At 39.3% G+C, this 121,896-nt stretch overlaps 2 protein-coding genes across 2 annotated transcripts; one reads left to right on the top strand and one right to left on the bottom strand.

Moving 5' to 3' along the window:
- Positions 1 to 5,421: 5,421 nt before the first annotated feature.
- On the bottom strand, positions 5,422 to 106,832 carry LOC145994947 (carboxypeptidase E-like). Its single transcript, XM_083131463.1, has 9 exons — positions 106,382 to 106,832; positions 85,692 to 85,888; positions 68,734 to 68,889; positions 38,955 to 39,118; positions 36,208 to 36,344; positions 32,854 to 32,993; positions 31,638 to 31,764; positions 29,754 to 29,920; positions 5,422 to 7,920 (listed from the first exon to the last, which is right to left on the bottom strand). The coding sequence occupies exons 1-9, from the start codon at positions 106,608 to 106,610 to the stop codon at positions 7,789 to 7,791; spliced, it is 1,449 nt and encodes a 482-aa protein (XP_082987589.1). The 5' UTR covers positions 106,611 to 106,832; the 3' UTR covers positions 5,422 to 7,788.
- Positions 106,833 to 112,064: 5,232 nt separating this feature from the next.
- LOC145995106 (plexin-B-like) lies at positions 112,065 to 112,981 on the top strand. Its single transcript, XM_083131642.1, is given in 2 exon segments — positions 112,065 to 112,463; positions 112,466 to 112,981. Coding segments are annotated over 2 exon segments (915 nt in total).
- Positions 112,982 to 121,896: the final 8,915 nt, after the last annotated feature.

The following is a 121,896-nucleotide window of genomic DNA, read 5'->3' as shown; positions in this document are numbered from 1 at the left end:
TGGAGGCCCTTGGCATCGTAAAGCGTTGTGCTAACCACTTCGCCACGGAGGTCAGCATTACAATTAAATAAACAGAAAATGGCATCTATGTTTTAATATGCGAGAAACATTTGCGAGGAGGTTATTGAAGTAACAAATAATTATTACAAGACGTTGTGATGAAAATTATTAATATATCTGAAATATCGAGAGTTGACGTTGCAGTCTCTAAATGTACTTTTAGGGTTACGCAAAACCTTTACTCAAAATTGCTAGTGTAAATTTATAAGCTATCAAATTTAAAACTTATTCCTGTTCGAAACAAGAAACTGCAAAGTCAAATTAATATTTCGTAGAAATACATATATTTTTCTTTCATGAGGCCAAGACAGTATTTGGAGGGGATGGTGTCTTGGGTCATTCCACCATGGGGAAGGCTATAGCCCCGGATCTCGATCTGCAAAGGGGCTTCCAATGGGAAAACATTGCTATGAAATAGTCCAGAAGAAGGGGCGAAATGATTTTTTTTTTAAACGGCTCAAGAATACAAAGATATAAGTGGACATTTGCAAAGCTTAGTCTAAAACTTACAACTGAAATCATACGTGTGTTTGTGTGTGTGTGCGCGGGGGGGGGGGGGGGGGTTGTGGCTACGTGAGGTAACACAGTGGAATATGATTCACAATACTAAATTTAAAATACATATGTGGGAACAATAGAAATCAACATATGTTGCAGCTAGTGACGGCGCAATAGTAAAGATGGAGGGCTAAATCATATTTTCCCGGGGCAATCATGTTTATTATTCCGTTACATACGACACAAAAATGCATTTTTTTTTTTTTGGCTAAAAGAGCATTCATTCATTCATTTATTTATTTTTGTTGTGTTACTGGGGGCAGATAAGAGAGAGAGAGAGAGAGAGAGAGAGAGAGAGAGAGAGAGAGAGAGAGAGAGAGAGAGAGAGAGAAATTGTCGAACGAGAATAAGGAGCGTTCCTGCCTCCTCCCCCCTGTAGTGTGGGCACTGCCTATAGCTATGCTGGAGAAGAATGCACCAATTAATACGCTATTAAATAAAACAGATACTTTTAAAACTTTTAATCAAATTATTTGTGAACTATGATTTAAATTTAGAGAGAGCACATACCTGTTTAATTTAATTTGGATGAGTTAAATTCTGAAGCCTGCCATTTCCGAGCCTTCTTGCGGTGTAACTGCACTGCCCTTTGAGCCCTAGCTGCTGCGTTCAGATGGCGGAACGAGCAGAATACTAATTAAAACAAATATGTGACAAATATATATTAAAAAAAACAACGTGTTGAAGCTATTGACGGCGCCAAAGAAAAGACAGAAGAGAAACGTGGAGAGTGCAGTGATATTTTACGGGAAGCAGTCACGTTTATTACATCCTTACATTTACATACAATATTAAAAAGTTCTGCTTTTAGATCTCGCACAATGCCTTTTTCACAAAAATGGGCAATCCCGTATTTTTTATATCAATCAAGATGTGATATTTTAGATTTCTTCCGTTAGTTTTCTGATAATAGTTTTCACAGCTTTCCATACCATTTAGGCATGATTTCAGTTGACAAGAACAAAGTAATCTTATTTCAAAACATAGAGCAAAAATAAATCCAACGCGCTTAAGTTAAAACTCCCTTACATGGGAAACCTGGAGAGAACAAAACAGAGGTTCTTTCGTAACACGATTTCTTGAAAACCATTTTACACATTTGAATCAACTTTGTGATAAATTGATTAGAAATGATGAATCTTAACAGTAACTTTTCCCGATGCTACTATATTTTAGAAGATATTCGTTGTCAAATATCTCAATATTTGCATAAGGAACCAGCCTTTTCCGTGCCGAGCGTTTCGACGATGACGTCATGCATCCACGGACAACTGCGCCGCCGAACAAGCAGCCCCTGACTGAACGCAACTCCAACTGGCGGCTGGTTTACAACGAATCAGCGGTCAGCTGAATTTTCTTCGACTGAAATCGGGCATTTTCGAGTCACAAGGTACCGAACGTTGTTTGCGGAACGAAAGAGAGAGAGAGAGAGAGACAGAGAGATAGAGAGAGAGAGAGAGTCTTCTCGGGCAACGATATTGCCAGCACCAGAAATCAGCGGGTGTTAATGGTACAATTGCACACGTGGTCCTACACGAGGGAGTTTCACAAGTAAACACGCAAATAGGCAACTGGCAAAAACAGAAGTACGCTTGGCAACGTTGTTTTGGGAGAGCAATATGATCCTATTAGCTTTTACTTCGCAGCTGAGTTTGTTGACGCCCATTGAGGCAACCCCCCCCCCCCCCGAAGACGATTGGGGGACAGAAAGGGCCAGATATATCCATCAGCCGCCAGTTGAAGCTGCGTTCAGTATAGTTTGTTCTACCAACAATTCAATAGCATCATCAAAGAAATGCAAAAACATTTCAAGTGGTGACTCTACATTGAAAACTTCCCGAATTGTTGGTCAGTCACTAAATGATACTTCCAGTTTTCCTTTAGTCCACTTATAATTCTTGGCAGTAGAAACACAGAGGTTTAGCATGTAAAATTTCACTCATTATTTTCACTAGATGACACTTGATTGTTGTTTCGGGAAACAGTTTCATCCAAATTGCTAATTATCTCATCGTTGTTGGAAGTAAAGAGTTCTGCTTCAGCATTCAACTGAGATCCTGGTAGGATATTGGGTGAAACTGAATCATCTTCTCCATTTTACACCTCCCTACTTTTGCTTTTGCTATCGTAAAACACTTGAAATTCCTGTTCATTTACAATTGTTGTCAACAATAGAGAATGAGAGCTCAAGCATCGACTCCTGGTTGTTACAAACGTTATTTTGGCAACGTTGATAGTGAGTCCCAAGTCGAGCAGCCCATTGCTAACCCCACAGCAGCGCCAGGCGCAACGATATTGTGGCACACTTACGGAATTCGCTTCTGGTTTCTCTTCAAGACAGTCACGGTAATAGTTACAATGCCGAGATAGTAATTTATGTAGCTTGCGTAGTGTCTTATATTATTAAAAAAGTAATTTTTTACAATTTTAAGTCCAATTTTAATTCCATATTTTGGTGAAAATAACTAAGTATGTATTTACATATTTAGTACATTTTTACTGCATATAAATCCGTTCCCTGTTCATTACCATGCTAAAACTTCGTTTGCAATGTAATGTTTCTGCAATTATTATGTATTTTGTGACTCTTTCATAACATTCTGCACCTCTTTGAGCTCAAGCAAAAAGAAGAATAAATTGATCAAACCCTTTAAGAGTCAGTCACAGAGACGTTCGGTTGGAATGCCCCTCCCTACCTTCTAGACGCGCAATCCTTATGGGAAAAATAAACACGCATGGAGCACGGCTGGAAAATGTCGCCCGTATTCCAAACTAGGCGTGGGGTGCTTCTAGGTCCACTACAGGGTGACTTGTTAAATCCTCTCTCCTTTTGGGAATTTTAGACTTTGCACAGTCTTCCAGCGATGGTTCGATCTTGAAAAAACAATAGACGCATACATTACCCTTGTTTAGGGTACAAAAAATATTCAACTATAGACTGTCATGAGCATGTTCCATACATAGTCTTGGATTTTAGATACCTCAAATTCGGATGTTACATGCATTCACGGAGATATTTGTTTATTCATCACTAAATATTATGTAATCAGACACGTAACTAGAAATATATTTCGGGAGTTTCGAATCAAATGTCCCAAAATAATAATTTAAATTTAAATAATTATATTTAAATAATTAAAATACTCCTAATTAAAATATTCTAATTAATTAATATATTTTTATTACATGAATATGTAAGAAGACGGTCTAAGGATAGTGATATAACAGCATGCATTTACTATCTATGTTAAGTATAGTTAAGGACAACAAAATTTGTAAAGCCAAAATAATTATACCTACCTTGGTAAGAAAATTAATGTCAAATAGATAAAGAATTGAATATTTATTGAATATCAAAAAAAGATGTAAGATTCAGTTGACGAAAAGTAAAGTTCCTGGTACTATTTTATGCATATTATTATAAGTAGTAATAAAAATCTTACAGAAATCTTCTTCGGTACTGTCATTCAAAGTCGTATGATAATCCATGCCTTCCAATAAGTTCGGCTGAAATAAATAACCCTCGATTAAACAAGTACTGTATATTTTCATTATTCAATTGCAGTATTTAGTACGTCTTTCCGGACCCTTGGACTCCTCCTCTAAATACGTCCTTGTATGTAATCAAGTAATTCTATCTGCTTTAAAATTTTCCCGCTGACATCGTCTCCGTAATTTGGTGCATCATAGTACATCTGCATACAAGAGGGTTTATATATTTTTTTTCACGTGGCAAACTGCGAGATATGTGTCGCATTGGTTTCTTAGCACTATGAAGAAAGTTATTCCTCCCTTGTTCCACATAGGTATCAAAGCATATGGACGTCCTGTGGAGTTGTTACGGCAAACGTAACAACCTGCCTCAACAATATTTGATGCCAAGCATAAATGATAGGTCTACTAGAAGGATCATTACCATACTGGGTACGACAATTCCGTTGAACAGTTGTCGCAGAATTCGTTTCGTGAAAAGCCCGTTGGTACTTGTGATAGCATTATTCAGTACTATACCCTGTCCCAACTAACTGTGGAGCAGGCGAACGGGAACAAGTCTCTGCACAAGTAGTGACGCGAGACGGCTCCACCCATGAACACGTGAGAGGGACGGGATTGCCTAATGGAGGGGGGAGGCGACTGGAGTTAGCCGCTTTCCCTGCTTCGCTCTGACTTTTCCCACTCGATTTGCCTCCTGCTCCTTCTCTGCCACTATGTGCGACCCTGCTCCACACTTAGCTGAGACAGGGTATATGTAATATATTTTTACATACAAAAAAGCATGGAACGATTCTGAAATGCTTTTTGATAGATTGTTATACACTTACAAAATTGCAAAGTACTTTCTGAAGCACTCTGTACACACAAACAAACACCCCCCCCCCCACACACACACACAGTGTTTCAAAATAGAACTTTATAGCTTGTCAGCGTATAAGAAATAAATACTTACTGATTATGAATTTAGTTATTTATTACTTTTTTGGTGCTATATACATCATGATTATTCCTTCTACAGTTTAATTACATGGAATGTAGTAATTGATTTTCAGAAAAATATTACTAATTTTGTGATCCAAATTTCTTAATAGTACTTATACTTGCTGGAAATTTACTTGCGTTTTAGTACTCATATTTATTTATATACCCTGCTTCAACATTTTTTGTTCTCCAATTGATTTAAAATAGTTATGCATACGAAAATCAAGGTGATTATTTTTACATATAACCTACATCTTTTTATGTTTGATATATATTGTTTAAATCAACAACAATTAATTATTAATTTCATTTAGTATACTTTTTGTAAAAAAATTTTGAAAATACTTTTGAAAGTTATCTCATATTCCTTTAAATACTTCCATGAAGTGGTGTGGAAATAATGATTCTATTCACAAAGAATTGAAAATTAATTTGTAGATAAATCAAATGCATATCTATTTCTTTTTCAATAGAATATCGATACTATACAAACACAAAGTAAGAAAATATGAACCTGGTATACACTTACGAGTGACTAATAGGCTATTATTACTTTTACCAGGTATGAAAAACCTAATTTTCTAAAGAAAGTTTAGAAAACACAACTCATCTCGTGTTTCAAGCAGCCATTCAAGCAGAAGTTTATTTATACATTCCTCATAAAAAGAAACGTTTAATTATTACTGCAATACCTAATCATCACGCTTTTGGAAAACAAATTTTTAAGTATGCTTGTGAATATGTATGCATCTCTACGAAAAGACTATCTGTATGAAGTTTTCAGTACTTACTGAATAATTGGTAAATTGTACTTATGAAAATGTAATCTGCACATTTATCAATACGTAAATGTCTAAATGTAGTAGCGAAATGCTTACTACCTACCATCATGCTGTTTCTTATTGTATTTCTATTGTTTTGCATAAATGTGAAGGTTCAGGTAAACAAGCTAGAAATTTCAGAAAATAGACAACAAAAGTAAATAATTAAATCATGCCTGCATTATACAAACTACCAGTAATACCATATTTGATTGTAGTAAAAGTCCTGTTTTGTTTTGTAAATATCACAGAACATTTTTAGTAACACTAAATATAACAAAGTCATCTTTATTTCCTTTAACTAAACGCTAATCACGATATTTGTATAATACTTGCAGCATTGTTCACATTATTGTCTATGACAAATTATAATGGCTAATGTATGGGCTTACTTCTCTATGTAATATGTGAATTCCAAATAGGCATATTCAAACTGAAATAAACAAAATATGTATATTATGGTGCAAACAATGTCATACCAATGATATTTGAGAGGATCTCATAATTGTTGCACGGTGGAAGAAAATGATGATATGCCAGGAATTACAAAGGTATAAAGCTTTAGGTTTCAAATGCAAACACGGATTTTTGGTAACATTATTGTTAATCTTCCTGAAATTACTTTCAGAACTTAACTGGAATTGTTATCTTGCGAGAAAATAATTTCTGTGTTTTTTTATATATAATATTATATAAAATAATATATATTATAAATAATATTTTGTTATTAATTAATATTTGAATTTCACTAAAACATATCTATAAAATATATACGCAGTACACAACCCAAGGGAATATTACAACTAATTTCCTGTCTCTTTCAGAGTCGGAAAATTAAATACTAGAGTATCCACATACTGCACAACATGTCAGAGTTGGATTGTTGCTAGAATAAGTGTGTGTATTTATCAAATAATAGCTATTTAATAGCATAGTACATACACTCTGAGGTTAATAGTTGTTTTCATTTTTACCGATTGGCAATTATATTTTGGGGGTACTCCAGATGGCGTAGTGGTAACGTCGTCGTATTGTAATCAAGGTCCAGGTTCGATATCCGGTGGAGGCATATAGGTTCGGATCCCATTTTATTCTGCCCGTACAGTCTCGATTTGCCTATCAGTGCATAAAGCGAACTTCAATCAATCTATTTGCGATAAATATTTGCCATATTTACATGCATTTACATTTAGATGCATTTGCATGGGCTGCATATGCTAGTTTCTCACACACTATATGCATGTCTCGATTTTTAAATACAGCACTTAGGGAAGAGGAATACATCATAAATATATTACCCTTGGATACTAAAGTGTGTAAGAAATCTTATTATTTCTTGCTTCGTACAGGGAAATAATCAAAGTGATATCAAGCCTCAGATATTGACAAAGATTTTTATTCAGGTCTTCTTTTACTTACTTACTTACCAATTTGAGGATGGTAAGTAATATTTTAATCAGGTACCTTCATAAACTTATATTATATTGGATCTCACACTTTAGAGAATATTAAGCAAGAGGGCAAAGTAAAAATTACCCAATAAATACACATGCCACGTTTACATTAATACAAGAGAGGGTTTCTAAACTAGGAACGTAAAAACAATTTTAGCAGTGCGATAACATACTTCACATGAATTTCTTATTTACTAAAAATCACATAAAAGGTACAGAATTCTAACTTTATGATTAATAACATTTTTCGTAAAAAATAATTATGCAAAACACATTGAAAAATTATTCATTTTCAGAACAAAATGTATTAGAAATTAAAATGTAGAAGAAAATTAAGTACTTTGAAAGGGATAGGTCTAATTCCATCAATCTTTTCCATCATTATACAGATACTTGTTTCACAAGAAGAATGGTTGCATTTAGAGCGTAGCTGCTCGTTTGTATAAAGTGTAAATCCACTTTCTTCTCATTCTGTTTAATTTGTCGTTCAAAACGTCTTCATAATTTTCGTACTCTGGACCATCTGGTATCTCATTATCTGCTGGATGTGGCTGAAAGATAGAGAAAAGCAAATCTTGTATTAGATATTATTAACGTATGCGTTATTAACAGGTATTCGAAATTGCTAACCTTTTTTATTTATCATGACAAAATTCCTTCTCCAACTATCCCAGTTTTATTTTTTTTATTATTCATGATACATAATGAATTTTGGAAATTTGGGGAAATTTAGACCATAAGTGTATAAGTGTATAAGTGAATACTTTTACGCGTAAATGAATAAATTCTTAAAATTTCTGTCATTTCAGTGAATATAAATCTGTCCTCTTATTGTTACCATTAATGAGTAATTTTACGTATTATCAAGTGCGTAGCTTGCAAATTTTACGACTTTATAAGAATACAGTGGAACCTTGATAAATCGAACTTCATCAACTCGAATAAAACCTTGATAAGACGAATTTTTGTACATTTTATGGGATGCCGTTCGAGCTCAATGACTGGAAGGTTAAATTCTAATCACCTCTATAACTCGAAGTTTTAGTCCCACGGACCTCAATAAGTCGAAGTTTAGTAAACTTTAGACCTCTATAACTCGAAGTCGGCGATTTTGTACCTCCATAACTCGAATATTGGTAACTCGAAATCCTTGGTACGTCGAAGTTTTCCTCCCTTCAAATTCTAGTTATCAAGGATCCACTGTAATAGTTTGTGATAGTGATTAAGTTTAAATATGAAGTTTGCAAATACAATTGCAGTCAGTCTATGAGTGGAAAGATGGTCTTTCCAAGGGATAAGACGGGTGAATTGGCTTTTACCAACTGCTCTAATGATGAGTTTCTTAAATAAAGTGAAAGGAAGGAAGGTTTGCGTTGTAATGCAGGCACGTAGCAAAGGGAAGGGTGTCGGGAGGTGAAGTCCCGCCTGAAATCCTACAAATATCTAATTTATATAGTATATAGAGGTAATTAATTTTACTTCCTTAGTAGGATTAAACATCTTGCATAGTAAGTTGTAATATGATGAGAAATTCATCTTCACGTCTGCTACCCCACACTTTTTCTGCTTTAGATGGCGGCTGCTGATAAGGGATGATCCCCCTCCCCCCGAAATAAAAATTCTCGCTACATGCCTGTTATAATGTCAGCTTATGTGTAACAGACGACTGTTGTTTCATAAAATATTACACACACCAATTGCATCAATACTGAGAATGATTCATAATGGAAAGTTCACTAGAAAAACTTTATAGACAGTCACACTACAGGTCCTTATGCTGTATATTTTCTAGTGAAGTTGAATGACAATTAGAAGTGTGTGAAAACTATGATATGAGTTGTACCAAGAAGAGAAACTCCAAGAAGAAAAACTAAGAAGACATCAGCTGAACTAAAGTGGACAGTCATTTGTTTACTTCTCGCTTGTGGCCGAGTGCCCCGTGTTGTAGTATTTATAACTTCCCTCACTTACCTCACAAAATTAAAAAAAAACGTTAAATATCATATTTTTGCTTTTGCTGTGTATCGTTTTCCCATTTACACACACACACACACACACACGCTGGCGTACGTGTGATTTGAGCTTATGGGGCTACAGCCTCTCCTGAAATTTTAAGGAAGATGAAAATTTTCAAATAAGTCGGAATGAAACAAAGTGGTATATTCAAACTCTCCTTAAAATGACCCCCGATTATAATTTTTTGTCTTTGAACGACTTCTAAAGCGAAGCTTAAAAATGGTAACTATGAAATATTTTACTGTGTGCCCCCCCCCCCATCTATTTTTTTACAATGCCAGTAACAGCCGAAATAAAATCGTTCAGATAGGTATAGGAAGATTCCATTCGATACTGCCCTAAACTAGAGTCTACATGTCCTAGGTAAAATCTGGCTTGTTAATCGTGACAAAGAATGATGAATGATGATTGAATGGAATAGATTAAGTAAAAATACGCTGATTCGTCAAATTCAAGTGGAAAAGCAGAACTTGACAGTGTAACGTAGCTGCATATGTGTACTGCGTATACACATATGCAATTATCCTACCAGCCCACATACTTTTATTTGGTATTGTATTTATACCTTATGCAGTGCCGGATCTATAAACCGCAAAATCCCGCAGTGTGGGGGAAGAGGGGGGAGGAAGCATTTAGGGGGGGCATGCTATATATATAATATAGCGTTAGTAGTCAAAAATGTGTTTGTAAGAAAATAAAGTAATAAATTATTCAGAACTGCAGTGCAAAAATGAACCACCAAAATATTGAAAGGTAAAAGGAATTGTTATGGGGGAGGGGAGCACAATTTAGTTAAGAGGTGAAACGGATCTTATTAGAAGTCGGGCACGGCGGAAAAGGGACGAATACCCCGTGGATGGAATGGAATTATTATTAAATTTGGGGACCAAACACACACACAAACATAATGACTTAATTAATGCTTAAACAATGTTTTCCATTTTATTGCAAGGGCCTTTACCATTCTTTACTTTTGAGTAAGGGCGTATTAGCGTGAACTCGAGAAGCAATTGCACTAACATACCTACGTATAAATTTAAAGTAAATAAATTGTTATAACGTAACAGTCTGCGTGTTCGAAACAAGACAGCGAAAACATTATGTTCGTATTTGTTACTTCGTCGATTTCATCAATCGCATGCGTCTTTTGTGATTATTGATATTGCATGACACTCGAAACAAGACGGAGATTTTTTGGAATAAAATTCAGTAAGCATATACTGCAAAATCTTTGTCTTGGTCAGTTTGTAAATATGCGGTCTCCTTACAACATGCCAAGCATTATTATTCCTTAAAATGTTGCTCAGGTAAAACTGCCAATTTGATTTCAAGTCGCCTATATCGTACAAAGTCCCGATTGTTTCCGATTAAGGGATCGTAGATAGGCTATGTGAAGCCTGATATTCGAAGTTATTTGGCTGCGAGAGGTGTATCGTAAGAGGGGGTATAGCTCTGAAAAGCTACGTACACTTAACCAAGCAAGGGGGGGACTAGCCCCGTGAAATAAGAACTACACTCACGATTAACTTTAAACACTACAATTGACTGGTCTGGCAGGGGTGTGAGAGAATGAAAGACAAGGATAGAGGAACGTTCGTTATCTGTAGATCTTGAAGTGACTGTCGACTCGCTGATTCGTAGATGAACACTGATGAAACACTACTAAAATAAAACTCCTTTCCGATATTGTACACTTCTCAACTTCTTATTCGACCGCCCCGAAAGAATTCTAAGTCCGAAAATCGTAAACTTAGCAACATTGCACTTCAGCGCCAGCTGAGAGTAGCCAACTTTGAGTTCGTCATTCAACTAGACGAAAAACGCTGCGGTGAAAGGATTCCAATTTCGCACATTCCATGAACTTATAAACTATCAATCGCTAATATAATACACACTGAAACTGAAATAGTAAATTGAAATAAGAATAAGAATGAGAATCGTGCGAAATTGTAACAATTCTGCGTGCTCGACTTGATATCACATAGGTTTGAAACACTGAACAGGGGTTTTCTCCACCTGGAGTAAATCGCCATCAAGTTTGAGTAGAAAGAGGCAAATTTCTGAGGAGTTTATGCGACATTTTATTTACAATGCCCTGCACAATATCGAACAGATCTAAAAGAAATCATTTATTTCACGACTTGTGGAGAAAACATGCTGGAACACAGGAAGATCGATTTTATCATAAACATCTACGTGTTTGTAAGGGAATGTTGTCATTAAGTTAACGTAGAGCAGTTGGTTAGACGCTGGTATCCATATTTTTCAACATACTTGAAAGGTCGCGGGTTCAAATCCCACCCTATATATATATATATATATTTTTTTTTTTTGTGCGTGTGTGTGTGTGTGTGTGTGTGTGCTAAACAGAGACAATTGATATTTCAACACTGTAAAATATCCGATGCACACTTCAAGGGATGTCTCTTCTGCACATTTTCTCCCTAAGAAGGTTAATGCTTATTCAGTTGCTTGCCAGGATTTAAGGTTAAAACTTTTTGTATTTTAGCTATTCGTCATAAGCTGAGTTAACACACATTATGACTAATTTACATATAATATATATGCATTCAGGATGCTGTAGGTAATGGTATTTAATCCTGGGTTCGAATCCTGGTCAGGCATGGGTGTTCTTTGTAAGTGTTCCTTCATCAATTTCATCATCCCATCACCCATTCTCATCTTCGCGATGAACCAAAAACGTCACAAAGGCGAAGTAAATTAAACCAAATCATCAATCAAGTAATGGAATTTAAGATAAGTATTGTGTACGCTCTTCACTCCACAACTAAAATATTAATTATTTCAAAATACTAACACACAAACACACACAATTATAATAGGAAATAATCCACTACATTGATGTATTGAATTTTTGTAAGGAACGGGAGAGTTTAATGTATTCAATTCGCTAAGATTGGTTATGTGATGTCGTTTATTTAGTAATGACTGTTCTTGTTCCCCCTCACTTCGATCTTCCAATGCATCTAAATCTAATAATAAATCCCCAATAAACGTAAGTAAATACCTTTTGCGACCGAGGCCGATGCGATAAAAATCTACTAATAACTATTTATATATTACGTGACATCTAATAAATGCAAAACTTGAGAATGATCATTAATTCGGCACTGCTTTATATCCAAAATACTTGTCTAATTTCAACAAAATAATACTGTTATTTCAACAGAAAGTATATCTAACGAACTTTCCACCAAATTCGCAATATTCAAAACAGCCACCCTCAGACTTGCTTATACGTTACTTGATTCTGCCATTCCACGTGGCACGTGATTCAGTAATATAATTGAAATGGTTTCCGAAAATTCTAAACGCTTCATCATTACTGCCACCTCCTGATATACACAGAGAGATCATCCAAGAACAGTATATATATATTTTACGTCCGATGCCATACTCCTTCCGAAAATAAAATTCGGCAGCATGAGGAATCGCAGTTACGACCACGCTTGCCAGTAACAAGCACGTTATCCGTCATCCCTTCAATCCCTGAAGATAAAATAGCTCTCGAAACCTCGGAAGCCTATCCAGAAATAACCTCGTTGATATCCCGGTAAATCCTCTTCATCAAAGTTCGCATGAGTTTAGGCAAAATTTGAGCTAAAATACACTGCAAAATACCGGACATTTGTGTAGAGAGGAACTTATCCACAATCTGTGGCAAAGAAATGTTTCGAGCACTGGCAGGTGGTTGTTGCCGCAACCATGTTAGGAAACTTTTTGTCTATTTCCTTGTAGAACAGTTGGTAAGACGTGTATTTTTTTTATCTAAAATGAAAGATCACAGGTTCAAATCCTAGCCGCTCAATTTCTTTTCTGTTGAAGTGAACACAGAAGTACGATATTTACTGAATACAAAAAAATTGAAATAATGAACCTTGAATATAACAGATTACTCTATGAAAAACAAATCGCATGATTACAACTCTAGAGTTGCAAGAGTATTCCTTACGCATACTTTCATTCGACGTCTTGTGTATATTTCTATAATAACATGAGGTTTTATATAAAGCAATGTGTCCCCAAAACTGTTTATTGTTCAATTTCCTACATGAACATTGAAACTTGAATGTTTCGGTGATGTTGCATTAAGACCCGAAGGAATCAATTTTATGAGTGGAATAGATTTATTATGTGAATAAATATGATGTTGCAATTATTGTTTTGGGGAGAAGATCGTTTAATTATTGTTTTTATTGTTTTTTTTGTGGACGAAAAAATTGTGACAAAAACTTTACTAAGTATTACATAAAAAAAAACGTGAAAGCTGAGCCGGGTTTGAACCAATACCTCAAAGAGAAAAGATGAACGTAAGAAGATGTATGCTTGTCTGAAACGTTACAACTACGCTACAGATGTTCCGAACGTGTGTGCGTGTTTAGTAATACCAAATACTTTTACACATGGATGTAAAGAGCACTCGTTGTAGCACATTTGTCATAATTATTCTTTATTTATTTGTTAAATGAAAGTAATGTAATTGTAAATAATGGTTAAATTTATTTTATTATTCTTGACATCCTTTTCTGGTATGAATTCGTACGAAACTTTTCATGGCTGAATGTAATTGGAAGTCGTCTTTGAACCAACTGCAGCATCACGTGATTAACTATACCAATAGAAGACCTTATTTCCTTTGAACTACGCTCTAAACAGAGGCATGCAACATTTCTTTCTTCAACCTCGCGAAGAATGGAGCACTACAACAAATCCACAAGAGAAAGAGTGATCGGTTTGATCGAGGGAGCTGGATTGTCACCTGGTTTAGCTGGCGAGCAGTATGGCGTTCCAGCACGGACAGCAAGGAGGTGGTGGGCTCGATACGAAGAAACTGGTGAGGCATCACGGAAAAGACGCGAGAGCTGGGGCCGTGTTTCGACACCAGTGCAAGACGATCGGCTGATAGCGGAGTGTGAAGCCAATCCATTCCAGTCAGCCACTCAACTCAAGGCAAGGGCCGATTTTCCTGGTTGCCCACAGACAGTTCGGCGGAGGCTGGCTGCTTCTGGTTTACGGGCACGAAGGGCAGCAAAGAAGGAGGTCTTGACGGATGCACACAGAACTGATAGGCTAGCATTTGCTGAAGAAAATATTGATAGGATTTGGGATAGAGTAATCTTCTCAGACGAGAAAGTATTTTCTACTGCAAATGATGGTCCGGTTCTGGTCTACCGGCGTCAAGGACAACGATTTGATCCCCATTTTTTTGCTAACTCACGTCGGCGTGGACGCGTGAGCGTGCCTGTCTGGGGTTGGATATCTCTCGGTGGCGGAGGTGACCTACACCGCATAGAAGGACGTCTCAACGGGATACAGTATGTGCACATTTTGGAGCATGTTATGGTTCCTGGCGTGCGAGCTTTGTATCCCGAGGGAAATATTGACTTCCAGCAAGACCACTCCTCCATCCATGATTCAGCCATCGTTCAGCGTTGGTTTTCTGAACGAAACGACATACATCTAATTGACTGGCCACCCATGGGATGCGACATCAACCCAATTGAAAATATGTGGGCCGAGGTCGTTCGATGTTTGAAAGAAAGCTGGCCCGATCCACCACCTCGCAGAAGTGATGAACTATTTGACCACGTCAACAATGCCTGGAATGAAGTGTGCACTTCGCACAGGTATATTCGACATCTTGTGCAATCCGTTCCTCGACGCCTGAGACATGTCATAGATGCAGGTGGCTACTGGACAAGATATTAAATAAATGTTCAATTTTCCCAAACAGTCCTTTTCAGGACTAACAAATTAAAAAAAAAATACACTCGTGTAAGAAATAATTTGGAACCTTTCATATATTATTGTCTTACAGGCCTCAATATAAATAAAAATATCCAGATGAAGTGAGGCTCGAACCCTAATCAAAGACACAAGTGGAACTGGAAATGGGTGCCTTTACCGGATGTGCCACAAAGCTACAACAGAATGAACTGCACAGCTAATACAATATCTTAATTTTTGTTTTCTATTCATGCATACACCTATTCTATCTGGAAAAAGGTTTTCTTTTAAAGATTTAGATCACCTATTTTTAACCCTAAAGATCGTAAAGCATAACCATTCATTAGTTATTTCCTTGCTTTGTTGGGGATTTTCCTGTAACGAAGGCAGCTAAAATCGAGCTTCCCTTACCTGCTGATCTTACCGAATTTAACACATGTTCGTTTATCGTTTGTGCAACAATGGCCTTCTTAAATTATGTTACATTGCACCTCTGAGTGAGAGAGAGAGAGAGAGAGAGAGAGAGAGAGGAAGAAGTTGTGTAGCTTGTGGAAAGCAGGCTAGAATTATATTCAACACTTCATAGAAAAATATATTGAGAAACTGGAAACTATGGAACGATGTTTTCGCGAAAGGAAAACTTATGTAAGAGGAAAGTGAACATGCAGATAGAGTAATTTTAATCACAATGCCGAGCTGGACACAGTAACGACGTTACAAGAAAACAACCTCTAGTTACCTTCAGTACAGAAACGTCTTGTCAATTTCTTAACTTATTATTATTGACTCATAATGTGTGTTAACACAACTTATGACGCACAGCTGAATGAATTTGATTGAATTTCTGACGAGTATTGACGAGCATATAGGGCCTTGGCCTATCTCCCGACTGCCAGTCTCCTTCCCACAATTCTACCTAGAGGTGTGAGTTCTTCAACTGGTATGAGGTGACGTGGGGTCAGCACGTCGAGCCCTCAGCCGTTATAGAAGATTTTTATGACCGGGTTACGCTACTCACTCGTAACTTCCAAGCAAAGAACATTCTATTTGTATCAGTGGTGTATGCTGGTTCTAACGAGTGGGTAATCTCCGACCTTTTGATCCTCAAACTCCAAAAGTTTCCGTGCAATTTATGTCAAGCTCCATATTGGATTTAGGAATATTGTGTCGGAATATTTGTCTTATTGCTACGATCACAATCAATTAATTCTCGTTATTGCAGTTTACTATACGTGTAGAATTTCAAATAATAAAACAAGACAGTATTATAAAGCTATAAAAAACAGCCTGTGAAATATAAAATGAAAGACGTGCACTAGTGAAATAAAAACCCGCAATATTAATTTAAGTGCAAAATTCAACTTACTCCAGGACCCGATCACTTGTGCCGTACCACATCCAAAGCACGCTGTTTGTCCAGTTCACGTCAATACGTGTCTTTGCGAAAGATTGCAGCTTAACAAAGGAAGTTATGTGACTTTTGGATTTTTCATGTTTGACACAAGTGTTGCAAAGATTACAGTATCAGCCACGCGTCCATACATTCAATATTAATTTAAGTGCAAAATTCAACTTACTCCAGGACCCGATCACTTGTGCCGTACCACATCCAAAGCACGCTGTTTGTCCAGTTCACGTCAATACGTGTCTTTGCGAAAGATTGCAGCTTAACAAAGGAAGTTATGTGACTTTTGGATTTTTCATGTTTGACACAAGTGTTGCAAAGATTACAGTATCAGCCACGCGTCCATACATTCAATATTAATTTAAGTGCAAAATTCAACTTACTCCAGGACCCGATCACTTGTGCCGTACCACATCCAAAGCACGCTGTTTGTCCAGTTCACGTCAATACGTGTCTTTGCGAAAGATTGCAGCTTAACAAAGGAAGTTATGTGACTTTTGGATTTTTCATGTTTGACACAAGTGTTGCAAAGATTACAGTATCAGCCACGCGTCCATACATTCAATATTAATTTAAGTGCAAAATTCAACTTACTCCAGGACCCGATCACTTGTGCCGTACCACATCCAAAGCACGCTGTTTGTCCAGTTCACGTCAATACGTGTCTTTGCGAAAGATTGCAGCTTAACAAAGGAAGTTATGTGACTTTTGGATTTTTCATGTTTGACACAAGTGTTGCAAAGATTACAGTATCAGCCACGCGTCCATACATTCTTTTCAGCCCCGAAAAGTAAGCACGGCCAACAAAAATGCAAAGCTTATTAACACTTATACTTCCTGTCAACCATGGTGTTTTGTCATAATTTGCTTGCGAATATGCCTCACATATTCCCGATTTTTGTCTTTGTGTGTAGAAATAAGTTCAAGCGATGACACTGGCCTACCTGTATTAACAATTTGCAACTTCTCCTGAAAAGATCTTGTTCCAAAAGGTTTCACCAGCAAATCTTGTATCACATCCATTACCCTTTAACACAGCACTATCACGACAAACACTAACACCTTAATAAATAATAAACACGAAGCCAACGACTACACGCATTCAGTTTCACGCGCCAAACTTCTGTTGTTGTGCTCCTGGCTCAGAAAGAAATTCCCTATGAATGATAAAAAAAAAATCCCTTTCCGAGCTCGAAATGACAGGTTTTTAAAAGTTCGAATCATTGCAGGTCAGAGCCAGAATTTTATTTCGGGATGGGGATCATCCCTTATTAGCAGCCGCCACATAAAGTTGAAACAGTGGGGTTAGAAGTCCTGAAGATGAATCTCAGATTATTACAACGTATTATGCAAAGTGTTTAATCCTGCTAATGAAGTAAAATTAATTATCACTATACACTTTTTAAATTAGATATTTGTAGGATTTCGGGGAGGGGGGGTTTCAGCCCCCCCGAGTCCTCCACCTGGTTACGTGCCTGATGTGTTTTTTTCGTTTATGTTTAATTCGTTCATCTTCATCACTATTAATCTAAACAGGCGGAATATAGCAACTTAAATTAACTAATATATATAATTTATTTTTCATATCTTTCCCTTTAAAAAATATTCAGTTCCGTGAAAGAAGTGTTCTCGCTGCTTTTGAAGATTAGAGAGGAGAAACAATCACTATTTTTGTAAATACAAGGATTGGGGGGAGTCAGCAAATAGGTGCTTTAATTTCTTAAGCTTTGAATTTTAATTCAGTTTGCTTCATCTTCAATATTTAAGTTTTTCCCTTTTGATAAATTTATGTTCAAGTAACAGAAATCAGCAAGACAGAAGCAAATGTAAAGTGAAAATTAGCGTAGAATTGGTTTGCCCATGTTATTCAGTTTTCCTGTTCTTCGCACTCTACCGGGTATGTTTTCCCTATTCAGCGGAGGGAATGGAGAGGCTCTGAAGGTTGAGAGTGCGACCGGTGGACTCTCACAAGAAGGAGCTTACCCTGGGCACGGAATCACCGCGCCTGAAAAGCAATGTTTCCTCCCCCTCTTTCCTTTCTCCTCCCTCCTCGCCAAGGGTTGCAAGGGAAGCGGGAGGAATGACGTCAGGGTGAGATTCCCTGTAGACATTCCACCGGCTGGAGAAAGGTTCCCGGACATTCGGCGGCAAACGATTGGAAGTATTCGCGCGCTGGAAGCAAGGAAATGTATGCATCGAAATTGGTTTGGAAGAAAATTGGGAAGAAATGTGTATATATATACATTTTTTTTTAAAAAAAAAAGAAATACAGCCGGGTCATCTGCTATTACCTAGATGACCCAGAGTATACGCCGCTGATTTGTATATGTTTCTCTATTGTTGTTTTAAGTCTACTTGCTGCACAGACAGACTATTCGGTACTGGATCTATATATTAAACTAGAATCCGAAGCAACGTGCCTCCACCGGGTGTTGAGCCCGGAACCCCTTGATTACAACATCCTGTTTAAGAACAGATATTAATGACATATAAGTTCTTAAATACGCGTATGTGTTAACATAACTTATGACAGCTGAATGAAAGGATAAGTTTTTCCTACATCCTGCCAATCACTGAAAGTTTAAGAACATTAGTAGAAATATTACTTGAGGCATGCACAGTGGCAACGATTAGACGGAGGGGGGGGGTAGAGGAACAGTTGCCCTCCCACTATGCTAAACCTTATCTCCCAAGGGAAACCCCCAGTTTTGACACCTTGCCCCATCAGTTTTGGAACTCAATCGCCGCCACTGAGTATGCATCGCATAAATATTTACAGTAATATCATATAATCTTATATTACGTTATTACAACACTTCGTATTCGGTAAATAAAAAAGAAAACATAATCAGGAAGGGGTGGGATTTGAACCTACGATGTTTCGATCTTGACGAAAACAGTAAAAAATGAAAAGTGTTATCATCTAACCAACTACTCCAGGAGATTTCTAACGAAAACCTCAGTAAAGCACGTTGATCTCAGTTGAAGAAACCTTGTGCCGGAGTTTCGAACCATTTTTCGCCAATAACCAAGGAAAAGACACACTTTGCAGAATCGTTTGGTGTTGTGCAAGGTATCTTTCATAAAAATTTCGTATAAAATCATCATGAATTTGCCTCCTTGCATTCAAATGTGACGGCAATTCTTTCCAAGTGGATGAGAACTTGTTCAGTGTTTCAAAATGCACATAAATTTACCTCTTTTCAAATTCAGAGCGAGGAATCTTGAAATATTTTCAACATTCGTATTTCTACTTAACATTTTTTTGTCTACTCATGTATTTTATTAGTGCTTTAGGGTATCTTTACTTTATGGAATGTGAAAGAATGAAAAAAAAATCACGAGCGTTTTCATTCAGGAAGAAGAAATGTTGCAAAGTTGGCTACTCTTAGTTGGCTCTGAAGCGCTATGCTGCCAAATTTACGAATTCCGGACTTTGAAATTTTTCAGGGCGGTCAAATAAGAAGTTGCGAAGTGTACTACTCCCCGCTGTAACTCCTTTTGTGACGTTCGGCAACAACTATTCACGCCATAACTTTCTTAGTTCAACAACTTGTATAAGTCCGGGGCACCGACTGTGCACGGGATAGATTTCAGATACCGACTGTGTTAAGAAATATTCTCCCGAGCTATTTAAACGAAATTCGAACTTCGGCCGTTGAGAGACCGCGTCTCTCAATAACGGTGCTTACAGCGTAAAGCTGTGTTTGCATTATCTTTCCTGCGATTCCGGAAGAATTCGTATCAGCGGTTTTTTACATCCGCTGAAGATAGCAGGTGGCATTTGCTTGAAAGAAGCTCTTTCCAGCTTCTTTCATACTTGGGCCCTTTTTATGAAATAAATAGACTATCGGACTATGGAGCCCGGGGTCCCGGATTCGAGTCATGCCTTCGGCATGATACGACACACCTGGCTGGGGCAAAAAATTAGATTCACGCAGGGAAGTTAATTTTTTGTAACGCGAGCCAGGCCATACCAGTCAATTGTAGTGTTTAAAGTTAATCGTGAGTGTAGTTCTTATTTCACGGGGCTAGCCCCCCCCCCCTTGCTTGGTTAAGTGTACGTAGCTTTTCAGAGCTATACCCCCTCTTACGATACACCTCTCGCAGCCAAATAACTTCGAATATCAGGCTTCACATAGCCTATCTACGATCCCTTAATCGGAAACAATCGGGACTTTGTACGTGGTGGAGGTGCGGGGCAGATGAAAAATGAACAGGAAAACCAGACCAGGTCGTTTAAAAAAAGTAGGGGTGCAAACTGAAACGTTACTTCTTGAATAAATCCAAAATATCGCGATTGAAGCGAAAATCTAGGAAATCTAAAAAAAACTGCAATAAAACTAAAGGTATATGGGGGGTTACGTTGAGAAGTTATGCTTTAAGATAAACAATTGCAAAGGCAAGGCACTAGCCCAAAGGTTATTCGTTAAGATGAGGACGGGCGACTGGGGCTAGAACAATAATAATAATAATAATAATAATAATAATGATAAAAATAAGAAATTGATAAAGGACGTTATTTTCCCGAGGATGGTGATGAACTTGCAACAAGTGAAATATCCCGTCGTCTGTAGTCAACATTGACGGCATTGGAGGGGGGGAAGTAATTACTTTAGTACGTACATAGAGTACAAGGGGTAATAAATTGATTAAAAAAACAAACAAAGATGGCGTAAATACGAATAAAAGGGGGGTTCGAAAATGAATCAAAAACACAAGGGTAATAAGGCAATCCCTATGTTCCTTCACGACAGCGTGAATGCTATGGTAATAAGATGCGTTGCGATTAGGCAAAGGTATCGGTTCAAGCGACGGTTGATTTCGAGAATGTAACCGATTGTAGGTCCCAGTGGACGAGCGTACGCAATAAACGAAGGAAAATGTAATTAATGTTCATAAGATGATGCCCCTTAAAAATAACTATTAGGGAATACATTTCTGTAACGTTGTTCTAAAACGCGAGATTTTATTGTGGCTGAATTGAAAGCATAAGTGGAATATATGAATTACATGTATTAAATAAAATGTGCCGATAATTAAAATAAGGAAAATAATTGGCTGCTTGCCACGAGAAGTGAGTGTGGAAGTTATAAATAACTGAAACATAATTGAAACGGTACCGCCGAAAGGCGGATATAGTCGTCGCGGTTAGCGAAGGTAACCGTTTTCTGACTGTCGCTTAAAAGATTAACCCAAATGCAAATTCTCCGGGAGTAACGTAATCAAATTCGGAAGGAAAATGGCTGAGTACTGTAGGACCCAGTCCATTTTTTTATTAATAACCCTTAAAAAAGTGTAACTTATCAAGTGAATAAACGGCTTTCAAATGTCAAGGGGTTACATCGATAGGCTGACGTAAACGTTAGAATGCAATATTCGAAGTAAGGGACACCCCTGGAAGTTGCGTCAGAACGATCGTTGCTGTGTTGGATTTCATTTTCAGCGCTAATGACACAGAAAGGAAGTAATTTTTACAAGTAATAGTTATTTATTTTTATATATCTAACAGCACCCAACCGTTGTCGAGGTTGTTTCGCCACACCCTGTACCCTGCATACACCTCCACCCCCCACACATATATAGTTAGATAAGTAGAGAAGGGCTTTGCTAATATATTGCGGGAGAGCCCAAAATTTGTAGATCCGGCACTTCGCCTATAGATTAATCATGGCAACTCAAATGGTGAATTTATGTAATAGATGAATGAACAACGCAAGAAGAAACCCAGGGTAGCGTGGATTCTAATCTAGAGCCCCTGGTTTCGTACCACGTTGAGCTAACCACTTGGCTACGAAGTTGGAGCAACTCGGTAGAGAGGATAGTGAAATGGTCCCGTAATTGTGCACGAGTCAAAGAAAGATGAAGGTATAGCGTAGAATTTTAAATAGTGAGTCTGCATAAAAAATAAAACAAGAGGTATGAATTATTAAAATGCGAAGTGCACTGGAACTGGCAAAGACAGAAGATTACATGGAAAATAAATTGTGGATATGAGGAAACAACAGTGAGGAATGAAAGCGATTGTGCATAGGTACCGACGCAGTTCAAAATCAGAAATGGTTGCACGTAAAAACTAATAAGTATATACTTAGTACATGACTTACAACTGGGTTTTGTAACAACATATGTAAGATTCATGTATCGAAAATCGAAATTTCCAATTTGATGATTTTTAAAAGTACCAAGCACTATGTACATTTTCACAATAAATAAAAGGTAAATCTTTTCCCTGCACATTGCAACAAGTAGGGTGACAAACTTTCGGCCATGAATTTTAGCGAGATTTAGTCGCGGCAAATTTTGTGCATTTTTAACTGCGCGGCATCAATGGATAATATTAAACAAAGAACTAATTTACATTTTATATAATATAGAAATCAAAATAGAGAATAAAAATTTAGTTGAAGTTATGGGCCGCCGAACTCGGAATGAGTTGAAATTTATCGATCTTGATTGTTAATGAAAAATACACGAGAAATACTACGTGTATAATGTCAATACGGGTTCCGGGAGGATCCAAAAATTTAGCTCGAATACAGGAGATCCCTGGAAATACGGAAGTGTTGGTCACTCACTCTACCATAAAGTCACATGGGCAGGGGGGAAGGTGGAAGTAGGAGCTGCACACATTCACTATCTCGGTTATTGTGGAGGCAATAAGATTAACACCACTCTCCGACCGCCTTTAACTCCTCCAACGCACTCATTTTATTCGAGACTGGATGAACCCTAGAGCCGCTTTATGCAAGAAAAATTGTCTGAAAAAAATCCCACTTCACCTACCTCCGGTCTCCCGTGCGGCCGTCCGAGGCCCTATGATTAGAATACCGCAGTAATAATACGTAAATATAATGAGCAAAATTAATTTGAACAAAATGTGGAATTGCTATAGCCTATAGTAGTTGTAAACGTTCCGATATAAATGGATAAAGACAGTTGCTGCAGGTTTCTTTATGACAAGAATGAGTTCCCGGGCAACCTTGTAGCGGTACCCCCTTTTCTCCTTGATGTTATGTTATGTGAATCGCATATTTATTACATATGCAAGCTAAAAATGTTGTATTGATGCTTGAAAATAAAGTCATCCTACGAGTTAAAAAAAGTTCACTGGTCTCCATTTTTACATTCCCTGGAGATGAGAGCAATGTATGCGCTCGAAACGTTGGAAGCTAACGCCGATTTAACATGGCTGCTAACCCGAGAACATCTGTTCGGAAGACTATTCCAGTTAATTCGTAATTTATTGATAAATTGGTTTTCTACTTAATACTTTTCCGAGATATGTGTGTGTGTGTGTGTAACAAATTAATTCCTTTGTGTAATTAGCAAAGTGAAAAAAAAGCAAAGTGCTCCCCTGTACTTTTCACCACGTCATAAAGGCGTATAGGCGCACTTTCTTGACCACAGCCGAAGGTGGAGGTGATGTGATCAGCAACATGCACCAATCCGCTTTTTTCGCCCAAAGTTTCCTCCAGTCACCCACTTTATACGACGCTGGGTGGGCACCGGAGTCGCCTGAAGAGGTGGAAAAAATCCCGGTTCTCCTCCGCCGGGGATCGAACCCGGGTCTCTCGCATTCGCATGGCAGTCTGACGGCCTAACAACTTTCTTTCTTTTTTTAAAAAAGGAATACACATATTCGGCAGTATCCCCCATCATTCACACATTTCTCAAACATGTCAATTTTCACTGTATTCTCGTTTTTACTCATTTTCGGACAAACACAAACATCCAAGTCCTACCCGGGATTCGAACCCGGGTCCCCTGGCTTTGTAGCGCGCTGTGCTAGCCACTCCGCCACGGAGGTCGACTAACAATAAGGCTACCGCGTCTCAAGTAATTAGCAATTATGTATTTTTAAGTAATTTTCTTTATATACTGGGTGGTTGAAAAGTCCCGGAACGGCCACATGTCGTGAGAAATACACATCGAATCGGAAAACGAAAAAATACGTGTTGAATAAGTGAAAGAAAGCTATTCAATGATACCACACTTGATTCCCCACCCCCGCCCCCTAGGGGTGGGGCGGGAGGTAACTGTGAAATTTTAAATGGAAACCCCCATTTCGTATTGTAAAATCGGAAAGAGGACTTCATTCCGAGTCCAACGAGCTATCAACGATCTTCCTAGCTCAATTAGGAACGGAGGAGATATGGCGATTTTAAATTCTCTGCCCCTAATTGAGCTAGAGTGAAAGCGATTGCAGATTCGGAATCTGCATGGGGCAGATATGCGAAAATTTAAAATCACCATATCTCCTCCGTTCCTAATTGAGCTAGGAGGATGGTATATAGCTCGTTGGACTCGGAATGAAGTCCTCCTTCCGATTCTACAATACAAATTGGGGGTTTTCATTTAAAATTTCACATTTTAAAATTTTTACATGTCACCCCCTTCCAACCCCCACACCTAGGGGTTCCAGGGGTGTCTTACCCCCGCAATATTTCTTTCCAGACTGTAAGTCATATGTGTACCAAGTTTGGTCATCGCAAATGTCACCAATTAGCTAAGAGACTCCGAAACGAAAACTATGGATTCGACATTATTAGAGGTCATCTTTGACATTTTATTTTTAACCCCCTCTCACCCCCAATTCCGATAGGTGATGAAGTTGAACGGCATTGGGAGTGTCACTATTCATCTTACAGACCCCGAAAACTATGGATTCCACACTAATATCGGTCGTTTTCGATTATCTTTGCATGCCCCCCCTTTCCCACCCCCACCTCTAGGGGAACCAGAGGTGTCTTGAAGTTGAACGGCATTGGGAGTGTCACTATTCATCTTACAGACCCCGAAAACTATGGATTCCACGCTAATATCGGTCGTTTTCCATTATTTATTTCTTTTGCCATTTATTTGCCAGTCTTATTTGCTTCTGCTTCAGTTTTAGTGCCAGTGTTTTTCAACCGCCGGTCTGCAAAAGGTACGTTGCACCCAGGGGTTGACGACTAATTTAAATCTAATTTTACATTTGACAGCAAGTCTATACATAATTGAACTTTGATTATACAATAGTTGGTATATTCACATTAATTAAGGGTGCATATTAATTTCCATATAAACTTTAAAGATCAGAGTTGTATTTATGAGTGAAATTGTTGGGATCAGGACGTTGACTTGTAAGAAATAAATTTACTGGGCTGTGGTCTCACAAAGGTTGAGAACCACTGCAACAAACAGCCAAAATACATCACTAGTTGCTCCGTGCCCAGGCCTAGCGGCCATTTAACCAAATAATACATGATGTATTGGAAAGCCAGAATACAAATATATTTTACTGAACACAAAATTTAATGTAAAGAGATTTGATATTAGATTTTAAAAAGGTATAGCAGTATTTTCTTTTTTGCTTCATGTACGTGTTCGTATAACAAATTCAAACATTGAAAATCATATCATACTCTTAGGTTCCATTGAAAACACATACAAAACTACTCTAGTTATGTGAATATGTTTATACTACATCGATATATTTAATAACTTATAACTTAATAAGCCTACCGAAATATGAAGATAACACTCGGAAAGAACCGCCCATTTAAAAAAGCCAGCTTTCTTGAAGGCGCTGTTTATGTCTAGCTACGAATTTTATATTGTAAATTGTTTTTTTTTAAAAAAATTTAGAAATGAGTGTCTATTGTACAGTAGGGAGATAAACGAGAACCATGAAACAGGAAAAATACTGCCAACTCCTGTATTTTCATTGATTTCAGACACTTTTGTGAAAAAAGCCGAAAAAAGCCCAACCAAGAAAGCCGCGGAAAAAAGTCCGTTTTTTTTTCATCTTTTCAAAAAACAGTTTTTTCCCCGACCACTTCCAACTCTATTTAAAACTAAGAATCGGTGTCACAATTCATATTACCAATAAAATGAAATCTTCCTTTAGAAATTATTTTGTTTCTTTCTATTTCCAGTTCAGTGACATGGAAGCCTTGAAAATAAATTACAAGTCTATGTGTTATAATGGTCACGTGTGCTTACGTTAGATGCTGGAATGAGTTGAAATGTTTTGGTCGAAATTTTCATTTTAGTATCAAGGTAACATTTTAATCAACGAATAAAACATGTGAACGATTTTTTTTAATGGACATATTTAGGATACGTTGTTAGTGTATTATTTACTTAAGAGTATAATTTTAGTACTGCGTGATTTTCTATAGCTGTTCCAAAACAGATTGTCTTTTTCAATTTCTACAACCGAGTTTAAAGCTTATACCTCCACCTGCGCTATAAATATATTCTCTTTTATTTTGGTGAAGAAAAAAAGTTCTTCGTTATTTGTTTGTCTGCAAGTATAATACTCACCCCGTTTATCGGTCGAACTCAGGACTGAACCCAAACTACCGAAGACAACCACTGATTTCCAATATTGGCTTTGGAGGAGGAATAATCAAAGGAGCGAGGAGGGTATACTACGTACAGTGGAGTGCCCAAGGGGGGGGGGTCATAATTAGCCCAGTATTCCTAAAAAAAAAATGTCAAAGGCAGAAAAAGGTGGTAAAATGAGGACTGGCTACAAAGAAAAAATAGTACACGTAACGTCCTTGCTTTTGAAAATCCTGGGCCATCAACTGACTACGTATGAATGTAAGTAACACTCCAACAAGAGTTTTCTCCGATGTGTTGACACAACGCTAACGCACACTGCACACACGAAGTAAAGGTCTTCCTTCCAAGAAGTCCCAGGTGACACTGACAGTCGCTAGAAAGTAGAAACAGGTTCTTCTTTCTGGCAGTCCTTTGATTACCCAGCCAAAGCAGATTGACATGTCTTTTAACTTCCTGGCCCCATCCCACCACACGGCAAAAACTTACCGTGTAGCCTCCTCACACAGACCAAATTGTAGCAAAAATATGTTCCTGCCAGCAGTGAGCGAGTCCATTCCTAAAAGAGGGAAGGACACGGCAGATATTGGCGAGGGGGCTAAGATCCTACAGTGGCGACGGTTCGTTTCTTCCCCCGTGCTTGTGGATTAGTCGAGTCCAAGTGCCGCAGAAGCGTCTTGGGTGGTCTGTGTGCTTTGCAGTAGGAAAGGGAAAGACCACCCATGAGGAGTTTGGTGTCACATTCACTTATTTGACTAGCTCCACTCCGGCCGCGTGTGTGTTCTGTAGAACTAACGTATCCGTGGAATCGCCTGCCCCACATTCAACGCTGTAGGTCTGCGTTTGCTGCTTGGGGGGTTGCTCCGTGGGTGAGGGATATCACCGCGGATGTCCGGTGGCGCGTGCCTCTCGGAGTGGGTGGCCTGCTAAACTGCCCAGGTGGGATACTTGCGACGGAAAAATAAAAGCTGAGGGAGTGGAGGGAAGTGAATAATGAACAAAAACGTCGAAATTAGGAATGGATGAATAAGGCGATAGTTTTATATTCGCTAATCTACTAGTCGGTAGAGAGTCTGACTGACACGCGGGAGACCTGGGTTTGTTTCCTGGGCTGAGTGATCGCATAAAGCTCCTCTGGGGCTCATCCAGCTTCACATAAATGGGTACCTGGGGGAAACACTGGGAGGGGGGTAAATACTGATCACATCACCTCCACAATGGTCGAGATCGAGAATGTGTAGGGTAGGGTCCTACCCCCACATCCCCTAAATGTTCCTTCATGGCACGGTGCTATATGCACGGGGAACTTTACCTACAAGAACCGAGGTGCGCTGTAGCGGGGAGCCCTTGAGTGTACTGTGCATACTATGTTCCGAAAGAAGTTAGTCAAATTTAATCCTCCGCCCCTCTTGCTCAGCAGTCTCCACGTAAAGTCAAGTTTTAAGGAATATTATTCTAAGGAAACGAAGTAAAATCGAAGAACTACAAACGAGAATAGAGCAATGTTTGAGGGGCTATCCTCTCCTTAGAGCATTTGCCCTCCATGGCGGTTGAAAGTAGAATTGGTTATTAAAAGTAAAAAAGCCACAGTTGACAGTCAAAAGGTTACAGAAATAAAGGATTAAGCCAAAGAAAGAAAGTAATTCAGTAAAGTAATTAATTAAAGGTTCTCCTCCGTGGCCGTGGGGTCTAAGGCGCTGTGCTCTGACTGCGGGACGGCATAGGTTCGAGTCCGTCTGGGTTCAGTCTCTGGGTTTTCGGTCTGTGTATAGGACCGGTGGCAACCCACCATCTTGAGGCAATTGGGGAGCTACGGGTGAGTAGCCTAACCCGGTCTCAGAAATCTCCTATAACGGCTGAGGGTTCGACGTTCTGATCCCACGTCACCCAATTACCGGTTAGAGATCTCGACACCTCTAGGTAGGATTGTGGGAAAAGACTGGCAGTCGGGAGATAGGCCAAGGCCGTTCCAGGGCTGTAGAACCACGTGCTATTATTATTATTATTAAATAAAGTAATTAATTCACGATATAAAATGTGTCAATGTAAATAAGTCCTGCAAATGGGTAAATTGACCTACCTCGACGGATATCATCCATTTATAATCCATATCATCACTCATTCTCATTGTTTCCATTAGCCAAAAGTGGCAGAAAAGCGACGCTAAATAACAAAACTCAAGTGAAATCGACTGTTATGGTGATAAATATTGCATGCTGTATCAACGGTCATCTGCTTATTATATATAAAATACTCTTCACCACTCTCATTCTCTTAAGTGCTCATTCACAATTAACGTTCACAACCTGAAACGGCATGTATTCAGTTTCGTGGCCTGGACGAGGGATAGGGATGGGGCGGTAGGGATGGAGATAGTAATCATCTCTTCGCAGCCATTCCTAATAAAACGAGCGTCAAATGGGGGAAAATATAGAACTGACTAGTAACATTACAACATTTTATGGTCATATCTCCCTTAAAGAAAATCTTGTGTACGCCATTGCTTGAAATATACAGATCAGTAACAGCAAGGTATATTTAAGGAGCGTAAAGTGAAAATGTGCATCTTCACTATTCTAATCCGTCATGTACACAATTCATGTTTTAAAAGGAAGTGTGGTCCTGTGACTACTCAGATTTATGTAAAATGTTCCCAAAAATCTAACATTGAAATTGTTTTCATTTCATCTTTATTCCTTTGGAAGTAAAAGATCTTCAAACTGCCAGGCATAATCATATATACTGTATATTTTGGTGGTTCACTACTTATGACCGATTTAGCTTAGCTAAAGGCAAATAACGCGTAACGTTTTGTGTCTTGAAACTAAAATCAGTACTACAATTGTCTAATTTACATATTGACAAAATGTATCTTGTACTTACAACGCCCTCTTTTCTTGTTGGTTGCAAGAGGAAATTTGCCCTTTGAGCCTCTTGGTGCGGGCGATCAACAATCGCAACCTTCTTGGTCAAGGGCTCGTAGCCATCATGATATGCTGTCACTTCGTAGCAGCCTGGAGTCAGAAGCCGGAAGTAATCGCCGTCATGCACTGAAAAACAACATTAATATTTATGTTTTTACCCAACAATGTGCTTTGCCTTATTGAAATTAATTATATTGGACTTAAAAAAATGTGAGACGATTAAGGCAGAAGGAACGATTTTTTTTTCCAAAGAGCAAATGATATTTATTATGCATTCCAAGCTCCGACTTTGATACTTTCATACAATACATGGGTATTGTACCTAAGCGAATGTCCTATCATTTTATATCTTCTATGCTTTTTTCTCTTTGCTCATTCCGTACTTGATTCTACATTAAGCTATCTTAATTTTTCTACATTAGAATCACATTTCGAATGTTTCCAGTTCTAACATTTCTTCTGATAACACCTTCCAGCTTTCAAGACCGTTCATGGTCGAACATATTGACACTCATAACTAGGGAAAGGATTTTTATGACATCATATTTTTTTGATAAGGGTGATGTGTTTCCTAAATATATAGAAATTCATATTGTCAAGAAATTAATTGAATTAAGTGCTTTTTAAGGGCATATTTTGTCATATTTGGCCATTTGTACGTGATAAAGCATATTTTGATGGATTTTCGGTCATATTCAGCACATTTTCGCCTTTTCAAGAAATATACAGTCATTTTCACTCGAAGTTTTATTTTTTGGATTGCAGAGAAATCTTTTTCATTTTTAATTGAAAATTTACAGAAAAGTATTAATTAATTTTGCGTTGCAACTCATCAGGGCCCATAAAGTGAACTAAAAGTAGTATGTATATGAAAACATGTCAGCATAAGTTAGATATTGATGTTTGAAACAGTCTAGTTTATAAGGGCATATTTTCAAATTATAGTGCAAATTTTGTAAAATTTTAGGTAATAAGAGCATATTTTATTTTGCATATTTTGGTGATTTTTAGGACATAAAAATCCTAGCCCTACTCATAACAAATAAGGACCTCGTCGCCTTGTGATCAAGGGGTCCCGGGTTCGATACCCGGTGGAGGCACATAGTGGTTCGGATACCACTTTAAGCTGTAGGTAGAGTCCCGATTAGCCTTACTGTGCATAAAGTGGACTTAAAACACCAAATCAATCAATCAATCATAACAAATAACGGATTGCACAGAAATATGTTTTTGATGGATATTGAATGTATATTTTAATAAGGAGCGTAAATATTAACTGTCGCTATTAACCAAAAATATAAATTGGCGCAAAGTCGCAAAATATAAATAAATAAATCAGATTATTACTTTTTTTATACAAATACGAATATTTGAAAAGGGGCTGGGAAATTTGTGTGCACTGTCTATCATAAAAATTACAAACACGTATACAAATAGGAATATATTGCGTATGCAATTGTGGTTAATTAAATAATACATTGAAAGAAATGGCAGTGAACATCCTGACTGTGTGAAACGTAATCATTCCAACCTGTGTTGTGCAATTATCAGGTTTTATTTCTATCTGATTAAGAATAATGAATGAATTAATTAAAATTGTTGGGTACTTAGCCACTTAACGCCATTTATCTAAACTCTTACCTAAGAGTTTAAAACAAGGGGAGGGGGAGTGTAAAAAGTCCGTTGAGAAAAGTTAAAATTGCAAAGGTTGTAAAGGGACACAGGACAAACCTAACACATTAAAAAGGTAAGAATACAATAAAAACTTCCTCACAGGACAGACAGTGGAAGAGGCCAGCTCTTCTCAAAAAGCTAGTAGCTGGAGACAAAAGAAACAACTTACCCGAGGTAACATCGTGCTGGATGTCACTGTCTCTTCCACCGGTGCAGTTCTTCACGTGAATCATGGCATTCGATATGGCGCTTCCATTCACGGCATTCTTCACAACACCCTTCACACCAATGTGGGACTGGAGGAGAAGAATATGGAGACTGTCAATACATTTCTTAAGCCACAGTCCCACCCCCACCCCTACACCCCCAGCCACACAAACAACCCCCTCCACCCCGCCACACAGATATACATAAATACACTAGCAAAAATAATGAATACAAGAGATATGCATGGAGTGGTATAGAGCGACCACAAGAAAAAGAACCTTCGACGAAAAGTCTTCGCGCATCTCCTCTTTCTTCCGTTCAACTCGGGCCATAAGAAGCATGCTCCACTCGGAACCCTCCCCTCCTCGCGAGAGTACGGTGCACAGGAGTCGCACCAGTCAGTTCCAGTTTCACATAGATGATGAAATCACTACAGATGTTCAAAAATTTTACTTTTTCAGGCACTAACGACCCTGTTGGTAATCCAGTGCCAATATACCTTGATATATTGCAATGCCTGAGGTTAATTAACAAAAATCATCCAATTTATAGCATACACCACCCCTCCCAAACACACACATACACAGAAGAAGAAATTTTATGGTGAACCTAGCGTCCAGGAAGTAAAACCAGATATTTCTTATGAAGAAGAAAAACAGGACAATAAATAAATGAATATTGAAATGAACAGCAGGATGATGCAAGGTTCCCCACAATATGTTTACAATATTTTCTTAAAATTAATATTTATGAACCAAAACAAAAACAAAATTAACATTTGTTTAGAATGTGATGCAAAACTTCGAGTGCAGATGAAAAACTAGAATTGGAATAAGTTGAAATATGGTATCATCACAGAATACTGAGGCTGTCGTAGGTGCATAAATTATGTAGTGAAAAGTAAGAAGGTTAAACGAGGAAATAAAACTGTCGAGGTATATTCTACATAGAAAATATATTGTGAAAGAGCATATTCGTGGCTATGAGTGTTTTTAAAGTGTGCTACTTTAGGCATCAGTGATGGATAGAATATTAGACGAGGTTCGAAATCGGAATAAGACACAAATCAAAGAAGATTCGTAGATTTGGAGAACTACCAACAACAATTATAAGAGCGATAATTGCATGTTATTATGTGAAAATTATTTTCTGTTTATAGCATCATAGGTGTACTATACCTGCCACATGAAGTGCAGAAGGGCATCCTTGTTATTATCCCATTCTTTCTGCAGTTCGTCTTTAGATGGGTACTTCTTGCATCCCAGTTCTAGTGTGATCTCGAAGTCATTAGAGGAGAGGTAGTTGAAGTCCTGCATGCCTAAAAAGAAGAAAGGATTTTATGTGACAATTATCCCATAGCACTTTCTAACAAAGTCATCATGATTGAAGGATAAATTATGCACACATACGAGTGTTTTGGCTATGTTGGTCTATCATTGGAGTAGCAGCGACATGCTCTAATCAATTATATTTTTATGGTGAACTATTTAAAAAAAAAACGAGAATTTCTGCATTTAGTACCTGGAAATTTATGTGATCCAATTTGTAACAATTTACAAGTAACAGTTACTCCTTTAAGGATCTCTAACTGTGAAAGGCCACTTATATACAAGTAAGTAACTGCCAGTAGCGTGCCCAGAATTTTCGAAAAGGGGAGTTACGTATATTATTTTTAGTAGTCAGCCTTCAATTTCGTCATCTTCTCCTGCCTTTGACGTTCTTTCTTTTTAGGAATACTGGGCCATAGGGGCCCCCACAACCCCATTGGGTACGCCTCTAGTAACTCCAACAGTGTTGCTTTTATGCAATAGCAGTAAAGTTATTAACATAATTATACAATTACTTAACGACTTTCAATTGTTAACATGAAAATTGGTAACATGGAGGAAGAGCTAAATTTGGCAACTCTGTTTCCAGCAATATGTCTTCTCTGGATGCTAAGGCGAAAGGAGTTTCGTGGAATCGCCCAAAGCAAGGAAGCTAGGCTTAGTTGCATGCTAAATTTAGAACATTCGCTCAAAACGGAAACGTCATTTCTGTTTGCACACGAAGATTTTAGTGTTTTGAATGAATTGCTGCATTCATTTGGAATATGGTAGTCGAGCCAGAAATAAATTATTGTCGAGAGAGTGAATCTTGTTGAGTTTGAAATGAAAGTGAAAGAAAAAGGTGCAAGTGAAATCGATGTCACCCTATGCAAAGTACCGTGGGCGGAATTCGAAAGCTTTTTCGAATTAAAATAATTTAATCAAAGCTGATTCCTTACGCCTTCATTTATAAAATTTTTGTAATAATATAAATATACGAGACATATTAAGCACAGAAACGAATAAAACACATGTAAATCATTGAGTTTCATTTGTGTGCAAGAATATTTCCTGCAGAGAGTAACTGTAAAAGTTCCCGTAACTATTACTGAGTTACTTTTAATGAGTAACTGTTACTCAGTTCCTATTTGAACCAAATAACAGAAACTGTAAGTTAGTTACTTTTAAAAAGTAACTTTTCGAGCACTATCGAAAAAAGAAACATTTTTTTTAAAATCAAGTCGTGTAAAGCAGGCCAGGCTCGATCGATATTAGCCTGGTAGATACTTTTATCTTCCTTTTTATCTATTTGACTCGACACTATTGTCTCCTGAAATTTCTGGTACTGTACCAGTGCATGCGTTATTTGTCGTTCCGTCTGAAAACAACATTGCAGTGGATTAACCGATTGCTTTTGAGCCAGCCGTAAAGCTTACGGTCTTTTGAGGGGCTCACAAACGCCCTCTCTCTGCAACCAATAAAACTTTTTAATTTCCTCTTTCCAATGACGTAAAATTCGTGGCAATAAATGAAGAAGTTTCAGAGATGTGCTGTTTGTTTTCTTTTACACTCTCCGTTCATGAATTAAAATGGTGCTGCCATCAAGTGCTTACTACATCTCGACCGGATATGTATTTCTTAGGTCAAATTCATTTATTATTTCAATGAAAAACAATGATTATAGTAAGAATGGGGATATCACATCTTCTTCAAATATTTTTGGTTTTTTTTTTTTTTTTTTTTTTGCATCGTGTGACTGACGATTAATTAGCTATTTCATCAATTGGGTGAATATCAATATTTAAAAATTTCTGAAATGTTGATAATTGAGACGGAAGCACTGATAGAAACACGTTGTATGATGATATATCTGTCAAAGTTTTCGATTTTTTGTAGACCCCTATCGTTTGAGAATTTACTGGAAACAGACCAAACTCATTCTCGTTGCGCAAGTATTTGGTTTATGTGTGAATAATAAAGCGAAGAGTTCTGCTTTCAATTAATACCTTTTACATCTTTTAGAATATAATAGATAATTCTATGTTATGTTATTGATTGTGCCTATGCCTGGCACAAAATTTTGGTTCCTTCACGAACAAGTATACTGTGAAATATTTGCGTTACAAATGCGGCCAGGGATTAAAATTTACCTTTCTTTACAGAGATACAAGGACGTATTTAGGAGGGAGGTCCGGACCCCCCCCCCCCCGAAACACTTTCTAAGTACTAAAATTAAATAATGAAAAATACTGTATATCGAGGAGTTATTAATTTCCTCTGAACATATTGGAAGGCAAGGATTATATTGGGATCATATGGCCTTGAATGACATTACCAAAGAAGATTTATGCAAACTACTAATTATAATAACACACATAAAATAATAATCAGAAACTTTACTTTTCTCCAACTGCATATAACATCCTATTTATTGAAGATTAGGCACACACGCAGGTAAAACAGTGATGGCGAAAAATCAGGCGAGGCCAGGCCGGCACGGTAGCTCACTCCGTGGCGAAGTGGTTAGCAGAGATCGCTACAACGCCAGGGGTTCCGGGTTCGAGTCCCGGGCAAGGCATGGGTATTTGTGTTTGTCCAGATCATGAGAAAAGTGAGAATACTGAAATTGATAAGTGTAAAAAGTTGTGAAAAGTGTGAATGATGGGGGATACCACCGCTTAGGGGTATTCTTTATATTATATATATATATATATATAAAGTGGTGTTAGAGCAATGGTACGGTGTGCCAGAGATCCGGGTTCGAGTCCTGGTTGAGGCTGCATTTTTCGCTGAAAAACACCCTATTTGTTATTCAATTAATATTCAATTCTTCATCTATTTGACAATAATTTCCTTTGCCAGGGCACTTGTTATTATACAAATTATTCCGATCTCAACTACAGTGTAAACTAGATAATGAATATGCGCTGTTATATGTATCTATTGTTAAAACCGTCTTTTTATCTATTCATGTAATAATATAATATTATTGTAACTAGTACTAATTTGATTTAATATCATTACTTTAATTTAACATTATTATTTTTATTATTTCTGAGACACTTGGTTCGGACCCCCCCCACCGAAATATATTTCTAGATACGAAATCCCTGGCATCTCCCCGCTAATTTGCACGGTAATCGTATTTAAAAAATATGAACCTTTTAAAAATGAATTTAAATAGCTCCACACAATATAGTAGCTTATAATTTCTAGTATACTTACCACCTTGGACACTGTACCAAGCAGCCCCATTGGTAATTCCTCCCTGGCGACCGAAGTTGTAACCGTCATAGCCACAGCCTGACCGGTTGGGATTGGACATGGTTGGGTGGTGTGAAGAGTAAGCCAACGCAAGGTGCCTGCAATATATAGGTTTTGGAAGGTTAGTTTTTAAAATTGACTTACAGTTATGTAGGGTGACCGGATATTTGTTGACCAAAAAGAGTAGGTTGAAGGTTCGCATGCACAAAACATAAAAAGAAAACGAAAATAAGGGTGGCTATTTGTTATTGCTTCAATTATAGCCCCTATAAAATAGACCTACACTCTACAGATTCAAATTACTTATGGGTCTAATGTAATTAGCTAATTACAAATACTTACTCACCAATGGGCTCCATCATTCATACTTCTGAGATGATTTTGCTTTCTTGAGTATGTTTAAATCGTCCTTTATTGCCAGTCCAAACTCTTCACAGGTCATGTCCACATTGAATTTCACTTTCATTACTTGTTCGAGTTTACTTTTTTCCTCTCGCCAAGAAGTTTTAATAACACCGAAGAGTCTTTCACAAACAACATTTGTACCAGGCAGAGTAAACAAGAATTTTATAAGAGGCACAATCACTTTTAAAGTTGACCCAGCCTGTACTAAATCTTTGCACACTGACCTCCACTTACCCATCATTCATTCTTTTCTTTCCCCCCAATCTTGAAGATGTTCTTCAACGGCTTTTGAAATTGCAAAGTAAGTTTGAAAAATATCATTATTAGGGCTGAGCCGATACCAGTGGTATCGGTATCGGAAAGTATCGATTGGAATTCAGCTACCGATACCAGCCGATACTTTCCGGCATTTTGGTCTTTCACGGAGTCCGCAAAAATCCTGCGCGACTTCTTGACAGTCTAATTATCCTGGAAATTATGCAAAATTAAAACTTCCTTTTCATTTTACACTAATTTTGCTGACCAAGCCAGTAATTTATTTTATTAAAAACATAAACTAACCATCTACGAAGTGAAATGTAAAGAATGTCAGAGTGTGTACATAGGAGAAACGAAAAAAAGGCTGAAAGACAGGTTGAAACAACATAGGGATGATGTACGACTTAAGAGAGAGAGAAATGCAATATTTAAACACATGACATAGAGTGGGATGAGGCTAAGCAGATAGGAAGGGAGAAGAGAATGCTAGTGAGAAAATGGAAGGAAGCCAAGGAAATAGAGAAGAAAGGTGAAGAAAACACAATGAACTGGAATGGGGGACTGAAGTTAAACAAAGAATGGAAGAAGATGTTGGAAAGAGTGGAAAGGACAAGAGAGAAAGAGGAGAGGAGAAGGAAGAAAAATGAAGGGAAAAGAGCTTGAGATTAAAAGCCCAAACACATTCTATATGGAAGTAATTGTGTTTAGCCTTTTAGGTGAAAGTAAAGTTGGTAAGTGAAAGTCATCTGCTAGAAAGTTCCAAACAACTTTCTAAATAGTCTGGAGGGAGTAATGTTTGTGTGTATACATAAGGCCCTTTGTTGTATCTGGTTACTTTTGTACTTGATACAGAGTCTGAAGAAGACCTTGCTAGAAGGTTGAAACGTTACGTTAGTTTATGTTTTTAATAAAATAAATTACTGCCTTGGTCAGCATATTTAGTTTTTCATAATCATGGAAACAAGGCTTAATGGTGTTATAACTAATTTTGCACGAAAAACTATATTTTGTGACTACATAATATCTATTTTAATATTCTGATGCAATTCTTGAATGTTCTAAAGCAAATTTCTTGGTATGTTGATTCATATAATTGGAGGAGAATATTTACACACCAATATTGATCAATATTTTGAACAAATTTTAATTATTACAATTTTCAAGTATCGGTATCGGTATCGGTGAGAGTATCGGCATCGGTATCGGTTCAAAGTGGTATCGGCTCAGCCCTAATCATTATCATTAAATTCCAATAAATTTGAAATATGTTTTGCTTGTTGATGGAATATGAAAATGAGTATTGAAATTGTCCATAGGAAATTCTTGAGTCAAGGAGTAAATACTTCAATTTGTTGACATCTTCTGTGGATTTTAAGGCATTTTTACGCGTAAAATAATGAATGAAATTAAATAGCAAGGAAAAGAGTATATTTGGGGACATTTGCAAATTGAAAAAAGTATAGAGTATATGAACCTCTAAAAGAGTATAATACTCTTAAAAAGAGTATGTCTGGTCCCCCTACAGTTATGGGTTACTTTGCTAAAAGAAACCTCAGTTATGTTTACAGTTATTCTTGAGAATGAAATGTAACTTAGTTACGGGTACCTTTACCGATAAAGTAACTGTAAGCTACTTTTGCACTTATCTAATTGTAGATTATCTGTAACTTGTAGAATGAATGAACTGACTTTAACTTACATACAGAAGAAAAACATAATCAAACACAGAAAAGTTTTAAAAAGGCAAGACTCTGATTATTACTTGCCATCTTTGCATTCATCCGAAATAACTGAGAAAACTTATAATTCGAATTACCTGCCTAGTAGTTGCAACCGTAATCTTCGGTATAGATACCCTAAAACTAATTATTCACATTGCATGTAGTGTTCATTACGCCCCCTTAGTCATTCGTCTTTTATAACAACTTGACTATAAAGTCAGAGTTTGTTGTGACAGTTTTCTGGTGTGTTGCATCCTCCGGATTGCAGTAACTTTATTGTAACACATTTCTAGAGCAACTGACGCAAATAAAGCTTGTACTCACCTGAACGTATAGTCGTCTGGACTCTCCGAGTACTCGATCATGGCCCCTGACCTGCTGGCGTCGTAAGGGTAGTTGGCGACCAAATCCCCTCCATGAAGATTGGCGGAGAGAACAAAAGGGACCTGCATAATCAGCCGCATCACAGCTTTCGTTTCTGGCTGGATCTGCGAAAATTAAACAGATTCCGTATAAACAACTTGCTAGTTTTCATTCACGTTTATTGAACTACACTGCAAAATGTATTTTTGAGAAGGAGGTTATATATAAAGGCTTTTTACTTTACCCCAAACATACTATTTCAACTAATTGCGTTTGATTTTTGGAAGATTTTACTTTTGGAAACAACATAGTAAGTACAAAGATGAAAATCTGTTAAATTGTCGATTTATGTATTTTGTTTATTTGTCCTAAAAGCTAGTTTTGTTCCTGCAAAGAGATTCGTAGGTTTGCAGTGCAGAAATATGTTTCTTGGTGCTACAATCATCATATGCAAACTCTAATATATCTAATATGAGTGCCGCAATTGTTTATGAGAGGGACAAAATAACGTTTCAAGTGAAAAAGCCTATTTTCACCCACACCCTAGGGCATTTCTCAAACACAATGTCTCAGTTATATATAATTGTAATAAATACTTGGAGATTTGTTCTCTCGCATGTAGTGTGTGTATTATTTCAATTAACATCTGTCCATGAGTGGACATAATTTTTATTTCAAACAGGAAAATGACCATACGCAAATGCAATAACTTTCAGAATAGCATGAAAACTAAAGCATGTACAGAATAATCGATTTCAGATTTGAAATCAGCGTTGAAAAAAATATTCAAAAACAGTTGAAAAACCTAATGCAACAGAAAATGAGGAAAAATTTGTTCCCAAGTTTAATATAGCCTATGGATATGTACAATATAGCTTCCTATGTAATAGTTGAAAATGTTGTGAGAATTATTTTCGAAATGCAAATTTAAAAATATTAATTGTTGCAAGTTTCAAAGATATATAAAAAAAGACGTATCTGAGCTCGTTACTGAGACGAACCACTTATAATTATAGATTTCATTATTTTTTATTGTTAACCCTTAAACGCATGAATTATTTTTTGTCAATTTTTTTTTTATTTTAGTCTAATATCTGTTGTTATGTACTAATAATTGATTTTAAACCATTTTTTGAAAATTCTCATTCTCCCTTTTTTAATTATGCCCCGTTACCATATGGTAACGCTATGCGTTCACCCCTACAAATTGATTTATTATGGAAAACTTGGAAATTTTTTAATTAACCTTAAAATTATTTTCAAAATTTGATGATTTTTTATAATAATACAAATATTATAGATCGATTGTACATTAATCTCACATTTTCTGAGCTAAAGGTGCTCAGGCATCTAATTAGTACATGATGATTACTCTATATTCACATATTGCTTATCATTCTCGAATATTCACTTGTCATAGAAACTTTGTATTGAGTTGAATTGAAGTTTTAAGTCCACTTTATGCACAGAATAGCTAATCGGGACTGGACCTACAATTTAAAGTGAAATCGTGACCAACAATGTGCTATGTACCTCCACCCTGTATCGAACCCGGAAACCCTTGATTACAATGCGATGACGTTATCACTACGCCATCGGGGAGGCCCTTATGATAGAAACGTATGAAACATGGAACGCAAAGTCCAACCACATATTTGATATGTCCAATGCAAACACTACTGGTTGTCCACCAGCATACCATACATCTTTCAAAACCTTCCTTTGTGTTGTAATGGGCCGCCAAGCTTTCTTAGGTGCAACACGAAATGCTGTCATGTAGTTTTGAGCGATATCCATTCAAATTCAAGCTGGGAGAATTTTTGTCTCTGGGAAATTCATGTAGCATATGGATAAGAGGAGCTGCAGTCTATCTAAATTTGTTTTCAATGTCAGTGGAATCTTCTTATACTCTTGTGTTGATAGATATCAAAACGAAAGAGGTATCCACGGAAGGTTTTCAAGCATCAGGCAGGCTTTGTAACCAAATCTTATAGGTTTAATTGTAATAAATAACTTGCACGAATGTTTTCCATAATACGAGATCACAGACTCAACAAGGCTGAGCTACTGAACAGGCACAAAATGTTCCATGAAATGGTCATGTATTATTACTATTATTTTATTTTTATTATTATTATTATTTACATTATTATTAAAATAAAATATAAATTATAAGCATTATAAGCAATAGAAATAAATAAACCATGCAAAAGACGAGAAAAACCTTTACAACTTAAATTTCTTGCTGTACATACAATAATAAAAGAATAAATAAAGTAATTGTTGAAAAGGCCTGTAGCTATTGTATCTGCATAGCGTTACCATATGGTAACGCTACCGTTATGAGCAAAAATCGAGCAAGTGATGCAAATTCTTGAACAGAAAACTTCATAAATTTTTAATTACATGTGTTTACTAAATGCTGAAAACATTCAGAACTACATAATGAAAGACAATCAGATAAAAACACTATATTTACTTTCCAGTGTATGACATATTGAATAAAGATATTGAAGGTCAAAACATATACATCGTCTCTCAACAATGCCATTACCTGGACCGAACACAAATGGTCTCAAGTGCAAGCTTTATGCTTCCTAGAGCGACTTCTGGCACTAGGTTTGCCGATACACTCAATATAGACAAGCCTCTAGCATGAAAGTGTGCGAATGTTGAGCGTTACCATATGGTAACGCTATGCGTTTAAGGGTTAATAGAGAATTTTACACTTCATCTTTTCATAATCAAATGAAGGCAAGGGGGAACTACTAACCTACATCTTGATTTCGTATTAAAATTGTTTTATTTACTTTTTTATTTTTCCTCTCGTGTTATATTTAATTTTCTTCACCATTTTAGTGATAATTGGGAATTTAACGGTGACCATTCTTTCGTATCTCCAAAATTCTGCATGAACATAAAATAATATTTCAAATAGCGATGGTATTGCTATTGCAAATATATTATCAATACCACAACCACAGACACATGTGGGTTGTAACTTTACCACTGAATGTTAATTTGATCGTTACAATCCAGAACTGTCCGTGACTATATTATTCTACATGCATTTCTTAACGTGCCGGCCCCCGTGGCAGAGTGGTCAGCACGCCTCGCTACGACGCCAGGGGTCCTGGGTTCGAATCCCGGCCTGGGCATGGAAGTTTGTGAGGGCTCATTCATAAATTCCATCATATCATCACTCATCCCCATCTTCGCAATCTGCATTACATTGAAAAATGAATCGAAGATTCAGATGGAACTTTAAGGGCAATTTTGTCACATAATTTTCGGGTCTCTAATAATGAGGGAAAACAATGACACTATATCACATGTTAACTGGAACGAAGCTCTGTAAATGAATGATATATAGGGTGTCTGAAAAGTAATAGCGCAAACTGACACAGGTGAAAGTACTTGATAATAGAAGCAAAAGAGTCTCAGTAAACATGGGTCTGCAAACGAGCCGTTTTCGAGATAATCGCGAATGTGTGGTTACAAGCCGCCACTGACTGCATTGTTTGTAAACGTCGTCCAAGTTGGTAAAATGCTTTCGAACATCCCCGGTTCATTTCGGAATTGGTCACAAGCATGTACAATTATCTGTACTGATTATATCCATCCTGTTTGATTACAACGTCACCTCTCGGAAATCTTCTGTATTGTAAAGAAAGAGCAAACCTTCTAACGCGCAAAGAGTAAAGTACTCGGTGTTTAAAAAATGCAATCAGTGACAGCTTCTAACCACACATTCGCAGACATTATTAGCATTTTACCAACTAGGACGACGTTTACAAGCAATGAGGTCAGTGGCGGCTTGTAACCACACATTCACAATTATCTCTAAAACGGCTCGTTTGCGGACCCATGTTTACTGAGGCTATTTTGCTTCCATTATCGTGTACTTTCACCTGTGTCAGTTTGTGCTATTACTTATGAGACACCCTGTATATTATATGTGTATGTGTGTGTGGACCTGTGTGTGTGTGTGCCTGCGCTTGATTGAATTTGAGTTTTTGTTTTAAGTCCACTTTATGCACAGTAAGGCTAATCGGGTCTGGATCTACAGTTTAAAGTGGGATCCGAACCACTATGAGCCTCCACAGGGCATCGAACCTGGAACACTCTTGTTGATTAAATGGGAGAGGTATATAGGCCCGAAAATTTAAAAAAAGAAAAATAAGCGGGCAACTAGGCAGTAGAATATATGAAAATATGTACCTAAAAGGTCCTATTAAATAGGAAAAGTGTCAGAGAAGCGACTAGAAATAACAAAAGTACAAGGGATGGTTAGAGAAAGGGTTACAAAGCCTGTAAAGGCATGTTTTTTCTTCTTCTTCTTCGAAATGCGCATGTGGTATGAAAGTATGTGTACATGACACTACCGCTCCATGTAATCACTCACTGTTCCTGTTCAGCATTTATCGCAGCGTGATATTAAGTTGTTCATGCCTTCGATCAAAGGTCTGCGTTAAGATTTCGGAACCATCTGGAGGCAGCGGTTTACACATCTTAATTGCTCTTCATGTAGTGTTGAGACTTGTGTACCTTAGAGCAGAGAAAAGAGGGAAATCAATTTGTGTTAAATCCAAACTCTATGAGGAGGGAAGTTATCCACGGTTTCCTAGTGAAATCTTCGCAAAACAAGCAACGGTTTTGACGTGCGTATGGGAACGTACATTATCATGAAGAATGAACAATCCACTAGGTCGAAGATGGCCTCCTGTATATGCTGAAGTATCTGGCAGTTGGCATTGACATTAGCAGTGCGTCCATGTGTTAGAGGTATTCAACCAGTAAAATGGTAGACGCCTCCCAGAAAGTAGTAACCAGAACTTTTCTGGCTGATAGGATCACTTTGAACTTTTTACTGTGTCGCTTCAAAGGCACGACACCATTTCGCTACATGCTGCCTTGACATCACACCTTCACCATAAACTTCCAACAGTTCGTTATAAATGTGAGCAGCCAAAACAATTTTAGCCACAAAAAACGAATCACAACTTTCACATCTACCCATGACCAATTTGCCAAACGTACTGCTACTTTAATTATACACGGCTGACTGCCACGTGGGAACCCTGGGATCGATTCCGGGGGTTGGAGATCTAAGGTCAGAATTTTTCCGGCCTTGTTCCCACATAAAGCGGCTCTGGGGATCACTCAGCCTCAAATCAATGGGGGTATCTTGGGGCAACTCTGGGGGGGGGGGGGGTAATGGTGGCTGGAGCTCGGTGCTGATCACATCACCTCCAAAGTGACCGAGATCGAGAATATGTGGGGCCCTACCCCCAACATCCCCTAAATGTGCCTTCATGGCAAGGTGCTATATGCACGGAGAACTTTCTTTTACCACTGCGCAGCTACTTTCGGTCAGAACGGGACACACCTACAAGTTCAACAAGATATACATATAATTATACATATGTTTACTTCGCTCTACTTCAACTATACACTGAAATGTATCGCCCTTGAAACCTTATTTCTCATCACCCCTCGTACAATTGTTGTTTCGGCGTGAAATCCTCTGATGATATCCTTGCAAATCGCACCAATGATATACATTTAAATTTTCCAGTTTCTCATGGCAAGCAGAAGGTAATAGCATTTGGTTCGCAGTACATGAAAAGTCTTGTTTGAAATACGAGGATGCGAGAGAAAGCGGGAATAAATTGAAGACCTTTTCATTGTGAAACTGCCCTTGGTTGTCCGTTCGAACAGGGAGCACAAGCACAAAGCAAATAACTGCAGACACTTGGAAGTGAAATGTAATACGTGTGATGGATTGCTTAGTCGCTGGTAAAAGCAGCGTGAGTGGTTGAGGTCGCCATGGCAACTTAATGCGTGGACAAACTGGAACAAATTGAATTACGCTTTCACAGGGGTTGGTGATTTACGAAGCTTTTCATTCTTTTATGTATAAAAAGAGCGAAGATCGTAAGAGCTTGAAGGTCGTAGAAGGTCATTTAGGGGTGTCTCCCTCATTGCAGTTGATGGAGAAGGACAATGGGATTTTGTGGTAGGCGTGGAGTTGAAGAGGAAAGGCACTGGATGGAAAAATCTCCATATGCACCTATTAGCACACACTACATCCATTTCTCAACAAGGGTTCCGAAAGATGACGGTCAATGCTTTAATGGTGGAATTCACAATCGATTCTCGATATGGCTTTTAAAGTACATAACTACGCAATTATAGACATGAAAAGAGTGCTCTCATCAAATGAAAAACAAATGAAAAAGCCTGAAGAAAAAAGTAGTCAGTACTATTAGAAGAGAGCAATGTTGTAGAGGAAGAACTTGTTTATCGCCACACAATTAAACTCCATGGAGGGCCCTGGTTTCGAATCCCGTGTCGCATTTGTTCTGTCATCCAATTCATGTGTGATTAACGTAGTAACAAGCGTCACACATTAAGTATATTTCTGAAAGAAATTTCTAACATAATCTGGGGTATGTACCTGGGAGGAATGCAACTGAGAATTTTTAAATGGACGTTACTAATTAGTGTAATAATTACATGATGCTGTATCTTCGGAAGAACCATTTTCGATATCATGACTACATATTAAGCTTCGTACCATACGAAAAAGCAACTATAACATCGTTAATTTGTTGGACATAGCAGATAGCTCAGTTGGTTCAGTATCTGGCTACCATGCGGAAGGCCCGTGTTTGAATCCCGGGGCATGTGATCCGGACCAGAAATGTTTCCACTCATTTCACTGTTTTTGCCAGGCATTGAGGTCCACCCAGCCTTATACAAATAAATGTGTACCTGGGGGCAACCCTAGGATGTAAAGCGGTTGGAGGTGATGCTAATCACATCATCCCAACTATGACCGATATCAAGAATGTGTGAAGATATCTCCATCTTTCCCTATCTTGAGCAAGATCTATATACTCTTTTCCATCCCTACCGATCTCCTTTAGGCCCATCTCAACGATGTCCCTCCATCTTCGTCTTGGTCTTCCTACAGGTCTCTTACCATCAGGTTTCCCAACAAGAATCCTGTAAACTCCTCTTTGCTCTCCCATTGATGCAACATGGCCTGCACATCTAAGTCTTCTTGATTTAATTATTTTAATAATATCTGGACATGAATACAAATTATGTAGTTCTAAATTATGTAACCTTCTCCACTCACCTGTCTCCTCATCCCTTTTAGGTCCAAAGATTTTCCTAAGGATCTTATTTTCAAATACTCTCTATTTATGTTCCTCTTTCAATGTAAGGAACCAAGTTTTACACCCATATAATACTACAGGCAAAATTACTGTTTTATATATTTTAACTTTTAGTTTCTTAGATATTAAACGAGAAGACAAAAGTTTATGAAGAAAGAAGTAACATGCATTTCCTGAATTAAGCCTACTTTTTATTTCCTCTTTAATATAATTTTCATTTGTTAATATTACTCCTAAGTATTTGAATTTGGAAACTGGTTCAAACGAGTTGTTATCAATAATTAGATTTTGATTATTACCTAACACTTGGTTTCGGCCTGTAAGCATATATTTAGTTTTCTCTTTGTTAACTTCCAAACCTATCTCTTTAGCAGCTTTGAAAAATATTTTAGCATTATTCTTGATTGTATTTATATCATCCCCTAATAAGTCTACATCATCTGCATATGCTAACAACTGAGTCACACCATTTAATTTTAGTCCTTCGTTAGTTTCTTTTACCTTCCTAACAGCATATTCTAAGGCAAAATTAAAGAGCAATGGAGATAATGCATCTCCTTGTTTTAACCCATCATGAATTGTAAATTTGTCAGACACATTAATACCCACACGAATTTTACTTTCTGTTCACTGGTGCATACGTTTATCATACTAACAAGTTTCTTAGGTATTCCAAACTCGACTAATATATTATATAATTTATCTCTTTTGACCGAATCATATGCTTTTTTGAAATCAATGAATAGCTGATAGACATTTTGATTATATTCCCACTTTTTTTTCAAGTGTCTGTCTAATGTGAAAAATTTGATCTGTAGTTAATCTGTTACGTTTAAATCCACATTGATAATCACTTATAATTTCATTAGCATATGGGGTTAGTCTTGTTAAAAGAATGTTAGATAATGTTTTATATGTTGTTGAGAGTAGAGAAATTCCACAGTTAAATTCCATTTAATCTACGAATACTGACACTATATCTCATTGCCTCCTTCACATGCGCTACTTAAAAAACTGTGTAAATTTTACTTACTTTTATTTCTCATGTTTTTTTAATTACATACATTTCTAATTTCCATATACTGTATATCTATGTACAATTTGCATAACTGTATACTTAACACATTAATTCATGTAGGACAAGAAGCTGTTTTTTATAGTCAGTAATCAGTGTAAAATAGATTGTAAGCTTAAATGTAACCCTACTTCAAATAATAATAATAATAAAAATGATAATAGTTGCTGTAACGTAAGTCACAGAAAACAATATTTTTTGTTATTAAATATCGTTACAATTTTACCATTGGAATTACATTAGCTCTTCCCAGAAATCTCAGGGGGGTCCCCCTTGATGTTTCACTATTTTGGAATCTTGCAACTTTAGGTTCTGTTTCATTTTAGGTTTTCAAATTCCATGGAAATGACTTTTTAAGAGGAGAGAGGTGGTAAATTCGATCACCATCAAATTATGAACACAATCTTGGCAGTTTTGAAATGTAAAACTCTCCTTCAATAATAATAATAATAATAATAATAATAATAATAATAATAATAATAATAATAATAATGATAATGCGTAATAATAAATTTCCCTTATTAAGCGGGCGAGGTTCAGCTTAGGGCTGCTGTGTCAAAATATATTTATGTGGTTTTTAAACGCAGAAAAACTATATGTATACAGTGATAAACCTACGAATACATTGTCCTAATAAAGCGCATGTTAGAATCTCTTCTCGTCTCCGCTGTGAACTGAGCGTAGTATACAGTATATTCATCTAAATATGGAAATGTCTCTTCAGTCTTGGGAAAGCTGACCGCTTCATGGCGAACTTAAAAACCAAGATTTCCTTCTTATTTTTTCTTTGAAAAGCATGCGATTCCTTCCCCTTTCTGCATTAGAGCATCTAGGAGAAACGTAATGTTTACCCAGAACTTCACTTGTGACATATCGTCCCCGCATCTTCAATTTTCTAAAAACCCGCTCAGGGTTTAGTGACAGACTTAAACTGCTAACGAAGAAATATAAGCGACCTTCTATTCTTGGACTAAAGCTCTTAGCTTTGAGACGCTCCAGAGTCAAGCGAAAACAAAAGAAATCAAGTAAACTGCAGGATTTTCTCCTGAAGAGACAAAGAACGAGGAGATTCACGAAGGTAGCAACGTATTGGGAAAGTCGGACATAGTGTATGTAAAGAATATGAGGGGAAAAAAGCTGTAAGAAAAAATTAGATTCCATCAGCTTGCATATTACGTAAGTCATAGATCTAGATCATGTTAGAACGTTAGGGATGCTCTGAAAGACGATTTCCATTTAGATGATATTACATTACATTTTATTCTTCAGAAAAACATATTCAGCATAGGAGATCCCATGGATTTCTAACGAATATTCGGAAATGGAGATCCCATGGATATCCAGGATTGGATATCTCCTATGGACTTCAACAGATATCCATTACTGGATATCTCATGGACGTGTAATATCCATGGATACGATCTGGACATAATAATAATAGTGTGCATTTAAAATCTCCCCTTCAAAATGAATTTTCTTGAAAATAAATTCATTTCTTGTTTACATCTGACCCTAGCATATGTACGCCCCTGGAAACAAACAAAGTTAATTTCACACAGTGTGGAGTGTAACACCAAAACTATCATAAATCATCATTATTATTAAAATATACAAGAGACGGATTTAAATAGGGGCGTTGAAAGGGTGTTGAGAGATAGGGTAGAAATGAATCAATGCTTACAGAGAGGAACAAGGGCACCTGCAGGATTTTTTCTCAAGGAGAGGGGGATGAGAGTAAGTTAAACAAATCATGAAATCGAAGTGAAAATATTTTGCAATGTAGACAAGTTAAGAGGTTGAGTACACTATTCAAATTGAATCTGGAATCGCCTTGCTTCCATTTCATAAACATCTATGGCTATGTTGATGAACAGTTCTTTGTCTTCTTGTACTTTTCACGAGGCACAGATATCAGGCAGACACCACTTAATCTGCTCTCTTTCATTGCATGTTTTTACGCGGTGAAGTGGTATTGTAACAAAAAGTATTTCAAATGACGGTGCGTGATGTCAAAGTCAGATCCCTGCTCAGAGAAATTATTTCCAGATTTTTCGGGCAGTCAAGAAATTCCAAAGGACGGTATTTAAAATGTTATTAATTCTTCGTATTTTCTGCACTATAAGTGCGACTTATCTTGAAATTGACGGCTTTTATTCCAGAAGTGAAATAGTGTGTGGAATTCAAAATTTTCACTGCAATGGGGAAATATCCGAAATTTCCCGACCTGATCGAAAATGGCGAATTATTTCAGTCCCGAACGTTGGGATTATATAAATTTCCCTTCCTAATCCCGTTCCGACCCCAACTTTTCCGTCCTGCAAACCCTTAGTTACGGCAGTCATCATGATTCTAATGCCTCTGGTGAAAAAGTTCTCTCGTTTATATAGTTTATTGTTGTAATTTACATCTGCGTATCACAGAAAACAATATTACTTGTAATTAAATATCACTACAATTTCATCATTCGATGTTTTTAAAATTTTGATTTGCTTTATTTTATTTCGCTTTTTGTGCCACTTTTGCCTAATTTGCGAAGATGAGGATGAGTCATGGCATGATGAAGTTGATGAATGGACACTCACAAATATCCATGCCCAGGCCGGGATTCGAACCCGGGACCCCTGGCGCCGTAGCACGATGTGCTAACCACTCCGCCACGGGGGCCGGCAATTTCATCATTCGAATCACATGAAGTTTTCCCAGATTATCTCAGGGGCGGTGGGGCAGTCACCCCTCTGCCCCCCCTCTGGCGGGCGCCCTTGGAGAGGAAGTAAGGTGCCCCGAAGATGAAATCCGACGAGAAAATGAGCAGTTAAGAAGTTGTTGAGTAGATGGAAAATGGCGGAGCTGGATCGTCCGGACGATTCGTAGCCTTTTACGCTGTATATTTTAAGGTACCTTCACGGGAAATCACCTATAGGGTAGTACCTTCACGGTTAACCCCCGAAAACACCTATAGGGTAGTACCTTCACGGTTAACCCAGTACCTTCACGGGAAAGCACCTATATGGCAGTACCTTCACGGGAAAGCGCCTATATGGCAGTACCTTCACGGTTAACCCAGTACCTTCACGGTTAACCCAGTACCTTCACGGGAAAGCGCCTATAGAGCAGTACCTTCACGGTAATTTTGGACGAATCGTAGCCTTTTACGCTGTATATTTTAAGGTACCTTCACGGGAAAGCGCCTATAGAGCAGTACCTTCACGGTTAACCCAGTACCTTCACGGGAAAGCACCTATATGGCAGTACCTTCACGGTTAACCCAGTACCTTCACGGGAAAGCGCCTATATGGCAGTACCTTCACGGTTAGACCCAGTACCTTCACGGGAAATCACCTATAGGGTAGTACCTTCACGGTAATTTTGGACGAATCGTAGCCTTTTACGCTGTATATTTTAACCTTCACGAGAAAGCACCTATAGAGCAGTACCTTCACGGTTAACCCAGTACCTTCACGGGAAAGCGCCTATAGAGCAGTACCTTCACGGTTAACCCAGTACCTTCACGGGAAAGCGCCTATAGAGCAGTACCTTCACGGTTAACCCAGTACCTTCGCGGGAAAGCACCTATAGGGCAGTAGTGAACCGTAGCCTTTTACGCTGTATATTACAAGAGTTCACGGTGTATGTTAACCTCACTGTCAGCGTTGGCAGCTCTGCCATCAACATTTCACCACAATATTTTTACGAGTTAAACTAACCTAGTGAGTTGGCAACTCTGCGTAGCCGTTTATTACAAGAGTTCACGGTGTATGTTAACCTCACTGTCAGCGTTGGCAGCTCTGCCATCAACATTTCACCACAATATTTTACGAGTTAAACTAACCTAGTGAGTTGGCAACATTTATTCTATCATGCACTGTTTGAGCCGCAAGCTAAATTTAGCTAACAAATCAAAACGAGTGCTCTTCAGGAGATGAAGTATGCTTTCGAAAACAAAGAAACAATACAAATTCCAGCATTTCCTCTACCGATGAACCTCTTTTCTGTTCTTGGTTAATTACGCAAGGGAAAAAAGGGCTTCGAAAGAAAATCTTTACCAGTAAAAATATCTGCGAGACCTTTTCTCGAAGCACGAAGAGGAAAAATTAATAAGATAGTCTGAGCAGTGGGGAAGAAAGAAATGCTCTATAACATGCCAACCAACGTGTTCGGCTACAACAGGAGGAAACCTGGCGCCACGCTTCCCAAGTACGTCAAGATATCCAGCAAAGAGGTCGTCAAAGCTCGAGACATGCTTGACGATGCCTTGCTTGCTTTCCGAACCGACCTGTTGGCAGCTACAATCATCCACTTGAACGGTATTGTGAAGCAGTTCGAAGAGAACACTGGCAAGATCTTCTTCATCTTCAACAACAATAGCATCTTCTACGAACTCTCCCTAGGTGGCGGAAGTCTCCGAATTGTGAACTTGCATCCCTCGAGCGGTGTCGCGATAAGTTTGCATCACGGGGAGAGTTTATTCAGGATCAAGCACGACAACATGAAAATCGGAGTCTCGTACGACAACGTTTCGGTCGGAGATCGTCTGTACGCCGAATCTATCGAGACGAATATGGAGCATCCGATACCGCATTTTTTGGAGTTGGTGCTCTCCTATCCCGTCGCCAGTGTCAGTCGTCTATCGTAAGCAAGCAAGTAAGCAAAATGCAAGAAAACAATGAAGATAATAGATCCATATTTTTGCATCAGAGCCTTTGTTTTCTATAAGCGTCATGAGAGCATCTATCGTGAACGAACTGCACAAACCTGCCCGCAGGAATTATCCTCGACTGCCCGTGGTCACCAAAGCGATAGACGACCTCTGGCAGCTCGTGGAGATGAGCACGGGGAATCTCAAGGGGCTTCACAAGATTAACAAGGGGTTCAGATACCTCCTCACCGTGATCGACACTTTCAGCAAGTACGCTTGGGCGATACCCGTTAAAAACAAGACCGGGGTCGAGGTCAGCAAAGCTTTCGCTTCTGTTCTCAAACAGAGATCCCCTTGTTTCCTGCAGACCGATCGAGGCAGGGAATTCTACAACTCTGCCTTCGGGAGGATGTTCAAGGAGAACGGTATTCTTCACTATTCAACCTACAGCGAGCTGAAAGCAAGCATCGTGGAGCGATTCAACAGGACCCTCAAGGGGCTCATGTGGAAACAGTTCACCCTCCGCGGGAACTACAAGTGGGTGGATCTGGTGCCCGAACTGGTGGAGGAATACAACAACCGAATTCACAAGACGATCGGGATGAAACCCTTGGAAGCAAGCGAAACGAAAGGTAGCTGCTCTCCGAAGTGTACTGCAAACGAAACACTGGCGAAAAAATCAAGAAAACAAAGTATAAAATAGGAGACAAGGTAAGAGTGAGCAAGTTCAAGCGCCCCGGAGTATTCGACAAAGGTTTCACTCGAAACTGGTCTACAGAAATTTTCACCGTAACCAATGTTCTCCTGCCTTCATCACCTCCCTACATCCCCACCTACAAGCTGAAGAGCACCGTGGACGGTGAGGACATCGAGGGTCGATTCTACGAGCAGGAACTGTCCGCCACTAGGTTCCCGGACACTTACCTTGTGGAGAAAGTGCTCCGACGCAGCAAGGGCAAACTTTACGTCAAGTGGCTCGGTCTTCCCTCTTCGCAGAATTCTTGGGTTGATGCCATCGATATCGTATGAGCTGGGAGGTGACCAAGAGGCTCCCGGACGTTGGCGAAGGTAAAGGAAGAAAGAAAAATGGCGAATTGCTTCCCGAAAGTATCAGATGTCTCATCGTGGGGCCCTCGGGTTGTGGCAAAACCACATTGATGGTAGACAATTTCATCCTGGCTCCCCACTGGCTCGATTGGGAGAGCAGACACCTGTACGTCTTTTCCAAGAGCCTCGAGCAATTGAAATACCGGCAGCTGATTGCAATCTACGACGATCTGGAAATAGCCACCTTTGCCTCGCAGATGGTACCTTTGGACGAGAGTCGTGAGAATTCGGTGGTTGTCTTCGACGATGTCATCCTCGAGAATCAGGAAGAGGTTCGCAACTACTTCACTCGAGGTCGCCACAAGGGCATGGACTGCTTTTACTTGGCTCAGACCTTCTCGAAGATCCCCAAGCAGCTGATCAGGGACAACGCAAACTTCATTTGCTTGTTTCGGCAGGATGCCACCAACCTCAAGCACGTGTACGACGAGTTCGTCGGAGGGGATATGACGTACGAGTCGTTTCGCAACCTCTGCGCGCATTGCTGGAATGCTGACGACTACGGCTTCGCCATGATAGACATGACTCGCAAACCGAACCAGGGGAAGTATCGTAACAAAATCAACGAGTTTATCGTGATGGAAAATGTAATATAATAGTACGAGGTGAAGAAAAAATGAATACATCACGATCTGCTAACCTTCCTGTGGAGCTGCTCTATCAGATCTTCAAGATTGTGTCGGGTAGAGAAGAAGATAACATCCACAGAATAATTGATATCGCCGATAGTTCGCCAGCGTTCGCCGTGCCGTGTCAGATGATCATGAAGGACTACATATTTAAAATCACGGGGAAAAGATCGTGAATACCGAAGATCTTCACGCAATAACAGACGAAATGGAAGACATGCTTGATGGATATCATAAGCAGAGTGTTAGAAAATTTTCAGATGAATGGTACGAGATGAACAACAAAAAAGATAAGATTATCAACAATATCATTTCATTGACAGCTCTGTCTTGTTTCTTCCGTCGAAATAAAATAACAAAATTGTAAGAAAACAGATAGGCCCATTTTTCAATGTCTAAAAGGAAAGCCGAAGAAAACATCAAGTTGACCGAGTACCTTGCTAAACGATTTAAAGGGTGGAAGGAAGAGAATCGTGGATATTATGAGCAGAAGAAGCGACAGGAGCAACCGCTCATCGATGCGATCGGTGACCTGGGCAAAGAAATCAAAGATGTTACCGAACATAACAAGGACTTGATCACAGAGTTGGTGCCGGTGGCAGTTCGCAACATTACGGACTATCCTCCCACTCCTCCTTCACCCACCACAACTCCCAACACTTCCAACTGCCGTCGCTTCCCACTAGGTTTCCGTCGCCCAGCAGCAGCAGCAGTTCGTCTTCCGTCGAGGGAATACGATTAGGACCGACCGCAGCCAAATATCTGAGCACCAAAGGCGATGACAGAGACGAAGTTTTCGGTTTGCATCCATCACCCAACCCTTCGGGGAGCGTCGTGTGGAAGATAGGCAGTTGGCACGTCACGTTCGACAAGGACGATATCATCATCTACAACGAGAGTCGAGCGGGACGCAGAAGTTTCTTCAAGAAGTACGCAGGCACGCCGGGGCTATGGTAACTGATCACTAGAAAACGCCCCGACGCCAACGTGTATTCCGAAGAGGATTACGACAATTACAAGGAAATTCTCAAGATGACCGATGCTTTGTATCAGAACAACGACCCATCTCAGAACAGGGTCAAGTCAAGTAGCAGCGAGAAGTACAGGAACATCATAAAACCGTTTTGGAATGAAATCAAGCAGCAACCTGGCACCACTCGCCTGCCTACCGGCAGCGGTATCAAGCGCTACTCCAATTTGCCCGTGGAATTCGTGTGGCTGGACGATGTTCGTAAACTCGTGGACCGGCTGCTGGTCTTCGCCGGAGAAGAAAGGGCCGGAAACCGAAACTTTCACAACGAAAAGGTTGGCATCGTGGACATGATCGTTTCCAAACTAAGCCGCTTCATCGTTAACGAACCGAAAGGCATCGGGTATCTGATCAACATCATCAACATCTTGCCCCCGCGATTCTGGAAGCTGGCGGAAGGGAAGGGGCTCATCAACGACATCATCAACAAATTGCCTTTCGAGATGCATATTCCCGGCTACCAATACTGCGGTCCCGGTACTAAATTAGACGCGCGACTGGATCCGGGGGTTAATCCCTTGGACGCTGCCTGCAAAGACCATGATATTGCGTACCGGGACAACAGGGATCTCGCAGCAAGGCACGATGCCGACATGCAGTTGGAACACCGGGCTTTCCGGAGAGTGGTCAGCAGAGATGCCGGCATGGGCGAAAGACTGGCCGCTCTGGGAACGACAATGGCAATGCATACGAAAAAAAACTCGGTTGGGGTTTGTAACAAATATGTATTTATTTCATTTTCAATAAAAAATATCAAAACTGTTCAATGATTCTCTCGTTCTTTACATCGTAAACAAACTTTTCCCCTGCAATCAGGACCACGCTGCATACTGTATTGTCTGGGATCGCCTCTTGGAAATCCACGACAACCTTGATGCTCTTGCGGTCGCTGATCACCACCTGCTTGCGTTTCGATGTGTTGATCACGTACATCGGACGTTTCTGGATAAACTCCGCTGGCGTGTAGTACATGTCGGTAGATCCTTCCATGGTGACCCTCTTGAACGCTGTGTAAGCTTCGTACAGCTTCAGGTAATCATCTTCCGCGAGGTTGTAGTTCTCTCTGGGGAAAATCTCGTTCCGCCCGTTCTTAAGGAAAATGTTCCTAACTTTGCAGTAGTCAAACATACTCGAATCCGCATTCTGACTGCCGTCGCGACCGGTTTGAAACACGACCACCACGAAGTCGGGCATGTCGTACTGGATGCTGTTGAACTGTGTCGTCACGTCGAACTCGAAGTATCGCCCGGACACTGTCCTCTGCAAGAATTGGTACATCTGAAACTCGAGCGGGATGTTCTGGTTCTTCATGATTTCTGCTTTGATCTTCGTGGCGTGGTTAGCTTCGTATTCGATGATCGGCATGCGAAGTTCCATGGATTTTATCACGCACTTACCCTCGGACGGGAGGCACGCATCGTCCACGGCGCCCCCAGCCGTCGCGGATTTCCATCGCAGAAACAAGTTGTTGTCGTTGGACGCTCTCTTGAAAGTGACCCTCAGACCGCCCTTCCACATGATTTCCTTGTAGTCGGAGAAGAATCCATAGAGGAGTCGCAGAGGGAATAGCACGGTGCTGAGTTCCCCGGGTAATTTGTTGTCGGTTTCGAAACTCGCTGCTTTGTAGTACGAACTCTCTGGCTTCGAGAGCGTCATGGTCGCCACGATGGTCGAAGTTAGTCCGGGGTTATCCATCCTGTAGATGACTGTACCATGCTATCTCACTTCCACCTGGGAGAAGAGGTGAGGGACGAAATTGTCTATCAGCCTGATGTTGGCTCCTGCGGGGTAAGCTGCATTTTCGTCTCTGATGACAATTTCGTATCTGATGTAGAGGTCAGCGCGATGAGGATGCACAAACCCGTCACCAACGTCCACATCAAATTCGATGTCCTTGTTCGGTTCGTTGAGGTTGCCAAACGTCCTTCTGTTGGGAGGGAAGGACTGCAGTTCGTAACTTTCTACGTGATCCATCATGCGCTTTCGATTAACCGTCTATTTTATTTACAAGATAGCCAGTACGGCCGTGCTCGTGGCTCCGGCGAAATCCTCCAATTCATGTTTCTCGTTCGTTATAGTCAGTTCTACTTCACTGAACTTGTCGTGCTGGATGGGAAAAAAGATCGGTTTGACTGGTTCGTAAAGAATCGGCTCCAGGAATTCCGAATTGGGCTTGAACGTTGCAATTATACCGGTTTCCTTGTGTGTTTGGTCCCGATTTGCGTCCGTCGATACAATCATGCCCTGAGCCAGGTTGCAATGTACGTTCAAAGTTTCTATGGACAGGAATTTGGGAATAGAGGACCCGACGTGCTTGATCCCCGGCGCCAACCTGCTGTCGTTAGGGAAACCCAAGAGCTCCCCGATGGATCCGAGGTTTATTTCTTCTGTGGCGGACGTAATCTCCACGCGATGAGTGACCGAACTCTCGGACAGGATGACGTTCGAAGGCAATTGGGCTTGTAGCGTAGTCAGGTTATATTGTCCAGGCGAAACGGTGATCTTCTTGCTTCCTACGTGGAGGGTGTTGTTGTATTCGGTGACGTTGCGAATCAAGTACATGCTGTAGAAAGCCACGAGCCCCAACGACTCTTGTTGCAGACTGATTACATCGTAATGCAGTTTCAGTTTGAGGATTGAAGTCTCGCTGGACAAATGCAGGACTAGCATTTTTCTTTTATAGCTATTGTTTTATCAAATCCGTTGCTCTCTGAAACATTTCCAACGACGTCGAGTCCCCGCTGCCGGTTAGTTGCGAAAGAATGACCAGCATTACGACGCAGAGATGACCGCAGACCACTTCGTCGAAGCCCTGCATCCTTTCGTCGTTGTAAAATATTTCGGACGTCGATTTCAGGTAGTTCGCAAGCGCGAGAAGCGGAACGCCACCGAAAGAATCAAAAACGAAAGCGCTTCCGTCCTCGGCAATCCAATAACATACCCAGTGGGTTCCCGGGTTGAGAGAATTATCCAAGTTAACCACTCCGCTTTCGCCGCCGCTTCGGGGTCCATTACCAGGCAATGTATCGGACATGAACACACCTCTGAAGTTTATAACGTTGAACAATTCAGCTTGAGACTCAATATCTTCGTTTGAAAGGGGCACTTTTTTTTAAGGTTGAATTTCTTCAACGCTGCTGCGGTGGTTTGTTTCTTTGTTCTTCTTCTCTTCAATCCGGAACCAGTAGCGTTCATCTTGCTTTCCACGGCGAGGTTGTGTCTTTTTTGCTCTTCGAGCTCTTTTGTGTTCTTCTTGGCATCAATCACGGTTTTCGCGATCGCGGCACTACCACCTGCGAGACTTCCCACGGCTCCGAGAGCAGCGAGGATCGCGGGAATGCTGAAAATGAAACCTCCATGCTTTCTTGACCTAGACTTTTGCAACTTGCTTAGCTGTGGCCTGCTGAGAAAGAGCTTCATCCCGTGCCCCTTCTTTAAACATTTGTTTTTCTTATCGCGTTGCTTCTTCGTGAGTATAGAATCGATGCCCGAAACATTTTTGAGTTCCGAGTAAGGGATTTGATAAGCCACTCCTTTCGGACGCATTGCGAAGAACTCCTATTTTATTATATCTGTTTATTTACTTACTGCTATCCGTGAACTGCATTCTGCTTCAGCTGCTGCCTTCTTTTCTCTCTGTGCCACCCCAACATTGGGATAGTGTAGGAAAGAACAATAAATGGAGATAAAAGGTTTTGGTGATATGAGACTGCTGTTTATTTCAGCAAAAAAAAAAAAAAATAGATGGATGCTGGAAATGAAGTGAATAAAAAAAGTATTTTGTGTGTATGCGTACAATTTAATACAGAAGCGTGTGTGTGCGTGCGAAGTGGATTCGTTACAGGATTAGCCTAATTACAGATATTGCATGATTTGGACTTCTCTCCGATTGGTGAATAGCCCCATGGAACGGTGTGAATACCGCAGTTCAAAACTTTCCTCTTGCCGTCCTCTGCATCCAACGCCACTTTGTTCAGTTTCACGGTCTTTACATCATGGTCTATGCTCTGGAACCTCCTCTCTTCCCGCAGGATGGGGAGTTTCTTTTTCAGGCATTCGATGTAATCCTCGACGTTTAACTTCCCCTGAACAGTGCTTTTCCCAACTCCCTTGGACTTCTTGATGGTGGCAACTGTCGTTCTGATACAATATGATTTAGCCCTGAGTCCCACGAACTCTCTGATGATCTCACCGTTCATTTCGTCCTTCATCAATCCGGGAACTTTCTTGTTTCTTGGCAAAATGTTGTAGGGGTTCGGCTGTGGATAGCCCGAAGTGTCGAAATGTTCCTTCAATTCGGTTGTCATGCTCCTGTACGGATCTTCCTTCATCACATAAACGAAACTATCCGTATCCATGTAAGCGATCTGGATTTGATTTTTGTATCGTGACTTCATGATGTTGTAGTGGAACTCGTACATTTGCAGTTTCGACAGTTCGAGAATTGCAGCCCCCACGTACGTCGGTTTGTTGAACGTAATGCAGGATTTGTCAAGATGAAGCAACGTCAGGTTCTCGTTGAAAATTTTCCTGCTCTTGAAGCGTGGGTTGGCAACCCACTTCATGCATTTTTTTCGTCCGAAACTATCTTGACATCCTTGTATTTCCTTACATTCTCCATTGTTTTTCCGTAGATGGCGTTGTTCATCAGTTTATACATATCCTTATCCAGGTCAGATGTCGCCACCTGCCGCTTCTGGGTGTTCATGTTGATGTAGGGTTCCAGCCATTTGCCCTGTGTGAATTTCAAAACTCTGTGCACTTTAGTTAAAACAAGACCCTGCTGAGTTCAGCAGTTTGCAGTGCACTACGTAATGATCCTTCCTCTCCAACGTCAGAAGCAGTTTTGGTTGATTGGAGCAAGGAGGACATTTTAGCTCAGGCGCCAGAGGAAAATCCGAATGGAGCTGGTGCAATTCTGAAGGATACTCTAAGTCTACCTCCGCGAAGTATCCTGTCGATCCTTCAAAATTATCCTCTTGAAGCAGATGTTTCAGTCCTTCTTCGGTGATGTCCGATCACTCGAAATTAGACTGTGGCAGCTTCTGCGTCATCGCATAACCATACAGGTTGTTGGCGTCCAAGTATATTATGTAGCTGGACTCCTGATTGGGATCGTACTCGTCTCCCATGTACTTGTTGTTTGCTTTCGCATGTCTTAAACAACATTGCACGATGCCGCCCCTGATACATTTCTCGATGAAAAGTTGCATGTCGCATTGATCTTCCGCGAAAAGTTGCAATCGAATGCTACTGGAATACAACATGGCATTCCAGGTGAATCCCGGAAGACTCACGAAGTGCGCAGGGTCGACTTTGTAATCACGAATAGCGGTTTGACGAAACGCTTGGAGCACGTCGAATAGGAGAAGCACGTCCAGCTTCAAGTATCGATCGTGGAAATCACCCAGCGAGCAGCATCGAAACTCGTTCCACATACGTTTGACGTGCGCATAGTCTTCGTCGGAACACACGGAGTCCTTCAAGGTTGAATTAAAAGCGTCTTTCGACGGAAGATCCGTCTCGTCGAACTTTTCGGGCCCGTCGACGTATTCATATGGGTACACTCCTTTCCTTCGAATAGCGTCCAAGGACACATCTGGAAAATGATCTCTGGTAACTTCCGGCATGTCCAACATGGCGACGCATTTTTCGAGGCTAGCCTGGAGCAAGCGGTAAGAATCGATGAATCTAAGTTCAATTCTTCTGTATTTTGGCTTCTTGCCAGCAGCGCCCAACGTGCACTCATCGTCGCAGAGGATCATCTTGCTTATCTTACCATGATAGCCCGGTGGAATATTCACCCACTTGCTGATAGTAATGTATTTCTCGTCGGTCTCGGCAATCACACGGATGGATTTTTTATCATAGCCCAGCTCTTTGACGAAATGGTGAAGATCATAATTGCTGAGGCCGTGGAAAAATACCGGCACAAACTTGGCAGTTTGAAGCTTCAAGTTGCATCTATAGCATAACGGACTGATGTACTGACCCGTTACGTGATTGTGGTGTGTCACTTTTATCACACAATCATCAAATTTGGACCCGCAATTTGGACAATGTGTTGCACAAACAAACCTCAATTCTTCGTCTTCGGTAAGATCATTCATGGGTTTAGTCCTGAACAAAACATCACCCCATTCCTCCACTTCCTTGACTAGGAATTCCAGGAAGCGTTTTCCAGCCTCGGGTCCTCGGTAAAGAATCGGTTCCTTGCTATCTTCGTCCGCTCCTGCCATCCAGTGCACGTAGTATGCGAAACTGCAAGGTATGTGCTCGTGGTAGGCAGTAGTTAATGATTTCGCCGGATCGGGGTCGCAGATCGCCATGGGCTTCAAGAATGCCTCAAAGTCCGCAACGATGACAACGGGGACCTCCAGCTGGGACTTGTACTTTCTGAAGAAATGAGAACCACCAGGGAACACGCACCTGGATGGTTGATGCTGCAGGCATTCTCTGAGGTGATCCTGCAGTCTCTCCTTGGCGGTTCTTGAACCTAGGTTGCTGAAAAATACCATACATCGATAACAGATTTCGATTTGATGTTCATGTTTTGTTATCTCGCTTCTGACCAGCTTTGAAAGATCACGGATGAGGCAATAATGGTGCTGTTTCATACTTTTTATCAACAGCATGTGCACTACATTCACCTCATCACCTACAATTTTGTTGATCCGAAGCGGAAAAATATCTACTTTTTTGTTGCTGATTGTATATCCGTACACATTTACACCGATTGGAATCTTGTTTTTTTGTTGACAGGCTTTTTCGAATTTTTCGATTTTTGTCAGCTGCACAGGAAATGTAACGTCTTCGAAATATTCATCCAATTCATTCTCGTACTGGCTGTAACTTCCAACGCGCGTAGAGTTTTTTGTTTCATGATGCAAATGGGCCAGGAGACACCATTTGAAACACTGGTTGTCGTTGTTTTTAATGTTAAGAACGGCTTTCTTGTTTTCGATCACCTGCGGGAGCTTCACGTAAGTCGATCCCGAAAGAGGCTTGTATTTGCTTATGTTGATGTTCATGATATGTGTAGTGTTGCAAACACTCCAACCCGATCCTTTGCCTTGAAACTCTTCCTGCTTCCGGACGATCTCATTCACTAGCTTGTCGTAAAGTTCGCTTATCACCCCCCTCTCACTTTCCAGCAGAACTTGTTGCTTTGTTCTACTGGAGAACATGTGAGTTTGTTCCGACGAATGCTTCTGGAACAACGAATCCAAAACCATGTCGAATTTGAAGGGGCCCTTGTCGAGAGTGGAAACCAAAATCTTAACCACTTCTGCTTTCTTCTCCTTCAGGAAAATTTCGGCACTGCAGGGCAAACCCCTATTCTCGCTGCTGAGGCTGTAATTTGCCAACATATTCCTGAAGGCCGTTCTCTTCGGCTTAATACATTCTGGGTCGTGTGCTTCAGCCGATTCTGTGATCTTCGTTCTCTTTCCATGGCTCAACTGGTTTGAAGACTGCTTTCGCTTTACCCCACTCTTCTGATTGACGATCAAATTTTTTGTTGTTATCACTTTCCTGGATGTTGGGGAAGGTTTGGTGATGCTGGTGGGTTCTTTCGACGAACCAGGCCGTTGAATACATCTTTGTTTATGCCGACTTAGATTGGACTTGGTTTGTGGGATATTACAGAAGGGACAGTGAACTTGGGGTTCTTTCGTCTTCGGAACTGCAGTGGATGTGTCTTGTGACTGCGACATTTTTCTGCAACAGAGAAAGCCAACTTTCAGGGATATGCAATAGGCTATTATATACATATTGGGCCATTGTTTTGATTCGAATCTGTAAGTAAACAGTAAGACGCATCAAGATGCCGAACAATATCTTCGGCCACTCCAGAGGCGGCACGGATACCGAGCCACCCGACAACACTGAAATTCTGAAACTCGACCAACGAGTAAAGAAACTTCGCAGCGACCTGCTGACTCTCCAGAACACTCTGTCCTCGAGCCTAAAAGATGAGATCACAAGTCTCCAGAAAACATTAGTGGATCCGATCCTGAAGATCGAAGCGGAATTCAAATCACTGTTCGCCAAGTATGCTGATTTAGCATCCTTGGAAAGTTTGAGCAGCATTCAGGAAACAGTGAACAACCTGCGAGAGGAATTATCTAACCTACAAAAATCCAGAGACATTATTCAACTAAAAACTAAGTTTGAGGAACAGGAAACAAACATGCAAGCTAGCTTGAGCGAACTTCAAAATGTTATTTCTAACATTAAGATCCAACTTGAAATCAACCCTGCACCCGAAGACATACTTCTGATCAATCGAGCAGTGGCCGATCTACGAAACGAACTCGGTAGTTTTCGGGATGAGATCCCGTCTCTGATATCCTTTGCAGAACTTGAAAACTCGGTGAAAAACATCAGGGAGAAACTTCAAACCGTCGAAGAAGCCATTGCCAACTTTCCTTCGTCCGAGGAACTGAAAATTATAGGAAAGTCTGTGGCCAACATCAAACTGCAACTCGAGACGTACGAGGATTTCGGTAAAATCCAAGGCACAGTAAGCCACATCGAGGACACTTTGTCGACCATGAGAACTGATCTATCGACCGTGCAGGAAGCTTTGGAATTGAAATTGCCAGGCATAACGGAAACCCTGACCACCGTTCAACAGCAAATTGCCAAGCTGGAAAGCCTTAACACCGAAACCGAACTATCACACTTCCATCACCTGATCGACGACATACAGAGCAAGTTGGAAACACTGCAGCAATCAACCCCCACACAGGACGACATGACGCGACTCCGGGATGCGCGGGGTACGGTAGCCGACGCCAGTGAGCTGGACGCCGTGAGAAAAGCTTTGACCGCGCTGCAGAATACAGTCGTCAACTTACCAACATCGCAGGAACTGAAAGCCGTGAAGAGGACAGTGAATCGTTTGCTCAAATCCGAGGACGTGAAAAACATTCAGATTGAAATCGTGCAAATTCGAGACACCATCGCCACGATGCCCACTAACCAGAACGTCAACGAGCTGCACACTCTGTTCGCAGAAATCAGAAATCAGGTTCACGACCTCGCGACACAAAACTCCAAACTGAGGCTCGTCGAAAGCTTGCAGCAGATCATCGCAAACGTGAAACTTCGAATCGACGACGTGGAGACCGGTCAAGAGTCTGCTTTGGCTGATTTTACCGACAAGCTTCGCGAACTGAACGAACACTTCAAGCAACTTCGCGTGGAAATCAAGATCAAACCTTCTTACGACAGCATCGTCAACCTCTTCAGCGAACACCTGGAGCCCATACAGAACAAACTTGGCGACGTGCAGGAGGAACTGCGAGCCAACGTCGGCAGCCTGAACGTTAGCCTCGACAACTTAAAATCGACAGTCGTCCTAGAGATATTCAGCATCCCAAATCGAGAATTTCCGTCCCCTTTCAATCCACGAAGCAAACTCTACATGCTCACTCCTGTCAAAGCATACCATCAATTTTACCTCAGGGGAAAACTTCAGTTTGTCAAGATAACTTACTGGTCGCTACTGCGAGCCCTTCACTATCCGACTATGACTGTGAGGAATATAGGGGACGAACCTAAAGTCCGCAATGTAGAGCTGGTTGATTTCACACACCCCGAAAGTGGAGAGACTTCATATGCAGAGGATGCTTCGCAAATCATAGACATTCAAGTCGGTGATAAACTGTATGTAGAGAACCCCACGCTCTCTCCAGCACAAAATCCCATCGTCATCGTGTTCCTTTTCTCACATGACGTTCAGTAGAAGCAAGAAAAATTTTATTATGTAAACTTATTAAAGATTAAACGAGACTTTCCTGATTAGCACAAAAATACACTGATATTGTGCGATCACGAGATAATTTGAGTTAATAATATGCAATGTAAAAGTAAATTCCAAGTTAACTCGGGTTAATAAAGCAAGTATAGCTCGACCACAAGATAAAAAACCTTCCCTCAAAATCGTTCGCACATCTTCCCTGCCGTTATCAGTGCTCGGGGCAGTATTGCCAGGTCAGACTTGAAAAAAATCGGGAGATTGTTTCTTGGGAAACCAGAAGATCTGCTACAAAATCCGATGCTCTAATAGTAGCGGATGAACGACCTTCTCGGGGGGCGACATAGACGTGTGCACTGGGGGGCAAGAGGATGTCTGCAGATTTTTTCCAGAGAGGGGGAAACAATGTATTTTTATCAGGCGAGTAAACGAGGCATATTACCCCGTATAATGTTGCCCTCTCAGAAAACACCACTTGAGTTTGAAATTATCACGTTTCTACATCCCTATTATAATAATGGATGTAAATTACTGTAACTGAAATCAACTCAATTTTCGGGTGGGATAAAATACAACCATCTAAAAATAGTAATGTACATGGATGTCCGCAGGATTTTTTCCAGGCAGGGGGGCAAGGAAGGTATTTTGTTCCAGGGGGGGGGGGCAAAAGAAGGCACATTTTCTCCAATAATAGTGTTGTTCCCTCAAAAAACATTGCTTAAATTTCAATGTATCATATTCATGCAATAATTAACACACATTATTGCAGCTGAATTGAAAGTATATGTGAATGCCCATGGTAATGTAGTAATAGTAATAAAATAATAATAATGTCCTAGCACATCGTTTGGCATAATTTCACAGTTCAAACAGCACTTTTCAGGGCTGAGTGGAGTTCCACTCTCCCCTCCATGTTCAAGTAAGGTGACCAGGAAACTTGTTTTTGAGCAGGCCGTCGGAGGTACCATAGCAATAGTTTATTGTGAAATCCTACCGAGAAATCAATAGGTCTGGTAACACTGACGTTGGCCGCTCTGAAGGCTTCTTCCTCCTGTCTTTTTCCCCCACCCGCCAGCGCGATGGGGTCTGTGCAGGTTTCTTTCCTTGTGGTTCCACTATAAAAACATAATTGCTGTACTTACCTCTGTTGAAGTAAAGCTGTTCTTTCTCCTTCTTGCGAAAGTTTTCATGCAATTGAATACAACGTGCACCACAAGCACATATAGATCTCAGTCACTAGAGTTAATACAGCAAAAATGTCACTAACAATTCACGGCAGGAATGCTGTTAATATAGTCACTCGGTCACCTTCTCGCTAAGCACTGCGAAAAGTCGAGGCGATGTATGGCGTGGTAGGAAACGATATCGATCCGTCTAGGCTACATACATCGTTCCGTCTTGCTCACACAATTAGAGGAAAAGAATCGCGTAGGTAGCATTAGCGACGACTCCTATACAAATATTTTTACTGGTAAAGATTTTCTTTCGAAGCCCTTTTTTCCCTTACGTAATTAACCAAGAACAGAAAAGAGGTTCATCGGTAGAGGAAATGCTGGAATTTGTATTGTTTCTTTGTTTTCGAAAGCATACTTCATCCCCTGAAGAGCACTCGTTTTGATTTGTTAGCTAAATTTAGCTTGCGGCTCAAACAGTGCATGATAGAATAAATGTTGCCAACTCACTAGGTTAGTTTAACTCGTAAAATATTGTGGTGAAATGTTGATGGCAGAGCTGCCAACGCTGACAGTGAAGTTAACATACACCGTGACCTCTTGTAATAAACGGCTACGCAGAGTTGCCAACTCACTAGGTTAGTTTAACTCGTAAAAATATTGTGGTGAAATGTTGATGGCAGAGCTGCCAACGCTGACAGTGAGGTTAACATACACCGTGAACTCTTGTAATATACAGCGTAAAAGGCTACGGTTCACTACTGCCCTATAGGTGCTTTCCCGCGAAGGTACTGGGTTAACCGTGAAGGTACTGCTCTATAGGCGCTTTCCCGTGAAGGTACTGGGTTAACCGTGAAGGTACTGCTCTATAGGCGCTTTCCCGTGAAGGTACTGGGTTAACCGTGAAGGTACTGCTCTATAGGTGCTTTCTCGTGAAGGTTAAAATATACAGCGTAAAAGGCTACGATTCGTCCAAAATTACCGTGAAGGTACTACCCTATAGGTGATTTCCCGTGAAGGTACTGGGTCTAACCGTGAAGGTACTGCCATATAGGCGCTTTCCCGTGAAGGTACTGGGTTAACCGTGAAGGTACTGCCATATAGGTGCTTTCCCGTGAAGGTACTGGGTTAACCGTGAAGGTACTGCTCTATAGGCGCTTTCCCGTGAAGGTACCTTAAAATATACAGCGTAAAAGGCTACGATTCGTCCAAAATTACCGTGAAGGTACTGCTCTATAGGCGCTTTCCCGTGAAGGTACTGGGTTAACCGTGAAAGTACTGCCATATAGGCGCTTTCCCGTGAAGGTACTGGGTTAACCGTGAAGGTACTGCAATATAGGTGCTTTCCCGTGAAGGTACTGGGTTAACCGTGAAGGTACTACCCTATAGGTGTTTTCGGGGGTTAACCGTGAAGGTACTACCCTATAGGTGATTTCCCGTGAAGGTACCTTAAAATATACAGCGTAAAAGGCTACGAATCGTCCGGACGATCCAGCTCCGCCATTTTCCATCTACTTTGTTGAATGACTTTCAGCCTTGATAATATCATCAATTTCTTCGCATTATCAAAGGAACGTTCACACTATACCCTGTCCCAGCTAACTGTGGAGTAGGACCGCTCATAGCGACAGAGGAGGAGGAGGGGAATCGAGTGGTGAAAGCGCAGCATTGCCAACCGTACGGTCCTGTCTGTACATGTACGTAAATTTCATGGCATGTACGGAAATACAGTCCACACCTTAGTCCGTTCGCTAAATGTACGGCTTGTCAAGATTTGCACTTCCTGTTTTATCCCTAACATTTCCCAAAGAAATTATCTAACCGAGCGTATGGACCTGGAGACAAAAATACGGTCCGTATGCCCTTTACGTACGGTATTGTCGCTTTGAAAAGTTTGCAACGCTTACAGAAAGAAGCCGCGAAATTGGGTAACTCCAGTCGCTCATTACGCAATCCCGTTTCTCTCACTGTTCATTTGTGGAGCCGTCTCGCGGCACAACTTGCGCCGAGACTTGTTCTCGTTAACCTGGTCTACAGTTAGCTGGTACAGGGTTTAGTCGACTCTTGTAATTGGGTCTTTCGTGTGAGCAATTATAGCTGTTGACAACGGAAGAGAAGCAACTAGCTCAAGTGACGCAATAGACATATAAAATTAGATTTGATTTGATTTTTGTTATGTAATGTCGCTTTCCTCCAACTTTTGGCTAATAGCGACAATGAGAATAGTGATGATAGGATAAAATTGATGGAGATGTCAGAAACTCTTGTATGTGACGGTTTACTTTTCTGACATCTCAAACAGATCACCCTGTACATCATTTTTATACTTCATGTGCTACATTGCAATGTTAGCAAAAGTGTAGAAAATCTTTCAAGTAGAGGTGGAACTCGCAGCTCCTTGGAGTTCCATCGGCAGACAGCGCTACTCTTCTACACCATCTATCGGAAATTGTTTGGGATATTTGAAGTCTTGATTCGAACCCCGATTTTGTATCTTTCACACAGCTTGAGAGGAAGCCGACCGGACAGTATCTGGTTTCGAGCCAGCGCCTATTTTTCTGATAGTGCTGTTGTTACTTTTACTTGTAGTGTTTAGACATCCATTCATTCACTGCGACGTCACACTCCCAAGGTCTCCACTTTGCATAAAATAAATAGCACAACATAATAACACAACCTAACAAAAGATAACGCAACCGCAACCTCACGTTAAGAAATCTCTAAAGAAACTGAATTGGCAACACCTCATTTACTCCACGTGGACTTGACAAGAGCTGTCAGTTCATAAAACAGACGCTATTGGTGGGAAAGGTTTGAGGGGAGGATATACTGGGCGCCAAGCGGACGTGACGGATGGTTGTTTACTCCGGTAACAGAGGGAACTGATCTTTCGGAACTTTCTTTGAAGTAAACTGGCGTTCGAATCAGGACTTACACTATACGACTTTGCATTCAATTTGTCTCAACAAGAGACAGTCTATTTGCAGTTTCCGCTTCTCTACGCCTATTCAATACTCTCTCGCAGGACTTTTTATTTAGCTTCGTAATGGAAAAGTGTGCACACGTGACGTGTGGGTGTGTTTACGGGAAAAGACAAAAGTAAGAAGGAGAGGGACAACAGTGAAACAAACATCTACTTACTGGCTCCTCCAGACGATCGACCTGCTCCAGAAGGTGGTTGTTGTGATCGATGTGAGATTGCTCGTTCCCGAACATGATGCGATCCAAGTCAGGGAAGTTCCTGTTGAGATCCACGCTGTTGTTGTTGGACCTTCCGATCAGGTAGTCCTCGCCGCCCTGCAAACGTAATTCACAAAAAATCATTTAAAAAAAAACTAAACATTTTTAATAAACATTGTCAACATGAGTAATTTGTAGAATACCAATTAACAAATGTAAAGGGCAATTGAAAAACAAACCGGAGTTGCGTTTTTCGTGCAGTATTGATTTTTTTATTGACCCTCAGCACAGACAAGTCTTTAATTACAAGGTAAAATCATCATCTGCTCTTTAGGCATTAATCAGGAACTGGCCGGTACTGTCCTGCTCCCCACCATTGACTTCCGTACAATTTTTGATGTACGCATGGTATTTCTGCTGATTCGGTGTCTGAGCTGTTATATGGATATTAGCATTAGAGTAACCTTTCTGACACTTTTTCATTTTCAAAGTAGCAGACTACACTTTTGGTCAACAAATGAAGAGTTTAAAATGCTGGTGTCAAATTGGTATACGAGGGTTTTTTGATAAGTTTCCGGCCTGACAGTAAAAGTATTGGAATAGATGAAAATCCTTTTAGTATGTTGTGAGTCAATGTTTCAGAGAATGTTATGCAAAATTTGAGACAGATACTTTTGCGTTACAAGTTTAAAGGAACCATGGCAACGCAGAGTGTGCAGTTTTCCAAATTGGGGAAGAGAGCTGTCATCAAATACCTCTTTTCGAAGAACATGGGAGGCAAGGAAATGTACGTCGAATTGATACAAACAATGCCCAATGACTGTTATTCATACAGCACAGTGACATTGTGGGCGGTGGATTTCAGGAGGTACAGAACAAGCACAGTAGGTGAGGAAAGGCCTGGAAGACCCAGAACAGTAATGCCTGAGGAAATTATGGAGAGTGTCAACGACCTGATCCTTGCAGACAGGATGATTGGTCTGCAATGTATAGCAGACAACCTAGGCATCAGTTTAGAGCGGGTGCACTCACTACATTGTGCATAAAGAATTGGAGATCGAAAAATACAGTGTTAAGGCACTGTTGGACCGTTTTTCACGTAGTGAAGCCAGTGTTATTGAAATAATAGTGACAGTGGATGAAACCCCATTGCATGTATGATCCAGAGACAAAATATCAACCCATTCAGTGATGCCATAGTGGATCACCACCGCCAAAAAAAAGTCACCAACAGAAATTTGCGGGAAAAGTAATGGGTGTGTATTTTGGGATTGTGAGCGGATAATATTCAGCGTATATCTGGAAAACGCACCACCTTGAAAGCTGAACGTTATGTGGTCCTGTTGGATTAATTACATTTAGCTTTGAAGGGAAAAGAGGTGGGGTAAACTGTGAAAAGGCATCCTCTTCCTCTAAGACAATGAATGCTCTTTGACACAAGGCAGGCATCACAATGCACACTTCGTGATTGAAAGTATGACTCATTGACGATCCCCCCCTTATATCCCCGATCTGGCGCCATCAGATTATTATCTTTTCACCAAACTCAAAATGCACGTCATAGGTACTGAAGTTAGGAACACCAGTGACGTCATTTTATCAGAAGAGGCATGGTTTGCACACCAAGATAAAACCTTCTATTACCAAGGGTAATATGAATGGTGTGCCAAGAGTGTCAACTTGAAAGAGAACCATTTTGAATAAAATGACATTCAATGCCACTGACGCCATTGTTTCTTTCCGAGGCTGGAAGCTTATCAAAATCCCCTCGTATGTTTTCAGGATCAAAGAATTCAAAAATGATTATTGTCGATTTGATTTCACTTTTGATATTTAGCGTTGCTTTTCTGCAATTTTTGGCTAATTGGGACGATGAGTTGTGATTGATGAAGGTACATTCACATAGAATACCATGCCAAGGCCAGAATCGAACCAGGACCCCTGGCCTCGAAGTATGCTGTGCTAACCACTCCGCCACGGAGGTCGGCTATCATCTTATTGTCAGAGATTTATTTGTTCATTTTCAAGATCAGGCTCAATGCTGGGTAATATTCGTATTTGTGTTACAAATCATATTACAACCTATTTGCGTTCATAACATAGTCACTGTCTGATTACGAATATTTAGTTACATGTAGGGGAAGGGGTACAAATATGGAATACCATTATATATCGCCTGGTAATTGCTGTACTCTAGCAATAACTACTGTACGTGAAATGCTGGTCAGTGTCCCTCACCACCACAGGAAGCGGTGCGCGTTAGAGCGATTATTGTGTTTCCCGCCCGAAGTGAAAAGTTTGGAGGTAAGTAGTACCTTTTTGTCTCGTGCTTCTTATTAGTATACAGAATTAAAATACATGGTATACAGTGGCGAAGCGTAGATTTCCTAGCAGGGTAGGCACAAAAGTGCGATAATTTCCATTAGTTGCTTAAATATGTAAAAAGAAAGGGAGGGGGGCTATGTCATGGAGAGTGGTTCAATGTCTCTCCAGACCGCTTCTTTACTTGCCAGTGGCGCGACGTTTTCAAAAGTGTTGTTACCGGCCATCAATACGATAATTATGTCTTAGACATTCTCCTCCCGCCCACCAGATGTCATTGATAGATTTTGTTCATTTCGTTTTTTTTTTTTTTTTTTTTATTTGTTTGTATTTTTTCAACCCCTGATTTATGCACACACCTCCAGAAAGAACTACCAATCATGGGACATCGCGAAAATCCAACGAATAGTGCTCGAGCCCTGTTGTCAATTCTTCATCACTTTTTTTCTAAATTTATTTTGCAATTGAGGTGAAAAGGGGTGGAACCCCCCCCCCCCCTATAATTTTCGGGTCAGTCTGACGTTTGTGCCGTGAGCAGACGACAGAATTCCGCACTTTCAGCGACTGTCAGTTTGGTACGTTCTACTGCTGCCAACTTAGTTTTTTTTTTAGCAAGACTTCCTCGCACTGTTGTCTAACTAAAGGAATGGTTGTAGTTAATCCCAGTCTTGGCTTTCTAGATAAATGAATTTCTGACACCTGTATGTGCAAATAAACATAATTTAAGTTTTGAATATTTTCGTCTCATTTGTTCTGCTCTATGTTAATCGTGACGATGAGAATGTATGGAGAATGAATTAAAGATGATCAAGAAACATTGGCATGACCACAATTATGTCACCTGGCTTCGTAACGTGTTAGGATGACCACCACGGGGCTTTAAAGAAAAAAATAAGTAAAGGTGACCTCTCTCATTCAGTGTGTATACTTCGCATCCTAGTTTGTTCTACCCCTTGTGTTAGTAGACACCTTTACGTGATAATAGAACATAGGATCCTTGTTTGGGACCCGGCAACGCGACAGGTTACTATGTAACATATAAACAGGTTATAATAAATGTAGTTGCTTGAGAGAATAGAATCCCAATTTTAGGCGCAATTCAGCTCTTTTCTGCCAATCCAATGTGACAACACTGGCCTGTTCCGCCAGACCTGAAACTGACATGGCCCGCGCAATAACCCCATAACACAACACCCTTTGTCCTAAACCCAAAAAAAGTCTTCCCTTGCATTGTACTCTCATTGACCGCCCTCTTCTCTTGTTATCCCTTCAGGGTAAACGAAACTGCCTACCTCTTCGCTTGTGTCGGCTGCATAAAAAAAATGTCTGCTTGTAATATTTATTCAACGACAGTGTTAACGCATTAAATAACGTTTCAACAACTTTGATTTTTTTTTAAATATTTTGCTGTCACTTGCCACTGCTACTTGCAAAGGAAAATATAGTTGAAAACATTTTAGAAATGATTGTTATAAGGAAACATGAAAGACCAAAAGTGGGTCCTACCTTACCGATGATTACATCTTCACTCAATGAAGAACTCGATTGTTCTTGCATTTCAGTCCGGCACTTCTTGCATAAATCTGATCGCTGCACAAGACACGAATCACAAACAAAGCTCTACCATCACGAAACTCGCGCTCCGAGCCACGCTCCCTTGTAGCGTCCTGAGCAGGAGGCAAGTTTTCACAGAGAGGGAACGAGCGGGGAAATCCCCGTTCACGATAAAAGTAAATTATTCTATTTACAGTGAAAGTAAAACTACTTTGTAAATATAAGGCGTAACTAGCATATTAATTTACATAATTTGGTATGAAGACTTACTTTACACATATAAGTTCTTTAGAATTTCTGTTTACGCTACGGTGTTGGGTGAATCTACAAGACCATCAGCACTCTGACCAGAAAACGAAGTCAGAACTACACCTACTCCGTAATTTTCAATTTCACTTACACTTGTCGATGAAAGGAAGGAAAACCTAAGTTTCGTACAAAATATGGAGAATGTACAATGAAATAGAAATATCTCTGCACGAACACATGCTAATGTTTACAAAAAATGCCGGTACACCACAAATTTCCAACCCTGGCGGAAATGCAGTGTTGCTGATATTCTGTTCGTTCTAGTAGGTAACACCGCGAGGCCGGCCTCAGGAGCACGTTATAAGCATACGTACAGTACTTGTAAGATTAGGCTTCCCGCATATACGACCGTACGGCAGAATGTCAAGAGAAGAGGCCCCAGCAAATGTGCCTCACTCCGTGGAAAGTTCGTATACTGGACAGGGTTAGAATTTTTTGTAATTATCATAAAAGAAAATTCCAAACTTTTCCATTGCATCACATGTGTTTTGACGAAATAAGTAAATACACCTTTAAAAGAGTGATGGCGTGGGTAGGCCCGGCCTCCTGGCCTCATAGGACGCTTCGCCACTGATGGTATACAGTTTTGTAGCATATCAATCAGGCTTTATTCTGGTATATTTGCGTACATTGTTGGGGTAAGATTTAATACACTTTTGGCTTTTGATATTCGAAGGTAACAGTGGCTTAAATATGGAATAGTAGTATTCCATACTTATACCCCATTCATGTAAAAAAATATTAAGGTAAAAGCAATGGAATTTCCCTTTTGAGGGTTTTTGCTGGTTATTTTCAGTGCAGAATATGATAATGGACTTTACGTTTGCGATTTTTGTAACTAGGTAAATAGTAGCCTATAATCATAGTGATACAGACATGTGAAGTTCAGGAATGTTCGCATACTTGTGACTTTACAGTGTTCACTTATTTAATGTTTTCATTATAATTGCGTTAATATGTTCATTTTCTGCACAATGTTGCTAGTATTCCATATTTGTAACCCATTTTTTTGTGGAGCAATCATATAGACTTTTAGGAAAATATTATTTACAAATAATTACTCTAATGTTAAGTAGTCTAAACTTTATATTCTATTAATGAACTAATTAAGGAAGAGGAGGGGAGTTTCTCACATACATTTTTTAAAGAAATTGTCGTTGAATGGTCAACAACAAACTGGTATTCCATATTTGTACCCCTTCCCCTACTGTGCTAACATTGCGGTTAAGGTAGTATCATCTTATGTTTTGAAAATATTATAATTTAATAAACTCTGTTGAAATTCTATGTCTCCCGAACTCTGTACAATCCGAGGCACGTCGTGTTGTAATGACTCCAATAAAAGCCAGTGAGAGTATTTCAACTTAAAAGTGTCTGTTGCACTTTGGGTCTCAATATCAAACCAAACAAATCATATAATTACTTGGCGCCCTGTGGGCTCAAGTGGTATTTATATGTGCCCCAAGCTATTTCAGGCATATCTTTATTATGAAACTCACAGTTGATTGAGATGTATAATTTTATTTAGTTTTTTTTCTACTTTTAGCTAATTGCGAAGATGAAGATGGATGGTGATAAGATGAAGTTGATGAAACGACAGTCACAAACACACATGGGCAGGATTACACAAGCCCCACAAAGGATTATACTGCTGAGTCAAGACGCCACAGCCTTATTAGTCTGCAAGAATGCAGTCGAGTCATCATGTGGATGTGAGGTTGGCATTTGAGTGTGTTTTGGAATGATCACCAATTACCTCCCTGAAACTGAGTGAAGTACACAGTTTAATATCAATAACAAATCAATAATATTTTAAGAATTCGTTATTGTTGGCTGATAAGAAATTGTTAGGAGAGGAGAAACAAAAGTATTTCAAAACTTCTCATTTCGTATTTCTTACGTTAAGTCATTGAATTAGAAGGCAAGGTTTATGAAGTACATTAGTTCTAAGAATATTTTTTATCTTTAATGTTAACTTAAGTATTTATTCTATAAAATCAGAAAATGAAGAAATCACTTGTTGCGAAATGCAACCGCAAACCTAGAAATTCAGTAGAAAAATGGATGCTCAGGAAAATATTTATGTAGGAAAATTAATATGATCCATTACATGTTTTATATTATATATTTATATGTTTTTTCTGAGTTATTGTATAAAAAAGATGACGATAATGATAACCAAGGGATTCAGGGGGAAAATAGCTTTCTGCGTCCGCTATTGTCACAACACACACACGCACACTTAGTATTTATGTCAATTACATCCCCATCAAAAGCCTCCTCAACATATTAGACTATCCTGACGAAGACAACAATAATAATGCACATTTCGTGTTTACATTGGATTCAAGGAACAGATGCCATGCTGCCTTTTCCCTCTTCCCAAAGCAAGAAGCTGAATTTACTCGCTGCTTGTGTGATTCAAATTCAGAACTCATGATCGCTCGTTGGCATGGTCTGTCGTGAACGTAATACATTAAATTTCAAAACATAATTACGTTTTTGCCCCCCCCCCCCCCTTCCGTTCAAGCCTTTCGCAAGGAAATTTTACACGGCTGAGAAAGTGATGGATAGAGGAAGAAAAAGATGGCATACGATCGATCCCAAAAAGCACTCTCCCTCATTTCCTGCCAAATTGAACTCAACAACCAATAAAGGTCAGATTAGTTTCTTGGCCCCGTTTTCAATACGACGCGACGCAGGAAATATTGCGACAGGAACGCCTTGGCGCATCAGTGTGGCCAGGTCCGTACCCAGAATTTTTTTGAGGGAAGTGGGGGGCAGATCCGTAAATGTGGAACACAGAGAAGGGTAAAAAATGCTGTTGGGTTGATTCAGTTAGGTTATTTTACGTCACTTTTCTGCCACTTTTGGCTAATTGTGACGGTGAGGATGAGTGATGATATGATGAAATTGATGAAGGAACACTCACAAAGAATGTGCAGGTCGGAATTCGATCCTGGGACCCCTGATGACGTAGCGTGATGTGATAACCACTCGGTCACTAGTCAGCGAAATGCTGTTGAAGTATTAGATGTGACTGAAATGCTACGGAAGTATTGCAGTTGGAGCTAAATTAACCGTTGCGGTGTTGCAGTATTATGACCCAAAGTAACGGAAAGCATTCAACTCATCGTCCCTCTCCCCCACCTTTTTAAATTCCACTTTATGCGCACATAGACTTATCGAAACTGGATCTACGGTTTAAAGTGGGATCTGAACCACGGTGCATTGTGCTTCCATTGGGTATCGAACCCGGGGCCCCTTGATTACAAGGCGACGAAGTTACCACTACACCATCGAGAGCCGAATTGCACTTCTTCTTGACCTCTGAAAGCAGTGAAAGTGAATCTGAATCGGAAGAGGAAGAAGACAAAGGAGGAGGAGGGAGTGATAAAACGGAATTTTGCAAAACAAGAATAAATAAATAAATAAATAATGAACCCTCCATTTTCCAGTAGTGCAGTACTAACTTGCCCAGAAAACTCCACACTCAAGGGGTTAATAAAAAGCTTCACGCAATTGTCGCACCCCACTTTTGTGGAAAAAAAATAAGGTTCGGAAGAAATTTGGGGAAATTATAATAAGTTGTGGAGTTCTCTGTAGATCCATACTTTCATAGATGTTACAGGCAAAATGCTTATTTCGTTTAGGGCCCGGTAGTTATTATAATTCATAAGGTTTCCTTTGTGACGGTGGTAAAGGATAGGGGATCGGACATGCTGCGTCGTGCACATTCCTGACCTCCCACAGTCCCACCTTTTCTTCGGCATTTGACATTCACCGGCAAGGAGGCGAGGTGACTGTTGGGGTTTCCACTCGCCGTCGCTTCCACGCTCTTACAGCGCTCTACAAGATAGTAAACTCACGAGAGCCCTCCTACCTACTGTCTCGATTTCAACCCTTTAAGCGCAGGACACACTTTTGCCACCCGTTCACGCGACAACTCTCTGCTGACCATCCCCTCGCACAAGACAACGTTTTAAGGAAACTCCTTCACGGTTACTGCTACCAGAGCGTGAAACGTCCTCCCTAATGACATAATAAACTCTTCTTCTCTCGGCCAATTCAAATCAAAATTAAGAAATCATCTTCTGGAGGAAAGTTACCAGTACTGAAAACAGGAAAATAAAATACATTTAAACCTTCGTAAAAACTTGCAGGAACAACACCCACTGACTTTTCTGTAATTTGAGTATTTTTGTTATGTGTGTGTTATTTTTTACGTGTATTTTTTTTACTTTTCTTACAATGTAATGTATACATTTTCTTGTTCTTTTTCTATTTTGTGTTTTTCTTTTCTCTTTTCTTGTGTTTTCCTTTCTCGTAATATAATGTTTTCAGTTTTTATATATTTCACAAACAGTTAGTACTATAATCAATTTATAAAGTGTAGAGATGGCTAAATGGAAGAAAAGGCTTGTGCCTTAACTTCGCCATCCAAAACAAAAATAAATAAATTACTATCCGAACTGAGAATCTAACATGCAACACTTTATTGCAATGCTAAGTATACAAAATTGCATTATTTATTATTATTATCGTAGGTACTATTAAGATGAAAATTGCAAAACAAATCCTGTTATCCCCTTTCTGACTGACGTCGCATTGGATGGATGCAAATGCTATCGAATATAATACTAATGTGAGTTTACGGTGACAATGGGTTTTAAAACCAGTTGCGAAGACCTTCAAAACAAGACCAAGATCGTATTTTTAGGACTACCCAATACTAAGATAAAGTTATTTCACATAATTGATAAGAACTTTTTAGCCCATTAAAAAAATCTGAAATTAAAAATTGTACTGAAATCCTTTCTTCCTGGACCATATCGTATCATACCCTAAGGTATCATCTTATCATTCATCCTTAGTGGTAGAGCACTCGTTGCTCATGGTGAGCTAGATGATAAGGGGCAGGAGGTACTAATGTAACAGGATACACTAATAGAACTAGAAATGGCAAACTGTTAACACTTGGACTCTATAAAAACCTTTGAACCTGAATCATACATGGTGAGGGTAGGCTACGTGAAGTCTGATGATCGAATCCAAGAACAAAGTGTAGGCTTGTACTGAAGGCTTGCTTGTCAGGGTGAGTCAGACAGACTCAGTCTGTTTCGAAGAGAAAACGAAAAGCTGCTCCTGACTATTCCAAGTCAATCAAAAGTATGTCCCTACTCCTGTATCACTCTGCAGTGGAAACTTGACTTCCTATTCTCTTAGCAGAATTACTGCCTGTTTACCTGTAAGCTGGTTGCTGCACCAATACCCCAGGAAGTCTATTTACACTTGACTTTGCATTTTTGAAATACCTAAAAGGAGGAGGTTGATGGTAAAACAAGTGAACGACCCTTGGTCAGAATGAAGCTTTAGAAAATGTACAGGCTTATGCTTCGTTACGATATTAAACTTTCATCACGATTGCACTACACGTTTATTATTTATAGAGCTTCAAAGAGAGCGGTCGTTTTCTTTTGTTCTCACGACGATAAAAAATCGAAGGCATACCCGAAAAAAATGGTCACCATAGATTAACGCAGAAGAAGTTGAATTTTGATGTTACTCGTTTTTTATATAGGTCTACTGGCTAATTTAGAATTGGAGTCTGAACTCGAGAGAATCCATAATTTTTAATCCGGAAGTAGGCATTGTGAATACAAGAATGAGACTGTGCTTGGCGATGTCTCCTATGAAAGGAGAGAAAGAAGAAAGGTAATTTTCCTTCGACTGTTGGGAATAGAACTTGATTAAAAATGTCATGGAAAGGTTATCTAAGGGCTGCATAGCGCGGAGGCGTCCTATGGGCTTATCTAGACGGAAATGACGCCCCCACAAGGAGAAACATACAAGGAATGATTGGCGGTCAAGACAAAGGTTGTCAACAGCAACCGTTGTTAAGAGGCTTCTATATAGAAGGGTTCATAACTTGGATTTTCTTTTCTGACAAATGTATGTGTGAAGTCGAAAAGGATTGCAAGGGCTTATATCATTAAAAAAGTAGGACGCAAAGAGTTTTTGTTTGTTGCCTCTCCAGTGTGTTGAAGGGGAAACTGTCTGGCTCGATCCCCCTCCTTAAAATGTTCACCAATCCAAGAAAAGTATAGTTATCAAGGGTGCTCGCAAGATTTTTTTCTCAGGGGGTGAGTAGGATTTCATATCTTGCCATTCACTCATAAAATTTATTATTATTATTATTATTATTGTTGTTGTTATTATCGTTATTTTTCTTATTGTTGTTGTTGCTATTATAGTTATACTTATTATTATTATTACTTTACAAATAATAATATTCAAATTGAATTGAAAATACTTTGGCGTTGTATACAAGTTCATATACGAGTCTACTATTTAAGTAGAAACTGGAATCGCCTTGTTTTGTATCTTTTCAAAATCATCTATCGCTTTGTTGATGAGCAGTTTTATGTCTGCTTTTTCACAATGCTCAGATATCAAACAGAAACCATTTAATCTACGGTCCTTCATGGTACCTGATTCATGTTCTAACATTCCGAAGGATACTCTAAAAATAATAATAATTCAAAATGACGGAGTGTGAATTTATCAAGGTCAGATCTTGACTTTGGGAAATGATTTCCCGACTTTTCGTAATCCCAAACAGCTGAGAAATTACAAAGGATGTTATTTAAGAGAGATTAATTCTAGATATTTTCTTCAGTATAATAAGTGTCTGAAATTTCTTGAAATTAACAATGTTTAATCCAGAAGTCCAAAAACAATTACTTGAAGCGAAAATAAATATTCTTTGTAATAAAATATAGCAACAATTTCACTATTCGAATTACATGAACTTTTTCCAGATATCTCAGGGGGGCAAGTGTCCTCCCTGCGGGCAACCTTGATAGTTGTCATTCCTTTCTGATTTAAGACATTCCCAATTTGTAAGTACTACTCACACATGAATCAATTGCATGCACATACCAATTTGGTTTTTCATGTGCCTGCGTGTTCATCATTTGGGCGCTGACAATGTGCATCTACATATAAAATACTGGATTGGAATTCTGCAAATCAAGTTTATAAGCGACTAAACTTTGTCGTTTTACTTTCCGCATGAAATCGCTATTCCTAAGCCAAGACGCATTTTTTTTTTACTTTATCAGGCCTTTGGAACTAGTTGCCGCCTGAATTATGACGTTCAAAAAAACTGTTAAAATTACATCTACTAAATAAGGATATTAAAAATTTAACTTCCCAAATTAAGTAGCAGGTGTAGAGAATGACAGAAGAAAGTAAGGCACAGGAACAAAAAGTATCCTATTAATAACATATCGTTAATGCATAGCTACCATTTCGGACTGTATATAAGCGTAACATTATGTACTTTTTTAAATGTGCTTGTGTGTGTGTCATCATCATCCTTCGCCGTTTCCTGCCTCTGGCTGGGTCGGCATAGAAGTCAAACCTCTCCACTTTCTTCTCGTCTTCCACCACTCCTCTCTTTCCACAGTGTTCCAATCTTGTCCTCTTCTCCTAACACTCTCCGCTATCTGGTCTTTCCCTTGGCCGTATTCCCACTCCTTGTGCATGGTAAGCTCTTACTGGTAGTCTTTCTGCATCCACCCTCTTCATGTGTCCGAACCACCTCATCTGTGCCTCATCTATCCTGTCCTGAAGCTTCACCACACACACTGTTTGTCGAATCTCCTCATTCCTTAATCTATCCCTTTTAGTCTTCCCAATATACTCCTTAAATATTTCATCTCCACTGCCTGCATCTTTCTTTTGTCTCTCTCTGTCATTGTCCAAGTCTCTGCTCCATACATAATTATTGGCACATAGTATGTGTTATTACCTTCTTGCATTTCATAGGTACATACCTGTGCCATATTAAACTTTGTACGCTTTGATATAGTCCACCACCCCTTTGTCCTCTTCTGTCTACTTCCTCATCCACTCTTCCACTTCTCTCAATTATGCATCCCAGATATTTGGTGAGTGTGTGTGTGAGTGTGTGTGTGTAATTAAAAATATACTGCCTTTCTGTTTATCTGTGTGAAAGGGTGATCATGTGTCTGTGTGTGTGTGTTTATAAAGTGTGTTCTTTTTTGTTTTTCTTTTCCATTTTGTTAGTGAGACAATATCAAAATAGATGGTTAAGTGTCAAGAACACTGTCGAACTTATATCCGCGTTCACTCGTATTCTCCACCTTGTTGTCCATTCTTCGTAGGATCGAAGGTATATTTGCATTAAAGTTTCACATTAGTGAAGGTTCGTTCTTGAGGTGAACACCGCAGTGTCATCCGCATATACCGCCAAAGTTGTTTGTCTGTTGGTAGCAATATCTTCAGGGTTGCCAAATGCGAGCGGACAAAAGCGCTACATTTCCGTTTAAAAATCACTGGAAAAGTTATAAACAAAATGAAAAATCACAAGAAATAGCGCTACATCACACACACACACACACAAAAGTGAATCATAGCATAAAAATAGTATATTTCTATTTTCCTTTATAAGGCATCATCATCATCATCTGACAAAGGAAACGTCTTTTTCACAAGAATCTGGAACTGTGGATAAATCGTTCATCAATTCCGAAACGTGCATTGTTCAGACAGTACGAATATTTGCTTCCCGTGATAAAGTGGAATTGTGATGATAGCCGTAGCTACGAGTAGAAAGAGGGGGGAGGTTTACAGTCGCCTCGGGCGCCGAAGTCAAGAGGGCGAAAATGTAATTAAAGAGAATTTTAAACAACCTAGCGGCCAAATTGTATAAAAGTAATATTAAGTGTATATTGTTGTCATTATGGAATAGTAATAATATCTGTTCCAGTGTATTCAAAATATACAAATTAATTACATTGATTAATAGATATAGATTTTTAATTACCCAGTGAAGCTATTATAATAACCACAGAGAAAGTGTAGAAAGAAAAAAATAGAATACTCTTCGTTATAACTCATTACAAATTGAATATAACGATGAGATTCTTCGCACCAGAATTTACACCAGAAAATCTGAAGAAAAAAAAACACCAGAATTTCGCCTTGGTGCAAATTCAAAAAGTTGGCACCAACTTGAGGTGTCAAAACACCAGAACTGGTGTAAAAATCACCAAATTGGCAACCCTGCATATCTGCTGTATACAATGCGTATAACAGAGGTGATAAGATAGAACCTTGTGCGACTCGTGCCGTGATTGGTCGTGGCGTTGGTGTTGTCCAGTTGAAACGGACGATGCATATCCAGCTAGTCAGGAGAGAGTGAAGCATATGGAGCATTGGCGGTGCGAAGCCTTGTCTGTGGAGTTTGTATATCAGGCCTTCATGCCATACCCTATGGAAAGCTTTTTCCTATATCCATGAAGAGTCCTAGAGTGAAGAGTTTGCGGTTCAAGTTAACTGTTATATTATCTACGACGACCCTCAGCAATTGGGTTTCGGTGGTTTTTTTGGGCGAAATCCATGTTGAAAATCTGGTAATATCGTTCTTTCCAAGACAGGTTCTGCAGTCTTGAATGCAACAGACGTTCAAATATCTTGGCCAGGTGGTTCAGCAGGCTGATTCGTCTATAGTTCCTTGGGAATAGCGGAGAGATGACAGCCATTTTCCACTGTTGTAGGTGGCAGTTGTTTCTAATCATAGCGTTATATATTTTTGTAATATACAATAGCATTTTTCTTGTTCCGTGTTTGAAGGCGGAAGGTGTTACTCCATATATTCCTGGAGCTTTGTTAGGAACAAAGCTCCAGGAATATGGATTTGTATTGATTTGCATATATGACACCAAGCACAATCATGTTACTAATGTGTGTATTCTTTGTGTATTCCCCCCTTTTTCTGTGTAAGCGAGCCTTTGTTTTCACTTTTGTTTTTGTTATTTTTTGCCTCTTTCTTTTTTTCTTCTCTTCCTTTTTTTGTTTCTTGTTAATTGTATTTAGTATGTAGTATATGGGCGTATATATAGTTCACGTAAGGGGGGGCTCAACTTTTGGTATGATTAGGGTTGCTATATTTCATAAGTGAAAATCCGGGACATTGCTGACAGGAAGCTTGTTGGGAAGCGGTAGGAGGGGTGCTGGACCCGACAAAGTTGTGTTTATGTACCATAATGAACTAAGCTTCTATCTCACAATGTCGAAACGTTATTTGAGAACTGCGGACTGAACAGTGCGGGCACCCAAGCACTGACTGTTTACAGTAAACAGCTTACTATGCAATGGAAGAGATTTGCAACTGAAATTCAGTGCTGCTAACAAACGGATATATCTTTGCAGCATCTTCTTGTAACTCGATAACTCTTCTATTATCGAAGGGAGCGGTTCAATGTACAGTTAGATCGTTTAGTAAAATGAGCATTTTAATACTACCCATTTAAATATAACTAAAGTTCAGGAAAGTATAGTGTTAATCATTTCTTCTTTCCCACCCGATTCCAGGACATTTGTGAATGCCGAAGAAAATATTCGAGACACCAAGACAAATGATATCATTCCGAGATTGTCCCGGAAAATCCGGGACGTATAGCGGGCCTAGGTACGATCAGGCTATCAAAATCCAATCTATCAACTAGGACATCCAACATTTTGACACACCGTTCCAATGAATGAGGGACAGCCATTTCACATTTTTGGAATAAGTTGTTGCAACTAGCAAAGTGGTTAAAAAATGGACGATAATGATTTACTTTGCAATATTCTTTTTAGCTCGCAGCTCGTGCATTATTCCTCCTATTTGACGGCTGGGTGTTCTAGGTATCTTCATTTCTTCATCATAGTCTCTTTGTACTTTCTTTGCTTTGTAATATATTTCATTGAAGTTCTCAGAACTCTTCTTAGTTTTTTCTATTAAATATATATATTAGAATACTGACATGTTCACAGTACTGAACAGTCCACCTTTTGAGGTGCCCAACATAATCTTGCACTGCATGAAAACAATTTGGTTAGAACAAGTGGAGACTCGCCACAGGTTACACAGTGAATAAACTGGGTCAAGTTTCTACAATTAGGGAATACAATTCCACAAGCCACGCTACTTAGGATTTATTTATTATTAGTAGTAATTAGTATTGACACTTTTCTGTCCATCTTGTGTCAAATAACTTGAGAATGTTACGTGTTTCCCCATATTTGTAAGTCACTATTGGCGATTATAGTTAATGTCATTGGTTTATCAGATGTTGAGTAGACTTGCATTCGACTCGGAATGCCAACTGGTTTTCCTTTTAGGTGGTAAGGCTCCTGGATGAGAGCAATGTCTATATTATGAGTAATAACATGGTAATTTGCGGAATACAGCACTATTCGGATACTTCCGAGAATTGAGTGTAAAACTGTACTGTATGTGGCAACCTTGATCTGAAAGGCATTGTATTTCTAATTGTTTGTCTGGTTGAGGGGTTCAGTATGAATGAAATGGGTTCGGTTCAGTATTGTGTGCTTGAAAAAGTTGGAGAAAATTCGACGATTGGGAACGGCAACCAGTATGTTTATTTGCGACCTCCAACTTTCTACCGATTTCCTTTCATAAAATGTTCATTTCGTAATCGGGGAGGATAAAGAAAAGATTAAAACAAGAGAATGGACCGGCATGTGATTATAAAAGCAACTTGTCCTTTAGTCGGCATATTCTCTCTTGTTTGAAACAAGTCCGCTAGAGAAGTGCAAATAAGATATAAAATATATTTGTTCTTTCCTCAAGGTATCTTCTTTTGAATTAAATGTATCTGTCTCCCAAGGACGCGCGTGAAGAGCACTTGCCAAACACAGGGTGCTAGATGCCAGCGAAGTTCAAATTATGGTAGGTATAGAACCATAATGCTAGGGTTGGTATCACTGATGAGGAAACCCTCGATCCTTCCTCTCTGGGCATTTAACCGAGAAACCCCCTCCCGCTCCCTTCAACACCCCTCGCCTATTCCGCTGTAGGTGGAAGATCGAGGTTCCTCAGCAGCAGGGAAGACTGTCGTTTTTTGCTGTCAGCTGGAGAAAGCGAGTGGTAGCAAACAGTAGCGAACCTAGTCAAATGTACGCACATTACGCTGATAATTTTATAACGCACATTAAACTCCTAAAAAAGTAGAAGATTGGAAATAAGTGTAAATGAACTGTAGGAAGTTCCTCACTTCTTACATGGAGGAATCGCCCCTGCTTTGACTCCCAGCTTTCTAAGATGATCTTGCACATCATCAAGCCATCTTTTCATGGGCCTTCCTCTTCTCCTTCTCTCATCGGGTTTTCCTATGAATATCTTCTTGACGATCCGAGTTTCCGCCATTCTCTCTGAACATGTCCAACCCACCATATTCTCCGCCACTTTATTTTAACAAGAATATCCTGCTGATTGAACAGTTCTTGCAGTTGGGCATTTGTCCTCATTCTCCATCCCTCGTCGTCAAAATATTTTTCTCAGGATCTTCCTTTCCAACCTTAACAACCACTTCTTCTCTATTGTCATTGCCCAACATTCTGAGCCATACATGACTGTAGGTCATCTTTTCTAGATACGTTAGCCAGTGGCGTGCCCAGGATTTTCGAAAGGGAGCGTTTACGTATACTTTTTTTTTTTTTTTGTATAATCAGCCCTCATTTTGCTGTATTTTCCTGCCTTTGACGTTCTTTTTCCAGGGTTATGGCCCCCATCAACGTCACCTTGGAAACGCCACTGAAATTAGTACAACCAACTACCAAAAAATACAAAAAAGAAAAAGCCAAAATTACTAACGTTTCGGCAATGTACTTGAAAGATGTGATATAGTTGTACTTACCGTGTCCGTGGAGATCTGCCAGCCGTCTGGGTTCATGGAAGGCAACAGGTGTATGCGGGTGAGATTCACAAGACGTTGGATGTCGGCATCATTCGCAAGGTAGCGCTCGCACAGATAGTCGGCCAGCTTTAGAAGTAATTCTCTGCCCAGTACCTCATTCCCATGCATGTTTCCTATGTATTTGAATTCAGGCTTCACTGGAATAGAAAATAAGATAAATCAAATTTTTCTCTAAAAGTGTGAATGGTTTGTTTTCAAACAGCACCTTCAAGTATGAGGGAAACATTTAGAAACCACAAATGTATTACTTTCGTTTCATTCTATTGTATTTTGATGCAAGTTTTATTTAACATCTGAAAGTCATTCTCTAGAAACTGTCACGTGGTCGGTTCCTAAAAAATCAAAACCGTTCTGCCATAATCAGGGCCGGTCATAGGTGGGTGGGGGGCCTGGGCCATACAATATAAGCGGGACCTTGTGATTTGATTTGATTTATTTTACTTCGATTCTTGTGCTACTTTTGGGTAATTTGCGAAGGTGGGGATGAGTGATGATATGATGAAATTGATGAATGGACACTCACAAATATCCATGCCCAAACCAGGATTCGAACCCGGGACCTTTGGCGTCGTAGCGCGATGTGCTAACCACTCCGCCACAGGGGCTGGCATACGCGGGACCTGTAACAAAATATGTCAGAGATCTGAATAAAAAAAATCTCATTTATTTCGTTAGTCTGAAGTACAGGTGTCTTATATAATCACAGTATAAATATTATTAGAATTAATAAACAGTAAACTTGTACATATTTCGCATTATTACCTGAGCGCAATAAGAACATGTTTAAGCTTGAAACCAAGATTTACGGGAGATTAATAAAAGTTTCTAAATTAGTGTTATTTTTTTTTCATTTCCGATGTGCCTTACAAATCCGGGGTATTCAACATCAATCCATTAATCTACCTATCAAAGTGTCAGTTTTTAATCATATCCAATAACATTCATTACATCATAATTCTCTTTAGGTATATTTTCATTGAATTTTGATGCTGTAGTGTATTTACGTACATAGTTTAATATAAAACAATATTTTCTCTTCATTATTTCATTTTATAATTAAAAGAATAATGCAGAGGCGGAAACACGAATTTTTGTCTGGTGGGAGGGGTGCCAGTACCAGGATAAACGGGCCAATAATAATAATAATAATAATAATAATAACAACAATAATAATCATATAGTAACATTTTTATTATTATTATTATTATTATTATTATTATTATTATTAGTAGTAGTAGTAGTAGTAGTAGCAGCAGCAGCAGCAGCAGCAGCAGTAGTAGTAATAGTAGTAGAATCAAAGACGTTATTATCCGTTATTATTATCACGCAAAGCGAGGGTAGAAGTCGGTGCTAAAGTACGGTATTTGTCTTTGAAGAAACGAATTGAAATATTTTTTTCAACACGTTCAATTTCACATTAACTAATACAATCACACAAACTTAATTTTTGAATGACAAAAAATTCATGACGAATATAATTCTTTTTTACATGTGACATGTATATAACTTTCCTATACAACGTATGTTTTACACATATGCAACATGGAGCGACGTAAAATAAGAAAATACATATGCAACATGTTAACACTAAATTGTGTACGTATTCAATTTTTTTAATACATGCATACATACATAGTACATACACACATACCCCCCACACACATATATATATATACGACATATTATTTAAATACATTACATAATCAATTCATAACAAACCAACAGCAAAAATGATACAAATTGTCTCTCAACTGTGCGCGCTCCTTTTCCTCAAAATAATTGTTCATGCATTTAAGACAAAAGTGTTTAGCAATAACAGTCTGAAGTACATAGTTGGTCTTGCTTCTCTCTCTGGTAATTTACAATGCATTACAGAAGAAGGATATTGCGAGCGAAACGATGAAGAAAATTTTTAGATCCAAATTTTTGCAAACTGAAAACAATATTGATTTAATAGGGCGCAAATAATTTCACGGAGCGACATGGCATTCCATTCTACATTTTTTATTCCTCGGCTTCCAGAAACGACTACCGCCACCCCCTAGCTACGGCTCTGAACTTGACGAGAAAGTAAGAAGAGCAGACATTGTGAGTGAAGCGAGCAAGAAATTTTTACGAAATGCATTTTTTTTGTATAAAATTTGAAATCGAGGGGGAAAATGCCCGTCTGTGCTCCTCCTGCAGATGCTCTTCGGCGTCTGGATGAAAAAGTACAAGAAATACATGAAAACTAATTCGATCTTCAGTATCCTTTTGTCCTGCTCCTCTTAGATTCTGCTAGTCTTGCTTTTTTTTACTTCAATATTTTTTTACTCAAATATTTGAATACGTTTTTTTAAATATTTTTAAGTATTAAAAGAATCGATAAAGTCACATGAAGTCATATCAAGAGAAATCTGATTAGTTGCTTTCTTAGAAGCGCCGGCGTCCCATGAACCCGCAAAAACCGTGGACAAGGAATTATACAAGTATTTAACTGGCGCGGAGCCTCGGGCGAGTCCCTAGGGACGGTCTAGCCATAATGTGTGTTTTGTTTACATAAGCTAGACTATATATGTAACTAAATTTCATACATGTGTCTGAATCAAAGAAGGTTGCAAAAATATAATCAATTTTAAATATTGCATTTCTGATAATGCTGATGATAATAATAAATTAATTATTTTAATTTACTGATGAGACTTTCAACCTTATTGTACACCCATCGGCAAAAGAAATAGTAGACGAATTGTCCAACACGATTTTCCTTTAGTCTGTTTTCCACAAGTTAATGCATTTATTTATTTAACAAAGGATTTCAAATGCAGAGTTAGCCATTTTACATTGGAATGCATAACAGTAGAAAAAGAACAATAAACAATAACAGCATAAACAAAAGTGACATGCGATAAAGATCCTTACACATTTTTACACAACAGCCTTTCAAAGCGTGCCTGCTTTTCAAAAATGTCTCTTTGGTTTGTTAAATTATTGTATTGACAGGGTAGTTTGCAGACCAGGGATCGCTGGATGAGGCATAATCTTGTCTTCTGAGAAGCGAAAGGTTGAGTGCTTCTTGTTGTGCGAGACGACAATTGAAAGTGAATTCCTCGGAGAAGGTGATCGATCACTGCTGATGTTGCTATTGCAGGAACCATGACCGTAGGCAGCAAAAATTTTCGGGGGGGGGGGGGGGATCACTCATAATTGTTCTCATGGGCGTCGTAGGAAATATAAATAATATAAATAATACCTAATAATTATTAAATAATAATAATAATTAAAATTTCATAATAATAAACTGACTCCAAATGCATTATTATTATTATTATTATTATTATTATTATTATTATTATTATTATTGCTGTCCTTATATCCTTGAGGAGACTTTTCCACTCTATCAATCAGAAGTGTGAATATGCAGCACAACTCTTTTTACTTTATATTTATTTTTACGATCCATGCAGTGCGTTCTGAAATGCACAGTTGTTATATTTTGTTACTAAATTTTAGATACCTCAAGAAAAAGCTTTAAAGGTATTAGATAAATTTTAGTCATAAAGTATATGTTCTTTGGCCATTTACATAAAACTTAATTTTGGACAATCACAAGGGAATTTTCAATCTGATCCAGGAACAGCACTAGAAAGAGGACAGAAGAAGTGAAAATGAAGGGGTCGCGGGTGGGCAGCGATTCTGAGAATTAAATCCGTTACACTCAAATCTCAGAATCAAAATGTTCGAAAATTCTAGCTCGATCATTTCAGGATTGTCTCCCTGTTATTTTTTTGTGAAACTGCGAATAAATTTTTGAAAATGTGTTACAAAGTTTGATTTCTGAAGTTCCATTAATCCAACATGCCAGAAGTTACGGGGGGTGGGTTGAACCCTAAAATTCCCCTCCAAATACGGCCATGGCAGGAACATATCTGCTATACCCAGTACCAGCTATCTGTAGACCAGGCGAACGAGAACAAGTTTCTGCGCAAGTAGTGACGTGAGACGGCTCCACCAATGAACAGTGAGAGAAAAGGAGCGACTGGAGTTATCCGATTTCCCTGCTTCGCTCTGGAAGCGTTGTAAACTTTTGAAATCGACAATACCGTATACGCACATGGCAAACGGACCGTATTTTTGTCTCCAGGTCCATACGCTTGGTTAAATAATTTCTTAGGGAAATGTTAGGGATAAAACAGCAAGTGCAAATTTTGTTAAGCCGTATATTTAGCGTACGGTCTAAGGTCTGGATCCGTACATGCCATGAATTTTCCTTACATGTACAGTCAGGACCGTGCGGTTGGCAACGCTGCGCTTTCACCACTCGATTTCCCTCCTCCTCCTCTGCCGCTATGCGCGGCCCTGCTCCACAGTTTGCTGGGACAGGGTATAGTTTGTTTCTCTCGTGAGGAGTGTGGGTATTTAACATTTTCAGAAGAATGGGCTTTTGCAAGCATTTAATGGATGGAATTTGGTGACGAACATTGGCCAGGAAGAAATTTAGAACGTAATTTAGTCTATCTAAATTTGAGGGGCATGCGCTAGTCCAGATCAGAATAGTATTCAATTTTAAGTGAAAGGAAATTGAAACGAACACAACATGAACTTCGAATCTACACAATCTCATTTCGTAGAACCACACAGGATGTAGAATAGAAAAGGATGAAAATAGCGATGGACACTTTGCTTACTACTACTATATTTGCCGTTGGTTGCCAATATTTACATAGATAATGCTAAGTAATACAATATGACTACTTCTGTATTCTATCTACATGATGTGATTTGGTGCCTCTCTCTCTCGTAAAGTGTTTTCGGATATACTCTCTAAAAAGGTCTGGAAACAGTGAGGAACTTATTTTATGTCAAGCACAAAGAAAGAGGGAGGAAATCCTATTATGGAAGCCACAGGAATTGACTTCATATAAGTATTTTTAGGAGGTAGAAGTACACTTGCCTTTCTCGCTGTTTTTGCTGCCATGGAAACGGCTAGAATTTAATTTCCTTCATAGGAGAAGAGATGGTGCTCTTATTGCTTCTGGTTATTTTCTTCTGAACCCGAAGTAATGAGGAAAATGAAGAATCTCAAGGATTCGCAAACAAAGATTGAAGGTAGTTGATGTTTCAATCAAATTTTCTGTTTAATGATTTCCCTATACATTTTCCCCAATACTTTCTTTGCAAATATAAATAAAATCATATTTTTTTATATTATTTTTGAAAGGGTGTATTTGATTCTGTAGCCTGTATTTTGTTATCGTTGAGACGAAAGCTATGTACTACTACTATCGAGAGACAATATAGGTAGAGTGTTCAACAAAAGCCTCCAGAAAAAGCCATTATATATTGGACAACCTAATTTACACAAGTTGCTTGTGTGCTGCATTAAAGTGACACATAATTTCAGGGTTCCCACGTGCACAATGTAAATATATGAAATGGTTGAGAATAATAATATGGAATGCAAAGATTTTTATTGAAAAGTAATTAAGCCCTCCCTTAAAAACATAATTTCTTGCTTTTTCTTGGTGACTTCTTCTGTTCCTTTATTTCCTGTAAGGTAACCACTAACAAGCTGAAGACTTCTTATAGTTATTCTTAAAAGGGATACATGAACTTGACCAGTGTGAAATGCAAATCCAATTCATCTCCTAAATATATTGTTCTAATTAACATGCACACACACCGGATCGTAACAAAGAAATGGAAGGCAGTGTTTGCACATGGCAAAAACAATTTATTCGATATTTACGCGGACAGTCTTAAACGTAAGACACGTGAAACTACACCAATATGAGAGAAGGTAATGGTGCGCAGGTTATGCTTTATCATTTTTTGTGTACGAAAGTAGTGACAACAACTGGTTGGCTGTGATGTCTCCCTTCGGACTGGTCCAACTAAAGCTTGATGGCCACTGAGAAGCGGATTGGTGTAACGCCAAATACAGGGAAACGTGCGGAACCGAAGCGGGAATTTCCGTGCCAGAAGTCTGCATGTTATTTAATGGTTATCGCCAACTGAGACGTCGGAAATGAGTCTGTTGCGTTCTTTTGCCGCGTCTCAGTGGGCTTCAAGCTTAACAAACTATGGTCATCTGGAAGCCATGCAAACTAATAAATAGCATTTTACATGTCTCGCATTTGAATCTAAGATTTTGGAAATGCGTAACAGGTTCCCCTGATTAGAGAAAAGTAGCAAGCCAAAAGCAATAACCTCCTTCGTCGGCCGTTACTCTCTGAAGCATTCAAAGAATGCTAAGTCAGTATCAAATCGATCTTCCTGGTTGATTGAAAGGAAGTTGCTGATCAACGGGTATCGGAGAGCAATAACCAGTTAGAGTGTAACGGGCGACTTGCGGTCTTTTGCTTTGGAACGAGGAACGAGTAAGATCGGGGAGCTTGAGCGAGTCTGCATAGAGCACTTCTAGGAGTTTTCTCCGAGGATTTCTTCATCATCGAATAGACAGGTAATATCCTTCTCTAACCATGTTGATCTAAACTGGAAGATATAAACCCAAATTCTGAGTGTTGTGCTATTTCAAGTGTGAAAAGTAACCTCTCGCCTATTACCATCAAGTTATCTGCCAAGGGCGAGTGCTCACCAGTGAGGATGAATGAATGACGAAGCTACATCACCCAAGCATAATGGTTAGGATTCTGGTAAGATCCCAACGAGCAACAGTTCGTTACGTGGATGGAGGTGCTGGAATTTTCATTCATTTCAATCTGAAATAAATGAAAATTAAGAATCTAGTACCAGGATTTCAGCCATATAATTTTTTTCTTCAAAATTTAGTTACGCTTAATCAGGATAAGAAAGGATGCAACTCATGATGAAAATGTTAAAATCATTAACTGTTTGCGCACGCATTTAAAATAGAGAATTCATAAGGCGACACGCGTTTTTTTTTATGCTAAAGGTCAGGGAAAATTATTCTTACTATGATAAATGTCGAGTTCTAGCTCAGAGGATGAACTGAATGAAACTCTTAACCTAATAATTAGATTGGCCGAAAGAACAGTAAATTTTAATTTAGATCAAACCGGTCCTAGCGCAAGCTCCACGCCAATAAGTAAACGCAGCCCAATAAATACCAGACAACGCACCAAGCTTTTAGAACAGCAACAGTTCGTTACGAATGGGAATGTGTGAAATAAAACGCATACATGTACAGGTTCATTTGTTTGTCTATTAGTACTTGACTGTTTAACAACGGTTTCTAATTCCTTAGAATGAAGACTAACGAATGATGGTTACACGTACTAGAGGTTAGAACAAAAAAATTGAAATATTGAAACACACTTACTGATACTCGAGCCCTAAACCTCTGGCAGCAAGACAAGCTGGATGATGAAAGCGTGTAGTATTTACTTAGGTTTATAGATCATAAATGACAGAAAATTGTATTCAGTACATTTTAGAACTAATGCGTAACCGTTGTTGGAATCAATGTCTCAAGTAGAGAGACAAGAACAGCTTAACGTTAAATTGTGAGGTAAATTAGACTTAAATTCAAGTAGTGTCAATTCTATTTTATATCGATTACTTATTGAATTGCAGTATGGTGGAGAGTTCGTTTATATATCATCTCTTTCTCTCTCTCTCTCTCTGTCTGTGTGTGTGTGTGTGTGTGTGTGTGTGTGTGTGTGTGTGTGTGTTATTTGTCCTCGCACTAAAGAAAATAGGAGCATGTGCCGAATGGCCATAAATATAAATTGTGCACATATTTGTTTTGTCAATAGATATAAATTAGTATACAACTAGCGTAATAGCATCATACTCTCACAATTTTTGGTATTTTATTTTAAATGAAAATATCGTCGAAATCTTTATTGCTTCATTGTAAATGCTACAAAACATTTTTAGTAATATAAGATAAAAACGAACACGTGGTAGCGAATATCGAAGCTAGGATCTGTTACATTCCAACCAATATAATTCTAACCAATAGGACCACGTCTTCAGCCTTTATTTGAGAAACAGCTCGTAGTATTCCAGTATACAAATACAAAAGTTCGCACACATTCTATTAGGTATACAAATACATACATCAGAAAATTTCATATTATTTTGCACATAAGTAATGTGGAACAAACACTGTGTAGGCTATATATAAAAAGTGAATAAATATCACACTCATCTTTCTACTAGATAGATCTTAATGTTTTCAACACCACCTAACACATAACCTCAGGCTCTTTATAACAAGCATTGTAAGAGCAGCGAAACATGACTTTTAACAGAACTATATATTTTTCATTTTAGTGTGTATACTTTTATATTTATGATATATATGTGATGCTTCCGCCACATTGTCCGTTAAAAAATTCATTCAGAGCAGAATGACAATTGGGACAGCATAAAAATAGTACATTCCAATATCATAATGCACATGCAATGTATGTGTAAATACGTACAGCATATCAAAAAGAATATCAATGATGTCTCTGATGTTTATAATTTTCCAGCTGTCTTAGGTTATTCTGGTCCATCCCTATGGTCTGTGTTCCGATCTCCGTGGCAGGATGGTTAATACAGAGCGCTTCAACACCAGTGACTGGGTTCGAATTCCAGCCTGACCATGGGTGTTCGTTGTGAGTGTTCCTTCATCAATTTCATCATTTCCTCATCCTCATCTTCACGATTAGCCAAGTGGCGTAAATCGAAGTAAAATAAACCAAATCAATCAGTCAACCTATGGTTTGTCGACCACAAATAAGACACAAGCTGTTTAACTCATCTCTCAACGAATAGACAAAATCGCTCTCGAGTAATGAGAATGAAAACATCTTGTGAAGAAGCAAGTAGACAGCTTCGCATAAATATACAGGTTGGGGCAGAATTAAGTAATCACTTTTGGAATGCTGTAAGTTATTAATAAATGATCTTAAAGACATACCGTTATCTTACTAATACTAAATAACTTAAAAAACTCCATCCCCCCAAAAAAAGTCCAAATACTTTTCCGCAATGAACACACGATGCTTTCTTTCCTGCTTGGTCGCCATATTGAATTGACGTCTTAGGAACAAGTGTCTTGGAGCTTACCTTTATAGAAAACAAAACTTTTTTAGTTATTGTTCATTACTAAATGAACGGTATGTCTGTAAGATGATTTATCAGAAACTTATAGCATCCCAAAATTGTTTACCTAATTCTGCTCCACTTGCGTCTTCATTTCTTTTGCTTCTCAATTGCTTGCGACACGCATTTCTCTACACTAAACGATGAACTCTCTTCTTTGGCTCAAAGTTCCCGCACCAAGCGCAGCAAGCGGCAGCGCAATCTGGAACGTCTTTCGTCACTTCTGATTACGCTTAATAGTTGCTCCCCAGAGCCCTCACGCGGCGATGCGAATCGTTATCCCCAAATTGCTTTGCATTCAAACCACAGGAGGAACGCTGCCGAGGAAGCAAGCCTCGGGATGTCCCATAATGAGTGAGGGCTGGGATCGACAGGGTTCTAGCTCAGGTTTCATCAAAACGTAACATGTCAAAGGATCTAAGAGATACAATATTATATTTTACTTATCATGCTTGAATTAGGGCACATTCTTTAGCACTCGAATAACAGCGAATAAGTGATGAAAGATCCGAAACAAAAAGTGCTCGAAAAAATTATACATTCCTTGCTATTGGTATTGGTAATTTAAGTTACTCTTGATTTAGACAAGTCATAACATTTGAAAAGTCTCTGAATATGACAAGAGACGGTTCTGATTTAACTTTTACGTCGCTAAAGAATATTGCGAAGCAGATTGGAAGTTCTACGTTAACTGTAAACGTTCGCGGGCAGTCTAACATCGCATGAACATTTTCGTTCCAATTGCAACTCCTCGGAACAAGTTAAAACTTTATTCTTCTTAGTGTATGGATTTATAACGAAAGTAAAAGTTATAGTTGGTACGGTCGAAGTAAAGAAAAACAGTTGCATGAACTTTCTCAAGAAAATATACAATATATCTAACTGATCCTTGTAAACTATGCAGACCACTTACGTTAGACATATCGCTCAAGAATTATACTTGCAACAACATGAAGCAATTATGTTTTTGTTTGTATTTGGTTATTTAACGCCAATTTTCAATTTCTTTAGGTTCATCGCTACGATAGATTAAATCGATGAAAGAAGAAACACAGGAAAACCTATACCGTGGTATTCCTTCTCTGAATCCTCAGGAAAATACAATTCCGAATTTCGTTGTTGCTGTAATCGAGCTTGTACGGATGTGTTGTCTATTCGTCCGCCCGACCATCTCGGCTTCGAATTCTCGACACTGTTCATCACGCTGGTATTCGTTTGTGTTCCGGTGCATTTCGTACCAGTCCAGTCGTGAGTATGTATGTTGAGGCATCTGAGCCATCGCTGTCTCTTCGTAGACAGCGACTCACTTCCATTTTTGTTCGATGCCCTCTCATCCCTCGTATCATACAGTCTCCAACGAGAGAAGGCTAACTACGTACCGACTACATCCTCGTGCAACAAGACCATTTGGTGTTCGTGCAGACGAGATCCTATCAGCACTTGGTGTTAATTGTGATCATCCTGGCGTCTCTCCACTCTTACTGCCTCTTCCAACTTGGGAGTTTCCTGCACCTGCGATTAACTTTCCCTTACTGCTCTCCTAAAGGCAGAAACACCAATGGTCGAGTACCAGCAGTGTTTTTTAGAGCTCCGCTCTCAGTGCACCAATTTTAATGTGTTTTACACGGATGGGTCCAAATCCGCGGAATCAGTAGGATGTGCCTTTGTTGTAGACTCTGAAAGTCACAGTTTTGCCCTACACCCTGCCTGTTTCATCTACACGGCAGAACTGTACGCTGTCCTAAAGGTATTGGATTTCGCAGATATTCACGTTCTATAGAAAGCACTTGTATGCACAGATTCCACCAGTGCGCTGCAGAGTCTGGAATTATCGAATTCCAGACATCCTGTAATGCAGTGTATCTTTCGACGGCTAGTGTCCGTGTGTGCTAGTGCTGATGTCCGCTAGCCACGTGGGCATACCGGGGAACGAAGCAGCCGATGCTGCCGCCAAGTCTGCTGATGCTGACGGCGACGTTCTCGTCCGCCAGCTAGCGACCTGCAGAATGCGTTTCGTTCTTGTCTTTTTGACACTTGGCAGTCCGAGTGGGATGCGAAAACGGATAACAAACTTCACGCTATTAAGCCCACCACGTGTGTATGGCGTTCCTCGTCCCGTCCTTCCCGTCGAGAAGAAGTTCTTCTAACACAGATGCGTATAGGACACAGCCGTCTAACGCATGGCCACTTGCTGCAAGGGCTGGACCCTCCGATGTGTCGTGTTTGTAACGTTGTTTTAAGTATTCGGCATGTTCTTATTGAATGTGCCGAGTTTGCTATCCTCAGACAGACTTTTAATCTTCCCGGCTGTTTTGTCATTCCTGTTGGGCGATGACAACAGTGTTTTATCCAATGTTTTTAGATTTTTGCGAAGGAAAGTTTTAAAATATTCTGACTTTTTAATGTGTTGTGTTTGTTTTGTGCAGGTCTTTCTACAACCTTGCACTTTTAATTTTTCCCAAGGGGCTATTTAAACTCCTTTTTAAATTTTCAGTCAGAATTTTAGATTATAACGGTCAAATATTGAGTGACAAGTAATTAATCTAATTGCCCGTTAGTAGGAATTAATTGCAATTGGTAATATTAATATCCGTCGCGAATACAGGTGTCTAGCGAACTGTCCTAGCCAGCACTAGCTTGCTCAACCACCGTTTTTCGCCCGAATTCGGATTTACATGCATTCTTATGGGAATAGCAAGAAAAATGCAACTTCTAAACCAATGGACCGAATTGGATGAGATTTCAACCAGCGGAAGACCACATCATGAAAGTACTGATTCCAAGATTTGAGCCTAATCAGAACAGAACAACGGGAGTTATGAATTATTAAAGATTCATCGCTGGATTGAATGCGAGACGGAACCCTACTGAGTTGGCCTCTCTGAACGTGTCGAATACAAAAGAGGAAGAGTTAGCCTAATCTCTGCGCGAGGGGCTGCTACCAGAGGTTAAAAACCGGAGTGAGCATTGACCAGGATAGGAGGACAACGGTCAAAGCACCAGAAACAATAAACAAGCACCTGATCATAGAGAGTAGAGCGTCACCACGTTCAAATCTGGAATAAAAGGAATGATTTGGAACAGTTTTGCCACAGTTTTGTCTACAATCGCCACCGGAGTGTGAGCTACGCGCGACCGGGCTGCGAGTTGCAAGCGGACCCGAGGTCTGGATTTGTTTTTCCTCGAGTGAGTGTTTCAGAGCCATGGAGTAGAGCAGAATAGAACCAGGGGGTCGTTCTCCCCCTCGCCGTCTACGCATCCGTGCACATACGTGTGGTTATGTGAGAATAACGCCAGACACGTCCACCTGTGTCAATCGTCCGAAACAACGTCCTAAGTAGTAAAAGTTAATAACATTTGATATCCATGTGAAACCGCGAATGGCTCATCGTGTATGTTCGTCTCATCGCCCAAGTCACGTATCTGTACTTACGAGTGACCGCGAAGAACTGACCTATTATTGCGCAAGTTGTCGTATGGAGTCGACAGTGTACGTGTACCGTCCTGGACGTCCCTGCAAAGTGAACGAGTGAAGCCAGGATCCGATGATGCCAGATGGAGCTGCCGACTGATCCACTTTCGCCAACCAGAATAACCGCGAGGTGCAACAATGGAGTGTGGAGGCCTTCCAAAACTGTAGGACCACTTTCACCCAACCCAGGTCAGAGGGAATGCAGCGAAGGTAAGATCCAACCATGTGCGTGTGTGAGAAAGATGACGACTATCTACCGCGAATCTGCGTAAATCAAATCATTGCTTAACTTAAATCAGTGCTATGGCATCCCTAGACATCGGTATTCCGACGGACAAACAATGTTAAAGATGAGAGTTTATGTTAACAGCAAACAATAGTTCGTTGAATATATTTATACCTTCAGAAAAGATAGAAGGGGTTCGCACAAGGAACAATTATTCACTTTATACTAAAAATCCTAAACGATAAATTGTAAAAGGCAATGTAGCCAGACATAACAAGAGTATGGTCAAAGTAGTGATTAATCTAACCTTTGTAATTGTCATATTGTCGCCATATGCCATGGAATGAGAGTATGAATGTGAGATCGAGTGAAAGAGGGCAAGATGTACTGTGTTTTTATCTGTGCTTTAATATATGTGTATATTCAGAAACACCGTAGTATTATGTAACGTCATTTCAGGTATTTAAAATCAAATCCTCCTAGGTTTATTCTCGGTAACTCCGACTGTTAGGCACTTATCCTGACCGTATTATAATTCATGTAATGTTTAATTCGCCCAGCAGGTGAGGCGAGCGATTCTTCGTTGTTGCGTTGCTAAGCTCAGCTCAGTTGAGTCCAGTTGAGTTAATTAGTTAGTTATTAAATTAGCAGCCCGTAGCAAGATAAGGGGATATTTCCCCGTATACATAGAAAGGTGCAAAATGGCCTTAAGTGCCGACGCAACCCAAAACTTTTAATTCAATCAATCAATTCATTGTTGCTGCATTTCGCTTGTTATGTTGATTGTGCGAGCTTTTATAACGAGATCTGAATGTAACCACAAGTATGCTATGCACACTCACAACTGTTTATTGGTTGCATCTTAAGGCAAGGTAAAGTAGGTGCCATGAAGGCACATACTATAGGGGCCAATGTAGAGGTAGCCCCCCTTCCCACATACACTCAATGTCAGCCATTTTTGGAGGTGTGATCAGCCAGCACCACGCTTGGCCGGCTTCATAGCAACGTTAATATCAAGTTGATATAATGCATGAAAGATACACGTAAATTTATTACATATCCTTATCCTTATGACCCCCTCTACATCGTAGTGATAACGTCGTCGGCTTTAGATCTTCGGTGGAGGCACACAGGTCGACTGTAGGTCGAGTCCCAATTAGCCTATCTGAACAAAAAAATTAACTTAAAACCAACTGCTTTGCGGAAGGAGTGTGGAGTTTATACGTTCAACCTCCTCGAAATATCTTCGAACACGAAAATTATATTTTTTCTACTTCATTTATATGTCGATATTCAAATCGCAAAGCTCTCCATTCTTTTCCCACATACATAGTAGAAGTGTTACGTAAATAGTGGGCTCCAGTATGCTCTAATGAAAACTTTCGTGAACTTAAAAACCATGATGTAATAAGAATATAACTAGAAAGTCGATCGACGTTCATGAAAAATAAGTGAACATTAATTTGATTCTTCACTGCCAGTAATGGATAAATTCTCATCACGTACTTTATTTATTTTTGAAAATCATTATGTGGACCTCAAAGAACATATTTCAACACAGCATGTGTGTATTAAGCACGCACCTGCTTTCACAAACTGCCTCTTCTGTTTGATGGCAGCAATGTGCAACCAAAACACAAAATAAGAATACAACTTCACAAAAGCAAATACATTGTGATTTTTTTTTCGAGCTAATGCCAGCTGAAATAGGGTAACGTGTTGAACGTACTTCCATAGAAATCGTTCTCGATGGAATGTCTTCAGCTTATAAATTAATAAAATGTTGATGAAATCTATTTCATCCTTATGTACTACTCAAACCTTCTGAAACTTCTGTTTCTACTTCTATTTTGGTTATTTTAAGTAGTTAATAGTAACGATGAAAATTAATGATGAATTGATGAAAGAGATGATTCAACAAACCCACACATTCATGCCTTACCCAGAATTCGAACTTAGGACCCTTGACCAGATGGTGCACTACAAGATCTGGAATTAAAGGCAGTGTTTTTGTCTCCCAAAAATGTTTACATAATTTAACAGCTAATAATTTTCTGACCTTTTCAGGAATAATCAATTTGAAATAATGGGTGAAGCCAGAGTAAGCTTTGAAGAAAGGAAATTTATCCTAAAATGCTATTATACGTTTGAAAACGCACTTAAAGTGCAAAGGCAGTTTATGAAAGAGTTTCAAACATATCCACCTACGCGACTTACCATCACTCTAATTGAAACAGATGGAACTGTTGAGAATGTCAACAAGAAACGTTCCGGACGACCGCAGGCAACGACAAAGCCAGATAGGTTGATGGCATCGCCATAGTACAAGAAAACCTGTGCGGCAAACGGTCGTAAGATAGGAATTTCAAAATTACGCGTCCATAGCATTTTGTATCACTGGCATTGGAAGATTTACATTGAAAGATAAGTCCATTCTTTCAGTACAGATGATCTGGACCGAGTGTTCAGTTTTGTGAGTGTTACTTGGCAAGATGTGCCAAATGGATTGAATCAAGAAATTATCCAGACCTCACGCCGTTAGACCTTTGTATAGGGATACACAAAAGATAAAGTTTACGGTACAGAACCGTCAAGAGTGGGCGAACTAAAGGCAGCCATTGAACGAGAATTGGCACAAATGACGAACGAAATGATTCTTGATGTTAGCGATTGCTACGCTTTTCCAGCAGAGCCTGGATCACAACAGTCTTCAGTTTGGAAACGCGCATTGAAATAGAAAATCATTTATCTTTAGATTCTTTTACATTTTGAAAATTAACTGTGTATTAATAAACACTGATCATTCAATATGTGTATGCATTTCAATGGTTTGATTTTCGTTTTTTAGCGTCGCTTTTCTGCCACTTTTGGCTGATCGCGAATATGGGTATGAGTGATGATATGACGAAATTGATGAAGGGACACTCACAAAGAACATCCATGCCAGACCGGGATTTGAACCCGGGACCCATACGTCGTATCGCGCTGTGTTAACCACTCCGCCACGGAGGCCGACTTTGATTTGTTGCGTTGCGATGAATATGCACAATGCACAGGATAGATTTTAATAATTTATAGCGTCGAAACTAAGGACTTTCGAAGTTATGTTTATTAGGAATAGTTGCTTCTTTTCATGATGTCTGCCACCACTCAACTTTAGATATTCAGGTCACATGCATACGTAATCGCGTTATACATCTGGAGATCGATGGATAAACAACGGACAGGGACTCAGATTCCACCATGTACACATATTTCCTACGGAAACACACAGAGACAAATGAAATAATCCACACTCAAATTGCGTAGCGCTACACTGCGTTAGAGCGGATGCTTTCATTTGTTTCTGTGCGTTTCAGGCTTCCCGGTCAATCCATACCAAATGGTTCAGTAGTGGTTGCTTGACCATGTTTACAAGTAATGAAACCTCTACTTTACACACCTTTTCATCCTTTATGGTTATTAATTGGATTACTATGCAACTTGCATGATGTAACTAATAAATACAATAACTCTAATTACATGCTGGTTTAGTAAAACGTAATATTTATTTGTAACTACTATAATAACGTAAATTTGGCTGTTTTTTTACCAACTTTCCCCTGTTGTAACTTTGTTATCCATGGTATATCAAACTTAAAATTTTATAACAGGCACTCTTCACTGAATACACTTTATGCTGTAAATATCAAATTTTATTAGGTCCCCCACCAGAGCTATTGGGGTCCAAATTTTGAAAAATATGAAAAAACAAAAATGAGACGAGCTAAAACAAGAAAGAGAAAACCAGTAACAGAGCTAAAATATTTTCTACTAAAACCTTGGATGTATATCTTCCTTCTTAAAAATTATAGCTCTCATATTACTGTCTTTCTTGGATAAAATATCCTGAACTTTGATTTTAGTTCAAAATCGAATATCAGTTTTGTCCCTAGATTTCAGTCATTTGCATTATAGAGATGGTAAGAAAAAAAACGTACAGGACATAAGAATGTAGCTTGAAATGTACTGAAAATAATGTTGTTTTTACCGTAGCTTTCTAACCTCTTTCTTAGCTGAGTTATCAAATTTACGACAACTTTTGTAAAGGCCGAAAGTGCCGGAAGTCAAGAAAGGGAAATGGCCGCCATTTTTAAACGAAGTCATGTAAAAAAAGAAATAATGCCTTCTTTGTTTGTTCGTCTACCATTTGATATGGATTGACCCTTAAAGGAACCAAGTAGGACCCAGCTGTTACCTCGGTGTTTCAGTCCCTTAAAACTAACGGTAAGTAGTCAATTAATTAAGAAAAGAGTAAATAGCAAATGCTTTCCTTTTTCACAACTTCTCCGACGTTTGAAATAACAATAGACGTGTTTCACCTAACTTAGTTACAAACTGCTGAATTGTGGCTTCGAGCAGCCATGATTGATTTCAAGCGGGTGAGCGGGAGATTTGAATCTTCTTCAATATGGTACGTACATTGTGTAGTATTCGGTGTTTCAAACAGAAGCTCACGTTATTTCACAATATTTCCTTGCACATGACAAACAAAATTGGCAGCAAACAAGGCGGCTGTGAGCATCCTGACGTCACATGAAACCCACATAAATCAAAACGATGTTACTAATAAATACAATAACTCTAATTACATGCTGGCGAGTATTAATAAGAATTATAATACTCCGCGTTTAGTCAAGGACTAAAATAAGAGTAAATGGTGTGAGCGCTTTCCTCTTTCCCTCCCCTTGACATCTAAAATTAAGTGATTGCCCCTCTTGAGAACTCTAAAATTAACTACAAATTGAATTATTATAACTAGTGATGATTGAAAAACAAAAGGTTATTAGTTTCCGATGACACATGGTCGTTAACTCGATATTGTGAAGATGTCTCGACCTTAAATGTGTATAAATGTATTGTAATTGCACAGGAACTCTTGGACCGAGTCCAAATGATCATAACAGCTAAACAGATCAGCTATATAGACCGACTCTAAATTTCACGTGTACGATAACTTGGAGTAACATGATATATTAAAAAGAAAGGAAAGTATAATATCTGGCTACAGAAAACGTTTTCCTTTCGAACACACTTGAGTCATGTCAACTCTTACTTCTTCGCGTGGTTTAAAACTTACACAATTTCACTGAAATGCTTTCTTATAGAATTTATTCCTTTCGCAGTTTTAATACAGTGCATACACAAAATAATGGTGCGGTTTCAAAAGCTTATAAAAAAATATTTCTCACCTTACATGGGTGCAACATACACCTTCAGCAGCCGCAGCTGTCCAAGTTTCTTATGCGCTAAATACAATCCTTTAAGGTGTGCACCCTTGGTCACACGACACACATCTAAAGAATAGTGAAACTCATCCCAGACTTAGTGTATCATGTCTGCTGTAATGGCCTGCAGTGCATGCGTTACCCGATCAGGAAGTTCGTGGATGGACATGGGCAATGGTGATACATAAACGCTGCCTTTAACAACCCCACAAAGAATGAAATCACGTGACGTAAGATCCGTCGAACTGGGTGGCCAAGGGAGAAGGTTGTTTTCTCCATTTGAAAATGGGGGGAGAGGGGCGACTCCGTCCAGTTGTAGAATGTATCCATCATAATTGATATTCAGTCGAGTGTATTTTTTGTTTTTCTTGTGCCTGTGTATTATTTTACATTTAGCTTACTTCTCCATACGCAGTTTATCTTACCTTATATGTATTATCATATTGACAAGGGTTAGATGGCAGAGCAGCCCTTGGCTGAACCTCGCCCGTTTAATAAAGAGAAAAATATTATATAATCATTATTATCATGCTTGCTCTAGTCACTGACTTGGGGGGGAGGGGGCTTCACTTAAACGCCTTACGCACTCTTTCAATGTTGTCATCAGAAACACGAGGTCGGCCAGGACCCTGCTTGCCTTTACATAAATTGTTTCCATAAATTGTCGGTACCACCTGGTTATGTTATTCTCGCGTGGTGCGTCTATTTTAAACCTTGTACAAAACTGATGCTGCACTGTAATCGCAGATCTGGACACCTCAAAACGGAACACACAGAAAGCCTTCTGCTGCTGTGACGCCATCTTGGAAATTTTTCTCCGCGGCTTCCCAGTAGACCGAACTGCTGGTAGCGCATGAGAAACTTGGACAGTTGCCGATGCTGGCGATGTATGTTGTACCCGTGTAAGGTAAGAGATAATGTTTTTATTAACGTTTGACACGGCACCATTGTTTTGTGTATACCCTGTATATCAGCGAAAGGAAAATAATAAAAAATGGTTACTTCACTGTAACCAAATAACCAAAATAATCTTGTAATCTCAGTTGAGATTTGCCTACTTGTGCATAAACTGATCTTCAAAATGTCTATGCCTTATTGTACTAAGCAACAACTGAAAAAAAATATTGCACTTGGGGCAAATGGAAGCTCTTGTGCAATCTACAGTGTGACACAAACACATCGACAGCAGTTGTTTATTCAGTGAAAATGTGCGTCACGCGAAACGGAGGTAATTATCGACAGGTCTTTGAGAACGTGCAATGTGGAGTTTCTGATAATCATGTTGGACTCTGAATCCCGTCTGGGCAAAACATAATTTATTGAATGGCTTGACATTTGAAGGTATTCATGTTGTGCGATTGGCGCTGTGTAACACAAAGTATCTGTGTTTTTCAGATCACTCGAAATAAGTGTGAACTTAGGGGTGTGCTCACTCTGAGGATACAACTTCATCAATCTCTCCACTTGCTACTGCTGTTCGTGTTATCATTTTTTATTGTGTAGCCTGTATTTTTCATCCTTTCACGTGAAATAAGACTGGCAACCTTATATTGATTTGCTTTATTTTACTTCGCTTTTTGTGCCACTTTTGGCTAATTTGCGAAGATGAGGATGAGTGATGAAATTGATGAATGGATACTCACACGGGGGCCGGCCTGGCAACATTATATTCATGATTGTTTTCATTGTTGTTGATTTGGTGTTTTAAGACCACGTTATACACAGTAAGGCTAATCGGGACTGCACCTACAGTTTAAAGTGGAATCCGAACCACTATGTGCCTCCACCGGGATCCCTAGATTACAAGGCGACGACGATACCTCCGCGCTATCAGGGAGGTTTATATTCATGAGGATCAAGTAAGTTCGATGTCACTGGTTCTGACAGCAGATTACCTGATGATGGATAACGTGGGCGCCATTCGGCTCGGCACGTTAACTGGTCTCGCCACCGAAATTCCCGAGTTCGAGTCCCGGCCTAGAACAATATTTCTTAGTGCCTCTTCATCATTCATTATTTTGGCGATTAGCCAAAAGCGCCAGAAGAGTGACGCAACATAACAAAAATACAAATCTTGTTTGCTCTATTAAATCATTCGCTATGATAAGAATGACTATATCAAGTTTCATCTTCCTTACGCAGGTGCGAAACATAGGATGCGTAAGGCTTATGACAAGAACAAGAAGAAAATATATCCTATTATACAGCATTATCATTAATAAAGAAACTATTTTTATCTGATGTGGGATCATTGTGTACATACATTTTATTCATCTCTCGTTGTATTAAGTTCTCTAATGTCTACAATGCGTTGAATGGATGAACTGATCAAATAGACAATTAAATGCAAATATCCATACGGTATCCCGAATTCGAACCCAAACTTCTGAGATGTTAACCTGGTACATGGTCTACAGTTGTTACCATATCATATATCTAGATTTCGGTTCGTTTCAAACCTTCATCTGATCTTTGTAAAGAGTTGTAATATTTAAAATTTGCTTCGATTTTTAACACATGAAGTAGCCTATATTACCAAATCTGAGGATATATTTAGCTACAGGAATACAACAATTTAAGAGACTAAATGAAATAAAATACTCACGTGTTTGGTGACGTCCTGGTCTTGTTGAAAATTCTATGACATGTAGAGGAACTCCTCGAACAGACTTCTCGGACAAGGTGTAAATGCGAGTGATGTTTGGGCACCTTTTGTGGACGTCTTCGAGAACTTCGACCATCTCTTTGTTGTCATGATGCTTAAATTCAAAGGACAATCCAGCGTCGATTAATCCGAGACTAACGATTAAGAACAGAATTTGGAAACACGCCATATTGGACAGTTAAGCACTTCGTAATATGGATTAAACTCCCCACCGGCAGAAGATCCGGTAATGTCCCGAGCGCTGAATTTACAAACCGCCCGTGGTGAAACGGCAGGCCTTGCCAGCTGGTTTGTTCTTGATAAAGAAGGGTCCCCGTTCTGATACTACTGCAAGGGAGGGAGAACGCTGGCTTGCGTCATGCGTCGCGATAGACCTGCCATCTTTCGTGGGAGTTCTATGAGATCGATCAGCAGCAAAGAGTAGATACAAAAGGGGATTGCGCCTGCGCGTTCGCTTAAAGTTTCGCGTCGATAAGTACCTGTAACGTAAGAACAGGTTTGAAACATATGGTGCACAGGTGCTAAGCAAACGACAGACAGCTGTTACTTGTCCAACTATCCTCCCCTCAATATGTACTCCATTGATTTGAAAGATTTAGCTGAACAGATTGATTAGCAGAAATGGGGTCCTGGTGAAAGAAATGTCTCTCTGAAGGAAATCAATCTCGAATTCTATGAATTTAATTCATTTATTAACAGCTAATTTGTTCAAACATAGCAATAGGAAGCGTTAATGCCTCAGACGAACAATAATATCTGCTTGCTTCCAAGAGAATTCAATTTCTGGACAACAATCGGAGAACAATGGAAATAATTATTTCCAGAATTACGTCTCAATTATTTGAGTTCTGGGAACGTACGACTAAATTCTACACTATTTGATTTGATTTTGTGTTTAAGTCCACTTTATGCACAGTAAGGCTAATCGGGACTGGACCTACAGTTTAGAGTGTGATCCGAACCACTATGTGCCTCCACCGGGTATCGAACCCGGGACCCCTTGATTACAAGGCAACGACGCTACCACTGCGCCATCGGGGAGGCCACTAAATCCTACAATATTGTGCTTCTAACAAAATGCCTAACCATCTCTTCGAAATGAAAATGGAAAGGAACAAAATAATTTCTGAAGGTAAGTGGGGTGCTTCTCTGGTGGCCTAGTGGTAACGTCGTCGCCTTGTAATCAAGGGGTCTCGGGTTTGATACCCCGTGGAGGAATATAGTGGTTCGGATCCCACTTTAAACTGTAGATTGAGCCTCGATTAGCCTTGGACGCGTGCATAAAATGGACTTAAAAAAACTAAAGGCAGATGGATGGCATTGTGTAGACAGCTCAAGTAAATGCAGGTAACAATATGCAAAATATATGCAGAAGAGAAGTTTTATTAATTTTCCTTTAAGCAATAAAATTTCAATTAAGTGTTTATTAGTTATTATACATTTTATTGTTATTTAGGATACCTATTCCTGGGCCTCCTCGAAGGCGTAGTGGTAATGTAATATTGTAACACTTTAATCAAGTATTCTGGTTAAATACCCGGTGAAAGTACACACATTAAACTGTAGTCCTGATTAATCTATGAGTATAAAGTGGACTAAAAATAAATTTTTAACATCCAGCGTTCAGTCCTTCAAGTTATTTACGCTTTTCGCCAGGCCCACTAAATCCATGCACAATTTTTGGTTATATGCTTCAAGAATTAAATTTGGTAGGCCCTGCATCTAGGAGTGAGTCTGCTGTCAAGAACCATGTGAGTGACTACATGTGTTTTATTGGGTATTGTATCGGCAGTTCATCACATCACATCGCATAGTACTGTACAGAATGTTTCAAAAGTTGCACAAGCCAAAGTTCGGTCGGCTGTAACATGATAAAGCCTCGTCTATAGGGATATTTTTCAATACTTAACATGATCAGTTTACTCCATACAGAATATTCTATAAATTGGGAAATGGTGGAAGTCATTAGGTCATGATTAGACGTCTGATGACTGATGCAATGTTAATCTGCAATTTGCGACCAATATGGGCCTTATACAGCATTTGAAGGGTTTGATACTGACAATTGTATGGGTTAAGTGAAAAAGTGCAATTTTAAGGTAAGGTAGGTGATGCGAACATCGTGGAAATTCAGCTTTTCCAACGCGACACTTGTCTCCCGACTTGTGTGGGGGCCGAGCATTGTGTTGAATTATCGCATTTTTCCCTAAACGAACGTGACACATACGTGTACGTAATTTCTGCATCGTCTGCACGTAGCGCGAAGAGTTCACAGTTGCGCCACGTTCGAGACATTCAATGACCACAACACCTTCACTGTTCCAAAAGACGGTGATCATCATCTTTCCAGCTGATGGCTGGTCTTGAACTTCTTTGGACGATGTGACTCCGGATACCTGTATTCAATGGACTGTCGTTTAGTCGCTGGATAATAATGATGAGCCCATGTCTCAACTTCGGTGACAATACGACGCAGAAAGTCATCTCCATCCGCCTCATAACGCTCCAAATTTCGCTCACACATTTGCACGCGGTCCTGTTCCAAGTCGTTTGTCGGCTGACGAGGGAGAGGGATCTATCTGGAACACACTTTTTTGAACCCAAATTCGTCGTTCATGATGTGATTCATTGTTCCAAGCCAAGTGCCCAGAATGTCTATGATCTCCCTCCGCTTAATGCGGCGATTACCAGGAATCAGTCCATTAAGAAGTGGCAGCATTTCTCGAGTGGATGCAAGATGCAGTGCGATGCTTGTCTTTCAAATAAAAGTGACCGTGTCTCGGTTGTCCGTGTGTACAGTCCGCACTAATCTCCTGACCGTCAACGTCAACCCATTCTTCCCCGTAAACGACACGCATCCGACGGTGGATTTTGATAGGTGGAATATCTTACGCACTCAGAAATTCAATCACAGCACGCTGCTTGAACCGTACGTCGACATAGTCTGCTCCCACGTCAATGGCACTATCTGAAACAGAAAACATCGTCTGAGAGCACATTCCAAACTTTCATTTAAATGTAAAATCATAAATTTTCCTAACTCAATAAAAAAGTTATAGCCCAGGAGCAAACCTTATTGAACAACCCTCATATATACATATTTCGGCGGCTGGGGATTTGTTTCACACAAAAGGGTATATGCCGACCGAAACAAGTTTTCGTGCAACGGTCTTCCTCTTTTTGCCTTTTTTCTATAGCGTGGAGGCGGTACACACTCAAATTTGGTCCAATTATAACACCATTAAGCCTTGTTTCCATTATTATGAAAAAATATAAATATGCTGACCAAGGCAGTAATTTATTTTATTAAAAACATAAACTAAACGTAACGTTTTAACCTTCTAGCAAGGTCTTCATCAGACTCTGTATCAAGTACAAAACTTGCTAGAAGGTTGAAACGTTACGTTTAGTTTATGTTTTTAATAAAATAAATTACTGCCTTGGTCAGCATATTTATATTTTTTCAAATTTGGTGTGTCTCAGATTCATCACAAAGAAGCACGGACTCTGTACCCTCTCGAACAATTATTTATGACAGAAAATCTGCAAAAGATTGGGGTCACAAACAATAAATTTTACTGTATTCGGAGGAAATTTTCCTTTTCACAGCAAACGCACGGTCCCCATTTGAAACTTATTAACTTATATTATAAATGGAGCTCTATCGCTAATATAGTTTACTTTCTTATTTCTTCTAATGTGATCACGCTTGCACAACCACCAGGGGTGTGGGTGGAATGGGGGAGGAAACGGTACATTGATACGTGTACATGCCAGCAAAGAAGTGGATGCGCCTGGTTCCTGCTAGGGGATGGAGGCAACACAAACTCAAGGAGCCGGACGGTCGTGCCATCTGCACCAGTGGCGACTCGTGGAATTTGAAGGGTGTAGGAAGTTATGGTAAACAGACCGAGGAAAGTTTTTGAAAATGCGTTCAATTACACAGTGACATGTATCGCCTGTACCTTGGATTAGCCATTGGATTTGTAAGGTTAACTTTAGGCCCTCCCTGCCTGTCATGTGTGGATTAAGAACAGCTTTGCCAATACCAACCTCCTGATAAGAAAAGGTGCTGTTTCAACTCATAAATTACGCTAAATGTGATAAAATTATGCTAGGGTTTATTATTATTATTATTATTATTATTATACAATTATTATTAATTTATTATCATCATATTCTGATGACTGTAGTAGTTTTAAGTTCAATTATATTTTGCTATTTTCGATTTGTGAACTGCGTTATTGATTATTTATCGTAGTTAATCAACATTAGGAATTTCGACCATTCAGTAAAATGAGTTTAGCATAGTGCTTGAAAAAAGTTGAAGAAAATTCCATGACCGAAGGTAAAAATCCCAGTAAGGAAGTTGGTCCCCTGCGATTCTCCAGTTGCCAGAAGTGCTACGAGAATAGGTAGGCGGTCATACCAACACCACCCAATTTCCTTATCCCTCCTAAAATTTTTCACAATATCCTAATATATGGTCATTTGGGCTCTAAATTTATCCTTGCACTGTCCTAAATACGAAGTTACACCCTCCTGATGGATAATTGTGGACAAACTCCATGCTGTCTGTATTTTTCACTTGTACGTGAATATCTGCGGCATTTCATTGGTGTTGAACTGCGCCATTGTATAGATTAGATATTTCAGCATTCATTTCCTTTTGCTTGCAGTTAATTAGGCCCTAGTATTTTTCAAATAGTACATGCTGATAAACGCTCGGTCATGTTGTTTTTTTTTTTTTGCTTTTTTTATGATGTAGGATGTGTAATGTTGCTTCCTTTATCTGGACTGTAGTCCCTAAATTGGCCTTTCCCTCTATTTGCGCAGGAAATACAAGATATATTTAATTTCATTGGGTACTGAACATTTTTTAAAAAAAATCTTTCATTTGAGTGTTGCTTCCCTGAGGCGCAGCTACATGTCCAATTTTGTCTTATGAAACCAAAATATGATTTCACTCAAAGGTTCAACATCCAACACAGGTTCAGAAGCATTACTAAAGGCCAGACGAACAGTTATTCAACAGTGTCAATCTTTTAAGATATTTTAGTATTTAGTGAAGTGAATGTTTATGTAGAAATGTTAACAAAGTTGCTCTCATATTATTTTCCCACTTTATCACAACACGTACTACAGTCATGGAAAAAAAAATACTCCCTCCATAGACATTTAATAGCAGTAGGCTTGTGGGGGAAGTATTTATTTCCACGACTACACCCAACGGCAAAAGAAATGGTATGCGAATTGTCCTCCATTTTCTTCCAGTCTGTTTTCCACAATATGATGAGCATGATTTGAAATAAACGTTAGTAAGCAGAGGACATCTGCTTTGCATCAGTAGAATTCCATTCTTTTAAACAACACAGAACGTACGTAGAAAAAAAATGAAGGTAGTGCTGGACAATTTGCTTACTATTATATTTGCCGTTGGCTGTACAAGGGCATAGATCCTAAAGCACCCTGAGTTTTAGGTTTAGATACTAAAGGAATGTCTGTCCTGAATAATTTTTTTTTAAACCTGTGTAATTCATGTATGTAGACTGTGAGTTGTGATGCTACTAATACTTTCTGTTTTGATTTTCAGGTGAGCCCTATGACGTGACGAGACATCACGATGGTAGGCGCCCTGGTCAGTGCCGCTCCTGCGGTACTGTCACGTCTTGTCCTCCTCGGCCTGGTAGTTCTGGGTTCGGGCCCCTCCCCAGGCCAAGGAGGCGACATTGTGAGAACATTTAGTGACGCAGAAACTGAAAAATTTAACCACCTTGTTGTAGACCAGAACACTAGACGTGTGTTTATTGGAGCTGTGAATATACTGTATCAATTATCCCCGGATCTCGAAATGTTTGTGACCAAAGTTACAGGACCTCACGAAGATTCACCCGAGTGTTCTGTGATTGTCTGCCCTCCCAGTGTGAGCAAGAAATTGACTGACAATGTTAATAAGGCACTTGTGATCGACTACAGTACCTCACGGCTGATTAGTTGTGGTAGTATTTTTCAAGGAATACCCAGGTATGTTCCGTGAGGAATATTAAGAATATTTCAGACCTGCAACAAGAAGTGAAAGAGGCAGTGGTGGCAAATAATTCTACAGCATCCACTGTAGCTTTCATATCTCCTGGCCCACCGAATCGTCCAGTTTCCCAGGTGATGTACGTTGGTGTGACGTATACAGGGAACTCGCCATATAGATCGGAAGTTCCGGTTATGTCGAGCCGAAGCTTAGACAAAGAGAAGATGTTCAATATGGCCGAAACAGCCGTTACCATGGGCACAAGAATGTTTGTCAACTCTTTGGCTCGAGAACGATATCCAATAAACTATGTGTATGGATTCAGTTCAGGTGGATTCAGCTATTTCCTCATTACGCAAATCCGACATACAATCCCGCCTCCGTTCATATCCAAATTAGTTCGTGTATACCAGGATGACGAAAAATACTACTCCTACACAGAAATCCCAATAGATTGCATCAGTAGTGAAGGGGCTACCAGTGAACGTGCGAAGAAGTACAGTCTTGGGTTGTAACGACCCTATTTAAGAAGCAGTGAAGCAAGCCATCCATGTCTGACCACGAAGCACCTTGTGAATAGACAACCCAAACAGCATTGCAATTCTGCGGCTTGTATACCAGTCACGGGTATACATCTCTGTAAATTGAGTAGTGATGCCAAAGAGAAATACGAGATGAAGATTGTCGATCGTAATGTCTCGTGTTCTGGACATGCAATAATACTCGGTCCACGTTACGTTCCATTATATAATGTTGTTTGGGGAGTTTTATTACTTCCGCCGGGGCTGTAAACACTATGAAGGAATATTGCGCATTTAATCTTGTATGACAGAAATATCTGTATCATCAAAAGTAGTATGGAGTGTGCAGTAAGCGATGAGTTTAGTAGCAGTCAACAGTTAAAAGAAACTATGTTTTAAGAGATATATCGTACAAAAATGTACTATTTGATTATATTTCTAAATTTCATATACATTAATACCCCCATACAATTTACCTTCATTATAAACTTTTAAACTTTTGAAAATCGTACTTGGCCCGATAACCCGTGAGCCCCCCCTGGAGATCAATTCTAGCTACGGGCCTGACTACATCTGTGTATTTTCGTTAGATTTATGGTATTTCGTTAGTTGATATGAATAAAGTAAATAAATAAGACAAGTGGATGGAAGGAACTGGAGAATCGTTGCTACGGAACCATTGAAAAGATATCCATCGCCTAGATTGAGAATCTCTATATCCCCTTGTGATAGAAAACCTATTAGAAAAAATGAAAATACAGATTAAACGAACAAGTTTGATGTGTATCCTTTCGTCAAAATGCCTAGAAAACAATATTACATATTTCTTCACTAATAGAAAAGAATAAAAAAATGTCCTTGCTGAGGATCGAACCTAGATTTCACTGATGAAAGCTCTGTACGCTAACCAACACGCTATCAATAACACAATGGTTTCTTTTTTCCAGTCAGTCTGTTTCCTTTCTCAACACCTGAAGACGAAAATCTTAATTTCTCTCATAATTGTTTTATTGTCTATTAATAGAAACCAAGTATGTCAAAAATAGACGCATTCTTTCTGTGAAAAATCCCATGTTTCGCACATCGTGTTTCTCCATTTACTGTTATTTGGACATTCACTTGGAAGTTAAAACTTAGCTTTGTGTGTTTGTTTTCACGTGCATGTGTGGTGTGTGAGAAGAGTGGTGTGCACGTGTTTACGATAATTTTCTGGGTATTATTTTCGTTCAAAGCATTAATATAATTGTAAAATATGGAATTTACTGTAATGCAAGGAGTGAAAATATAAACCCAGTCCGTCAGGTTCGTTCCCAAACAACATTAAATAATGGAACGTAACGTGGACCGAGTATTATTGCATGTCGAGAACACGAGACATTACGATCGACAATCTTCATCTCGTATTTCTCTTTGGCATCACTACTCAAATTACAGAGATGTATACCCATGACTGGTATACAAGCCGCAGAATTGCAATGCTGTTTGGGTTGTCTATTCACAAGGCGCTTCGTGGTCAGACATGGATGGCTTGCTTCATTGCTTCTTCAATAGGGTCGTTACAACCCAGCTGTATCCAAGACTGTACCACAGTTTTCAGATTAGTCTAATTAAAAAACATAGTACATGCCAACAAGTGCACAGATAAATGTTTGCAAAGTGGCACATTGCACTTTCTAGCATCCAGCTACCAGGACAACTTTGCTTCCACTAATAGTGCCAGATAAGGTGCTTCATTCTCAAAATCTTCTGTTAGCAAAAGGTGATGCTTCCTGAAAATAAATGAATGAAGCACTCATAAATATGATATTTTCCTTGAATTTTATTACAAAACATCATACGTCAATTGGCACTGGGAAAACATTACCACATGTAACTGGTGTAAATATAATAGCAATAATAATTTTGTAAAACTCTAAAGGAGACAGATTATGTTATATGCTTATAGGCCAAAACGAAGTGACATAATACTTTACACAATACACACAGATTAAACACAAACTTTCTTATTGATAACCTGTTCAAATCAATTTCCAAATCCAACGAGTTACGAAGAAGATTAGCAATTGAAAAGCACAAACAGAAAACAAATAGAACATTCAATTCAGTTAATGTACATTACTTTTCTGTTCATAAACGTTTGTCCTCATCGATATATAAAAATATGATTTAATAAATGGAAGACAGCAATTTTGTATGTTGTATATGAATGTGAAAGAGTGGGTACTTTATCACAGAGGAACATGATTTTGTGCTTTAAAAATAAAACAATTAGGGACATATGTGGACTAAAACAGATGAGATCAAACAGAACTGAAAATATTACATAGTTTTAAATGGTGTAATTTGTATACGATTTACAATCGGAAACCCATTATAATTCATCCATCTCTTCCCTCCACCTTTCCATCCTTTTCCTTCCCACCACCTCTCTTTCTCCCACATAACAAGCATAAGAGATTAGAGAGGGAGAGAGAGATGATCCTCTCTAATACACATATTTCTCTCTTCTCTCTCTCTCTCTCTCTCTCTCTCTCCTGGAGAGACTGGAAAAGGAAAGAAATACAGTGAAAGAAAAAGGGAGGGGAGAGAGAGAGATGACAAGCACATATATTTATTTCTCTCTCTTTCTAAAAGAGAGACTCTCATATATACCATGCAGAGAACGGAATTTGTGCATTCCTTGTTATTATTGATATAATTAATATTATATCAAAATCAGAAATTAACCAAAAATATTAAATATAGTTTCAACTACCATAATTTAATATTCAAGCAATAGATAGTAAGATAAATACATCCCCAACTCGATTCAAATGACAGGAATGGACTGAGAGAGAGAGATATATAGGGGGAAGAGGAAAGGAAAGAAATAAGAGAGTGAAGGAGTCTATCTCTCACTGACAAAGAGTGAGAGGGGAAATAGAGAAAGAAGGAGAAAGAAAAACATGGAGAAAAATAAGAAAGAATGACAGAAAGATAAAAACAAATTAAGGGAGAAAAAGATTCCTCTCCCCCTGTACTGCTTTCCATGACTTAATGTCATTGTAATAATTAAATTTCCAAGCCTTTCATGGGTAGCTTGATGTGCTTAAAACTATGTATGCTAATGAAAAAAGATTAAAAGCCATTCATTGCTTATCTCAATCAATTAAGAAAATGAAACAGAAAATACATGACAATCTTGTGTTAACCATTATGTATATATAGTTACTTAAAATTATTTATCAGTTGCATTAAAATAATATTTTCAGGGGTGTATCCTGAATTTTCCATACGTGGGTGTAAGTTTGTATTTAGGGGTGGTAGGGTAAATTTAGAGCCTAAATGACCTTATGTCATTAGCAGATAAAAAGAAAATTAAACATGAAATTGACATAAGGTTCTTATTTATAATGCCTATAAGTATAGAAATCATTTTCCACAAAAGAACTCCACCACTGAAACAAACATAACATCAACTCTTTGGATTTTGTATACAAGTATGTAACGCATGTCGAATAATTTACACACACATTGAGAGAGAGGGGGGGGAGAGAGAGAGAGAGAAAAAGCAACAAACATTAACAGTTAAGCATATTGAATTAACCCCAGTCTCATATAAAAAGCTAGGTATCAAAGGTGATAAGGGGCTTAAGAGCTGATCATTATGTCATCCAATGAGAAGCTGTTTGGATTTTGAGTGATGTTATCACTTATCAGGATTTTAGAAGGTGGGGTACATATACTTATTTTTATTAATACCAGGTGTATAAGCTTAAATCTGCTGTTTTGTAGTTAGAAAAAAAAATGGTTTGTTCATAGAAGGCAAGAAGAAATTTATTCAAAGTACTTGCCCTCGCGAGATACACATTTTGCCCACCTCTCCGGCAATTTTTGGATACCACGCCAAAAAAAGTAATTCTCTTTCGAGGCAAACCACTCATCAAGCCATTTTCGGACATCTGCATATGAATCGAAGTGCTGCTCAGCGACGACGTGGCCCATCGACGAAAACAGATGGTAGTCGGAAGGGCCAAGGTCTTGTGAATAGGCGGGATGGGGTAGCACCTCCCAGCTGCGTGTCTCCAAGTAGTTTTGGACCAGTCTTGACGTGTGCTGTGGGGCGTTGTCGTGGAGGAAAATCAGCTTGCCATGTCTTTGTTGATAATCCGGCCTTTTGTCACACAGAGCATGGTGCAATTTCATCAGTTGTTGGTGGTAGCCGTGGGCAGGGACAGTTTCACCAGATTTCAACAGCTCAAAGTAGACGATACCCTGTTGATCCCACCAAACACACAGCATCGTCTTCCGGCTGAAGCGATTTGGTCTCGAGGAAGATGTTGATGGTTGGCCGGGATCAACCCACGATTTCTTGTGTTTAGGATTCTCAAAATATATCCACTTTTCATCGCCACTCACAATCCGATGCAGGAAAGACTTTCTTTTATGTCTGGCAAGCAAGATTTCGCATGTGTTTTGGAGTCTCTCCAGCTGCCGATCGGTCAATTCATGCAGCACCCATTTTCCGATCTTTTGAACCTTTCCCATGGCACGTAGACGCATGGAAATGGCTGCTTGAGTAAGACCCAATTGCTCGGCAAGCATCTTTTGCGTTTGGGTATCGTCCTCGTCCAAAAGAGCATGCAATTGATGGTCCTCAAACTTCCTGGGCCGATTTTCACACTTCTTGTCCCTCAGGTCAAAATTGCCGTCTTTGAACCCACGAAACCAATCCCTGCACGTTGTTTCCGATACAGCACTGTCACCATAGGCCTCCACAAGCATTTGATGCGATTCGGCAGCCAATTTCTTCAAATGGAAGCAGAAAAGCAGAGCTTCCCGCATATGCTCTTTTTCTGGCACAAAACTAGACATGCTTACCACAGGAACACTGTCTGTTGTTGTCTGCACATGGTGGCGATGTGCACTGATTTGTGTTGGCAGATGTCCAACTCATACAAACACCAGGTATGGCGTGCCCATGGTAGCTTCATACACTCACTAACGCCATCTATGAGCAAACAGCAGATTTAAGCTTATACACCTGGTAAGCCCTCAATTTGTCATCTTTCCTGTCTTTGATGTTCTCTTTTTTTTAGAAATACTTGGCCAAAGAGGTGGTTATGATCCCCAACAAACCCCCTTGGGCACGCCACTGGATGTTATGTGAAGCAGTTTATATAATGAGCCTAAAATCTATCAAATGAAAAAATATTCTGAAGACGTTTTAAATTAATTCAACATGGAAAAATTATATTTACATGTGTTAACTTGCAAGTCGTAATTTCAAACATGAGCAACACTTGCACCATGGCAAATTTTCTGTGGAAAGTGAGATTTTCTTAGCACATGTTCATGTTACAGATAACAATATGTAACACACACTAACCTTTTGCTTGCATTGTTGGTGGGTATCAACAACAACCAGAGAATAATCCCTCTTCAGTCGATTCATTTGCTTCATTCCTCTGCAAAAGAGCTTCTGGATATTTCTTTATTGTCTTCATGAAGGGAACAACAAGTACCTTACAAATAAAATAAAAAACTTTGCATAAAACATCTACTTGGGATAAGCAGGAAAACGAAGCTTAGTGATATCAAAACAAAATACTAGTTGAGTATCATTTTAATGGTACAATCAACATTAATGAATAACAGACAAGTAGATCTTTCAAAAATAAAATTTTTGATACAAGTGCTAGATCATTTCATTCCTAATTAATAAGATGAGTGAAATATCATATTTTAATTTTTTTATTGTTTGAAATATGTTAGTTCGACATTATCCATTGTGTAGTTCTTGAAACTACACATATTAAAGCACTAGACAATTGATAATATCCAATTAACATTGCATGCTAAAGTAGAACCCAGTGGTGTGCTGAAGGGTAAGTTGGTTGGTGGGGTCATAACCCCCCTTTGCCCCAGTACTGTTAAAAAAAGAACGCGAGATGCAAAATGAGGACTGACTACTAAAAAAATCACAGGTAGAACTATTGTCTCCAACATTCAGGGATATTAAAATAATATTTCTGAACTTTCGTAAATAAGATTAAGATATTCTAGATTTTTACTGTATGTACGCCTTCTCAATTTTTATAAAAGAAAAAACAAAAATTCAGCTTGTGTAAATTCGATGTGGTTGGTGATTGGTGTAGGCGACAATCGGAACCCGCCAATTGCTTTTATACATCTTTCTCTGTCTTTCGCTCGTTTCCCTATTTATGTCCTCCCTCTCTTTCCCATGTCTTTTATTTCCCTTTGGCCTCTCCCTCTGTTCCCCAGATTTACATCCCCCACATCTTCGGTGTATGCCTGTGTATCGTTTATTTACTTGGCTTTATCTTTCACTTATGATTCTCTTCTCTTTACTTCACCCTCTGTCCGATTTTTTCAATCTTCTCTCTTATGTGTGTGATGGCATGTAAACAAGTTAGACTCATTTGACAACATGTTCCATGACATCATAAGAAAGAAGCGGCATAGAATTTAGAAAGGAATAGAATTTAAAAGGCAGATGGAGTGAAGGAAAGAAGAGAATCACAACTGAGAGACAGATAAAGAAAAAAAGAAGTGAGGTGCGCACACACACACACACACACACACGTTTCAGAGAGACAGGAGGGGAAGAGAATTGTTTTTCTTTTAATCACTTTATGTACAGATAGCCTCATCGGAACTGGGCCTACAATTTAAGGTTGGATCCGAACCAACGTGCAATGCGTCTCCACTGGGTATCGAGCTCGAGATCCCTTGCTTACAAGGCGACGACCTTACCACTACGCCACCAGGAGGCCGAAAGAAAGAGAGAAAAGAGGCGAAACACACAAGCCAGGCAGAGAGAGGGGAGAGAGAAGAACATGAAAGAGCGAGAAAGAAATAGAGAAGCGAGAGGTAAATAAAATAAATAGGGAACTGAAGGAAAGAGAAGAATAGAGAAACGAACGAAATACAGAAACAAGAGGGCTAAAATAAAAGACATAGAAATAGAAAAGCGAGAGAGATAGAAAGAAAGAAGTGAAGAAGAGCAAACAAAAATAGAAAAGAGAGAGAAAGAAATAAGAGGAGTGAGGGAGGAAAAAATATATAGAAGCAAGGCAGGCAGAAAGAAGAGGAATAGAAAAAGATTAATGGAGAGAAAGAATAATGAAGACACAGACCGAAAATGTGAGGAGAAATATAGAAAAAGAAATGTTCGAGACGAGAGGAAATAAATAGGAAGCACACAGAAGATTCTGTGTAGGAAGGAAGAGGTTCGAGAAAGAGAAAATAAATTCGCAACCAAATTTTATATGCATGTATTCGCTTCACGGCACTGGGGTTGTCCTCAATTGCAAAAATAATAAATTATGAAATACGCAGATAAAAGCAAAGAAACATTCAATTCACACCTAACACTTGTAGTTTTTGCAACTTAAGATGACAGCGAAGCTTAGTGTGAAAGTATTGTGCTATGTTAAAAATTGGGTCCTGAAGCTGATCTCCCATTTTAATTCAATTGTTGGGACTGAACACATGTTTAATTTTTTCTCACGCATTTGGAATTAAGTACTGAAATCAGAACTTCAGGGGCGGCGTGTGCCTTTTCAGGCAGGAGGGTGGGGAGGGGGAGGGCAGTTAACCTCTATATTCCTCTTTAAGGTTTTTGAGAGGAGTTCCTTGACATGGAGTAAGTAAATTGTTCGAACAATGGGTCACTATTTGGAATAAAATGTAACATTCTGATCAAGATATCTCTCCATAGAGCATTAAATACTTACTACGTAGGAATACGAAAAATCAGCAACATATGGAACAAATTACATGAATAAAAAAAAACTCGAATACTGACGTCGGTACCTTATATGCTTGCAGTAACTAAACTTTAAGTATATACTGGAATGATTAGGAAAATGTTACACTGTTAACTTTGCTATAAAGGGCATGAGAAAGGAAGCAATGCCAAACGTACTTTCAACAACGACGGTAAAATCTGTGAAATGATCAGCACCCCTCACTGCTGATCAATAACAGAATAAAATGAAGAAGTAAAGATACTAATTACAAAAATAAGATAAAATAAAATACCTTGTTTTCCATTTATAATGATGGAAGAGCTTCTCCAGTTTCTGCGATGAATATTTTCCTTCGTACGATGAACTGTGATGACAATGATGGTGAATGAAGCCTCCTATATGCATCATCTATCTCCAGGCGAGCGGCTGCTTCTCGTCTTTTAATGGAGGGAGGGAGCATGGACTTCGATTCCACACAAGGTGAAGAGTAGTTGATTCACTATAATATGTCAAAATTTCACACATTCGCACTTTTAACACTGGGGGAGGGGATCTTGCTCCTCATCCTTTCTGCACCTCACCATGCTAATAATGTAAACTAATATTAATGTGTTATGTCTTTGTATAAGAAGTCCATTCTGCGGTTCTTCAAACATAAAAACTTCTCCATTACTCTTTTGTTGAAGTCAGGAATTTCACGAACAAGTTCTTTTTCAATAGATAGCATGGCCAATGCATTTTATCTTTTCTCTTTCATGGTATTACGCATAAAAGTTTTAATGCGCTTTAGCGTAGAGAAGCACCTTTCTGATTCCGCAGTGTTCATGGGAGTGGTTACAATAACACGTAACAGCTTCACAATTTCAGCGTATACCCCTTCTAAGTTGTTATGAAGGAAAAACTGAAGGAGGGAGGTTGCTCCACCACTGATTCTGAAATCTTTCCTCGTGTACAACGTAGTTAGTTCAGTTTTCAGCCGTGGCTTATTTAGAAAGGGGTATGCATCAACAGCAGCGTTTACCTCACATTCAGGAAATTTTAGAGCATATGTCTCAAACTTATTTGAGCTAAAAAGTGTTGAAGCCACAAGGTGCCCTGTGAATGAGAAGCGCTCGCGGGCTTGCGTTGTTATGGTATCGCAAACTTCTAGAGATG

The sequence above is a fragment of the Lepisma saccharinum genome, chromosome 11, assembly GCF_977018435.1.
Source record: "Lepisma saccharinum chromosome 11, izLepSacc3.1, whole genome shotgun sequence".
NCBI lineage: Eukaryota > Metazoa > Arthropoda > Insecta > Zygentoma > Lepismatidae > Lepisma > Lepisma saccharinum.
The sequence above is the reverse complement of the archived record's forward strand: the minus strand, read 5'-3'. Positions and strand labels throughout refer to the sequence as shown.

Coding starts and splice junctions, on each gene's coding strand:
- LOC145994947 (XM_083131463.1), bottom strand. CDS start 106,610: ATGGCGTGTTTCCAAATTCTGTTCTTAATCGTTAGTCTCGGATTAATC. Junction 85,889..106,381: donor ACCAGGACGTCACCAAACAC/GTGAGTATTTTA, acceptor TTTCTATTCCAG/TGAAGCCTGAATTCAAATAC. Junction 39,119..68,733: donor TCGATCGTCTGGAGGAGCCA/GTAAGTAGATGT, acceptor TAATTTTCGCAG/ATCCAGCCAGAAACGAAAGC.